Below are 136,962 nucleotides of genomic sequence, written 5' to 3'. Positions count from 1 at the left end.
AAGAGTCACATTTAAATGTCAACCTCCTCTTTAGAGTGGCCAGAAGATAGGTCAGTGTAACTAAATCCTGAAGGGTGGGCGTCCTGAGAGCCAGGCTTCCAGGATCCACTGTGACTGTCCAGCTAGCTCCTGAGTCACCACCCATGTCTGAGTGATGGCTGTGGTCCCACTGAAGGGACTGAACACTCAGGCAGACATTTTCTAGAGCAGAACCCTCTCACAAGACCTAGAAATAAAGTGTCAGATTTATCTCTTTAAAAGAACGAAAGATTAAAAAGCATCCAATTAGAGGTGTCACCTAGGCAACGAGAAATAACCTGGAAATCTGAGCCACCCAGAGGAGGAAGTAGAGGTCCCCATGATAGAGGCATCTAGACCATGAGGTCTCAATAACAGGCCAAAGAGCAGCCTTCCTAGAGGGCATGAGCCCCAGTGACAGCATAGGAGTCTTAGGACCCAGGCGCCAAGGCTCTTAGAGCTGGATAGGCCAAAGAAGTGACCAGCTGATCCCACTGACCAGCCCACAGGACTGCCCAGAATCCCCTCCCCACGGGAGGAAACAGGGCCTGCCTCCAGAGAAGAAAAAGCTCCAAACCTCCTTCGACAGTCTGCTTTGTCAGCAGTTCTTCCTAAAGTCTGTCCTAACATGCTCACGCCTCAGCCTTAGCTGTTATCACCCCTTCTCCGATGCTTTGCCTTTGGAAGGAGGTGATTGTGGGCAGCGTGGGCAAGCTTCTGAAGGAACCGAAGTTACAGTTTCAGGGGGCAGCAAGGGGACCGTTTCCCTCTCAGCAACCACGCAGAGAAACGTGGCAGGTGGTGTATTTTTGTCCGTGTTCTCCTGGTCCCTCCACTGTCATCGTCCATCACCTCCAACTAAAGAGCTCGTTGCCGCAGATGCCAGGGAATGCTTCCTGGGAAAACTGAGCCCCCAGTTTTGGGGGCATGGTGGTAATGGAGCCTAGACCAACACCTAAAGAGCTTGTTTGACACCCTGCTTGAGGGTGGGGACTGAGAACCAGAACTCGATAACAAGCAGGGGAGGGTCTTCCTGTCACTTCAGGAACAGTGACATTGGTAAGGGCCCCCTTCTGTGATGTGGACTCTTCAGAACCTCAGGCTAAGAAAGGGCTGTTTTCTTAGACGATGTGGCCTCTCCCACCACATGGGGGTCTCCAGTTTGCCCCACAGCTTGCTCACTGCAGGCCCCGACTCCCCCAGGCACCAGGAGTCGCTTCCTAACCTTAGGCCCACACACCCCCCTCACCCCCGCCAGTGCTCGGGCTGTGGGCCAAAGATGGCACAGCTTTTAAGAAGCCCTTGCCACCCAGCTGTGGCACGCAGAGGCCAGGGTCTTGGTGAACAGCCAGGCCTTCTCAGAGCTGAGCAGGTAGGGAAGCCACCCATGGGGCCCCTGCTTGCTAATAAGGCCAGGTGATGTCCTCTGACTATGTCCTCTGACTGAAGCCAGAGCCTCCTGGCCTGGTCAAGGAGGCAGAAGTCCCAGGCAGTCTTGAGCCCTCAGCTTGTGGAACATGCCTGACAGTTCTGAGCACCACATATCATGGCAACACACACACACACACACACTAGCCCTACAAAAAGCCATTAGTCCCATTCCCCAAGGAAAAATTCTAATCTGGGCCACTTTAAGAAGAAAGATGTTTCCATTTTTGACTTGCTGGAGATCTACTAGAGCCTGGAAAAGTCTTCTCTGCCTTGGGGAAATTCTATGTACACTTTGCATGAATTTGTGTTTTACACGGAAACCAGTGTCCAAACCCACGTCAAGCCCTGGCAGAGAGCTGCTAAATGTGCCCAGGCTCCCAGTCCGTCAGTCAGGCCTGCTAGCAGGGGCCCTCCTCCTGCGTGCTTTGGGGTGAGGGGTGACTGAGCTTTCAGGGCCAAAGGAGAAACTTCCCGAAACAGATGGCAGCCCACAGAGGCAGAGACCACAGGAGCTGTGGGCCAGGTGGTTTCCTATTACTGTAACTTTTTACATTCTTAAAAAACAAAAAGCACAATTCCATATGCACATTGTCTGGAAAGCACATCCAGACAGATCGCTTAGGGCACCTCTGAGTCCAGAAGAGCAGCCGGGGCTTCTTTGTTGCAGCGGTTATATAACATGCTCACTCCATTCTGCGGGGTGGGGAGGGATGGAGGGCTGCTCAAATCGTTCCTGACCCCGGGACAGCTCATCAGCGTGGACTCGGGGCCTGGACTCTTGCCCCCCGGAGCAGCTGCGGCACCTTCAGGTGCGTGCAGCCTCGCAGCCCCACCGCAGCCCTGCCGCAGCCCCGCCACGGCCTGGCGCCCAGCCAGTCTCATCGTGCATTGAGAAGCGAACAGATTTCTGCGCTAACCTGACCCAAGCCCCGGTTCCCCTTTATTCTAGCCTCCTCTCCTTCCTTGTCTCCCTAGGAAGCTCCCCCTGGCTTTGCAAATTATTTTCTATGCTACATGTTCTCTCAGGAGGGGTGGGTAGAGCATGCGGGGCAAGCCTGCAGGGTTTCTTAAACAATACATTTATTTTTCTGAGCAGCACTCCAAGAGAGGACTTGAGGGTGTCTGAATTAACCGTGAATAAAATGCAGCCTGCCACCCTTTGAGCTGTTTGCTTTGTCTGTCAGAACCACCTGCCTCCCCATCTCTCTGCTCACACCTCATCTAAGGGGGCCCAGGGGACTTCAGCTTGGAGGGTTGGGCTTGGGTGGCAGCTTCCAGTGGGATTGTTTTGCAAAACAACAGTGACATCCATGACACCCACATGAGCTAGAGACACCAAGGAAGCTCACAGGCAGCCTGGCCAGTAGCTGATAGCCAGGCCGGAGAGAAGGCAGAAGTGCCCAGGCAGCTGGAGCTGGTGTAGCCGAGGGATGGGTCCCAGCTGTGGCCCTGGTTCCCACCTCTGGCTGTGCACTGGTCTATCCAAAGGCAGCTTTAAAGATACTGATGCCCAGCCCCCCAGGCCCTCCCCTCCAGCCCTGAGATTCTGATTTCAATGGTCTAAGGAGGAGCACAGGAGGGCACTGGAATTTTTTGGAAACAGCCAAGGTGATTCTAATGGGCAACCAAGGTCTTGAACCTACACGTTGTGGTGTGGAAAGAGCATCCACTTAGAAGCTAGAAGGTCTGAATACCAGGCCTGCTTCTGGCAGTCACTCTGCTTGCTCAGATCCTTAGTTTCCCCTTCTCTAAAATGGGATAATGATATTGTCCCCCCACCTCTCAGGAGTTTTATGAAAAGCAAACAAGAGGCTGGAAACTCTGAAAAGTATAATGTGCTCCATAAATGCAAAGTGTCACCATTATAAGAGGCATTGCATGATAATAAGGGACTAGGCAACCCCTATCACTTTTGTAGGGGACCCTTTCTGCAGGGCCAGCTGGAGAAGAAGGCTCCATTCAGATGAGTACTTCTGCCCACAATGCCTTTGCAAACCTCTTCTTTTTGACACCACCTTCATCACCATCAAAATAGTGCAAACTCCGCTGAGGCTCTCTCTCTTCCCTGGCCTCTTTCCACATCATCCTTTTCCTTCATGTTGGTTGCCCTAGATGAGAAGTAATTGGCAGGTCACTCAAGTCCCGCCCCCACCCACTTCAATCTTCAAAATCACTGTCTAGCCTACCCCAACCCCAAAAGTTTCATTCAGCTGCAGCAGCATCCTCTCTGGTCTTTCTGGTCTTTCTGGTCTTAAATGTTGGTCAAAGCTGCTAAACTGATTTCATGACCTGCCTATGAATCACCCCCAGCAGTTGGAAAAACATTGGCCTACCATCTTTCTGGAAAGAAACCTTCCCATTTCCCTGCTTCCAGCTAAGATCCATTAGCTGGCTGTGTCAGCAGAGGGTCTGGGCTCAGCTCACCCATCAGCCCTTTTCTCCCTTTGGGTCTCCTGGCACAGCTGTGTAATCAGCTCAGGCAGGTGTTTCAGCTGCATGAAGTGGTATCCCCTATCAACCCTAGGAATTCGGTACTTTTCTCCCATTTTGTCCTGGGTCAGAGAGGTTAAGTAATTTGTCTCATTTGGGACCAGGCACCCTGTGTTAGAGGCTGGAGAGACAGGGTGAGAAAGACAGCCCAGCCCCCGCTGTCCCTGACTACCAGGCTCATGAGAGGCCGTCAGGGCACCGAGCATGGCAGGCAGGATGAGGGCTCCATGTCGGGGGGGCCGCCTGGGCTGCAGGGGGCGCCAGGGACAGGCAGCCAGGAAGTCAGGGAAGGCTCTCATAAGCAGACTGTCCCAGCTGAGTCCAAGAGGGAGCCCCAGTGAGCCTGCTGGGGGGTGGGGGGCAGGACGTGTACAGGTACAAGGAGCGGGATGTGAGACTGAGATGGTAACTGTGTGCTGATCCACAGGACTGGAGCCTGCAAAGTGCTTCCTTGCTTATAAGAATTGGAGTCTGGGCAGAGAAACCCACATTCCTGGCCCCTTCCTACTTCATTTTGAGGGAAATGTTCACAGGAGGGATGTTGGTGGAATCTCTAAGGAAAGGCTTAACCATAAGACAACAAATGCTTGCTAGTGAGAGGTTGCTTCTGGTGGCTTCTGAGGCTGTGAGCAGACACATCTTCCCCTCACTAAGGCTCCTTCCCACATCAGCAAAATGAGGGGCTGGACTTTAGACACTCATTCAGGCTCCGGAGGGAGGGAGGGAGGGAGGGAGGGAGAAGAAATGTGAGAATTCCATGGGATTCCTATGAAGAACCACCCTCAGAAAAGATCTGCCAAGTGCCTGAGCCAACATGGTCAACTTCTCTCTGTGGCCACTTCTTTCTCTAAAAACTGAGCTGAGCAGGACCACATCTGGATGCAGGATGGAAGGACAGGTGTCCCACTGAGGACTGGCCAGCTCCCTACTGAAAGCTGCAGCTTCAACACACATACCCAACCCTTGACTCCAGGTCCCCACTGTCACCGGCCTCTGCTTCCTCTGGAACAAATAAGTCCATTCTGTATAGTAACCAGTGGCCATATATAACTATTTACTTTTAAATGAATTTAAATTAAATTTCAAAAGTTAGCTCTTCAGTTGCACTAACCACACTTCAAGTGCTCAGACAATTAATACCAGAGTTTATAAACCTTTTTAACCCACCCTCCATCCTCTCTGCTTCTCTACCTCAAATTGCTCCAGGTCAGGTTCATAACTCCATCTTCCCACGCCAGGTCCCAGTATCCCTCTGCCACGTGGAGCGTCTGCCTGCAGGAAGGCAGGAGGCCACCATGCAAAGGGAAGCGGAGGCAGGCTACTTACTTTGTGTTCTTTCTCCAAATCTGGGAGCCTCCTTAGCTTTCTTCCCACCAGTGTGAGCCAGTTATTTCCACCTTTGCCTATGTGATGAGTTAGATAAACTCTCAACTGAAAAAATCTGGGCCAATGCTGTTTCTTTACCTAAAATAAACTCCTTCTTTGCTCCGTGAGGGCTGAAATGCCTTTTACAGCAACAGCAACTTTTTGGCCAAAGTTCAGTCTTGAAATGCAAACATCTCTGGGACAGAGTACAGTTCCATACTCACACTAAAGTGTAAATGACTGACAGATCCTGATGGAGCCAAGAGAAAAGCCTTGGCTCTGCAAAGGGAGCTGGGAACAATAATAATCAGGTAGAGGCCACAGGAAAGACCATTTGAGGGCATCATGGATCAACCTCGCTGACTTCTATCTTCAGAGAACTGAAGCTGAATGTAAGCTCTAACACGCCTTTGCTTAAAAAACAAATTTCTAGCGATCCTCTGATACGTTTCTAACAAATGCTTAATATTTGTTGACTTAATATTTATGTGACAGGGTCTCTGCCCTCCCCATCAGCTTTAAATACTATTAACCAAACACTGCAACACTTGCAGGAGTCTCTCCATCTGTCTGCTTCTTTTGTAGCCCAGCTTCCCTCAGTTCTCTTCAGAGCATCAAGAACAAGAGGGCAGGAGACTGATTTGTACTGACTGGCTAGAGAACCAGAGAGTGTCTCTGTTCCAGAACCTTGGACTACAGTAGTCCCTCTATATCACAGTTCACTTATCGTGGCCTCACTGTATCGCGGGATTTTAAAAAATATTATATTTAATTATTTATCACGGATTTTTCACTATATCGCAGGATTTTGCGGTATTGTATACGTATGTTGTTAAAGTTATGTAGGTTTAAGAATGAAGAATATATATAAGAACATAGATAGTGTTTATAAAAGTGTGGAAAAGGTTAATAAGGGACTGGGAATGGTTTGTAAGTGTGTGGGGAGGGTTTATAAAGCCTTAAAATATATATGAATACTAAAATAAATGTAAGGTTCCTACTTCACAGGTTTTCACCTATCGCATGGGGGGTGGGGGTGGAGGTGTCTAGAACGTAATACCCATGATAAGTGAGGGAATACTATATCTGTCCCTCCCAGCCCACCTATCCTCACTCCACTCTCCCTAATGAACGAGTTCCATTTCCACTGGTTAAAAAATCAAGATAATAGAAAAGGGAAAAAATATTCTGATCACTTTATTCATCCTAAACAAGTTAATGAGAATCATGCAAAGGCACCGGCAGAATCAAGTTTTGGGGCCCAGGGACGTCTTAGGTGCAGCCTTCTCTGGATGTTACAATCCCCCTCAACCTCTTTCCCTTAAGCATCAACACCTCCCTGCCTCCCACAGCCTCACATGAGCCCCCACTCCCGCCCAGGTTCTTTGACTTGTGACTGTGAGGTGTGCACACAGAATCCAGGCTGGGTTCACACCTGGCTGCTCTACCACTGCTTCACTCCTGCTGCAGAAACTCCAGAGACTTGCTGCCATGTCCCAGTGGCCCTTAGAGGCAGTGGTAAAATAAGCCACCTGGCCACAGAAGAAGGGGCAAGCCAACCTCACTGGCCTTTCAGGGCCTGCTTGGGCTCACTCACCAGGGGAGCTGCTTAGAGCCACACAGGAAAGCAGCCTGGGGACATGGCCAGATTCCAGTCTGGGTCAGCCACTCTCTCCTGGAAGTCTGTTACCAAAAAGGCAACCCGGCCCTTAACGGGTCTACCTCAGACCTGCAAGTAGTGTGTGGGTTCTTGACTTCATACAGAACGATTTCAAAAGACGAGTCCAGCTGACTATGATGATGTGTTTATTAAAGCTGGGACAGTAAAACAAGGATGGGCTTAGCATGGAAAAAGCAACAGGAGAGCCTAGGCTGGGCTGCCTTGGCTCTGGAGATGTTATAGGAAAGAAATGAGCCCAGGCAGGGCTGCTTTAGCTCACTAAGGAGTCAGGGAAAAGGGGGCCATGGCACAGGCTCAGCGGGTTTGCCCCAGATGAACTGCTGCTGCCCATAGCTGCCCTGGTTACAAGCCTCACAGGATTTCCTAGAGTTTAGGAGATGCATGTGTTGGTGAAGGGGGGAGGGGAAAGGCATGGGTGTGCTCCCAGGATGGGGAGGGAGAGTATGCACTGGATCCTCTGTTAGAATATAGAAGTAGCCAGAATGCACACCTGGTCAGACAACAGGATATGGTAATCAACCTGGTCAGACCAACAACAAGATGCAAATGATCTACTAAATATGCTAATATGTCAAACTCACCCTGGTTGAAATGTGTGGTTGGCAAGTTTAGAAAGCGCTCCTGCAGAAGTCCAGGTGGGATTCCTACAGGCTCACGAGGAAGACCTGGAGTCTCCATTCCCCATTCCCTTGCTCCTACAGGCCTCGAGTCTGTCTGGGAGTTGCCTCTCGCATCCACCTCCTTCCCCTTTGTTCCCTCAATAAACCTGTTGCCTGCTCCCACAGTGGCCTCCGGGTGGTCTCTCAGAGCGAGGCTGCTCTGACATCCTCCCTCCTAAAAGCTTTTAAGGGTAGAGAGCTTAGGCAAGGTCCCAGGGGTGGGTCTCAATAGTGTATTCATCAGTGTTACAGGCGTGTCCTCTCAGGGTCTGGTCACCTCTGATTTGTTGGTGGGCTCCAGGGCAGGGTTCATCATTCTGTGCAGCTGGTCCTGAGGTCAGCTGTGGGGCCCCTTGTCTGGTTTTGCTGTTTTTCTGGGTCTGGAGCCGAAACACAAATGAGGCCTGCCTACATCTCATATCCTAGATGTTATCTCCAGGAAGGAAAGGCCAAGGGATGAAAGGATACCCTTGGGGCAAGGTCCTTGTTTGCCCAATTTTGCACCCCTAGCAAGGATCAGGGGCCTTCCACCCTGGTGACCCTCGCTACCTGGCTATAAATTGCTTGGCCATTTGTCTCCGTTTCCCTGTTCCACTTGCTGAGGAATTTCCCTAGCTTCTTACTAACCTGCCTCATCTTCCTATCAGAGACTTCCACCCCTAGAGGTTTTTAGGGGTGATGAGGGAGGATGGTCAGTGGATCTTCAGTAATTGCTTCCTGCTGACAGGGGTTGTGGTCACTGCCTACATAGGGTATTGTAGAAGGGAGACAAGGGAATGGGATCTGAGACTGGAACAGAGAGGCTGTTAGGTGACCCTTCCAAAGCTGGTATGGGCCACAACCCATGAAGCAGAAACATCTTGACATGGAATTGTTGTATCCTAGAGGTGACAAATTTGACAAGAAGGTTAGAAAGACATGGTCCAGACTTCTGGCCAAGATGGAGGCATAAATAGACATGCTGCATTTCCCTCCACAACTAAGAAGGAATACAACTACCTCAAAACTAGAAACAACCAGAAGTTCCAGAAAATCAAACTGCATGGAAGTCCAACAAACAAAGATATAAAGAAGAAATACTCATCCAGACAGGTAGGAGGGGCAGAGCTGGGGCAGAGAGAACACGGTGTGGTGGCGGCAGCAGTGGCAGCAGCAGCAGGCCAATGGAAAAGCACAGTCACATGTTTTAAGAAGTCAGGAGGGACGCCTGGGGAGCGTTCCCAACTCCTCACCAGATCTCGCAGCTCACGGTCCCAGCACCAAGGAAGATCAAGCCTCACTGCTTCTGACTGTGCAGACCAGTTGGGGTTGGAGTGGAGGCAGAGACTGCCAGTCTCTCAGCAGAGTCTGCTTGTTTAAAGGGCCCCCATGGTCCTAGAAGATCCGCAGACCCACCCACTCCGGGAACGACAGCTGGGGCAGCAACTAGAGGGCTGCCAGTCTGGTGCGGAAGTGGCAGCAAAGGTGCCTGGAAAAGAGGCAAGTGCTGGGCAAGCGGCATTGTTCCCTCTTGGACCCCTCCCCCACATTCAGCACCACAACGTGGCGAAACAGATCACCCTGTACTGATGAATCCCTAAGGCTCCGCCCCTTACAATGTAACAGGAGCGACAGCTCTACCTGAGATACAGAGGCAAACAAACACAGGAACCTGTCAGAATGAGGAGACAGAGAAGTACGGCCCAAGAGGGGAAACAAATCAAAGTCCCAGTGGGAGAACTAAGCGACCAGGAGATAGCCAACCTAACAGATGAGGAGATAGACAACCTAAGAGATGCAGAATTCAAAGCACTGGTGATAAAGATGCTCACAGGCTCGACAGATATGCTTGGGTACGGAAAACACATAAGAAAACAAGTGAAGGCTATGCTAAGTGAAATGAAGGAAAATCCACACAAAACCAATGGTGAAGGGAAGGAAACCGGGGTTCAAATCAATGATGTGGGACATAAGGAACAAAAAAAAACTGTCAACCAGTGCAGAATGAGGAAGCAAGAATTGAAAGAAATGAGGAAAACTTCCCAAATTTTGCGAAGGAGATGAACATACAGGTCTGCGAAGCACGGAGGGTCCCAGGCAAGTTGGACCCAGAGGGGACCACACCAGGATGCATCATGATTGAGATGCCAAAGGTGAAAGATAAAGACAGAGTCCTGGGGGCAGCAAGAGAGAAGCAGAGAGTTGCCTACAGGGGGATGCCTATAGGACAATCAGCTGATTTCTCAGAGGACATTTTGCAGGCAGGAAGGGACTGGCAAGCAGTATTCAATGTGATGAAAGGCAACCTGCAACCAGAATTACTCTATCCAGCAAGGCCATCATTTGGAATGGAAGGGCAGATGAAGTGCTTCCCAGACAAGGTAAAGCTAAAGGAGTTCATAATCACCATGCTATTATTATATAAAATGTCAAAGGGACTTACTTAAGAAAAACATTAAATCTATGAACATTAAAATGACAACAAACTCACAACTACCAACAACTGAATCTAAAAAATAAAAACAAAATCCAACTAAGCAAACCAGAATAGGAACAGAATCATAGATATGGGGATCATTTGCAGGGTTATCAGCTGGGAGGGGGGAGGGAGAGAAATGGGGATATGGTGCAGGGATTAAGAATCATAATCGACTGGTACAAAATAGATGGGGAAGTTAAGAATAATATAGGAAAGGGTGAAGCCAAAGAACTTATATGCATGACCCATGGACATGAACTCAGGGGGGTGGGACTGCTGGAGGGAAGGAGTGTACTGGGCAGAGGGGAGCAAAGGGAAAAAAATTGAAATTACTGTAACAACATAATCAGTAAAATATACTTAAGAAAAGAAAAAAGAAAGACATGGTCCAAAAATGAGGAGGAGCACTATAGCTGCTAAGGGCCCAAGGGGGAGTAAAAACCAGGTACTGGAGGGGAGAGCAGACTAGGGAAACTTGACACAGGCAGCAAAAGCTAGCCATTCCTAAAAATCCTCAAAGCTGTTGTTACTTTGTGGACTCTGAGAGCCAATATGGCCTGTTTTCTTTCGGGTGACAGGGTCCAATCTATTGGAGTAAGCAGGTACCTAGAAACAGAATCATAGGTTTGGGGATCATTTGGAGGGTTATCAGCTGGGAGGGGGGAGGGAGAGAAATGGGGATATGGTGCAGGGATTAAGAAGCATAATCAGTTGGTACAAAAAGATAGTGGAGGGGTTTGGAACTATAGGCTATACCGGAATTACAGCCTCATTTTCTGCCCTGAGGTCTTGTGCAAAATGACATTCTCTGTTTGGCTTTTGTGCTGGGAGAATATGGTATTGCTTGGGGAGTGGCAGGGCCTGAGAAGCCCACACATTAAATATCTTTCAATGAGAGGCTCAATCCCTTTTACGGCCTCGGGTTTTAGGGGGTACTGTCTCTTTTTAGGGTAGGATACCCCTGGTTTCAAAGATACCTTGACAGGGCGTACGTTTGTTTCCTGCCTGGTATTCTAGTTTCTCATATCTCAAGGTTGACTTGCATGAGGTCAGATCCTGGAATATTATTACTTTCGGGTTCAGGGTGAGAAATTAGATTGACCATCAGGGATCACAATGAGGGTTCATTATCTTTTATGGCTAAGGCTCCCAGGGTAATGGTAGCTCCTACACTAGACAAGATGTCCCTCCCTAATAAAGGAATGGGGCACCCTGGAACCACAAAAAAGGCCTGACTAAAAGTGAGATTTCTGAGGCTGCAGCCAGAAGGCAGGATTGAATGAAATGGTGACGTTGAGGATGCCTATTTACCCCAGTGGCCGGAAGCTCAGCGGCAGGTTTTGAAGTTCTCACTTGACTGCATCCACCCTGTAGAAGATGGAATTACAGATGCTGCCAATTTTCAGCAGTTTCTTCAGGAGAGAATCAAAGTGAATGGAAAAGCTGGGAATCTGGTGGAGGGGTTGTAACCATTGAAAGAAGCAAGAGTAAAGTCATTGGAATTTCTGAGGTGCTTTGTTCCAAGAGGTATTTAAAATATCTTACCAAAAAATATTTTAAGAAGAATAATCTACGTGACCGATGCCCTGGCTGGTTTAGCTCAGTGGATTGAGCGTCGGCCTGCGAGCTAAGTGTCGCTGGTTCGATCTTCCAGTCAGGGCACATCAGAGAAGGAAAACTCTGACTCCAAAAAACCTCCGCTGCCTTGCGGCATACCTCTTCAGGGGAAAGGCTAAGGGAGTAAACCCCGACAGAAAATCCGGAGCCGGAGTCCCTAAGGCGGTTTGACGTTGTAGTCAACACCGGCAACTCCTGCGGCGCACCTGAAGCCAAGCTGTATTGACTCCGTCTTTCCCTTGGACCCTTCAGCTGCGAAGAGAGGGGGGGTCTGCTGCTTGGGCAACAGCAGACCCTCCATATCACCCTGCCCAGGCTCTGTAGCTTCAGCGTCATCGCAAGATGTCGATTCAACATGGGAGGAGACAGATACCGTGTCACTCCCGAGTCGGACTGCACAACCATTCTCGGCGGTACAGATAGACTCTTAAGAAGCTACACCATCGTCTCTCGAGACGGACGGCTGCCGACGACGAATCTACGTGACCGACTGCATGTAGGTGCTAACAGCAAAGAGAGTTACAAATGTAGGAAAATAAAAAAACAATCTCCTTCTAAAAGGACTTTGGTTTATCTCAAGACCTTTTTAAATAAATAAGGGAGGTTTGGGGGTATGCAAAGGGGTTTGGTGGGTTTGATGTTCTGGAGCCGCACCTGTGGCCCAGTAAATACTTCATTTGTAAAACAAGGATAGTTGTTTTTAATACATAAATGGTTGTTCGTAAAGAACTAACAAATCCATTCACTTATTTCTGAAACAATTTTTTTTTCATCTGGGTCTATATTTCTAAATACATTTTACCCTTCTGGTAAAAGATGTTGGATGTTATTGGTTTCAGGAAAGTCTCACCCTCTAAGGTGAATAGAAGCAGATTTGATTGGTAAAAATATATGTTGTCCCATATTTCCCAGACGGAAGGGAACGGGTTCTGATTTTAAAACAGACATTGAATAATTATCTCTACCATTTGTACAGAAACTTACTCTGAGGGAGAGTAACAGTTGCTAGAGGAAAAGGGCAGACTAGGTGAGTAAAATGAAGGAGGGATTAAGAAGCACAGATTGGGCCCTGGCTGGTGTGGCTCAGTGGACTGAGTGCCGGCCTGCCAACCAAAGGGTTGCCCATTCGATTTCCAGTCAGGGCACATGCCTGGGAGTGCGAGAGGCAACCAATCAATGTATCTTTTGCACAATGATGTTTCTCTCCCTCCCTTCCCCTCTCTCTAAAAGTAAATAAATAAAAATTTTAAAAAAGAAGTACAAATTGGTAGTCACAAAACAGACACAAGGATATAAAATGCAGCATAAGGAATATAGTTAATAATACTGTGATGATATGTATAGTGCTAAGTGGGTACTCAAAATATTGTGGGGATCGGTTTATAAAGCATATGACTGTCCAACCACTGTGCTGTATGCCTGAAATTAATACGAAATAATATTGAATGTAAACTGTAATTTTACAAACTATTAATAAGGAGAAGGGGAAATGCCCCTGGCGCAACCCAATGCTGACCCCTGCCTCCCCTCTCTTTCCAAATCCCACTTCAGCCTCCTACAGTTCCTCCTAGTGATCTGGCTTTCCTTATAAAGGCAGACTCCTCCACAGAAGCCTCCTAGTACACCCCATCCAGCAATTCTGTTGCCCAGCTCTCAGGAAGCAGCAGGTACGTTAATTAGAATAGTCAGGACCATAGTCTCTAAAAGGTAAACCAGATTCTGTTGCAAAGCCATCAGAGTCCTGGAGAAAGAGATGCATACAGTCACTGCTGATGGGAGCCTCAGCCCACACGTCACCTAGACAGGGCTTCTGAGAGGGACAGGCCCACTGCCAGGGTGGGGATACGCTTTGGAGCCAAGATGCTCCAGCAGGAGCAGTCCCACGGGGCAGTCACACCAGGACTCAGTCTCCACAACCAAATCCACCATCTGGGCTCCCAAACCTTTCTGCCTCTTGGCTCCCAGAGTGTCTCCTCTGATAGCAACATCAGCTTGAGGTTGGGACTGGCAAACATCCTTCCTGGGCAACCCCCAGCGGCCATCATGAGGCCTCATCTCTCTCTTCCTCTGAGGCCTGACCATTCAAGTACCGCCTGCTCTCGGCTTTTCTGCTCTGGAATAGCATTTGGAACAGTGGAGGCTGCTGCCTGTGGGGAAGGCAAGGCTGGGGGCCAGCTAGCCTTGGCTGGGCCCACCTGTCCCAGCACACAGCATTCGTAAACAGGTCTGCTGAGAACGTGGCCGCACCTGCCCTCAGATTCCTCTTGATCCAAGGAGGGGAACAGTCTTCTGAGGTTGACATTTGAGTTACCAGGTCACGTGGAGGCCAGCTCTTCCCTCAGCCCCTGTTGCAGACCCTCAGTCATGCCCGAGCCTGCTCCACTTTAAGCCACTTTCATTCAACATCCACATGCTTTCTGAGGAAACATCATACAAATCAACTTTTGGTGTCTACTTGGTGCTGGGTTGACCTTTAGACCAGGGGTCCCGACCCCTCTAGGAACTGGGTCGCACAGCAGGAGGTGAGCCGCCGTGAGCTGGTGAAGCTTCGATGGCATCACCTGCCTGAGCTCCACCTCCTGTCCTCCCACCCCACCCCCCACCCCGAGTCTGCAGAAAAATTGTCTTCTAAGAAACCAGAACCGGGTGTCAAAAAGGTTGGGGACTGCTGTTTTAGAGTGTGGTTAGCTTTTCCATTCAGACTGACCTAGAGGAGGGTCCCATTAAGCAAATTCCTTAAGCTCTTCTGAGCATCAGTTTCAATATCTTGAAATGGGAAAACAAGCCGACCTTGCTGCATCAGTGTGAGAGTTAACCAAAATGATAGTTATAAAGGGCAGACACAGTGTCTAGTGCAGACCTTCAAGGGAAATTTGTTCCCATTCTTCCCTCCCCTTATTGACCCACAAATTCTGCTTCTCCTGTGTCAATATTACTATCGGGGGCCATCCACCCATCCATCTCTGCATTTACATGGCATCCTCTATTGAGCACCTGCAATGCAAAAGCAGCTGCAAGTTGTCCACAGACATGGATAATAGAAACATATGCTCTAAAAGCAAAGATTAAATGTTAAGACCAAGATATCAATAACTTGGCAGAAAGTGAAAAGTATCATAAGAGACGTACAGAAAACACATTGAGAGATTGAACACTCCCAGGCCTCTCTCAAGCTCCAGCAGAAGAAAATTGCCAGGATTACACTTTATTTGATAAAACATTTCTTTCTCTAATGGAGACCACCAGGACATTTCTTCCCCTTTTACACAAGGACGAGGCCGTAGACTCTAATTATCCTGCCCAGGCAATGGCTTTGCCTTGCCTTTCTTTTTACTGCGTTCAGCAATTAGTTGCTTCACTGGGAACCCCGTTCAGAGCCCAGATTCCTTCCAAGATTTAAATTGGACGGTCCGGGAGGGATTGCGAAGCCAACAAAATGAGCTAAATGAGGAGATGATGGACACATCAAAGACAGCTGCCTCAGAGCCCACATTCCCAACACAACAGTGTGCCCGTGAGTCTGTAAAGCCTCCGCAGCCAACCTCTTGCCCCTTAAAGACCTCTCCCCACCACCTGAGTCTGGCCCATACTTAAAAAGGATCTCTCTACCTCCCTACAAAAGTGCCTGATAAACAGCATGCAGTTGTGTTTCTCAGCAAATCAAAGGGAAATTTGGTCACCACAGAGAAGCTAGGACCCATCGACATGATGAATGAGACACTGGGTGGTCTCTGGAAGCCGCTATTCACCTCTGCAGTAGGAAACTGCCTGCATGATTCCTGCAAAGATGTTGCCAAGAAAATGCTGCTTCTGCTGCCGGTCAGTTGTTGGGTGGCGTTGATTTAGAGACAAAAGAGCCAACTCTGCCCCTTCCCAGCTGCGTGTTCGGCAGGCGCTTCTGCTCTGATTCTCCAGTTACTAATCCGCAGGTGAGTGGGGCAGTCACCCACCTTGCTCACGTTAGCCAGCTTATTCTATTGTGACTGTGCTCTCTGGGAGCACAGGAGGCACGAGTCACGGTGGGAAGCCAGTCCTTCTGTTCGGTAGCATGGACAGTAAACCAAGGCAGGGAGGGGGAGGGAGACATGTCTCACCCATTAACTTAGCAGCCCTGAGCCCGGTCCCATAAGATTGACAGGTGTTCTGAAAATCACAAGAAAAACCATGATAACACAGGAGGAGGAGCAGAGGCAGATTTAACAGCGGGCGCACCGGGCACGTGCCCTGGGCCCCGACTTCTGAAGAGCCCTGCAAAACCATGTATTTTTATTTTCCCTCTCTTTTTCTTAAGGGGCCCAATATTTTCTTCTGCGCCCAGGGCCTCAATTGACCTTAATCCGCCTCTTAGGAGGGGAGCCCTTGAAATTCTGTATGTATCGTTTCCACTACCTGGGAAAGAAAGCCTTTGAAACTATGTGTTAATCCCAAGGCCTGGAGAGGGGAGTAGGAAGGGGACCCTAGGAGCTGGCTACAGGCATAAAACCCTAAAATCCCAATAGTTGGGGCACTCGGACTAGCTGGGTGCCCACTTGTAGCTTTGTGCTCAAGTGTATTTCATAAATAAACTTATTATCTCATTTCCACTATATGTGTTGTCTCTTGCCTGAATTCCTCTCGTGCGACTCGAGACAGGAACCAAGTAGGGGGGCCCCCTAACTTGGGTCTACCTGGTAACACTTCCATCTTTCATTAGCTCAGTGATCTCAGGCAAGTGACTCCCTATTTGAGCCTCCACTTCTGCATCTGTATAATTACCGGGGTCTAGGATAGGAAGTACAGGGTCTCCTTGTGTCCTCAGGCCACAGCCCATGTCCTTCACGAACACCACAGGCCTGTTTCACTACACCACCACACGAATTCATGCCTCACCTCAGCGTGCCTTTGCAAGACTTGAGTCATTTTCCCAATGCTGGCTTTTGTGAGTTCGGGGATTTTAACTCTTCCTTCCTAAGGCCATTGCTAACTCATACAGGGCCTCTATGGGAATTAGAACCAGGCACGCCACTTAGCAGACAAAGCTGGTGCCAGAGCATACGGTGGAGGGAAGGCATGACCCACTCAACCACTAGCTGGCCCCCCTCATGCAAGCGGCAGAATCATCACGTCCCTGCTCCTGCACCTTCTACTTCCCCCCTCCTCTTTCTCCCCCTCATCACCACTACCACTTGCTGAGGGCTTGCTAGAACAAGACACTGCTCAGCTTCTCCCATGCTGTATTTGTTCTGATCCCCTCAAGTCTCCTATAAAGAAGTGTGTGGACATAAGCAGTTCTCCCCAGCCCAGCACCCTCTCTTCACTTCTCTGGATCACAGTACTCTCCATTTCCTCTGGGGAACCTCTCGGCCCCCATTCCGCATGGTTCTGGCAGGGCTGCCCTGGTAGCCTTTGCCTCATTCAGGTCGTGGTGAATGCAATCCTTCCTTGGACTTGAAACCTGGACCCTGAAGAGAAAGGATTTCTTCCCTCTGGATTGAGAGTTGGAAGGATTTGACCCTGTTTCCACCTTTTGGTAGCCATGACCCCCTCCCATGAAGGAACCCAAGGACAAGGCAGACACTCACAGAGGCCAGGATGAGAGAGGAAAGGCAAGGCTACGCTGCCACCGCTCCAGATTTGGGACCCAGGTGTGCTTGAGATCAGCAGCCCCTCCCCCCAACAGCTCTTTCTTAGAAGTTAATATTGATATCTCCAGACCCCAGACTCTGCAACCCCTTACCCAGCCTGCAGCTGCCTGTGAGATGACAGGATGTATCAGGCTGAAACTATATCCTCTTTTGATAAGACTGTTGTACCCGCAGCTGTCAGAAGGCCAGACCGCTGACAAGGCTCACAAAAAAATTCCCCTTTGTGCTCTCCCCCTAGAAAAGCAACCCTCTTCTCCCCTAGAAAGGCAGAGTCCTGACCACCCGTGGCAGGTCTCCCCACTTGCTGATTTCCCCAATAAAACTCTGCTTCTCAGCTCACTGTGTCTTAATGGTCATCTGAGCGACTCCATTGTTACAAATATGGGTTGACTTTCTCTCACCTGAAAGCAAAAAAGTTCTCATGCTGAGTAGATAGTCAAGTAAATAGATAGATTCCATTATTATCCTCATTTTACAGATGTGGAAAATCAGATTAAGCGACCAAGGTCCAGAGGCAGAGCAGAGATGTTGCATAACTGTACTTCATTCTACTTGACTGTCTGGTGTGGTCATGTGCTGATGCTGTACAAACAGAACAGTGTAGAAGTGGTTACTTTTCTCTTAGGATTAACAATCTAGAAAATGACATAGCCCCACTTTGACCAAATCCATGTATGTAACACCTTAGTTATGGTTTGCAAAACAACTCACATCCAAGTTGCCTCACATCAGCGGATATCCTTGGCACTTTTGGAATCTTAATAATTCACAGAAGCATGAGTCTGAGATGTCTCTTTCGAGGTGGTCATGGGATTTCGTTTTGGCTCACTTGGTACATGACTCATCCAGGGACCCTTTGGTAATAAGCAACAGAAATCAAAGGGGAATCAGTTGGCTTGATGACTAAGAAACCCCAGGGGCTCTAATTACAGTGGCCAGTTCACTTTTGCATTTTCCCCCTCCTACCCCTAATACTCTCCCCTCTCTGCATGCTGACTCAATTTGTCCCCCACTGCTGATGGGCTCCCTGCGATGGATGGGTGGGGTGAAGGGAGGTGAGGGGCATACCCACAGACAGCTCCAGGCAGGCCACATCCCAAGGTACCAGTCTTGGAGGAAGGAGAGCCTATAAACTGGTGGCACAGCTTGGTTCACTGGCCCATCTCTGTGGCCAGGACAATAGGCCCTGTGACTGGCAGCCCCTTCAGATCTGCATAGAGGGGCTTCACCAAGAAGTGTGGGGAGGGGGTGGCGAAGAGACAAAATATCAGATATCGCCTCACTGTCAACACAGACTGGAGTTTGAGGAAGGCTTAGCGGAGGCCATCCAGCCCAGCTTCGCTGACACACAGGTGCTCACCACCGTCATTCTTGGCAACTCTCTCACTACCTGTGTGGCCTTTGGTCCTTGGTTTCCTCATATCTAGTCAAGTGTTTGAGTTTGATGGTGGTCTCTGAAGACCCTTCCAGCCCTGATCATCCAAGGACTGTCACAGCTACAAGAAATGAAGCCTTCTTGGGCTTGAGCCCCAACCCGTGCGGGAGTTCGTGCTAAAGTAACTAAAATAACTGAAGGCAGTCCGGGGAAAGGACGGAAGCCAGGACAGGAGGAGGCCAGCCGCAGCAGAAGGAAGATCAGAAAGTCGCTAGGCCTGGGCATAGTTGGAAGATCAAGTTGCTTGTGAATGAGAAAGAACAGACGTCAGAGCATTCAAGTGGTCAGGCTGTTCCAGGAACTTGGTCCTTAGGCTGCCTTGCCTACAGGGAGGAGTATGGGGCCAGGATAGCAGAGACTTGGAAGCCCCAGAAGAGGAACCAGACGGTAGTAGCTACATGCGGAGTGAGAGCAACTCAGCTTCAAGCCAAGGAGGTTGAGCCTTTCCTGACTTGGCTATTGGGCTGCCAGGGCCCAGGTGGGATGTACAGAGAACGTCTTAAAGCTAGAAGAGGCTAAGTCCCCAGAGTTCCCAGGGGATGGTGCCCTCTCTTGAGCTGTCACTTGGGACCTCTGGTGTCCACAGAATCTGAGCAGGAGTCACCATAGGACTAGTTCTGAAGGAGGTTGTGATGCCTCCACAAGCTCACCAAGTGTTCCTTCCCAAGAAGAAGGGATTGCTCACTAACCCCTGAGAGACTCAGAAGAAACTCAAGAGGCCAGCTGAGGACAAACAGGAGTCTACCTCACGTCAGGAGGAACCGAGAGACGGACATGGATTGATCCCAAGTGGCCTGAGAGATAATGTTATTAAGAGAGCCACAAATATCTACTGAGAAAACTCAGAAGAAAGCAGAAATGGCCTCAAAAAACCCTATGAGGTAACCCTGAGACTGTCAGCAGGATTCTGGGAAGGAAGGAGTTTGGCCAATGGCCATGTAAGTCCTGAACTTGCCATTTGTCCCCCAGTTTGCTCTTCAGTGAGGTGTCCTTGAAACATGACTTCTTCCCCAGAGGGGGTGAGGTACTTATAGCACTGCCCTTTAGAAATATGATACAACTTGTAGAAAAAAAAAAAGCTGTTCTTTCTTCCAGCTCTTTTATTTGTCAGTTCTCATACCAAGGGAAAAACTGGTAGGAAAACAGTGAGAGAAGAGGATCATCTTAATAAGTATTATGGTCTTCTGAAAGTCTATAAATAAGGTACAGGTTCAGCAATTACTCTGTAGATCGGGTGCTCAAAAAATCAGTTCAGATTCATTATTTCCAGCCAAGTTCATCAATCCCAAGAGGAGGGGAGGAGAGAAACAGTTTCTAAATACATAAAAATTTATGACCAATTTCTTTAAAAAAAAAAAAAAGTTAACTTATTGGGATAACATTAATGTAATTAATATAGTTTCCAGGTGTACGATTCTGTAATACATCATCTGTATATTATATTGTGTGTTCACCATCCCAAGTCAAGTCTCCTTCCACCCCCATTTATCCCCCTTTACCCTCTTCTACCTCCCACCCCCCTTGCTGGCTGTCGTCACCATGCTGCTGTGTCTCTGAGTTTGTTGTCGTTGTGTTTGCTGAATCCCTTCACCTTTTCACTCAGCCCTGCAGCCCGCCTCCAACACTGTGCACAAGACAGACAAGGTCCTGAGTTTTTAGATTAGTTGGATTCCATGGAAACAGTGATCACAAAACAGAGTGAATTCCAAAGAAGTTAATTATGAGGAAAAGAGAAGAAGCCAAACGGTGCCCTGAGGGATAATTATACAAGGTAGAGCTGTGAAGACAGTGGTTAGAAAACATCATCATCCCAAAGCATTTACTAAGCACCAGATTAAAAAATCCCTTGCCATGTTCAAAACATAGTTGTCAAAATGAGCTTTGGTCAATTTTCCCTACAAGGCAGGGGGGACAGCTAGAAGGTTCATTTCCCCAGGCTGTCTCCATGTGGACAGGCAACTTTATTCTGGCCGAGAAGATGCAAGTGGAAGCAATGTGTACGAATGTCGTGCTTTCTTAAAGGTGGGAAAGAGCATCCTTGCACCTTCTTCCTTTCTGTTGCCTAAAAATGTGACTGCATTGGTGGGAGCCCCAGCAGCTGTTTCGGGCCATGCGGAGACCTGGGGAAAAGAAACCATGCACAGTGGAGAAACAAGCTCAAAGGACAGGTTCCCCAGTGCTCATGGAGCCTCCGGTCCCCAGACTTCTTTCACATGAAAAAGAAAGAACTTCTGTTTTAATCTCCTCATGTATGATGATCTTAGGCAAGGCACTTAGCTTCTTCTTTACACCCCAACTTCCTCATTTGTAAAACAGAATAATAGTGTGTATCTAATAGGTTGTTGAGAATAAACTGATTGCCAGACACAAGCTACTATTTTTAAGTTTTATTGTCATATAATTTACATACTATAGTTTGCCCATTTAAAGGTACAATTCAGTAGTTTCTAGCATATTTATAGAGTTTTGTAATTGTCACCGTAATCTAACTTTAGAGCATTTTTATCATCCCCCAAAGAAACCTTGTACCCATTAGCAGTCACTCCCCATTTCTTGCTTCCTCCACTCCAGCACTTGGTATGGTTTTTTAAAAAAAATTTTAATAGTAAATTCTCTTTAATCACAATTTTAAGGGTGCTTGAAGGTATTTTGTGGTATTAGATGCTCCTTGATTTAAGATACACATTTTTCCTATTAATTTAGGTTTTCTTCAAGAGAAGGACCTGACCTTATGCAGTAATGCAAACACAACTGACATGTGTTTGTGGGATTTTTCTTCAGATGTTAACATGCCAAGTAAGATGGCCATTTAAATATCCTTTTAGACAGTTTTCTTTCTGTGTCCATTTTCAGTTTAATGCTTAATTTTATCAAAGTAATAAACATAATTTTTAAAAATCTAATTGTAGTATCGTGAGGTTTATAATGAATAAAACAGCAGACCCTTTCCAGTGCTGTCCCGACACTAGCCACTTTCAGCTCTGAGAACCCTCTAGCATCGATTTCCACGTTTTAAAATAACATGCTTATACTGCTATTCCCTAACTTCTGATTTTAGACATCAGCTTACATAAAGAGTTGGCAGATTTATCCTTATACCCTTCCCTCCCAATATACGTGGTTTTTACTATTTTTCTTAAATCACTTGCTGGTGTTTAAATTATTATAACTAAATGAATAAGTCCTAGTTTATTATCATGACATTTACTTTATAAAAAATAACGTTTTGATAGTCCTGGAGATAATAATGCCTCCCACCCACCCTTCCTCCCACTTGCTGTTCCTTTGTAGCTATTATTCATTCAACCCCAAACTCCTCTCATTGCACTCAAACCCGCAGGCCCACCCTTCCAGGGATTTCTATCCTCCAGTCGCTTGCTGTTTAGATTTGTTTCAAGCTACTATTTTTCACTCTTAAAGGTTACTTATGTCATATCCAGTTCTGAAGGCTACAGCCTGCTTTACCTCCTCGTGCCTAATAAGCTGGGCTCACCCCAAAACCTAGACCTAAGCTCATGGAACCGAAAGAGGCTTCGAAGTGCTGCTCTGATCTAACCACTCGTCTTGCCTCTCAGAGGTCCTCCCCCGTTCTGTCTGCTTGGAATTCACTGGGTCTTCTTTCTCCATCTGGTTCTAGTAAATGGGGCTACCAAAAGGATTTCAGGGAAAAGCATTACTAATGGATACTTCCAAGGCCTCAATATACTTAATCACAGTTAAGCATTAGAGAATTGGGGGTTAGATTATTAATATGACACTGAAAAAGGGAAGGATGAGGGTAGGGACCACCTCGAGATGGCTGTTTGGATGCTGGCATAGACTAACTGCAACGGAGGCTTGAGCTTTTTATAGCAAGTATGGAAAAATCATTTCATATAATCATGAAATATTAGACTCTACGCCAGAGAATACAAACTGGTGGCCCTTGAACAAAATCAGAATGGCAGACAATTTTCTTGACCAGCAGTTTTTTAGGTTTTGAATGCTTTCAGATTGGGCATTCACCTTGACTGCACTATCCTCTGCACCTCACACGGGCCTCACCCTGAAGGTGTGGCAATTGAGAACCCAAGTAATCCAACTCCCTTAAACCACAGAAGAGGGAAAAAATCCAAGGCTAATTTCAAGACATTAGCTAAGTGACAAAGTGAAGACCCAACTCAAACAGCCTTCCTGATACACCACACTGCTATTCACTTTAACTCCACGTGCCCAGGCCTGTGCAGGCTCACTAAGCACAGATTCAGAGCAGAGTGATGGAAAGAACCTCCAGGGTTATTCCCCACAGACTGGATAAAACATTCCTGGCTCAAGACAAAACATAACCTCCAAGCGACGTGACCAGATTCGAGTGCACCAGCTCTAGCATCTTCCTCCAAATTCTGCTGACATTTAATTCTCACTCATAGGCTTCCGGCTGACCAATTCTCTTCTCATTTAAACATAATTCTTTGTCCAAACACTTGATTAGATGTCAGCATTTGGTGACTGGTGGACTTCTGAGACGATGTAGCTTCTACACTGCTCAGCGTCCCAGGTGGGCAGCAGGGGCCCAGGTGAATGCCTTTTGCAGTGTCCGTGACAGTCAAGACACAAGCCTTCCTTCCACAGGAGAGCCAGCTTCCCCAGCAGAATCAGAAATACTTAACATCTTCCACACCTCCCTCTGCTTTCTCTAACTCCTCTTATTGCCCACACCACTCATTTGGACATATTTAGAAAGATTAAATTTATCCCATGTGTACATCTCAGATTCCAAACTGTATTTTGAGCCTCTGAATGAAAAGAAAGAAAAAGACAGCTCTGAGACACGTTGACGGATTCAAATCCCAGTTCTGCCACCGAGGAGTTGTGTGACCTGGGCGAGTTACTGAACCTGAGCCTAGGGGTTCCCATCTATGGAGCACAGATAATACAAGTGCATACCTACCTTTTAGTATTAAGAAGAGGAGTCTTTTCAGGAGCCCAGCACACTACCTTACCCTTTCCAGATGCAAGCACAGTATTTAATGTTGCCTAATTGTTTATCCACATTGTAATATTAAAGATTCAACATGGAAAGTCATTTTCATGATTGATTTGACTGAGTCAGATAGTGTTTAGCAATAAAACATCACATTAGAATTGATAATAAACACAAAGTACTTGATCATTATGTGAAGAAAAATGGATAAAAGACATTTTGCTGGATGGACGACACATTAAAGTTTCAGATCAGTGGCTGAACTGAAAACAGTTGTATTACATTTAACTATACTTAATTTGGTTGTAAGCTACCTCCATCAAAAGTATTCATAATATTAAATTGATAATTATAACTGATAAGTGTCAGTAAAATTCTGGGAAATAAACATAATAGTGTGATAATACAGGTTAATTGCTATGGGTGTATTTACTGGTTGATTCTGAACACAAAGGAATGAATTGCCATTGTTCTTTTGTTAGAATAAGCAATTGTCCAGACAGAATTTTCCTTTCTAAATTTAACCATTTAAGGGAGTTTATGATTTCTCTTTACCTCTTTGAGGTGAACCAAAGGCAGCAGCAAGGTAGTCTTCTAGTCACCAAGTCCAGAAATAACAGCAGGATAGTCCAGTGAAGGCCGCCAGCATCCCATATGCTTCACGCCGCTGCTGAAGATGTGTGTGGGCACTTCTGTTTGGACAAACCACATGCCAAAGTACAAATATGCTAACGTGCATTGAATTCAAACCATGTCTGCATGCTGACACTATGGACACTATGCTTCCAGGGAGATGGAGAAGCTGCTGCGTAAAAGCCAGGCAAGAGCTCCCTGTCCGTCCTCAGAGGCGGGGGCACTGCTACCAGCAAGGAGACATGTTCTGCCTCAGCACTGCACCAGAATGCTCAGACATCTGACCTGGCACAACAGGTGAATTCTAAAGCAGCACAGTCAGAGAAAGCAGCAGGTCCATCTATCAAGGACAGTAGAGAGAACATCAGGCAGAAAACTATTAAGCTGGGCTCAACTTCCCATTTAATCTAAAAATACGTGTATTATTCCAGCATTTTCGTCTTCCTTGGCCACACCCTGTCTCGTTTACTTAAACACACTAGGAAAGTCGTAAGAGCTTTTCTTTGTATGTGGAAAATCTCTTTGTTCTTCCCCATAAGCTGATTAACACTGTTTAATTTATTTCAGACCAGGGACTGTTTTTCTCCTAACTGGTTGGCACACCATTTTCTTCTGCGCACCATTTTAATCAACAGAATGTAACTAACAAGCTTAAAGAGCCACTCGATACTGAATCAGCAGCTCATACCATATGCTGTGGGTAAAAACATACTTCCCAAAAAAGCTAAATGCAGAAAGACTAAGGATAGAAGATGCATTTGATACTCAAGAAGTCTAACAGGATGTGCTTAATATATGGAACATTGAGATTTTAAGAAAAAAAAGTTGTTTTTCAAATATATCAATCCTAAAACATCTTTCTTCTGTTGCAAAAAGTATTTTAAGGGAAAACAAAAATCAAGTTTATTAGAAAAACAATTTCATCTTAGATGGATTCTTAAGTGTTTTTTCTTTTTAGATCGAAACAAGTTATTTAAAGCTTTTAATTGCTCCTAGAGGTTTTTTAAAAATATATTTTATTGATTATGCAATTACAGTTGTCCCAATTTTTCCTTCTTTGCCCCCCTCCATCCGGTACCCCCCATTCCCTCTAGCAATCCCACACTTAGTTCATGTCCACGGTTCAAGCATGTAAATTCTTTGGCTTCTCCATTTCCTATACTGTTCTTAACATCCCTCTATTTTATACCTACCAATTATGCTTCTTAATCTCAGCACCTTTTCCTCCATTCTCCCCCTTCTCCCTCCCAACTGATAACCCTCCAAATGATCTCCATATTTGATTCTTTTTCTATTCTGCTTATTTGTTTAGTTTGTTTTTTAGATTCAATTGTTGATAGTTGTACATTTATTGCTATTTTAATGTTCATAGTTTTTAACTTTTTCTTAAAAGTCCCTTTAACATTTCATATAATAAGGGCTTGGTGATGATGAACTCCTTTAGCTTTACCTTGTCTGGGAAGCACTTTATCTGACTGTCCATTCTAAATGATAGCTTTGTTGAATAGAGTAAATCTAGGTTGTAGGTCTTGCTTTTCATCACTTTGAATACTTCTTGCCTGCAAAGTTTCTTTTGAGAAATCAGCTGACAGTCTTATAGGTACCCTTTGTAGATAACTCTCTGCTTTTCTCTTGCTGCTTTTAAGATTCTCTCTTTTATCTTTCACCTTTGGCATTTTAATTATGATGCATCTTGGTGTGGTCCTCTGTGGGTCTAGCTTGTTTGGGACTCTCTGTGCTTCCTGGACTTGTATGCCTATTTCCTTCACCAAATTAGGGAAGTTTTCCTTCATTATTTTTTCAAGTAAGTTTTCAATTTCTTGCTCTTTCTCTTCTCCTTCCGGTACCCCTATGATTGGAATGTTGTTACATTTGAAGATGTCCCAGAGGCTCCTTAGCCTATCCTTGTTTTTTATGTTTATGTTTTCTTCTTGCTGTTCTGATTGGATGTTTTTATTTCCTTATGTTTCAAATCATTGACTTGATTCTCGGCTTCATCCACTCCATTGTTGGTTCCTTGTAAAGTTTTATTTCACTTAGTGTAAATTCATTTCTGCCTGGGTCTTTCTTATGTTTTTGAAGTACCCAATGAGTTCCCTGAGCATCCTAATAACCAGTGTTTAGAACTCTGCATCTAATAGTTTGCTTATCTCCATTTTGTTTAGCTCTTTTTCTGGATTTAAAAAAATATATATTTTTAGAGAGAGAAGGGACAGAGAGAGGGAAACATCAATGCGTAGTTGCCTCTTGAGTTCCCTCAACTGGGGACCTGTCCTGCAACCCAGGCATGCGCCCTGACTGGGAACTGAACCAGTGACCCTTTGGTTCACAGGCCAGTGCTCAATCCACTGAGCCACACCAGCCAGGACCTTTTTCTGGATTTTTATTGTTCTTTTATTTGGGCCATGTTTCTTTGTCTCATTTTGGCAGCCCCCGCTGTGTTTGTTTCTTGACTCCCTGTCTTAGTAGCATGGTCTGTTGTACAAAAGCAAACCAGTAAATTGGATGGGGCAGAGCAACCCATGTGAACCAAGCTGGTGGGTCTCTGATATAGTGTTGCTGCTCTGGCTGTGTGTGTGGGAGGACTCACAAAGGGGAAAATGTGGCTGCCTGGCCTCTGGAGTTTTGTCCAGGAGGAAGCTGTCCCCTGGCAGCTGCCCTGATGCCACACTTCAATTCCCCCCCCATATACCACTGGTGCCCTTCCAGCCGCTGCCCTGGTGCTGAAGCCCAGAGTGAGTGAGTCTGTGCAAGTCCTAATTCCATTGCGGGCCCTTTTAAAGGAGACTCCTGAGAAGCCATTCCTTTTGCAGCCCACTGGTTTTTACAGCCAGTTGTGGGGACTTATATTCCTGGCACTGGAACCCTGGGCTGGATGGTCTACTGTGAGGCTGGGAGCCTCTCACTCCCAAGGTATTCCTCCTGATTTTTATCCACCACATGGTTTTTATCCACATGTAGGTGTGGGACCACCTGGTCCACATCTCTGCCCCTCGATCTGGATGAGTATGGCTTCTTTAATCCCTTGGTTGTCAGATCTCCATACAACTCGATTTTATGACGATTCTGGGTGACATTTGTAGTGTAGTTGTCATTCTTGATGTGATTGTGTGAGGAAGCAATCCGTGTTTACCTATGGCTTCATCTTCAGTGCTTTAAAAATGCAAAACATTGTGCATTTTCTCAGAAATGTGGTTTGGTGGTCAAAAGACTTCATGATAAAGTATCATTGATTTTGAAATCTTGGCTATTGATATATGTGGCTTTATTCTGGTATTTTCCAAGATCATGTTTGAGTGAGAAAAAACAAACCACATTATAATTAAAATGTTAAATTCCAACTCTTTTGACAGATCAGAAATTAGTTTACCTTTTACTTTATTTACATCCACCATCCCAAAAGGAAGGAGACCACAACTGAAGGCCCCACTGATTCATTAGCACAGTCATGTAATAAGCACAGCTTACTTTAAATAACTGTCAATCTGGGGAGGGTCCTGAGGGGTAACCAGCATGGTTTTAATTTTTCTGACTGGTGATTAAAGACCTTCCCATGTATGGACCACTTTTTCCGTTTTGGGCAAAGTGCCTCAACTTTATGAGAAACAAGTTTTGAGATATAACTCACATACCATACAATGCACCCAATTAAGGTGTAAAATTCAATCCATTTTAATACATGTAGATATGTGCAAACATCAAAGTAGATTTTAGACTCTTCATCTCAAAAAGAAACCCCATCCCCTTTAGCCATCCTCTCCCTTCTTTGCCAGCCCTATGTAATTGTTAATCTCCTTTGCTTCTGTACTTTCCTATGGGGACTCACATGAATGGCATCATGCACAAACTTTTGCGACTGGTTCCTTTACTACTGTTTCCAAGTTCATCCAAATTGTAGCATGTATCAGTACTTCATGCCTATTACGGCAGGGTAATATTCCATTGTATGGTTATCCCACGTTTGTATATCTATTCACCCGTTTATAGATATTTGGGTTATTTCCACTTTTTTTTTTTTTCTTTTGCTATAATACTGTTGTTAACATTTGTGTCCAAGTTTTTGTGTGGATGTCTATTTCTCTTGATATATACCTAAGAATGGAAATGCTGGGTCATATGGTAATAACTGTTTGAGGAAATACCACACTATTTTCCAAAGCAACTGCATCATTTTACATTTCCACAAGCAGTGTATGAGTTCCAATTTCTTCACACCCTCAATACTTGTTCTCACTTTTGATTTTAGTATCCTAATGGATATGAAGTGATAGCTCACTAGTTTTGACTTGCATTTCCCTGACGACATTCTGCACCTTTTCACATGTTTATTAGCCACTTGTATATCTTCCTTGTAAAAGTATTTATTTAGATCTTTTGCCTTTTAACTGGGTTGTCTTTTTGTAAATGAGTATAAGACTCTTAAAACCTTTTCAAGATTCTTAAGTGTCTGTTTTCTTAGTGATTTTATAGTTCTTTGTATAGCCTGGATATAAATACTTTGATATTTTATGTGGTATCAATGTTCTCCCATTATGGATTTAGTCTTTTTCATTTTGTGGGGTCTTTTAATGAAAAGTTCTTAATTTCAATAAAGCTATGTGTTCAAGTTTACGGATGGTGTTTGTGACTTAAAATCTTTCCCAAAGTTGAGGTCATAAAAATATTTCCCTGTATTATTTCCAATAGAACCAAACTAACTACTAAAAGCTTGGTAGTTTTGTCTTGTACATTTGGGTCAAAAATTCACTGGAGTTGATTTTATGATATGGAGTAGGGATCCAATTTCATTTTATTCATATACGAATAAGCTATCATCCCATCACCATTTATTGAAAGGCTGCCCTTTCCCCCCCATATCCAGCAAGGCCAGCCACTGACTTTTAACTTTCCATCTCTTTTCTGTAAAACAAGAGAAGTAGACTAAGTCAGGGTTCCCAATATGAAAGGTTTTGTTAAAATCCAGATTTCTAAGCCTCTCTAGAGACTGGGTGGGAGAATGCAGACAGCGTGGAAGATCACTCTAGGACTGTGGACTGATAAGTTCCTTGGCTAATGTGTATGCAGACAACCTGGCCCCTGCCAACATGATTTCCATGGTTTCTTCTAGTTTTAAGATCCTTCCCTTTTACAAAGTATCTATGTTACTTATTTATTCCATACCATTTGGGAATGCATATATGTATAAGTCCTCTTATAAGGAATACAATGCATATCAAATTCTACAAACTACATGATTTTATTTATAAAATTCAACATATTGCCTACTATTATTGACCATGTCCATTTAAGTATTCCTCAGTTACGGTTATCGTTTTTCAAAATAAAGATCTTTGAAAATGTACTCAGGTAGAGCAAAGTATTACTAAATATTTTATTAAATTGATATCCCATGGGCATCACTTGCCATCACTATGGAAAAAGGATTAGTATAAAAGAATACAAAAGTATTACAGACAATAGCTTATCAATACTATCTTCATTCCATCAGTGGGATTTTCTCACGTAGTAACCTTTATTCGTGAGATGATTTCATTTACAAACCCATTATTCTTCGCTACCACCTCAGCTTTCAGCTGTTTTAACTTCATTGTGATGTCTTCTCCCGACATTTCAGTCAAGCGCATTTGCTTCACCTTGGATAAAAACTCTTGAATAATTTTTTCACCTTGCTGAAAAACATGTGAATGTCCCATTAGTTTTTAAAATGTCTTTTCTAAAAGTCAAGATAAATAATAATAGTTTCATTAAATTTCCATCTAAACACACCACTCAATATTTAAAGAATATTCTTTAAAATTTTAACTGTGCACAGCCTAGTATATACAGTTGATCCTTTAACGAAACAGAGGTTAGGGGTGCTGACCTCCCCAGGAAGTTGAAAATCTGTATATAATTTCTAATCCACCCAAAACTTTATTTTAGGAATACAGTATATAATAGATATAATATACAAAATATGTGTTAATTGACTGTTTATGTTGTCAATAAGACTTCTGGTCAACCAGTAGGCTATATAAACTATTTACTGAAAAACAATGCATATAAGTGCACCTGTGCAAACTCCTGTTGTTCAAGGGTGAACTGTATAGCAAAGCCCTTAGTTGACCACATTTCTTTATAGCAAGATATTAAAAGGATATTAATAAATATATATTCAGCTGCTAATGAAAAAGGGGCTGAATATTTTAGTAGTTCCCAATTTCCTCAGTTTTTATAATTGATCAACTTAAGTATTCTGGGAGAAAAAGAACTCAAGGTTTACAAATACTGTAAGGTATAAATAGTAACTGAAAATTTAATACTCATGCACAGAATATTTCTTTTTTTCTCTTATTAAAAAAGATTTTATTTACTTTTAGAGAGAGGAGAAGGGAAGGAGAAGGAGAGGGAGTGAAACATCAATGTGTGAGAGATACATGGATCAGTTGTCTCTCACACGCCTCCGATTGGGCACCCGGCCTGCAACCCAGGCATGTGCCCTGACTGGGAATCAAATGGTGACCTTTTGGTTTGCAGGCTGGCACTCAATCCACTGAGCCACACCAGCCAGGGATCTTTTAAAATTTATTTTACTGCCCCATTACTACCATTTTAAAGAATGCTTATTACTTGCCATGTGACCTGCGGGCAAATTCTTTACCCACATTCCTCATCCATAAAACGAGGATAAAAATACTACCGACCTCACTGGGCTGTTCCAAGAATTAAAAAGTTAGTATGTGCAAAGTGCAGTGCCTGGCAAAGGGTAAGCACTAAGCACTGTGTAAAGTAGGGCTGCATTTCAACACAGGAAACTACTTGCTAATAAGTACCTTAAAGGTAAAAGAAAGGTAGATATTGAAATAAGATAAAGGAAAAACTACTTCTCTATTAAACAAGGGCACTTTTGTCTCCCTTAGCATAAAAACATTTTCAAAATACATTGTAATTATTATTATCAAAGCTGCATGACTTTCTGTTCCAATTGGAAACCAGGGATTACATAAAAGAGCCTCCCTAAACCCACATCCCTGAGAGCTGTGGTGCTGACACCAGACCACTTACATTCAGGATGGCAATCTTCCATACTTAAAGCTACTGACAAGCTATAACACATTTCTCCTGCTTATAGAGGTACAGCAGATAAAATCATACTTTTAAGTTCAAAAACCATATACATCATTGATTACTGTAAAAATCAACTATCCTTCAAGAACAAGAAATTCACTGGGTAACAGCTAAAAATGCGTGAGAAGTAAAAATGTGCCACAATGCATACCACAAAGTAAATGCTGCCAGAACCTAGCAGTGAATTAAGATTCTTTTATTTTCATTATCACAAATCCTTTAATTTGTAAAAAGTACGTTGGCCTTGGTCTTGTACCTTTCTGTGTGAACCTCTTATTTCCACCCATCACTCAGAGAAGGCCCATTTCTCCCATGAGAACAGAAACACCCTGCCCACAAAGAGCTTTCCTGAACCCTGGCTGATGTGGCTCAGTGGATTGAGCATCGGCCTGAGAACCAAGTGTCGCTGGTTCGATTCCCAGTCAGGGCACATTACTAGGTTGCACATCAGGTCCCCAGTTGGGGGTGAGAGTGAAAGGCAACCACCCAGTGATGTTTCTCTCCCTCTCTTTCTCCTTTCCCCTCTCTCTAAAAATAAATAAATAAACAAACAAATAAATCATTTAAAAAATAAATAAATAAAAAGAGCTTTCCTGAGTAAACATCTGTCATATGCCACTTTATTCTCTACGACCATAACATATTCATTATTTTTCTCTCTCCAGCTATATTCTAAATAACTGGAGGACAGAAATTATTTTTTTATTTTTATTTCTTTGGTATCATCTTAACTAAGCACTGAATAAATATGCACCTTAACTAGGCTTGATCTATTCATTTATGAAGTAATCAAAGATTTGCTTGGACATCTATTAACTCCTCTGAATTACTTATTACAAACCTAGACTAATAGCTGAATCCTCCTACTTTTTAAATCTGGTACTTGAAATGTTTTCTATTGATCATGCAGATGTATATATATTGTTGCAGAAATCGAAATAATACAGATGAATTATTTGCCTTGCAAAGAAATGTAAGTGAACGCCAATAATGAATGATCAATAAATAAACATTACAATCATGGAAAAAAAATAACTCATCTTGGTGACCTGATATATCTAACAATACAGAGGTTAAATAACTACAGAATCAAGCTGACAAACCTCTCTTTCCAGATAGCACCTCTTTGCTGCTGGTTCCATTTCATCACTTTCTTGGGGTTCTCTGATATTCTGAAACTCCTCTAGCTCTAGGGCTTTTTGTTTAGCAGACTCAATCACATGCCTGGGAAAATTAGCAAGCTCTGCAACATGAATCCCAAAACTTTGATCACAGACACCTAGAAGAAATTGGGGGTGGGGGTGGGGGTGATGGGTGAGAGGCAGGTAGGAAGAAACAGCAATTTATGTAAATGGAACTTATTCTTCTTACCTTGTAGTTAAAAAACTCATTTTGTGTTAGTTCAAACACATTAGCTAAATGTTTCAGAGTAACTAAGATAAAGGAATTTTAATTAAGTCTTCAGTGAAAAGTGACTATGGCACAGTGTTGTATTTTATCCTTGACAAATGTAGTAGAAAAATAAAAATAACAGAGAAAAGGCTTCACATAATCCTCAAAAGCCTAGACAAATATCTGAACCTGAAGAGAAATTAATCAACTCTTATCTCCCTGAGGTTGTCTCCATTTCATAAGGGAGGAATTAAAGTACTAAGGAAAACAAATAAATGTAAAAGTGTCACTAATTAAGAGGAGCATTTAATTCAAAATATCTTGACTGATTATTAGCAGATGGTCTATCCTCTGGATCTGCCTACATTATTTTCTAGAGATGTTGACTCCGGAAAACTGGCTACATAAATAAACTAATAGAAACGATACAAAACAAACATATTTTTGATAAACATCCACAGTAAAGAACAAACTTATTCCTATCTTCTCTGCACTTCATCTAGTCTTTTAAAAATATTCTGAACCCATTTCTATATCACACAAAACATAATAATTTAAAAGCAAAACCTCAACTTTATGCTAAATGCAAGGTCCAACTAAAAGAATCTATATTTTATGTCAATAATAATATGAACACAGTATAACTCAAAAGAATTCCTACTGAAGCATTAAAAAAAAAACACAGAAACACCTAAAGGATGAAAGAACTAAAAATAATATCTCATTTATGTGCAACCAACAGATACAGAAAAATCTGTTCATGGAAAATCAGTAAGCCACCTGAACAATTTATTCTGATGAGTGGTGAAATGCTTTATTATTAACTTTCGAGCACGTTAATCTCTTCAGTTCAGTAATCTGATTAGCTGCCAGATTCCCAAATGACAAAACTTTTTTGAAAGGATAAAGTGCCAACAAATAAGTCATTGCTTATGTGATAACTACTATCAATTTTAGGATTTCTGGAAATCCCAACTTCAAATTAACTTATTTATGTTAACAGCTAGAGCCTTGGAACTTCAGAGCTTATTGTTACTATCTAAAAGCTAACTTGACACGAAGATAATGTCACGGGAAATTCCTCTGTGGTGATGTTGAAGAGTACAAATTATTCTTTCTGCGATTGTTTTAAAATGAGTGGTTCTACTACAAGACACAGAAATAGACACAATGTACCATGTCCCTGCCCCTAAACTGCAAATTAAGAGATAAATGTATTCTGTAAAAACATCAATAATTCATACCAACTCAGAATGAAGCAGACTGCTGATGATTTCAAGGGCAGGATTTTTCCCACTGTCACACTCCAAATTTACAGTACACCTGCAGTGTATACTCACCTTTCTTCACTTGATAAAGCATAGTTAAGGTTTCTTCAGTCGTCAGTGCTGTGACATGTAGATTATTAACAGTTGGTATCTGATTGGCCAAGGCAGTAAGTTCATGAAAATGGGTTGCAAACATGCAAAAAGCACCAATTTTTGTTGCAATGTACTCTGATATAGCCCATGCTAACCCAAATCCATCGTAGGTAGAGGTTCCTCTTCCCAGCTCATCTATGATGATTAAAGAATCTTTAGTTGCAGACCTGAAACACACAATTACGTCAAAATTTATTAAAACATAATAATGCAAAAAACAAAATTAAGACAAGAGAAAAGATGTGCCACAAACATAACAGACTCATTATTTTAGTATGTTAAGATGTCAACAAAATCAATAAAAAGCACTAAAACTTCAGGAGAAAAAAATAGGCATGGACATGAACAAGGAACAACTGAAGGAAGATGAAACAAGTAGCAATAGATCAAATAAGCCAAGATTAAAAATAATAATAACACCACATGAAGATGGGATGAGGGTACACAGCTGGTGGTCATGAAAATTTGTGTGCGATACTTAACTAAATGTAAGGGAAATTTTTTTTCTAATTAAGAAAATTTGACAGTTCTTCATATACTTATTGGTCATTTATTTTTCTGTGAATTGCCATGGATATTGTTTGCTTATTTCTTTAATCTGTAGATTATGAATATTAACTTGCTGACTAATTACTACACTGAACAAACAACAATCAACCCATAATGTATTAAGGACACCAATAACCAAAAGACATAGCCTCCGTGCCTTCAGAGAAGCTCCTAAAATGTGAAATAAAGACAAGAGATTGCAGTAACCTTTAAAATAAAAACCTAATACATTTCAGACATCGCAGAGTTCACTGAAGAGACACCCACAACTTTATGTTCATGTGACCAAGAAAAAAAAAATCACTGAGGTAGAATTTCTGTCACTAGGGGCCTGTAAAGACTGGAAAGGACTTAAGTAAAGGGCAGGACGAAGAAGGGACCGTTCCAGGCAGTGTGAAGAGTGCAGGCAAAAGCATGGTGGGAGGGGAATATGAGGTGAACAACTACCAGAAATCTTAAGAAGGAACTTTAAAAATCAACGCTTCCCACAACTATTACCAATCACCTTTTTAAGATAATATAAAGTACATAAAGTCCACAAACTATTACTCTAGATGAAAGCTTTCAGATGTTCTATAAGTGAATCTGCAAATGTATTTCCCAAGGGGCAGGAACATTCATTTCCATTTTCAGGGGGTTGGGAAATTCACTTACCTGAGAATAGCAGCAGTTTCTAACATTTCAGCCATGAAGGTGGAGACTCCTTTCAGTTGGCTGTCACCAGCCCCTACTCGAGCCAAGATACAGTCCACAATGGACACTTCTGCCGACTCACATGGCACAAAACACCCAATTTGGGCCATGAGAACTATCACCCCAGTTTGGCGAATGTATGTTGATTTACCTCCCATATTGGGGCCTATAAAACAAGTTATATCAAAAAGCAAAATTATTAATTTGTTTCTAAATAAACTGTTAGTCCTAAATTACACACTGGTGACTAATCACCTAGGTAATATGATGTGACATGCAGGAAGCAGAACCATAAGTTGCTCAAAGACATGGACAGAACTGCTGGCATTATCACTCCCTGAAGTAATGCTGTTTTTCTTCAGACAAACGTATACTGCTCCCTTCATGGAGAGGATCCATAAAAAATATACCTTATCTATAACTTGACTAGAGCCTAGAAAGACCATACAGATATTTTCCCATAGCTCACAGAGCTGCCTGCAGAATAATTTTATAACATCCAGAAATGTAGTACAGGCCAAATTGACTAAACAGTGTAACTCATTAATAAATGGGCTGTGTGAATGGGTCAGTATGGTAAAATCCTTCAAACCACTTAAAAATCCACACTGAAGCCCTAAGAATGACCATACTTCTGGAAAATGTACAATTTACATGTCCGGGTTAGATTATATAAACAACTTGAAAATCCATTTGGGGAAATAGAATACATTTGCCCAAAGACTTCTAACTACCCACCCCCCACCGCTTTGTTTTTTTTTTGTAATCTGGGTAAGGTCTCTCAAAAACTCTTTAGTTTGAGACACGCTACTTTAGTCTATAAGCATGTCTAATTTTTTTGAGTTTCGCATGGACATAGTGCCATGTCTTTAAAAGTATTACTATCCTAAACTGGGGTCATTCCAGCAGCCAATTCTGCGGTAAGGTCTGGATCAAAGGTAAATTCTAAGGAAGAAGGGATGTTCATTTTTAAGTATTCTGAATCCCTGGAAAAGAAGTTTCACATAAATACAATATTCTCTTATACGGTGCCCCCTTCAAATATTTCCTCTAATCAAAATGTAAATATATTGCTCATTAATATGAATAATATGTTCTTTTTCTAATGTCAAGAACTAGAATTTTCTTCATCAATTTTAACCATATTTCCACTTCAACATTAAAAAGAAAACATTACCCAAAATAACCCATAAACTAGGTTTTATACCAGTAATGATGTGGAACATCTGTTTATCTTTTTCAAAGTGAACATCATTGGGAATAAATGCAACTTCATCTTGAACTTCCACACAAGCATGTCGGGAGGCTTTCAAAATAATTCTTCCTTGTCCTTTCTCCAGAATGACCGGTCGTACATATGGAACAGGGGCTCCATTTGAGGCATGAGCAAAGCTGACAATGGCATCTAGCTGTGCTAACACATCATTGAGTGTCTGCATTGGTTCTACATAGCCTATGTAAAACAAGAAAAAGTGCAAAGGAATACTGAACCATAAAAGCATACACATAAGCAACTATAAAAATAAACTTAACTTCCCCATTTGGAATTCAAGCTCTATTTCCTAATTCATATAATTTTAAAAAATTAATAGAAGTTTGCTACAACTAAACTTGAAAATAACACCTAAAATTCAACATCATGTTAAAATGTGTTGCCACGTCTTCCCCGACTATGAACAGATTTCAAAAATACGAGAGTATGATTTTGGTAAGGCCCCACTATGGTGGTGGTAGTGGGGGGGGGGGGCTTACCAAAATCCATTAAAATATAAAAGCACACAGCTGATGCCTTGACCAGCATGGCTCAGTTGGTTAAGTGTCGTCCCACAGTGCAAAAGGTCGCTGGTTCGTGTCCTGGTCAGGGCACATGCCTGGGTTGTGGGGGCCTATCCTGAGTTAGGGTAGGTGCAAAAGGCCAACTTGATCAATGTTTCTCTCACACACTGATGTCTCTCTCCTTCCCTTCCCTTCTCTCTAAAATAAATAAAATCTTTTAAAAAAAAAGATTAGGGGGGAAAAAAAAGCTGCTTATAATGAAATGCGGTAACTTTTTAAAAACCTAATAAAGAAAAGCTATTCTAATTTATTGGTAAGGAAAGAAAAACAGGGTGCAGTAATAACTGAAGTATACCTGCAATTTTTAAGACACACCTTTTTCTAAAATTTAAGAGTTGGAAACCAAAATGGCATTTCACAATTATTATAAAAAACATGCAAACACCAAGTAATAAGATACAATGTGACCACCAAGGCCTGTGCATATAAGGTCTGTCAGACTTTACTTCAGCATCTTCTCCCCATTAGTATCACATGCCATTTCATTTTAGCATAAATTTAGACCCATTATTGCCACTTAAAATACTTTCAACAAGATTCTACTTTGCTACAGCATTAAAACTAAAAGCTAATTAACTGAAGGTATAATGACAGTAAAGGTAGTTTTGTTTCTTGTTTCACTAAAATAGTCATTTGTTAAAATATGATTTCTCTCTTGGAAACTGGTAAATAAAACTCTGCCTCTACAGAACAGTTCTTGTTTGATACTGAATACCAATCTGACACTGATGAGCTTAAGGAATTTTTCATTATAAACAAAAGCAGATCAGAGACCATGTCTTCTGCTTATAGGTGAATAGAACTGAGGTCCATGAAGAAGATATGACCTAAGTTTTTATGGTAGTGATGCTGGGTTGGAACTTTCAGTATCTCCTTACAATTATTTTTACTTCACAGAGACTAAAATCTTAATATATAAAATGAAAAAAAGACAAACCTAAAAACTATTCAATACATACATTAAAAAGTACCTGAAACATGTTTAGGCAATGATAATGGTCAAGATTTCAGAATAGATTCTACAATTTTAACATGCTGAAGGGGCTGGTGTAACACACCCACATGTTTGTCAGAACTGTCACACAGATATCAATGCGTCAAAAGCTTCAAGGGGCAGTGAAGAGAATATTCAATTTTAGAAGAACACAAAATTATGACTATTCAAATGGCAGAAAAATCTGACTCATCTTTGATTCCCTTGTTCCCCATAAAAGTGATAAAATGTTTTGAAAATAAAAACGAACACAAATGGCCAAATACAAATAATTCTTACTTTAATTTACCACTTTAAAAAAAAAGGAAAAAAGTTCACACTACCTTATCATGTAGCAAACAGAACCTGTGAGAATTACTTAAATATTAGTGGAGTACTTATTAAAATTACTTTAAAACTCATAAAACTTCTAACATATCAATAAGAACAGGTTTATAATAAAAAAGAGAGCCAAAGATCTCTTAATGAAGAGTCCATATTTAGTTTTTCGATTCATCTGGCTCTTAAAGTATCATCTTTTCTGTTTTAATTGCAAGATAGAAAATTACAAAAATGATCCATGACATTTTTAAATAAAGATAGTTTAAAATGTCTATCTTAGACCAAGAAGAGGTTTCATTTAAATTAAAGGTGACTCCAAATACAAAACCTTCAATTAAAAAATGTTAAAATCTAGTAGGTGCTTAATGAATATTAGTTAATATTGTTTGGTTTTTTGTTTGTTTTTGAGGAAGACTCACAGTTTGGGTATATAGTGTTTAGAGAGTTCTTAAAAACTGCAATCTAAGCTAAGGAAAATAACTGAACAAGATTATCGTGGTACAGTTATCTGTTACCACCAAGCAAAAATACAATCTTTACAAATCTCGTTCATCTGAAAACTAACATACAAAGTGTATTAAAACCTTTAAGTTATGTTTCTGATTTACTATGAAATTCATAATAGTAAAACAATTTACAGAATTATAAATGCACATAGTTTTTAAATGATTTTTACCCCTAACTAATTCAGCCTGCATATCCTGAGCACAAAGACATCCTTCTATTTAATCATAACATATATCAAAGAAATGCAATACCCTTACCATATTATCTCATATTAAACTTTGCCAATTTGTCCCAATAGTGTACTTTATAGCTATTCCCCAACTTTAACTCCTAATCCTTGATCCAAACAAGAATCGTCTACTGCATTTGACTGTCTTGTCTCTTTTAGGTTTCCTTTAATCTAGAACAGATCCGGCCCTTCCTTTTTTTTTTTTTTTTTTGCTTCCATGATACTCACATTTTAAAATAGTTCAGGCCTTAAAAGGAATGTTCCACAATCTAAATTTACCTGACTTTTTTCTTCTTATAATAATGTTAAATGTTTTTGTCAAAAATATTATGTTCTGATATTGTGTCCTTCCCTCTGCATCACATCAGGAAACATAACATCATTTCTCCCATTACTGGTGATGCCAACTTTGATCACTTAAAGTATTTCTTTGGTATATTTTTGCAAGGCACAATAAAGTTTACAGTAAATATCAACATGATAATGGGCAAAGCCTTCCAGCTTAACACATCCCCACCCACACTGTGCTAAGCATACATTCACTCCATGCTAAGGGAAATACCATGGTGCCCAGTCATTCTGTCCTCTTAACTATAAAACCATCACCTCAAACAATGGATTCAGAAAATCTATAAATGGCAGACAGAACTTAAAAGGGCTTGTGTGCCTCACCTATAATTGTTATTTACTTTTCAGTGGTATTTCTATAACGTAGAGTACAAGCCCATAGATAATAGATAACGGTCCTTGGTGTTTCTTTTCCTTGTTCAACTACAATAAGTTTTGGGCTTTTTTGGCACATCTTTGTTTTTCAGGGCATTCCTATTCCTTAGCATGCAGAGCTTACCTTCCTATGTACCAGAATAATTTCCAGTTACTTTTCCTACCACAACACAGCACCCATTATGTGGTAGGTAGCCTAAAGTAATCAACAATGTAACAACTTTTTAAAACACCACTCTTCAAACATCCTGATGTTTTTCTATTACCAAAAACCAGGTCATATTCAGAATGTATTGGCTCTATTAAATTTACCTGAAGAAATATTGACAATTTCTTTAACGATGGCATTCTGAGCTTCCTCGTACTCATTTTTATTTTTGGTATATTCTTCATTAAGAGAAGTCAGAGCACTGCAAATCAAAATAATGATATTTAAAAAATGAAAATGTTTACTAAATGTAATATACACTACATAAAATATATCCACAGTTTCCATCCTATAAAGCATCAAAACAATAATTAAAATGGAAATACCAGCAGAAAATGAGCAACTTATTAGAGAAAGATACATTAACATTTATGCTGTTTGCAATAACCTACTGGCATGATTCTTTCCATAACAATTATTCCCTTTGTGTAAAATTCTGATCTGTGACCTTTTCTAAAATAGTTGAATAAAATAAGTCTTCATCCTTACTTAGGATAGAGGCCACCACCCCCACTTTTAAAATACACACCCACAAACACAGTTTCTCTCAATACTGTAGTATAATTGTCTTTTGATACTAAAAGCTGTTTAAGTAAGGAAAGTGTTTCAAAAATTAAATCTTACTGAGGAATTCAAGAAGAAAATAAAAATCAAAGGTTAAAATAAAAATTGCAGAAGATGAGAATAAAATGAAGAAAAAAGTATTCATTTACTGGTATCAAAGAAAGAGATTGAAATTAAAAACAAAGACAAGGTGAGGGGTACAGACAAGAACAAGAGGTGGAAGTACTTATCAGAAGGGCATCAGGAAACCAAGCCAATAATTGTGAGCTTGATGGAATTAGCCAATGACACAACACACATACACAGCTTAAGCACAGCACATGCGCAAGCAGTACCACAAAAAGACTGCTACAAAACACACAAATGAAAAGAAAAGCCAGAGGCAAAGACATTGTAAAAATGAGACTGCTGTGTGAAGGAAAGAGCTGCAAGAGATCAAAGCAGAGGTGGGCAGGGACCAGATTTTGTAGGTCATAGTAAGGATTTCAGAGTTTTCTGGATGAGATAGACATTGAACATTTTAAGGAAGAAAATTATATAATCAGAGTCAGATACAAAGCAAGCATTCAATCTGTTGGAGGGGAAAAAAAATCAACAAATGAATTTTTCACAACTTTTGGAATCACTGTTGTGTAATTCAGTTGAATCTTTTGTATGTTATCACTAAAAAATGGGTGATTTAAAGATGGTTATGACACCCCAAAAGTTCTATCTTATCTAAGCCAAAATATATGTATTTCTTAAATCAGGGATACAGCATGGTGGAAAAACAACAGCTACTAAATTTGGCAACAGAAGATCTAGGTTTGAGTATTTAGCATTTCTAGCTGTCTAATCCTGGGGAATTGAGTTTCAGCTTCTTCATCTAAAATATGAGAGAAATATATCTAACCTCTTTATTTCAGAAAACTGTTATGAGGAACCCACTAAACAGACTGTGTTCATTACTGGGGTGTCTGAACACCTGGGTTACTAACTGCACATAACAGACACTCAAAATACTTACTAAATAAATTCTAGGACAGAGGAGAAAAGATCAATGCCTCGCCCCACCCAAGTCACAGAAGACTCATTTTAAAATAATTTTTTTCTTCAACTATGGATAATTTAATTTGCCTCAGGAACTTCATAACACCAGTAAGGGAAAAGCAGAACAAAACAGGTAAGATATTTTTAAACATGGAACACGGTTTTTTTAAAAAAGCTATAATCTAATGGGTGGTTTCATTAAGTTGGTAGACATCTCCTTAAACTAATTTATACAGCCACTTGATATACCTGAAGAATTTTTTACTTGATAAATGATAGTGAAATTTTCTTTGAAAAAACAAACATGTGAAAATAAGTAAAGCAGAGATATGAGGGGGAACTAACTCTGATACAGAAAATGTACTATAAAATAAATGTAATAAAATCTTTTTCATATTGACAAACTGGTGAGACAGATAATGTGAAAAAAATAATCTTAAAAATAAACACAAAGTGCCATTTCAGTTAATGAGGAAAAGAGTTATTATTTAATAAGTGGTGCTGGGACAGCTGACTAGCCTTTTGTAAGACAATAAAGCTTCAATCTCACCTTATGCCTTATCTCAATTAACAGTAAATATGGCAAGACCTCCTTATCACAGAACATTCACATTTCATCAGAGTAATTTAGTTCTAAGGAACTACTGAAGGCTTAACAATATAATACACGTTTACAAACCTATTGGTAAATTTAACTCCATTCTTCTGGATATCTACGGTACTGAAGTTTTTATTGTTACGAAGGACTTTTTCTTCCTTACACGTTACGCGAAAATAATATCCAAACTGTGAGTTGGAATCCAGTTTAATCTGTTTGCCAGACTCCAAACCTTCATGATCAGGAAAAAAAGAAAGTGTCAAAGATATCAACAGCCATTTTTCCATGTAAATGTTTAAAATAAATAAATCTGGAGTGAAAAACATACTTTTATTACATGGTAACATACTGAAAATTATTAACATTATCTAACTAAGAAAGATAAAAATCCTACTTCACTTCACTCAAAAACTACATGAATTAAGGATATCTATAAAATCCTTTAATTCTCTTATTAATGTTAGCTTCTGACATGGCAGCACTTGCTGAGTAAACCCATCCAAGGCTGCAGAGCACCAGCAGGGGGCAGCACACACTGTTCTGGATGCTGGGGGCAAGAGGATGAGTAAGCTCTAGTTCCCTGCCCTTGAGGAGCTCTGCATGAGGGTTCTTTAGTTAACCAGAGCAGTTCTCTGGAAGATAGAGCAAACTGAAGTGAACAAATATACTTTCCAAACAAAAATATGAGACCCTGACAATGAAACTCTAGAAAACTAGGACAAATATTTTTTGTTAAGTAGGAAACTTCACAAAACAAGCAACGATACATCAAGCTAGACTTGATGCAACAAAGGTTTTGAGTTTTGTTTTTTTTTTAAGATTTTATTTATTTATTTTTAGAGAGAGGGGAAGGGAGAGACTCATCAATGTGAAAACATCGATAGGCCTCTTCTCACACATGCCCCAACTGGGGTCGGGCCTCTCCTTATAAGCTCATTTATCAATGCGATCTTTATAGACCACAAACCAGAAGACAAACAGTATCTATGGATTTACTTGAAACATGGCCATCAAATGTGTTAGTAGCAAACAATAGAGACAGACCTCACTTGACTGGGGAGCAAAGGGACTGTTGAGAGCTAGAACGTGAGGAGGAAAATTTCAATCTTCTTCAAACACAAAAATTCTTGAATCTAAGATCCAGTCCATATAAGGACTCTCTATAGAACTATGTGCATATTTTAAAATATGAAGATATGGGCATATATCTCCAAAGAGGATCCATAACCTTCCTCAAATTTCCCAAAGTTTAAGTATTACTGCTCTGAGGAATCTTCTAGTTCAAATGCTAAGATTCATTTATTCACTCAGCACACATGTGAGTGATGTTCAGAACAAAGAAGTTTACAAATTTAGAACAGTGTGAGTAATGTGAGCGTAGCTAGGGAATTAATCTAGTAGAACAGGCAGACATTAAAAAAATTGATATTAATAAAGTGCTCAGGAACCCCATAGCCAAATCAATGAACTATTTCCAGTAGAGTTAGGCTTATAGAGAAGGTGGCATCTAAAACAGGTCTTATATAAAAGACATAATGCCAAGGCCTGCTGGGTGACCTGTTTGGCTGAAATGTAGAATCATCCTGGGGTTTGGGGGAGTTAGTAAAGAGGTGAGTCTAGCAGAGCAGGCAAGGCTTTGAATGTAAGGTACCCTGTGTATCAACTGTGTTTGCAATTTTATTCCACAGAAAAAGGGGCTGGCACTTTAGACAAGGAAGGTGGTATAATCAACTGTGTCTCCTAGGAGAAGTAATTCTGACACCAGTGTGGATATTATGTAGACAAAAGAATTATTCAAACCTCCAATAGCCCATCCTTACCTAGATCTCTAGCTGTACTTATTAATGTTGATTGCATCTTTTTTTCTAAATCATCCATTATTTCTCTTAATTCAGTCAGATTAGGATCAAATGAAGGTTTTACAAGGAATTCATGGTTTTCCACCTATAGACAGAACAAAGAGCAGTTCAATTTTATTAACAATGGATAAACATGGAAGTCACTGAAGCAAGTATTTTCTTTTACTTATTGAAATTTCACTAATGTTTTCACTTAGTCGCAACTGTAAGAAGCTTGTATTTATTAAGAGATGTCAAGTTCTGTTTATTCGCTTAGAGCTCTAGATGTACAAAATTATTCATATGAAACAGTGCTATTGATGCATGTCACCAAGTATTATTTTTATTTAATTTCCCCTAAACAATGTTCAAAACATTCTTCCTAAACATTACTAAAGAATGTTCAATATTCAAATATAGAATTATATTTGGTTTTTGTCCAAACCAAGTATCTCAAAAAGTCAGCTCTAAGAAATGAAAGTATGAAAATTAATAAAAAAGTATAGCCCTGACCAGTGTGACTCAACTGGTTGGGCGTCATTCCACAAAGCAAAAGGTCGCCAGTTGGATTCCCAGTCAGGGCACATGCCTGGGTTGCAGGCTGTGTGACAGAGGTGGCCAATCAATCTGTCTGTCTCATATCCATGTTTTTCTCCCTCTCTTTCTCACTCCCTTCCCCCTCTCTAAAAATAAATAAATAATTAATTAAAAAAACAATTATAAAATTTTACTTCTTTGAACTTTGTTTCCCTAAATCTTATATATAGTAACCAGCAAGAATCATAATGAAAAAATAGATCTCACAATGGTAAAATATACACAAAATACTTAGAAACAAAGTCTTCATTTAATAGGATTTTTATAAAGATAACTGCCTGTTAGAAGTTTTAAAAGAACTGATAAGTAAAGTGGCAAATCCTGAAGAGAAAATTAAATCAAATATTAGATCTACTCATTCCTAGTAACTGTCCAATAGGAATCACTTTGGGGGGGCGGGGGGAGTAAAATTTAAACAGACAAAATTTTAAAAATTTTAATATCTTATTATAGATATTAATAACTGTTAAAATTATATATAAAAGCATGAGTTTTCTAAAACAGGGAATTTTTAAAAATTAAATAAGTGGGATTGATATAACTTCCCAATTACAATCCACTTAATTCAGAGTACACACATGTTAATGTAACCAAACGTGAAGAATACAAAAATAAGGGGTTAAAATCAAATTTCAGGAGAGAAAAAAAGAGAATAAAAACATTTATCAAATAATTTTCTCAATTTAATTCAACAAAATAAAAGCTAGATTTTATTATATAACATTAAAATTTAAGTTTTTAAAAAATAAACCCAATTTTAAAGTACTTCTTAATCCCTCTTCTTTTTCACCCATCTCCCCAGCCCTCCCATCTGGCAACTGTCAAAATGTTCTCCATCTATGAGTTCATTTCTATTCTCTGCTTCTTAGTTTATTTTGTTTCCTTTTTAGAGTCAATCGTTGATAGATATGCATTTATTGCCATTTTACTGTTCATATCTTTAATCATAATTCAAGTTTTTAAAAAATAAACCTAACTTTTAAAAAGACAAAACGTTTCATCCAAAACGGCAACCGTGTGCTGGGAAAAAAAAAAAAAAAAAAAAAACAACACAAGATATTTGTATAAAAGAAAAGCTTTGCAAAATATAAAATATAAAGATTAATATTTTCTTTTATAACAGCACTTGTATGTATGAGAAAAACAGCAAGGTCATTAAATGGGCAAGTATAATAGACAACTCACAGATGAGACAACGGGTAGTAAATAAACCTAAGGGAAAATAATAAAGCACCATAATAATAAAATGAATATTCAAGCAACTTTAAGATATTATTGTACTTTTTTTTTTTTTTAAAGGAACCCGCCACCAAATATTCATGAGGCTACAGTTGAAATTAGTGCACTCATTCATTTCTAGTGAGAATCTAAGTTAGAATAACCTTATAAAAGAAAAAAGCAGTATTCGACAAGACTCAGTTGTTATACTCTTTGACAGCAACTCTACTTATAGGAAGTTAAACTAAGGAAATAATGCAACAGAAGTAAAACAACACAGGGGTGAATAAAATCTGTGCAGATTTATTTGTTACAGCAAAACCCAGAAATAATAAAACATCAAGTATTTGCACAACGGTACATCGATAGAATATTATATAATTATTTAAAGACAATGAAGATGACCTAGAAACAAGGACTAAGACTGATGAGATACCTGCAGGGGAAAAATAATGCTACAATGGTGGACTGACACTGCTACAGAACTTGCCTCTTCCGACGAATTCAAGAAAAGTGAGGCAAAGGAAGGTCAAGTTCCTATCCTCATCCATACCTTCCAGAAACCCAACGATGAGTCCACAGAACCCTGTGAATTCTTACTAATAATGCCAAATCTGGAGAGAAGCAAGTTGAATGAGTATACCTACATTTATTCCTTTCCCAAGTCAGGGAATAACACTTTGAAAGCGCTGCTGGGGACACCCAAGTGAAACAAGGGAAGTAAATGACTGGGCTCTAACTTACTAAAGTAAATACTCTAAGGACCACACACCAAATTGAGTACCCTTCAGGAATACCTCACTACAGTATTCCCTCTATATCGCGGTTCACTGTATTGCGGAATTTTAAAAAATATTATATTTAATTATTTATTGCGGATTTTTCGTTATGTTGCGGGATTTTGCGGTACTGTATATGTACGTTGTTAAAGTTACATAGGTTTAAGAGTGTAGAATATGTTTAAGAACATAAGTAGTGTTTATAAAAGTGTGGAAAAGGTTAATAAGGGACTGGGAACTGTTTATAAATGTGTGGGAAGGGTTTATAAAGCCTTAAGATATATATAAATACTAAAATAAATGTAAGGTTCCTACTTCCCAGATTTTCACTTATCGCAGGGGGGTCTAGAACATAATACCAGCAATAAGTGAGGGAATACTGTACTCCTAAACAATATTGGATAATAGAAGATACCATCCAACACACCCATTACATCAGACTTACACAAAGAAGACAGAAAAAAATTAACCCAGGCTTAGAACTTGAAAATGCAATAATGACATCAAGAAACAAGATTTAAAAAATGAGGAAGGCCCTGGCTGGTGTGGTTCAACGGACTGAGCGCCAGCCTGTGAACCAAAGGGTCGCCAGTTCAATCCCCAGTCAGGACACATGCCTGGGTTGCAGGCCAGGTCTTCAGCCAGGTCCCCAGCTGGGGGCGTGCAAGAGGCAATGATACACTGATGTTTCTCTCCCTCTCTCCTTCCCTTCCCTCTCTCTAAAAAATAATAAATAAATAAAATCTTTTTTTAAAAAAATGAGAAAGGAAGTTAGGTCCTAAAAATATCATTAAACTACAAGTAAATACAACATAGCAAAGAAGAGGTACTATTGAGTCAAATTTACCTGTATTGACAAAAACTTGATATAATCAGAGAATTCACATGAAAGCTAGAAATTAAAGTATTTAGAAAGGAAAAAGAAGAAATATGGAGGATACTACATATCTTAAAAAACAAAAACTCCACTATCCTAGAAATACTAGATAAAATATAAGTTTTTTTTTTTTGTTTGTTTGTTTTATTCCAAATAAATGTATAGTTGAGTTAAAGAAAACCAGAGGTCTGAGTTCCTGAAAGTAGAGTCCCTGGTGGAAAGCCAAGCCAGAGTTGGGGCATTTAAAACACCCACGTCATGATAAACAGCAACAATAGGGAAACCTGCCTGGGCCCTGGGAAAGGGAAGGTGGGACAGAATGTGCTCCCCGACAGTGTGTGACTAAAAGCCTGCCTTCACCGGCCTTTGGAATTCAAACCCGGGCCATCTGTTTTGGCAGTGGAAAAGGCGGCTGGTTGCTGGTCATTCCTATTATCTCCTCCTTGTACAGCAATGAAACTAACAAATTTTCACAGAAAACAACTACTAAGAACAAAGAATACATTTAGCAGCTTCCTTGCAGCTAGGTGTGGGCGTGACTAAATTCTGGCCATTACATGTGAGCAGAAATAATGCGTGCCATTTCCAGAATGTGCCCTCCTCTTCCCCTTTTGTTCTCACCCACTGGCTGGAATGAGGATAAAGTAGTAAAAGCCAACCTGGACCTAGAAGATGAAGGCAACACACTAAGGGTTCTGGAGCAACAAGGGAGAAGCCAGGACCTAGAGAGAATGGGGCTGTCCCTGCTAGCCCTGTACTGCTGTATCTACACAGTTATGACAGAATATTAAACCCCTACTCTTATTTAAGCTACTGTTACATATTTGGGGTTTATATTTTGGCAGCTGTATCTTCACTCTAACCAATCTAAATAGCTCCAGGTTAAGAAATTAACTTCAAGTGTTTCTGAGTTAATTATATAGTAGAGTATATGGCAAAAGCAAACTTTTTTCCTAAAAAAAAACCAATATTGTTTGCTTGTATGTAATTTGCACAGAACCCAGATAAACAAGAATTCATAATCTAAACATATGTAACAGACAAGGAAACAAGATACTCAGTAGAAACAAGGAGCAGACTTAAACCCAAGAAATTTGTGATATGTAATATTAAGTATATTTTTAAATTTAAAAAAAACCAACTTTATTTATTTATTTTTAGAGAGAGGAGAAGGGAAGGAGAAGCAAAAGGAGAGAAACATCAATATGTGGTTGCCTTTCTTGTGCCCGCAAATGGGAATCGATTCTCAGGCCGGTGCTCGATCCATTGAGCCACACCAGCCAGGGCCAAATTTTTTAATTTTAAAGAAATATAAGAGAATGGAACGCATGAGCAAAGAATAAGATAGTACTCAAAAAAGGCTAGGAAGAGTCAGAAATGAATCAAATATCTTTTATGAATGAAAATTAGAATTGTTGAACAAAACCCCAATGGACTGGTTAAACATAGTATCAGAGCTGAAGACACTGGCTCAGTGAATCAGAACATCTGAAGTAATCCCAAAGACAGCAGCGGACACATGGCAGAGAGAATGTGGAAGTCTAACACAGGATCCAATAGTAGTTTTAGGAAAAGATAATGAAAAAGCACAATATTCAAAGACATAATGACTGATAATTTTCAGAAATGATAGAAGACATGAATTCTCTGATTAAGAAAACACAGCAAATCCAAATAGAAAAAATAAAAAGAAATTCACTTATGGACACATGATAATAAAATGAATCAATATCTGGAACCAAGATTTCTAAACATTAATACTAATATAAGCCAAACAGCACAATATAATCTTCTAGGTACGAAGGAAAAAATAACTGTGAATGTGGAGTTGTACGCCCAGATAGAATATCCTTCAAAAACAAGAGTGAATAACAGACATTTTCAAATGAACAAAACCTGACTAACTGATCCCCAATAATGGAACTTCTAAAGACTATCCAGGAAGAAGGAATGGACAGCAAAGAAATTGGTAACTATATGGGCAAATCTAACCTTAACACTAACTGTATAGAATGGAAATCTGAGGGGTATCCTCCCTTCCCCTCTCTCTAAAACATAAATAAATAAAATCTTTAAAAAAATAAAAGGCTAGAAAAATAGTGAACACACAACTAAAGAGGTTGAAAAATGACCAAGAAAAATGAAAAAAAAAAAAATATATATATATATACATATATACAAGAATTGAAACTAATGAAATAAAAAGAAAAGATACAAAAGAGGATTTAAGAATCAACTGATGAATGCATAACTGGAACAACAAATCAATGTTTCTTTCTCTCTAAATTAATTTTTTTTCATTTTAATGAAAAAATAAAATTGGGTTATTTATCTTTGTCACATCTACCACGATGATAAAGACCATTCTCAGCATCGCACTGTCGAAATTCCAGAAAGGGCCTCAGAGGCAACCTGGGGAGGGACTTCAATCACATCAATGTAGAACTCAGTATCCGTAGAAAGAAAAAGAAGAGGCTCAAAGGAGCTTCACAAGTGTCTAAAAAGAGAAGTCTAAAAAGGTTAGATATGTCTTTGCTTTTCAAAAATATTCTGCTGCTTAAATTATAGAGAATATTACATACCTGATCCATATCTAAAGTTGTTTCTATCATTTCTTGAAATTTGGAGAAATCAGAACGAAGATCAATAAGAGGAGTTACAAAAACTGCCAACAACAACGACTGATGTTTTCCTAAAAGAAATTTAAAAATATAAAAATATATATATTTTTTAAAACTTTGAGATAGTATCATTTAATCCAAAGCACAAATAGCATACACAGGTAGTCAAAGGAGTTTAGTAACTATTTTTTATAGAAAGAGAGATGATCTGGCACCCAAAGCTTCCCACTAATAAAACATTGTCTCTCTTGTCTGTCTCCCTCATGAGGAGTACTAGAGACTCAGAGATGTGACATTAATTATAACTAAACTACATGTTTTTGTAGATTTTTATTTTTTTTATTACATTCTTTTTAAAAAATATTATATTTATTTATTTTTAGAGAGCAGGGAAGGGAGGGAGAAAAAGAGGAAGAGAAACATCAATGCAAGACAGAAACATCTATTGGTTTCCTCTCGTTCACACCTGACCCAGTGACCAAACCTGAAACTCAGGCATGTGTTCTGACCAGAACCAAACTGGCGACCTTCTGCTTTGTGGAGCAACACCCAACCAACTGAACCACACCAATCAGGGCTCTTTGTAGATTTAGTAACTCAAAAGTCATCAAAATAAAGTACCTCTAACACAGCTTATTCCATTGCTCTAACACCCTAATTCCCATTAATAACACTACAGTGTTCCAATTAACAGAGATTAAATCAAGTCAAGTATTTACACCGGAACTTTGCTCTCTGCTATTTAAGAATGCATGATGGAGAATTATGTGAGGAGCAGGTGAAGTAACAAAGTCTACAGCATGAAAAGCCTGAGTCAAGATCTAGGTGCCATCCAACCCATGCAGTTCAGCTGCGCTGCATGCAAGACAGCTGACCGATGTTTCTCTCCCTCTCTCCAAAAATAAATAAATCTTAAAACAAAAAAGGATCTAGGTGTCAATCCAGCTCTGCTACCCACTGGCTTTTGTGATCTGAAGCATGTTACTGAGCTTCCTTTTCCTTGTCTATTACAGTGGGAATAATAATAGCTGCTCAGAAGATGAATGAGATAACTACACACAACACTTAGAAAAGTACTTCACACTTAAGAGAAGCCCAACCATTACCATGTATTATCATCATTATACTGCAAGAATTTCTCTCCTGTTCTCCAATAAATGCCCTTGTAAGAACTCTGCAAGTGACCACTAGCACTGCATTTCACTCCCAAGCAAGATTCTAACCTCTTCCAGGAATATCAGTAGCTCTTGAATGAAAAAATAAAAAACTACTATGAAGTTAACAAAATCGTTATAGGAATTAATTTTATTACTAATCACAACAGCATCTACATAGTTAGAAAACAGTACATATGTGTGAAACATTTCTATAAACACTTTGCCCACATAATGTCTGTGCTGCAATGCCTGGGTCTTGATTCTAAATGAGCTCATATGCTATTGGTAAATAGGGGAATGATGGCAGCAAGACTGATAACACTGGTTCTCAAATTCGTTTTTCCCCAGTGCATTGTTCTGAAGCGGATCAACAGCAAATTTTCACACAACTGAAAAGTAAGCTTAGCTATATATGAAGACCTCCGAGTAGTTGGCTTAATGACCATTCTACTTCCTAATATTGAAACGCAGGGAAGCTGCGTATAGGACAAAGGATGCAGAAACATTTGCAAATGTGGAATTTTTTTTCACTAAATTCTATACCCTGGTTCAGATCTTTAACTTTGATGAAACTGACCTTTATTGGAAGCAAACGCCCTCAAAGAGCATCTCAAAAGAGGAAACAAGAGCCCCAGACTTTAGGGTTACAAGAGTACCTGATGCTGCTGCTGGGTAAAAATGCAATGCCGATTTATGCATGCTGCCGTTGTTCTTGGCTTGTCAATGCTTTTGTTAAGTGATTTTTTTAAAAAAAGATTTTATTTATTTTTAGAGAGAGGGGAAGGAAGGGAAAAAGAGCGGGAGAGGAACATTGATGTGTGAGAGATACATAGATCGGTTGCCTCTGGCACATCCCCAACCAGGGACCTGGCCTACAACCCAGGCATGTGCCCTGACCAGAATCTAACCGGTGACCTTTCGGTTCTCAGAACAATGCCCAACCCACTGAGCCACACCAGCCAGGCCTTGTTAGTGACTGTTTGAAATATTTCATATATTTTGAGATCTACCTTAACCTGATTTTTATATGTTCTGTTTCACTTCTATCATGACTTTAATGGTAAGGTTTTCCAAGACTACACAAAGGATATTATTATAATCAACCTGTATAGATTTCAGAACTTGTATCCTCAACGTGTCCTCTAGTCCTTCAAACACAATGGCCCACCTTGCTACAGCTCTCCTCTTCTGCCATAAAGCCCCTTCTGCATTAACCTGCTCCTTACACTGCAAGCTTTCACTAGCACCTTAAATTCTTTCCTCTATTTGTAATTTATACTGAGCCCCAGTTGTCAATTACCAACTTGGTGTTTTTTTTTAATTAAAAACAACAGGTTTTCTCTCTCTCTCTCTTTTCTTTCTTTTAACAGCTTAATATTTTGTCTGACATCTTGGAAAGGCTGCAGTGGTAGTAACAGCTCTCAGACCTTCACTATTCAGTCCAAGGACAAAAAGAAATGTCAAAAAGTTGATCAAGAAAGACAAAGTTCCAGTGAACAAACCTGGGGGCAAGGCCAAAAAAGAAAAAGTGGTCCAAAGGCAACGTTTGGAACAAGGTTAATAACCTAGTCTTGTTTGACAAAGCAACATATGACAAACTGTAAGGATGTTCCCCAACTATTAGCTTATAACCCCAGCTGTTGCCTCTGAGACTGAAGATCTGTGTTTCATTCCAGTGCAGCCATTCAGGAACTCCTTAGTATAGAAGTTATTAAATTCGTTTCAAAGCACAGAGCACAAGTGATTTACATCAGATACACCAAAGGTGGAGATGCCCCAGCTGCTGGTAAAGATGCATGAACAACAGGTCCCACCAGTTATATGTTTTGAGAAATAAGACTTTATTAAATTAAAAAAACAAACAAAAACCAGCGTCATGGGCTATAATTCATACCAAATAACTATTCATTTTCAAGTGAACAATTCAATGGTTTGAAATATATTCAGATCTGTGCAACCATCACCACAATCTATTTTATTAGAACGCTGTAATCACTCCTAGATGAAACAAGGGACTCTGTACCCATGCGTAGTAACTTTGCATTATCCTCCAATCTCTTGCCCTTCCTCTAAGCCTAGGCAACCACTGATTCATTTTGTTTATATAGATATTTGCCTTTTCTGGACATTTCTTATAAATGGATTGTGTGATATTGTGAAAGCCTTCTTTCACTCTGTATAATGTTTTCAAGGTTCATTCATGTATGGTGTACCACCATGTATCAGCACTTCATTTCTTTCAATTGCAAATAACATTCCATTCTACAGACATGTAAGTTTATTTATCCAGTCATTAACTGATGGACACAAATTGGGTTTTGGTAAAACTCCATTCTCCCCTAGTTACCTCAGCCTGGAAAGCCCTACACAATCTGTCCAAGGGTCTTAACTCAAGGACCACAGACCTTTGAATTCAGAGTAGTTCATAAACATAGAAGAGAAGTAAATTTCATCTTTCTTTTCCCTAACTTCTAACTGAAATCTAGCATTTCTGCCATTACTAACAAAGGCAATAAACCACAGTTGTATTGTCAGTACTGGTGTCTTTGTTGTCAATCAAAATTTCAGATATACTTTCATATTATATTATAGTTTTTGGAGATAACGAAGTATTATTTAAACTCAGTTCAAGATTGTAGTAATTCATTCATTAAAAAAAATCAAAGAATTTATTTTATAAAATGTACTTCACTTCAATATAATTGGTTTCCTTTCCAACTCTGTTTTATTTTATGCATTTAAAAACACCATTCTGGCCCTGGCTGGTGTTCCTCAATTGGTTAGTGTCATCCCTTAGACCGAAAGGTCATGGGCTCGATTCCTTGTCAGGGCACATACCTAGGTTGGAGGTTTGATCCCCAGTTGGGGCACATGTGAGAAAGCAACTAATTGATGTTTCTCTCTCACATCAATGTTTTGCTCTCTCTAAAAGCAATGAAAAACTGTCCTTGGGTGATGATTAAAAATAAATAAATAAAAAATAAAAACACCATTCTGAGAAGGGGTTCACAGGCCTCATTAGAAGCCTAAAGGGTCCACCGCACAAAAAAGCTAAAAACCTTATACAGGCCTTGCCTCTCTGGCCTCAACTCCTACCAACATCTCCCTTATTTTCTATGCTTGACCAACCTACCAGTAACTTTCTTTCACTCGTTCAACAAGTCAAGTACATGGCCAGCCTTAGACACTTGTGATAACTGGTCCCACTGGCCTCCCCACAAATCTTAACAGCAGACTTCTTCTCATCATTCAAGTTTCACCTTAGACAGCTATTCCTTAAAGAGAAAATCCTTCACCACCAGACCTAGTATCTTCGTCTCCCCGAGCCAAGTCACTATATCACATCAATATATTCCACTTCCTTTACTGTACTTATTACTACTTGAAGTTCTTGTTCATTTTTGTTTGTTTGCATCCCTCTACCTTTCCACTATTATAAAACCTCCATAAGAACAGGGACCTTTTAAGTAACATCTACCACTGTACCTCCTAAAACAATGCATGGCAGAAAGCAGGCAATCGATAACTATTTGTTGAATGAATGACTTCATGAAGGAAGGGAGCAAGGGACTGATGAAGTAATCAATCACTAGTCATTAATTAGCTTTGATACACACAACACTCCTCCAGCAAGGATACCAAAGATCACACAGGGAAATAACTGTTAGCTTCTTATAGGCATTAAAATGTGAAATGCCAAGTAATCTAGTCATTACATTAATTTTTTTTAAAACTCCAGATTCACTGTCAGCCCCTAGATTCATTTATAACTCCTTGAATATTTCATATTTTTTAGGAATGTTGCTGTGTGCCTCACCAACTTCTGCAATGTTTAGGTCAATAACCATTAAGTACTTACATTTCTATAACAACCTAAAGCGCATTTAATCACTGTCAAAATTTCATTGTCATTAACTATGATAAAAATTATAACAAATTTCAGAGTAAATGAAAACCCGTAAGTCTATTGAGAGTAAATGGTTCATTAAAATAAACTCCTGTTGAAAAACCAAAATAAAAAAATTAAAAAAAAAAAAAAAAAAAAAACTCCTGGAATGCTGCCAAGATCAACTTTTAAGTCTAAACCTTAAGTCTATCAATTAGTGTAACAACACTTTAATTCTAGGACTTATTTCCTCCATCTTACCTATGTTCATGCCTTCTTTATAGATTGGGAGAAATACTAAGGAGAACATCTTCAGTGAATTTAGAAAGATTAATTTGCAAGTGGTAAAAAAACCAATGAAAACTACTTTGGCATATGTGCTACAAAAAATAAAATGTTGTACTTTCTTAATACCCCACTTGCGAATGTTCTTTTTACCCGTATAACTTACCTATGAAAATCATATTTTTGGAAGATGCAATGTACAGCATTGTGACTGGCTAATAATACTGTACAGTCTATTTGAAAGTTGCTGAGAGTAAAAGTTCTCATGACAAGAAAAATAAATTGTAACTCAGTATGGTGACAGATGTTAACAAGACTACTGTGGTCATCATTTCACAGTATGTACAAATATGTCATTATGCTGTACACCTGAAACTAAGTGTTACATGCCAATTATATCTTAATTTTTTAAATTCTGTTTTTGTGTAATTACTTCTTTAACATCTTTCCCTTGCTGTTTACTGACAAAGAAAAAACTTTATACCCTCAGCAACTAGCAGTGAGTGACTCCAGTGTTTGCTGAACCTTCTTTCTATTTCTGCTTCTATTTTCCTATCTTCTGTAATAGTCTCTGGATACTAGTCCTTTGTTATGATGAAAACACAATTTTTGCCTTTAATAGTACAAAGATTTTAAAGTATTCAAATACAAACATGTAAGCTTTCAGAATCTCTTAAATAACAAAGGAAAGACAAAGCACCTTGAAAACCTGGCACAACCATTTTTATATTGATTAATTTTCACTTTCCCCTCTCACGTGTTAACAATCTCCCCCTTAGATTAAGTAGTACCTTCTCATTCTCCCAAAAGAAGTTACTGAGTGCCTACTACCTGTCAAGAATTGGGCTGGAATACTCATTCCTCATGCACATGCTGTACATCTTAGGGGCGTGGTAGGGGTGGAGAAGAGATAACAGAGCCATCAAACAACTAATTACAAAGAAGGGTGGCAAAGATAGTAACAGGGAAACACAAGGTGCTTTGGAAACACATAACCAAGGCAGGACTATACTTAATGTAGGGAGGGACAAGATAAGCTTTCTCAGCGAAATGACTTTTAAAGTGAAATTCAAAGATGAGGACAAAACCAGGTAGGACAGGAAGGGATAGATGTCCACGTGTAAAGGAACAGCATGTACAAAGGCCTGGAGAAGTGTAAGTGTATGTGATATCTGGTGGATGTTAAGTTCATTTGGACTAATGCAAAAAACATAATTTTTTTCAAAGCACAGACCTTAGTAAATATTAATTTAGTAAGCATTAGCATTTTTCAATAATATTAAGTGTCAAAGTAGAGTAGCGTTGTTTGTTGTTTCAGTTTTATACAATTTATTATGTAATTATTTGTTTTTATATATACACTATGCACACGTGTACACACACACCCATGGGTATGCACTGAGTCACAATGCAAATGTATTTTTTTTTTTACTTAGAAGTATACTGTATTATTAGCACAACTATTAAAGAATGCATCTACATTAGGGAGCAAAAATCTAGTCTTTTTAAAGGCAGGTTATTTATTTTCAAAGCATCCTCTGAATGAAGATTTCCTTTTGCTTCTGGCTTAGCGCTACTTGTCAACCAGCAGTGGCTGCTGCCAATTCAACACCACAAGGAATCCCCAATTTGGGGTGCAGTGAAGGAAACTTTATTCAGTGCAGACAGCTCAACTGGGAGGCAGCACGGCTGTGGAACAGCTCAACAGTGTTTAGTGTTACCAGTTCAGTTACGAAGTAGCACGGCTATGGAACAGCACTGCTGCGAGGCAGCTCTGGGGCTAGGCCCCTGTATGGCTAGACAGCTTTGCTCTCCACACTGACCTACTCTGCTCTGCTCTGGCAAGACATCTTTGGGGTTTCGAGATATCTTTTGGTTTCATCTTTGGTTGTTTCAGGTCCAGTCAGGGAAACTCAACCTACAGAGGACGGGAAAGTGCACTCTCCCAGCCAGAGGGAGCTGACTTACAAGGATTAAGTCCCTGCCTGGTCCCTGTCCCCTCGCAAATGAGAACTCCACCTCCTCACCGGTTCACTGGTCCAAAAGGACTGCCCTGATTAGTAAGAATGAAGCTTCTCTGATTGGTTCTTGAAAATGCTGTTTTTATCTCAGTAGGTTCTAATAAAAATTGCTTATTGTCAGTTGTGGCCAAAAAAGTCAGAGAAACACCAGCAATGAGTAGGAGGGTGAGGGAAAGGATAGAGACAGGAGAGGCGACAATTTATGAGGAGGCTGTTAGCTAGTTTAGTTTAGACTTTAATCCTAAAGGCAGTAAAGCAAACAAACAAAAATACTGAAGGGTTTAAGGGTTTAAAGCAGATTAATGACATGTTTCTATTTACATTTACATTTGAGAAAGACAGTTGATTGGAGCAAAGATAATGAGTTAGCAGGAGCCAAGACAAAGGACAGCAATAGCAACAGGAGGCTGAAGGTGGTTCAGGTTGATTACAGCTGAGACTGAAGTGTTGGCAGTGGGGGTGAGGAGGCATCCGAGGTGAAGAATACTTATGATGTGGTATCAATAGGAATCGGTGATTAAGTGAATGCAATGAGGAACAGGAAAGGAGTCACAAGCTGATTCACTGGACTCAGGCCACTGGGTAGGTGATAGGGCCATTTACTGAGGTAGGAGAATTCTAAAAGGAGAGTTTAGAGATGAATTCTTTAATTAGACACTGACACACAGGACCATCCAGGAAATCCTTGGTCAGAATTCCCACACAACAATACTTAGATGGTCTAACCAGCAGCAGTCCACTCTGATCAGATCAGATCATGAGTCCTTAGCTCATCAGAGGATTAGCCCACCATTCTGTTTTATTTATCTGTAACCTGCTGGGCCCCTTTAGGCATCTGTCCTGCAATGCCTGGGGTCTTATCTAACAGGCAGCCACCAACTATGCCACAGGCCCCCAAACTCCTACCTCAAACAAGCGTTCCTTAGACTTGTGTCTGGCAATGCTGAGGTTGCTAAGTAAACTGGCTTAACTACACTTAAATTACTCGTAACTGTCCTCTCTCAAATCATTTACATTTTATTTAAAATCACTGAGAAGTAACTGGAAGTGCCTGGCAAAATAATTAAGAATAAGACACTAAGACTTTCCATTAAGTTAAATGAGCAATTAACACTAAAATCAAAATAAGCTATAGGATAGCTGTAAATAGCAGATATGGGGTACCTGTTACCTCCCGACACCAACCTCCTCAGATCCAAGGCCTGGTAATAGTCACCGATCTGTTAAATCTGACTTCCTAAACAGTCTATATGACTGAGAAAAATCAAGCTGAAGTCTAAATTAATTATAAAATTAATATCAGCATTTTTTATTCTATTAAATATTTTAACAATGGGTAATAAAAGGACCTGAGTTTCAATTATCAAATATAATTTATTCTATTGCTCACATTCCCTTAACTAATTTTACATAAATTCTTTGTAATATTAATTCTAATCTAGACAGTCTATTAAATATAATTCAACTTTATCTGACCCCTTTAATATATTTATAAAATGGATTTAAAAATCCATGGGAAAGAAGGATGGTAAGATACTATTAATGAGAGTTTACAGTATTCACAATATTCACACAAATATGAAACTGGATCTAGTAACAAACAGACATTCAGGTGAATCATGATAAAAATACCAAACAATTCAGTCACTCCAATAATGACCTTCAACACAAGGCTATCTCTGTTTTTCCTTTGCTACTATTGTATGTATTGATCTGCTCTCCTTCCTCATTGCTCTTGCTCTCTTCCTTTACTCACTTCCTCTTCTCAGACTCTCTGGTCACATCATCCCTTTAATGCACAACCACTTAATCTGATCCCCCCATTTGCAAATAATGTTTTCTCAGTAATACTTTTTTCCTATTGCTATTGGCATTCTGACAAAGCAGTACTTTTCTATGCTCTTTTCTTCTGATTCCAGTGATTATTTATGAGTATCATTTTAAACTGGTGTCAGTCCCAATTTTGTAAATTATTTTTTCCTCCTCTCACCCATCACTTCTTACAGCAATGTTCTCATCTCATTTTTTGATAGAGCATAATTTAAATGTCTTCTTTTTTCTCTTTCCATTACTATTTAGATTATCACCTTCACTATCTTCAATCTTTCTTTGCTAATAAAAGTTTTCCCACTACTTTATATTTGTGGGTCAACAGTCACATTATCCATGTTTCTCACTCCATTCAAATAACCTTGTACCCAGATCCCACTAAACATTTCCAATTAACTTACTAATCACCATAACAAAAGCAAATAGTAAATTTGGTGAGGGTGTGAAGAAATTTTCCTGTAAACCTTATGACTGGAACAGTTAATTAATACAACCTTCCTAAAAAAGTAATTAGTCAATATTTAATTATTTGCCACAAAAATGCAGACCAGAGGGAAAAAGTCCAAAAAGATTTTTTAAAACTCAACAGTGGTTAAACTTCTAGAGTTAAACTGGGTGCTGGCACTTTTACATTACTATTACTAAAAGAAAAACTGCATAGCATGGCCAAAGAAATCTAGTTTCAGGAATTTATTAACAGAAAAAAACAAAATCAAAATGCCAGGGAGGCACACAAACCTGTTTTTTAAAAAGTAAGTTTCTGCATAGTAATCTCCCATAACTTTAAAATAACAACAGCACGGGCTGGTGTGGCTCAGTGGACTGAGTGCCGCCGGTCTGTGAACCTAAAGGTCCCTGGTTTGATTCTGGTCAGAGCGCGTGCCTGGGTTGCAGGCCAGTTCCTTCCCCATCCCCCACACCCGAGTTGGGGGCATGCAAGAGGCAACTGGTCTTTTGAAATATCTAATATAATATCAAACAATAGAGGTTAATTATGGCAACTGACAATTAATACCACATACATGTTTATCCCACCAATACACTTTATTACATTTCTGCATCTAGCCAATTCTGTTATAATGCAATATATGTATCCTTAAAACCCATAGCATTATGCAAAATTATACAATAAATACCAGAGTTCATGAGAAAAATAGGGATAGGTCACAACATTCAGAAACTTCAACAGTGACACAATTAAAAAAAAAAAAAAAAGATAAGATCCCAATAAAAACAATTGCAGTTTTACACATTAAACTAAATGGTTAAGAAATGCATAAATACTGTAAGAAATACCACTCTTTACCTTCTGAAAAACCTGAGGCTCACTTGTGGAGGTGGATTTCTGAAGGACTGTAGGTTGTAAGCTACCTTGAAAATGGTAAGTTGACTAAAATGGGGTGTAAAGTTATAATAACAAATACGAATGAGGGCAGCTCATGAACTGAGGCCACTGGCAGACGTCTAAGTTGTATACATGCCTGTGTGTCTCTGCGTGTTTTGTGTATTCCTATATTGCTCAGTTCAGCTGGGTGCAATTTTCCACTTTTACCTCTATTTAACCTCTACTGTCTATTTCCCACAGACAAAATTGTCCATCAGCAATGCAAAAGTCACATTATGCTCAAAGTGATCCCTAATATATCAGCCATATTGGGACAAATCTATGCTTTCAAAACAAGTTATAGCAGAATTGACTTTATATAATTTTGTTTAAAAATCGTCGGCAGCCGTCCATCTCGAGAGACGATGGTGTAGCTTCTTAAGAGTCTATCTGCACCGCCGAGAATGGCTGTGCAGTCCGACTCGGGAGTGACACGGTATCTGTCTCCTCCCGTGTTGAATCGACATCTTGCGATGACGCTGGAGTGTCCTCTCCAGTGAAGCTGAAGCTACAGAGCCTGGGCAGGGTGATATGGAGGGTCTGCTGTTGCCCATGCAGCAGACCCCCCCTCTCTTCGCAGCTGAAGGGTCCAAGGGAAAGACGGAGTCAATACAGCTTGGCTTCAGGTGCGCCGCAGGAGTTGCCGGTGTTGACTACAACGTCAAACCGCCTTAGGGACTCCGGCTCCGGATTTTCTGTCGGGGTTTACTCCCTTAGCCTTTCCCCTGAAGAGGTATGCCGCAAGGCAGCGGAGGTTTTTTGGAGTCAGAGTTTTCCTTCTCTGATGTGCCCTGACTGGAAGATCGAACCAGCGACACTTAGCTCGCAGGCCGACGCTCAATCCACTGAGCCAAACCAGCCAGGGGCTGTTTAAAAATATATACCAAAATATTAATGAGGATCTCTAAACTGTATGATAATTACCTACAAAGAATTTTACGTTATTATAAACTGATAAATAAGAAAATTTAAAAAATATCCCCAAAATATAAAATTCAACCAAATCTTAAAATAGCAGCTTCATAGGCTAAAGTTTAAAAAGTACTAAATTAGCCTGGCCCAGTAGCTCAGTGGGTTAGAGCATCGCCCTGATTCCCCAAGGTTCTGGGTTTGATCTCCAGTCAGGGTACGTACAGGAAGAAACCAATGAATGCAAAAATAAGTGGAACAACAAATCAGTGTTTCTCTTTCCCTTCCTCTCTCTCCCCAAAATCAATCAATCAATAAAAACAAATTTTAAATGTTAAATTAGTAAAGCAGATTACTTTCCAGAAATGCCAAATAAATTGCTTATATATTCTTATCTTTCACTTAGAAGGAAACTCAGCAATCAAGTAAAAAATGTGTTTATTAGATTAACTTACTATGTTATTTACGGTTAAAAAAAGCAATGATGATAAATGCACAAGGTGCTATGAAAACCAGGTAAAGAAACTTCCAGTTCTAAGACCAGGGGAGGCTTCACAGAAGGGATAACATCTGAGCCCAATCCTGAAAATATTAGTAGGGGTTCATCATGTGGACATGGTAGTAAAGCACATTTAAGATGGAAAAAACATGCACAAAAACATAAAAGGGCATACATAGCGTGTCTGGAGACTGAAACTGCTGTACCGAAGCAGAGTGTCTAAGTGAAGAAGTGCGGGGAGGCGACACTGAGGGGAAGCTGAACAGGAAGCAGCAGCCAGGCTATGTGAAGAAACAGGGACTTTTTCCTGTAGGTTATGGGAAACAGAAGTGTTCTGATCTGATAGGGGAATCTGACACGATCAAATGTGCTAGTAAGAAAGGTAACTATGCGGGGGGTGCTGGGGGAGGACTGGTGCTGGACAGAGGGGCGCGAGGAGGGGAAGATTGGAACTATTGTAACAATATAATCAATAAAATATACAAAAAATAAAAGATAACTATGAGTTCATTGAGAAGGATGCAGAGACCAAAGGAGAAAAAAAATAGCAAACGTGAGGTATTTAAGAAGTATATTAAACAGCAACAGATGACTCATTGGATATAGGAATAAGAAAGTTATGTACCTCAGCATGAAAACTGTTACAATAAAATTCACCAATAAAATAATTTGCATACTCAAAAAGAGTTGTTTTAAGCATTATCAGAAACGTGTCCTAATTACATAACACCATTATTTTAGGTTTTACATCAACCTTTTAATTTTAAGAGAAATGAGGAATAATGGAGGGCAAATGTATTTTTCAAATAGCTGTTTCTGACAAGAGAAAGATGATTCAGTCAAGCTTTTAGCACTCAGTGCAAATGGACTTTCTACACTGTTGCTGCCCTCTGCTGTCTGCATTTATTTTACTTTTTTCAGGAATAACAAAAATATCACTAAACCTAGAGTTAATAAAAAACCAAAAACATCACAAGATATATCAAGAGAACATATCCAATTTCTAGCAATAAACTAATATATTTTTACAACTCTTAAGTCATGACTTTGCCTTTAAAGAGTGCATTTGATTTATTTTCTTCATAAATTAGCCCTACTTTTGGCTTTCTCCACGACATCAGTAGTAGGCTAAGGAGCTACACTGAACTCTGCAAAATGTCATTCTGTTGTTTTTTAAAAAAATTCAAGACAGGTCAGTCAGATTCCTAATAACCAGGGTGCACAGGGAGTCTCCAATGTTCAGGTTATAAAAAAAGAACAGCTCTTAGCAGCACAACACCTGAAGTCTTTCTCCTCTAATATTTTCTAGGCTGAGTGACTTCAAATATCTGCACACGGGTCGCTGAACTGCTGCAAAGCTCTCATCAAATGTGGTAGGTCACACACATGCAACAGGTGTTTTCATTTCCTTAGATATATACCCGGAAGTGGAACTGTTGGATCATATTCTGTTTTTTGCCTGCTGCTTACCCCCCAAAAGGGGATAAGAAATTCTGCTTTGCATATTTCTTGGGTAATCTTTATCCTTCCCCTGGAGAAGCACGGAGAAACTGGGGTTGAGGGCAGCCTGGCTCCCCTGCTTGTCGGCAGTTTACTGTGACTGATGACTTGTACCTGGTGCCAGTGAGCACCCCAGAGGGCTCTGCTGGATAAACTAGCTACAGGACAGGAATATGCCCAACAGGCCAATAAAAGAAATATTAATAAGCCCAGCCAAGACTCTGTTTTAGGCTCTCTGGTTCCAAGGTGCCTTGCACACATTGGTGGTCCCTGGTCTAAGAAAGGAAGTGCACCTCACCACAGACCTTTCAGAGAAGGACACTAGGAACCTGCACATGACCTCTCTGGCCCCATGGCTGTGACAGCCTTCAGCTGTAATGCATGTCTTTACTTTAGTGCTGCTGTTAGATTGTATCCTTTTCCTTTAGCAAACTGCGAATTTGTAAGCACTCTGGTTTTGGGCCCTATGAGTATTATTTAGCAACTGAACCCTGTTCAACTGCCACTGTTGGTGCAATAGGCCTATTAATAAACTCAGTAACCCTAAAAAAGTTCTGCCCTAACCAGTGGGGTCAGTTGATTCGGCACATCCCACAAAGCGGAAGGTTGCCAGTTCAATTCCCTGTCAGGGCACATGCCTGGGCTGCAGGTTCAGTCCCTGATTGGGACTTGTGTGAGAGGCAACCAATCAATGTTTCTTTCTCACATTAATGTTTCTCTCCCTCTTACTCCCTCCCTTCCCCTCTCTCTAAAAAATAAATAAAATCTAAAAAAAAAAAAACTAAAAAGCAAATATTCTAAGTTGTCTCATGAATTCTGCGATAAGCTATAGAGCAATACAAACAAACCTGTTATTAGAAAAACATAGTGAGTCACCAGTCACACTTGCTATTATAAGGACAGCACATTCACTAAGTATATCAAGAGTGAAGGAAAATAAAAACAGAATCATTTTGTTACCTTCATATTTTTCCAGAGCCTGTATAACATTAGGGAGTTGATTTATACCCTGATAGAGTCGGTAACAATCTTGTAAGTTTGCTGCTTGTCTTTGAAGTTTCCTGGCAAGTCGGTTAAGATCTGGGAATCGACGAAGTAAATCTTCTTGTAAATTCTGTCTCAATTCTCCATCTTCCACAAAAGCTTCCACTAAATTTAATCTGCAATAAATTACACTAGAATTAAATATTTACTACAGAATTAAAATTTGTCAACTAGGTACATAAGTCTTAACTAAATGAACTAAAAAAAACCTCCAGGTAAGGATCTTAAATCTGTTCTGAAATGTTAGCTTTTTATGAAGGATGGAAAGCTCCGTTAACACTGTACTATAAGCAGTTTCTAATTAGTTGTTAACCAAATTAATGTTTAGTTGAATGGTACAAAATAATAAAATATACCCATCTTTGTTTAACTTTCATCAAACTGATGTTCCTTAAATAGAAGAATTTCATTATTGGGACATTATTGTTACCAACACTACTGCATATGTTAACAATCTTCTTTAATGAAAGAATTACAATTTTAAAAATGTTGCCAAATCCAACATTTAATCAATCAGAAGACCTTATAAATTTTCTCTTTATTTATTTATTTATTTTTAGAGAAGGGAAGCGAAGGAGAAAGAGAGGGAGAGAAACATCAATGTGTGAGAGAAACATCAGTTGGTTGCCTCTCACACGCCCCCAACACTGAACCTGGCTCGCAATCCAGGCATGTGCTTTGAATGGGAATCGAACTGATGACCTTTCGGTTCACAGGCCGGTGCTGAATCCACTGAGTCACACCAGCCAGAGCTATAAATTTTCAAAATGAATTCTAAAATTATCGGACACTACAAAGACAAAAATTTCTAATTTTAACTGAAATAAGTCTGTTGATTTCTCAAGTCCATAAATTAAATCTTAGCATGTTTCAAGAACTGTGAAACATGCAGCTCATACTGCTCTTGCAATTTATTAGAATAGTGGCTCACCCACCCTTTTGTTTTCACTGTAATCCACAGCAAGAATTGTTTTTACATCATGACCCAGCACATGCATGCATAGATATTGCAGAGGGCAGAATATGCCACCTCAAAATTTGACACTTTGACGTAAGAACTATTGTGATCTGAAAACAAATAAGCAGCAGAAAAAACAAAGGCTATCTTCTCCTTGTTTTCATAAAAACAGGACATAAATTTATAAAGGGTCCTCCCCTCCTCCTTCTTTACCAGGAAGGACAAAAGTTAATCATCTAAACAACTTTAGACCCTTATCAGCCTGAAAATGGGACCAGGGGAACCTACATAAACTTTACTATCTAGTATCCCAAATATTTGCCTTGCCACGAATTGTAGCCTTAGAAAATCAGTCTTGTCACATCTCTTTGTTCCTTTGCTAAAATGTTACATAAGCCCAAGTTCTAACCAACCCTCCTGTTACTCATCTCTGAGTGTTCCCATGTTTAAATATAAACTTGCTCTCCTCTTGTTAATCTGTCTTTTGTCAGTCCAGTATAAAGGTCCCCAGGCAGATAACCTAGGATGATAGTAGTAAAAATTATTTTCATTCCCTACAAAATATAAAGTATAAACCAAGTGTCACAAAACAACAGTTACTATATATGATGCAGTGTTATTTCTCTTACATATTTGACTTTTTTAAAATGCTGATTTTCACCCACTACACTAATTTCACAACCCATTACTGGGGCACAGATTGCAGTTAAAAAAAGAAAAAAATGTTCTAAGTCCAACTAAAGGTAATAGCTGAAAGGTAAATTTTAACAATCAAAGGTAGAGATAATGGCCACGGCATAGCAACTAACCAAAGACCAGAAGGCCATCTATCAGATGAGCATCCTTTTCCTTACACTTGTAAACTATATAAACAGTAGATTAACTTGCAGGGGGTTACACAGGATCAGCATAAGGAAATACTTAGCTTTCTAAGTATCTTAACTATTTACTGGTCTCTCCCTCAGCATTTACAATTCCTGCATAATCAAAATGTTTATTCAATATACTACATGAAGGAAAAATATGCTGCCCCTAGAGCAGTTACATAATGACTGCACATGGCATCTGTCCGGAAAAAGTCCAGCCATTGTTAACATACTGTAACAAGAATGGCTTGCCCAACATCAATGTAACCTGGCAGCCAAGGAGAATGGACTGGATGCACATGCGTGAGCAATGATGACATCATTGTACTAGTCAGTGGTGGGGGTGGTAGATGCTCTTGAGTGAGCATGTGTACTGTGTGGCCATCACATTCAAAATGACTGAGTGAGTAATGAATCTGCATCAAATTTTGTGTTAAGCTTGAACATTCCTTCACAGAAACTATCCAGATGATTCAGGAGGCTGCAGCTATGGGCAACTGGCGATTGACAGCTTCTGCAAAACAATGCAACCCATGCAGAGTTTTTTTGTGAAACATCTAATTATCCAGGTGACTCAACCCCCCTACAGCCCAGATTTAATGCCTTGCGACTTCTGGCTTTTCCCAAGACTAAAATCGCCTTTGAAAGGGAAGAGAATTCAGGCCATCAATGAGGTTCAGGAAAATACAACAGGGCAACTAACTGATGGCGACTGGTACTGTGTGAGGTCCCAAGGTGCCTACTTTGAAGGGGACTGAGGCGTCATTGTCCTATGTACAATGTACCTTGTATCTTCTTCAATAAATGACTCTGTTTTTCATATTACATGGCTGGATACCTTCTAGACAGACCTCATATATTTAAAGGATTTCTCAGCCTCAGCAATACTGACATTCCTTGTTGTAAGGGGCTGTGGCTGTTATGTGGTGTTATACAGCATCCCGGTCTTCTACACACTAAAATTTCTCTAGTAACTGCCAAATGTCCCCTGGAGGGAAAAACTGCCCCAGGTACCACTGGTTTAAAGGAACCTAAATAAAAATTCACTTTTTAAAAGATGAAAATAAAGATAAAAATAACTGAAACTCTATAGGATGTCAAGATATCTAGGTAGCTGGCAGTAGATATATTTTTTGTGGCAAATGCTAAATTACTGGGAAAATAATCTGCTTCCAAGCTTGTATTATGAACCAGTCACTGGGGATATAAACAACCACTGAGAATAACTCAAGGCACTTATTGCTCTGGAAAAAATTTCTATTGCACGTACTCTAGATTTAAAAAAAAAAAAACCAAAAAAAAACAGATGCAGCCAAGTCACAAAATCCAATAAAGCAAATTGGGCCTTCATTGCTAAGCCTCTGGCTCTACTTGCACTTTTCCAAGTTTGGTCCAAGATCACCAGCATCAAAATTACTTGGAGCCCTGGCTGGTGTGGCTCAGTGAATTGAGCACCAGCCTGCAAACAGAAAGGTTGATGGTTCAATTCCCAGTCAGGGCACGTGCCTGGGTTGCAGGCCAGGTCCCCAGTTAGGGGTGGAGAGAGGCAACACCGATCCATGTTTCTCTCACACATGGATGTTGCTCTCCTTTTCATTCTCCCTCCCTGTCCCTCTCTCTAAAAGTAAATAAATAAAAAATATATATATTTAAATTCCTTGTAGATAATATCACAGAATCCCTGATGGGGATGGGGGAATTCTATAAAAATTTCAATGAACTTCTCAAGAGATTCTTACACACACAGCAGTTTGAGAAAAGGCTGAGTCCTAAGGATCACAAGAAATTCCTGAGGCATAAAGGGTAAAGAAAGGATGAACCCTGATGCTGGCTGACCTGCCCCTTCACCTTTTTCTCTTCTGTTCCTAAAATTCCTAATTCTTGGGCCACTCTCAGGTGAATGGTAATAATGCAGAGAAGATACTTCTGATCAAGAATCTTCCTATGCTTTTTCCCTGTTTCAAGTATCTTATCACCATTTCCTCTCAAACTGACCAGAATATGAATCATATATAATCAGCCCTGTTCAAGAACATAAAGTTCTAATAAGAGTATTAAGAAATAAAACACCAAGGAAAGGGAAAAAGCTTCTATAATACACGGTATAAGGCAATATACTCAGCCCCCTCAATCTTTGGTTTGCATATCATTAAAAGCCTAATAAATTGCTAGTTTCACAAGTCTATTCAGTATGCCATTTCAAAATTAATTACAGTGTCAGTTTATTTTCTGGCTACAGACATTTTTAAATGATTGCTCTGCTAACTGCTTCCATGACAATGCCATTTTTACATTACAATTTTAGAAGTACCAAGATGAGAGAACAGACATATAATTTTGCTTGTTTAACCACAGACTCTCCATGAAAGGATACAGGACAGTGGTAACAATTCAAAGTACAGTAAGGATTGTGTTCCTGGAGCTGTACAACACAGAGGCCCTGAGGAAAGGGTCCTGGGGAGCTAGGAGACCAGGGTAGGAGATTGATCACTGTATATCCTCTGTTCTGAATGTTGACACATATAAATGTAGTTACCTACTAAAACAATTAAAATTTAAAATTATAAACTGCCTTAATTACTTGCAAATACCCAATCCTTCCCATTCTCTTTAAGTCACTAAATCCCACTCTTATTTGTTTTTACAGAGAGGGGAAGGGACAGAGAAAAGAGAGGAAGAGAAACATCAATGTGATAGAAAACATTAATTAGTTGCCTCTTGCACGTGCCCTGACCAATCTGAACCCGCAACTCAGGCATGTGCCCTGACTGGGAATCAAACTATCGACATTTCACTTTGCAGGATGTGAGCCACACCAGCAGGGCCCTAAATCCCACTCTTCTTCCTCAACAAACCTGGCTTCAAAGTTGCCTTAGCACTTCAACATCTGCATTTTCAATAAAATATCAGTATACCACCCTGGCTGGTGTGGCTCAGTGGACTAAGCGCCAGCCTTCAGACCGAAGGGTTTCCAGTTCAATTCCTGGTCAGGGCACATGCCTGGGTTGCAGGCCAGACTGCCATTTGGAAGTGTGGGAGAGGCAATTGATCAATGTATCTCTCGAGCATTGATGTTTCTCTCTCTTTCTCCCTCCCCCTTCTCTAAAAAAAAAAAAAAAAAATTTTACATATATATAAAAATCAGTATGCCCAAAATTTGCTAACCTCATGAGTTATCTTTTATTGTAAGGCATTTTGGAATCCATAGGATCAATATTTAGCTTGGTAATTTTGTATTTGCAGTGTCCTACGATACTGATCAACTATGTTGTTTGCCTGGCATCTTCCAAAACAGTCAAGAGATCATTATGCTTTTGCATACCATCAGTATTCAGTAGGTATTCAACCAATTCTTGAAAGATTTGACAACATCAAAGCCATTAAAAATACTGAAACTTTTACCCATTTTGGCAATATCTTAATTGCCAAATGGAAAACACTAGGCACACAATAGAGTCATTAGAAATAACCTAATTATTGAAAAAGGTAACATAAATAAAAGTGCATCCAGTCAAAAAAATAGTACTTCTGAATATGAAGATAAAATAGTGACACTAAAAAATACTTATGATAATGTAAGCAAAATCGGGGGGTGGGGGGGAAACCAGGGCACAAAATTATTAGGATTACAAATATGTTAAAAAAAAAACTAACATAAGAATTGACTATATAAAATGATTCTATACAGAGTTCAAAAACAGGCAAAACTAATTAATCTGTGATATGAAAAGGACAGTGATTCCCCTTGGAGTGAGGAGCGGTGGTAACTAGCAGGAGAATTGAGGGGAGTTTCTGGGATGCTAGTTATGTTGTTTCTTGACTTATGTGTTATTATTCCAATGTTATCACTTTGTGCAAATCCATCAAGTTGCATGCTTAGAATATATGTATATTATACTTCATTTAAGTTTTAAAATTAATATTGAAAACAAAAAATAAAATATACTCAAATTGCTAATCATATTAGGCTAGCAGGGTTATACAACTTTTTCTTTTATTTCCTCAATTTTAAAAATTATCTGAAATATATTTAGACTACCTCAGTCCATTTTAAAATAATCAAGTGCTTCCTGTGTGCCAGACTTTGTTCAGAGTACCTTGCACATATTAAATCACCTAGCCCTCAAAACGATATGAATTTGGCACGTTATTACTGTCTTTTTATTTATATTTTAAAAATATGTATTTATTTTTTAGAGAGAGGGGAAGAGAGGGAGACAAACATCAATGAAAGTGAAACATTGATTGGTTGCCTCTCACTCGCACGCACCACAGCCCAGGACCAAACCCGCAACCTAATGTGCCTGACCGGGAAAGGAACTGCTGCCCTCTCACTCTGCACTACAATGCCAAGACAACTGAACCACACAGTCAGGACATCACTGTTATTTTAAAAGTGAAGAAACTGACACAGAGGTTGAGTAACTTGCCCAAGATAACAGCTAATAAGTGGCAAAGCCATGTTTTGACCAATGTATTCTGTCACCCAAGTTCTCTGAAACATTATCCACACCATCTTTCCAATAAAATTTTACTTTTATAGTGAAAAAGACAAAATCAATCAATTAATCAATCTAAACCATTACTATTTTATTATTATAATTTAGCTCTCTGTGAAGTTACTACAATATAGGTACAAAATTTGCACGAGAAAGTGGTATAATCAAATGGAGTAAGTGCATGTTACTCAAAGCTTACAAAAGTATATACACTAGTAACATACCTCTCTTCTATTCTGTTCTTGTCTGTGAGAGGCTGTTTAATCCACTGGTTAACCAGTCTTTGTCCTTGAGCAGTTTTGCATTTATTCAGCAATGCAGCCAGAGACTGAGAGCCAGTGGTATCTTCAACAGAACCCTAGTAAACAAAGTTAAAAAGAAAGGCATGCTCATTAATGAAAATCTTACTATGCCATGAAAAATAATATTGAGAACAAGAACATTTAATATTCTTCAAATATTAAGTGAGAAATCTGCACACGTTCTTTCTAAAGTCAAATTTTCAACCTGTTAATCTGTATTTTTTGCTGTGTATTCCCCTAAACCAAAACCAATTTATAATTACTGCAGTTTTAGACATAAGACTTATTACAATGTAATTCTTAAAAACTGCAGTAATATAAAAAATTATTCATAAAGCCTGGAAAAATTATTTGTGTCTTACAACTAGAAAAACATAGTAATTCAAAACTACTTATCTAAGTATAATATTTCAAAATATTTAAGCTCCTTTAATAAGACTTTTCAGGACATATCAGAGGAAGCATTTATTAACCATTTCCATGTTTTTATTTTTTGAGACAATTTCATTTTTAATAATCATCTGTATAGTCTATTGTGTGTTCACTAACCCAAGTCAAAGCTTCCACCACAATGTATCCCACCCCTTTCCCCTCTTTGATACTCCCTGCCTCCCCTTTCCCTCCAGTAATCATCATACTTTTATCTATATCTATGAGTTTTACCATTCAATGTTTTTAATCCATGTATTATTATTTTTTACCTGGAAAAGGTTAAGAGCGCTGACTGCTGCAATATCCAATTTCATGTACTGGCTGAAGTCAAAAGTAGTCAGTTCAAACTGTCCAAAGTTTGAATCATCTGATAAAAGTTCTAAAAACTTGATAACTGCAGACAGTGATGAAACTGCAACCTGAGATTAAGAATTCAACATAAAAGATTGCTATAACTAGAATTCTAGAGATTTTTTAAAGGCAAATGGCAAAATAAAAATAAATTCCGAACACATCATTTTCCTTGGTGTTTCTTCCTAATCCAAACCAAAAAAATCAAGGTATAAATAAATCTCTTAACATCAGAAAACGATTTTCAGAAAATGACAATATACAGTAATAGCAGCACTGTTCATAAAAGTCAAAAGTAGAAAAAATACTCAAATGCCCATTAAGAGCGCAACAGGGCATGTTTAATGTTCACCCTAAGGAATACCACAATATAACATACAATCTACAACTACATACAATATGGATAAATCTCATAAACATAATACTGAAAAGGAACTAGATACAAGTAATATATGTGTGCATGCGTATATATAAATAAAATGATTCCATTTATATAAACTACAAAAATAGGCCAAACTAACCTACACTGTCAGACGTAAGAACCAGAGTTAGCCTGGATGGACATAATTACTAAAGTTCATGCACTTTCCTATATGTATATTTGAATAAGAAGTTTAAATTATTGTGTGTGTTCTGACTCTCCACGAACCAGTGGGTCCTCTGGTCTCTCTCCCGCCTCAGGCCTCCATCTTTCCTGAGATACAACAAAATTTAAATTAAGCTGATTAATAATCCTACATAGCCTCTATGTGTTCAAGTGAAAGGAAGAGTCCCACATCTCTCTCTTTAAATCAAAAGCTAGAAATGATTAAGTTTAATGAGGAAGGCATGTCGAAAGCCAAGACAAGATGAAAGCCAGGCCTCTAGCACCAAACAGGTAAGCCAACTTGAGAATGCAAAGGAAAAGTTCTTGAAGAAAATTTAAAATGTTACTCCAGAAACCACATGAATGATAAAAAGTGAAGACCTTTTGCAGATATGGAGCAAGTTTTAGTGGTCTGGATAGAAGATCAAACCAGTCACATTTCATTAAGTCAAAGTGTAATCCAGAGCAAGGCCCTAACTCTCTTAAAATTCTAAGAAGGCTGAGAGGGGTAAAGAAGCTGCAGAAGAAAAATATGAAGCCAACAGAGATTTAAGGAAAGAAGACATCTATAAAACATAAAAGTGCAAGGTGAAACCACAAGTGCTGATGTAGAAAGTGCAGCAAGTTTTCAAAACACATTATTATCTTCTAGCTAAGATTAATGAGGTGACTACACTAAACAACAGATTTTCAATGTGTAGATGAAACAGCCTTATATTGGAAGAAGATCCCATTTAAGAGTTTCATAGCTAGAGATATGTCAATGTCTGGCTTCAAAGCTTCCAAGGACAAACTGACTCTCTTATTAGGGATTAATGCAGCTGGTGACTAAGTTGAAGCCAAAGCTCCTCCACCACACCGAAAATCCTAGGGCCTTTAAGAAGCATCCTGAATCCACTCTTCCTGTGCTCTAAAAACGGAAAAACAAAGACGAGATGATAGCTCATCTATAACGAATTATTTTAAACTCACTATTGATACTTACTGCTCAGGGGAAAAAAAAATTCGTTTCAAAATATTACTGCTCATTGACAATGCACCTGGTCATCCAAGAGCTCTGACAGATTAGATTAGCTCTGATGACTAGATTAATGAATGTTGTTTTCGTGTCTACTAACACAACATCCATTCTGTAGCCCATGGATCAAAGAGTATTTTAGATTCTCAAGTCTTACTATTTAAGAAATATATTTTCATAAGGCTATAAGCTACCATTAATAGTGATTCCTCTGATGGATATGGGCAAAGTAAATTGAAAGCCTCTGGAAAGGATTCACTATTTTAGATATCATTAAGTAGTTCGTGGGAGGTGAAAATATCAATATTAACAGGAGCTTATAATAAGTTGATTCCAACCCTCATGGCCGACTTCAAAAAGTTCAATGGAGGCAGTAACTACAGGTGTGGTGTAAATAGCAAGAGAACTAGAATTAAAAGTGGGCAATGAAGATGTGACTGAATTGCTGCAATCTCATGATAAAACTTAACGGATGAGGAACTGCTTCTTATGCATGAGCAAAAAAGTGGTTTCTTGAGATGGAATCTACTTCTGGTAAAGATGCTATGAAGACTGCTGAAATGACAACAAAGGATTTAGAATAAACTTGTTAATAAAGTGGCAGAGTTTAAGAGAATCGACTCCAATTTTGAAAGAAGTTTACTGTGGGTAAAATGCTATTGAACAGTATTGCATGCTACAGAGAAATTGTTCGTGAAAGAAAAAGTCAATCAATATGGTGAACTTCATTGTGCTATTTTAAGAAATTGCCACAGCTATAGTTAGCAGCCACCAATACTGAAGCAAGACCCTCACCAACAAAAAGATTACAACTCACTGCAGGCTCAGATGATGGTTAGCATTTTAGCAGTAAAGTATTTTTAAATTAAGGTATGTACATTGTTTTATAGACATAATGCTATTGCACTTAATAGACTACAGCATAGTATAAACATAACTTTTATATGCACTGGAAAACCAAAAAATTTGTGAATCATTTTATTGAGATTATCACTTCGTGTGGTGGTCTGAACTGAACCTGCAATATCTCCAAGGTATGCCTGCACTGAACATAAAATAAGAAGTTCAGGACAGCAAACTGAGAGCCCAATGACATATTCTACTTATTAAAATATACTTGATACTAAATTCATTATAAATGTACACATTTTTCCTGATAATATAGTAATCTATCTGCCCTTGCCAAACTGTAACAAATGTATAAGGCTATCACAAGCATCTCCTGCTATGTCACCAGGAGACACAGATAAAGTTTCTAGTATCCCTAAAAAGTCTTCATTTTTAGAGGGGAAGGGAGGGAGAAGAGAGGAGAGAAACACCAATGTGTGAGAGAAACATCGGTCAGTTAGTTGCCTCTCACACTCTCCCCAACCAGGGATTGGGCCAGCAACCCAGGCATGTGCCCTGAGAATCAAACCGGTGACCTTCCACTCTACAGGACAACACCCAATCAATTGAGTCACACAGGTCAGGGTGCTTCTTCATATTTTCAACAGGGAGATAAGTTTCTCTCATACTGAAATTAATGCTCATCCATATTGGCTTTTGATTATGTCACACACACAAAAAAAAGTAAAAAAGATAAATTTCGTTTTTAAGGATCAAACTGTTATGTGATAAGCTATCACTGCAAAATCATGACAGTAATAATAAGTCTCAGTTCATTCTAGTTTGGAATCTACTTTGAAAATTATAGTTTGTTGTCATATTTAAATATAAAAGAGCTTCCAATATTTTATCATAAAAACACCTTTCCTAAGCCATACAAACACCTCGATGAGTTGACTAAGATAAACTTTACTGAAAATTCCAGTCACATTATTTGCATATTCATTCCTACCACTGAACATACATAACCAGTGCCAATTTTTGAGCCAAACTGCTTAGATGTAACAATTAATATGTAATTATTTTGCGCTGTATACTTTTACCCTTATTGCATACTAATCTCCAAAACAATGTTTAAGACAGGTTATTTTTAACCATATTTAACGTATAATGAAACTGCCTCTCAGAAAGGTGTAATAATTTATAAAAGATTCCACAGCTTGTGTATTATAAAGCTTACATAGGTCTTTTCCCTCTCCAGTCAATAAGCTTTCTCACATACTTAGGTGACAGTAATCAGGCTCTTTCACATAAAACCAATGAAATTCTTCCTTGTTCCAGGGATATATGTTGTGTAAATATGATGGAATTATATTTAAGGTCATGTTTAAATTTTTCCAATCATTTCCTTAGTTTTTCACAAGCTTTCATAGATTAAAAAAAGCTTAATATCAGTAATCCACAGTTTAGGTTTGAAATACATGTGACAGAAGTAGCTTTCTTAGAAAGTCACTATTGCCGAGGCTGGTGGGATCAGCTGGTTGGAGCTTTGCTCTGCAACCAAAAGGTTGTAGATTTGATTCCTAGTCAGAGCACATGCATCAGCTGTGGGTTCGATTCCAAAACTGGGCGCATACGATCCCAGAACTGGGCGCATATGATCCCAGAACTGAGTGCATACAACCCTAGGTCTGGGCATGTATGGAAGGCAACCAACCAATCAATGTTTCTCTCTCTTCCTTCCCCTCTCTCTAAAAAAAGCAGTAAAAAAAGTCCCCAGGTGAGGATTTAAAAAAATGTATTTTTAATAAAAAATAAAGTCACTATTATAATTTAAGACAAATTCACATTTGTAATCTACATACCTGATTCTCCATTTCTGGCAAGACGGCACTATTCACCTGTTCTCCCTTTTTGCCTTTCAACAACCGGTTAAGGTCCTGATAAATATCTCTTGTGGAAAAGTCAGTTCTTTTTCTTTCTGTGATCAGAATCCCTCCTCTCTGGATTACCTATTTTATAAGAAATATTTTAAATTACTATGAGAAAAGCAACAAAGAGAAAACGATAGCATTGACAAATATAAAGTGACAACAGCTAACAAATTAACTGACCTTAAATTCTCACACAACACCAAGACACTGGTGAAACATAATATGTATTAACACATATTTTTAAAAATCTATAAACTGAATTTTCATGGATATTTAAAATTATTTTCACACAAAGCTTTCAAAAAATAGCCCAAAGGTAAAAACTCCAAACAGAATACTCTTGAAAAGTTGTTTAGATATTATCTATGCTAAAAATGCCCATCACAGATTTGCTATGTCTCCCGCAGTTCTTACAGTATTTGAAGCCCACAAAACAAAAGAAGCCTTGAGGAATACAAGATCCCGTAAGAAATATCTAATAAACAATACATATATAAAATGGCAGTCAGAATTTTGTTAAAAGAACCAAGTTCAAATTTTCAAAATAATCCTGAAGAACTGCATCTTACTTTTTGATAAATCCATGCTACATACAGTAATAAATTGTTTTGTTTTTTTAAATGGCCCTAAATCATCTTCTTTTTCCCCTGATCTGTAAAAGCATTCATTTTATCAACTGTGATTTGATTTCAACTCTTTATGGCTCACATTCTCTTAACTCTTTAGGGAGGGAAGGGAAGAGGAGAAATGATCTGAAATAGAACAAGTCTTAAATAAGAAACAGCTCATTTTAAAATCCTGTTAAAGACAGTTTCTGCCCTTGCTGGTATGGCTCAGTAAGTCAAGCGCCAGCACACAAACCAAAAGGTCACCGGTTTTAATCCCAGTCAGGGCACATGCGCAGGTTTGCGAGCCACGTCCCTAGTTGGGAGCGTGAGAGGTGACTCATCGATGGATCTCTCCCTCTCTTTTTCCTTCCCTTTCCCTCCCTCTTAAAAAAAAAAAAAAAGTTTCTGTTGAAGATAAAAACCAAGATATTCCTCAAAATAAAACATTATTGCAATCACATACAACAGATTTTTACTTTTAAATTATTTTTTTCCTTAAATAAAACAGCATCATGTTAATTACAGCCTTTCCCTGGCTTGGTTTCTCCTCTATTACTAGACTAATTCCCTTACCTGCCTCAGTTTTCCCATGTCTCCAGCAATCTCTCCTCCTGGTAAAACACATTCCTTTGGTCCAATCTGAATCAGGAGAGCCTCTAGGTTGGAGAACTGATCATTATCGGGGAACTCACACAGTCCTAGCTTCCTCTGTATGGAGTCAACATACCCAACTCCAACCTGTCTTTGGCCATCAACTGTAGACATTTTAACACCCACAATACCAATGGAAGCTGATGCATCATTGTTACCGAAAAGAATGTCTTCAAACTGAGAAAGATTACCAGGAGAAGCCTAAGCAAAAATAAAGAAAAGGTTTAAGAAGCTGTTGAATGTACTTCAAGAATTACCCAACCTGGATGAATTTAACAAAATAAATTTTTACAGAAAAAATAGTTACTTATAACTGTATATTCAATAATTATCACTTTTCTATTAACTATCCCGTTTTTCCAACTGTTTTCAGAACACTTGAGCATATCTAAAAATAATCGTATCAAAAGTGATTTTGTTTGAAATTTGGCAGCTGGGTTTATACACACACCATCATTAAGGAACCAGAGTTGATCATCCTGTCAATGCCAGGCTTACATTTCTACATTCCGCCAAACTACCCACTGGTTGCACATACCAGTATTTTCACTAAGTAGCTATACCATCATATATCTTTTCACAATGATTCTCAATTTCCTACACCTATAGACTGATTAAAATCCAGATTAGAAATGAAGTTATCTGATATTCAAATAAAAAATCACTGATGCAATCATACACACACATGCTCTGGATTTACACACAAAGGTTATGAAACACACTTTAAAAACTCTCAAAGTAAACCAGTAGCTAAGTAAAACTGGGTTCTTAGGATACTTGAAAATGATGTGAGTGATAATGTCTGAACTAGGTGGTATCTAAGGTCCTTTCCTGCTCCAAACATACTAACTACTGAGAACATGGAGAAGAAATCAGTCAGAGATCAACTATTTTAAATATCACTAATACTGTACAATAGAATCAATAAGCTAAAAAATGTAAAGATAAATTAGTTTTAGAATGAAGATACCACCTTTTAACCTGATAAAGATACATATTTTAACATTGCCCTATCCCACCTAAAAAAAGAAGTAAAAAGAATTCATCTTGAAAGACTCTGATACAGCCTAAAGGATGGAGGTGTGACAGACTGATAACCATGACAGACTATAACCATGGTAACCACTTGAACTTGTGATTCTTTTTATTGTTGTTACTGAGTTCTGTGAGGAAAGAAAACATCATTTTGTGGTACCCTCAATTTTCTATTAAAATCTTAGAAGACATAGGCTAAAATGCTAAGTAAAAGGGCCACTTTTCTTAGTACAGTAGTAATGAAAATTCCCAGCAAGCTCCATAATGTAGAATGCTAAATTCTCCCAGATATCATCTTCATAAATGCCTATTCTTACAAGTGAGGTGTGGGGAGGAGGGTATGAAATGACGATGAAAAATATTATATTTGAAGCAGCATCAATATAAAATGTTTAAATGTTGCGTTAAACTTCACAAGAAAAAACTCACAGGACTTTAAGATCAGAAAGCATCTTTAAGACATTCTCATTTTACTGTTATTGACGAAACAGATACAGAAGGTTTGGATATTTGCCAAGGTCACCCAGAGAGACAGAGAAGAAAAGAAATATAGAACAATTTTTAAAAACTGGAAAAAATAAACTATTTCAGAGAATGAACAACAAAAAAAAAAAAGCAAAGAGACAAAAAGAAAAATGCTGTAACACCTACGCACTGTGACAGGTGGGTTCTTGAAATATCAGGAGGATCACTTTGTAAATTATATTGATTGTCTAACCACTATGCAACACACCTAAAACTAATATAAAAAATTCAAGCATAAAAAAAAGAAATGAAAATGACTTGACTATAAGAATAAATCTCACATCCCCCAAAACATTTGTTTTAATCCTCATCCGAGGACAAAGTTATTGATTTTTAGAGAAAGGGAAAGGGAGGGAGAGAGAATGGGACAGAGACATCAATTGGCGCCTGACTTGGGGCTGAAAACCCATAACCTAGGCATGTGCCCTGGTGGGAATCGAACCCATGACCTTTCCATTTATAGGATGATGCTCCAACCAACTGAGCTACACTGGCCAGGACCCCAACCACATTTTAACCATTTACTAAGAATCTGTTTGTGAGGGTATTATGTGTGAAGAGACAAAAGGGTGACTTTACAGACTAATAAGACAGCATTAAATAAAACAAGGTAGCACTATCTCCCTGAAGGCATTAAAAGCATGCATGTCAACAAGCCTTTCTAGGCATACCACAGAACATGATCACCACTGAAATTCCAGACTTATAAAAATTTACAATCTAGTCCTGGCCAGTGTGACTCAGTTGGTTGGAGCATCATTCTGTAAACAGAAAGGTTGTGGGTTCAATTCCCAGCCAGGGCAAATGCCTAGGTTGTGGGTTCAGCCCCCAGTTGGTGTGGATGAAGCAGTCTGTTGATGTTTCTCACCCTCTCTCTCTAAAATCAAAAAGCATGTCCTAGCCCTGGCTAGTGTGGCTCAGTGAATCGAGAACCGGCCTGTGAACCAAAGGGTCGCTGGTTCGATTCCCAGTCAGGGCACATGCCTTGGTTGCAAGTGAAGCTCCCAGTTGGGAGCGTGAGAAGCAACCACACATCAATGTTTCTCTCCATTTCTCCCTCCCTCCCTTCCCCTCTCTCTAAAAATAAATAAATAAAATCTTTAAAAAAAAAGAGGCATGGCCTTGGGTGATGATCAAAAAAATATTACAATGTAATGGAAGAGAAAGGAACATTCAAAGGTACGAATATGTTACAAATGTCTATAAATGAAGTATCTGGAAGTGCAAATTTGTGTAACGTTACTTCAAAAACAGTAAACTCAAATCCTGATTTAATGCTGTATTCAACTTTATGTAACAGCTATTTATTATTTGTTTCTGGCACAGTCACAAAGATCAGAGTATTCATACTTACATAATAAGGATCTACTGAATTTAAAAAACCACATGCTAAAGATTAAAATTTCTCAAAGCATTTTACTATCACACCTGGTTAAAATACTAAAACACAAAGAATTTCCTTACATTTTAATTTTTTTCTAAAAAAAAATTAAAAAATCAAAAAGGAAGATAATTACCTTAAATGCCAAATACCAATCATTCTCCTTGGAAGCCTTATTTCCAGCTCTATTTTTATAAACTTCAACTCTATACTGACGAACTAGAAGAAGATCTTTTACAAAAGACTCAAAATTCATTTTACTAAGCACAACACTCTCCAGAGTCTTTGCTCCTAAAAAAAAAAAAAAATTAAATATATGTTATAAATTTGAAGATTTGAAGTAATGTGTTCCAAGTACCTAACACAATGTTTCCCCCCAAAACTACTAGGTTCTCTAATTCATTCACTCAATAAACTGTTTATCAAGCACCTATTATATGTCAGAGAACTTTGGTAGATGAGAAGTATAAAATGGTAAATAGAGACCCCTGCCCTCATGTAGCCTATGAATCAAAATAAAAAATCAAAACAACACAAAGATAAAAGAATGAGTAAAAATATATAGCTAACCTTTTTTGTTTTTTTTTTTTAGAATTTGTTTTTCCCAATTTTGAATACAAGTCATATAAATAACTATACATTATTGGGTTGGTCAAAAAGTTCATGTGGCTTTTCCCATAAAATAAGACACATTTTTCATTTTCACCAAAAACTTTATTGTTCTCAATTAATGTCGCAATTTGATTGCTATCAACTTAAATTGGTCTACCCGACCGTGGAGCATCATCAGTGAAAAATCTCCAGCACAATACTTCGCAAACCACTTTTGATAAGTTCCGTCAGTCACAGCACCTTCTCTATACACTGCACAAATCTTTTGTGTTTCAGTTGCATTTTTACCATTCTTAAAGCAATGAAGCATTAAAACGGCTAAAGAAAAATTCACCAATTTTGATTAAGTTTTTTTTCAAATGCGCGCTGATACGACAGCAGCTGTAACAATACAACAAAATTGTTTCAAATGAAGTTAAAGAAAACTAAGCACTACTACAGCCATCTTATAGAAAAACCGAATAAATTTTTGGCCTTCTTTCAAAAGGTCCATAAAAATGAATTATTACTAGCAAAATGTTCTAGGTAATATATTCACATTGCTAAAAATTCAAAGGTTCAAAAGGTTAGGCAAAGTTTCCCTTTCACCATTATCCCTTACATATCCAATTTACCTTAATAGTGTTATCAGTCTATAAAATATATTTCCAAACATAGTCTAAGTACACACAGCAAATATAAATAAAGCATTACCTTTTTCCTTCTACACAGTTGCTTATTATACACACTGTTCTGTATCTTGACTTTTTTTTTAACTTTAATATATTCTGAAGATTGTTCCATCAGTACTTAATCAGCTTCTTTCTCAATCTAGTGACTCAGGATGCTCTATAACTTAAGTCCCTTACTGATGGACAGATATATAGATTTTTAGTCTTTGTTATTGTAACAATGCTATATGAACAGTTTTGTCTGTGTTTCACCCTCTTAACATGAGTATATCTGTGAGATAAACTCTTAAAACTGGATTTTATCAAAGGATATGTGTGATTTTGATAAATATTACCAGACTATTCCCCTGGTTGGCTATGCCAATTAACCACACCATCCATAAAGTATAAATGCATATACTCCCCCACACATACCTCTTGAACAGTTTTCAAGCTTTCTAGTCTTTATCTTAGATCACTGATCCTCAACAGAGGTCGACCTTGCTTCCCTAGCAGACAACTTGGAATGCCTGGGCAGAGGCAGAGTGCTGTTAAACATGCAAAGGACAGCCCCTCACAACAACAAATTAATTATTCAGTCCAAAATATCACCAGTCAAGGTTGAGAACCTGTCTTATTGAAAAATAGTATCTCAGCTTAGTTGTGATTTGCAAGTACCAATTTCTTTACAAAAATAAATAAAATCAGCCACTGGCTGGTGGGGCTCAAGGGATTGAGTGCCGGCCTGTGAAGCCAAAGGTTGCTGGTTCAATTCCCAGCCAGGGCACATGCCTGGGTTCCGAGCCAAGTCCCCATTTGGGGGCATGTGAGAAGCAATTGTTGGATGTATCTCTCAAACACTGATGTTTCTCTCCCTCTGTATCTCCCTTCCTTCACTTCTCTCTAAAAATAAATAAATAAATATCTTTAAAAAATAAATTCCCGTTTTTTTTGGCCTAGCACACAGGGTGACCATGCTGGTTTGCCCAAGACTTTCCAATTTTAGTATTGAAAGTCCAGCATCCCAGGGGTTCCCGCATTCTCAGGCAAACCAGAATTATTGGCAAACCCTATCAGCCCATCTAGCTGAATAGTACATAAAGTAATATCATTCCTATGATGAAAAATCATTATCATAGTGAAATATCATTAAAAAATACTTGCTCAAGAAAACACTGCAAGCAGAGTTAATACAAAATCAGAGAAAAGGTTCTCAGACACTTAAAAATGCCATTGTGAATAGTCAGCAACTTCCAATACTATACAGCAGTGAGTTTCAAAACAGTTTTTCATATCATCCTTCAATTTAGAAGGCAAACTATCAAGTACAACCCAGCAAAGGCAATTCTGGGGAGAGGAAAAACACACTGATCTGGCATAATTCTTAAACAGCTCTTAAATCATCAGGTTCAGGGGGATATGCCAGCAGAATTGTCTAGCCATCAGTTTTTAAAACATTTGAACTTGAATGCTTATCACGGGGTGAATAAGCACTCTCAGATCTACGAGCCCCTCCACTCCCTATTCTTACAACTGCCTGCCTCTGAGGAAATAAGCAGAGCAATACTAGTTCAGTCTTTTTACTGACACATTTAACAGAACACAAGTTCACAACTGAGGTGATGACTTAATAGTGGGTAGGGATAAGAGGCTACCCATGGTGATTCCCCTCCTTCCAAAGGCCTCCACTATCTTCCTTACCAATCTACAGGTAAGCTGCCCACCCTACAAAGTTATCCTCCCAAAATACTGTCTCTCTCTCAAAGTTTTTCTGACACACTGGATGATAGCGCATTTTAAGTCTTTATTTACCAAGAAGAATCTTGAAAGGCAGCTACTTCCTGGGGAGAGCTAAGATCCTATACTTTAAGTCAGAACAGGTGGGACGTAGGACTGACACATCTGGTGTGAAATAAGGGGAACAGAGGAGAAAGTTACCCAGCCTCCATCTGGGGAACAGCAGAAGGAACACTCTCAGGTTGGTACAACATTCTTCTCTTCAAGAATAATGGGGAGCCCCCATCTTCATTCAGCTCACAATTACCATGTGACTGCTGAATGTGGGCACTGTGCCAGGTGCTGGGGTTCAGAGTAGGGGAGACCAGTTATAATTCTGTTCCCACCTTCCGGGAGCTTTCAGTTTATTGGGAGAGATGGGAAATAGAGTAGATTAAGTGCTCTAAGGTAGGAAGAAAGTCCTGGGGGATGGGAGGGACCACATAAGGGGCAGACGTAATCTGAGTTAAGAAAGGCTTCCAAAAGGATCTAGATGCCTTCTAAGCTGAGTTCTGACACCAAAAAAGGCAAAAGATGAGTAACTTTCTTTTTCAGGGACTCAGATTCCTATCTATAAATTAGAAGTAGGTACTAACCCACTTCACAGGGCTTTATTCTAATAAGGTATGTTGAAGATTAAAAGCAATTAAAAGGACATGAATTAAATATAAACACCAATACAGAATGAACCAGAGAGAAAATTATCAACAGAGGTTATCTCTGAGAGGAGGGTATGGGATCCACGGCACAGCAAAAAGCTTACCTTTTCCCCGGCATAATATGGAAGAAGGAAAGAATGGGTACAGATGAAATTACAAGTATAGGTACAGTCCTGACCAGTGTGGGTCGGCTGAGCATTGTCCCACAAAGTGGAAGGTTGCCGTTTCAATTTCCCATAGGGGCACATGCCTAAGTAGCGGGTCTGGTCCCCGACTGGGGCACATGAGAGAGGCAACATATCATAGGCAACAGATGATGTTTCTCTCCCTCTCCTTCTTCCTTCATTCCCCTCTATCTAAAAAGTTTTAATTCTTTTTTTTTTTTAAACTGCCTGTTAAAAAAAAAAGTACAGGTTCAAAAATAACCCCAATATCCATCAACCGATGGGTAAACAAAATATGGTATATCCATACTATGGAAAATTTGGCAATAAAATGGAATGAAGTACTGATAACCCAGATGAACCTTGCAAATATAAAGTGAAATAAAGCCAGTCACAAAGACCGCATATTGTGTGAATACACTTACAGTCAGCCCTCTGTATCTATGGTTCTGCATCCTCAGATTTAACCAATTTAGGATAGAAAATATTCAGAGGAAAAAATGATATTGTTGCTAATATTCACTATGTGGTTACTTCTACAAGTTACGTCTGTATTGAACAAATGCAGATTATTTTCCCTTGTCATTATTCCCTGAACAATACAGTGTAACAACTATTTATACAGCATTTACATTGTATTAGACTAAGGAATCCAGAGATTATCTAAATTATAAGGAAGGATGTTCCTAGGGTATTTGCAAATATGACACCATTTTATAAAAGGGACTTGAGCATCTTGATTTTGGTAGGGGAGCGGGGTCCTGGAATCAATCCTTTGTAGATATCAAATCTAGACAAGGAAAACAGATTAGTATAGGGCTGGAAGGATTGGAAAGGGGAAGTAGCTAACTGCTAATGGATTCAGGGTTTCTTTTTGGGGGTGATAAAAATGTTCTATAATTTGTTGTGTTATATCTACTTTGATGGTGGACTCAAATGTTGATAAATTTTAGTTTCAGGTAACAGCTAATAAGTTTAGTAATTGATGTAAAAAGTTATTGTTTCAGGAACTGAAGGTATGACCCACCTTGAATCCAGGAAACATAAGCAGTTCCACGTTTGTGCCTTAGGAGGATTGCAAGCAATCCAGATGGTATCTGAGCAATTATACTTCAGAGGAGGCAACACCACTCAGGACAGAAAGACCACACTGCCCAGGACACAAAGAATGCTGCAGCTTTTATCTGATTAACTTTTCCCCTGAATTCCAAACCCCTTACCTACATTTGTCTTCTCCTTATAAAAAGGATCCATTTATAAAGGAATTTAAGACAGTCTGCCCCTGGCTGGTGTAGCTCAGTGGACTGAGCACAGGCCTGTGAACTAAAGATCACAGGTTCAATTCCCAGCCAGCCAGGTCCCCAGGTCCCCAGCTGGGAGTGAGTGAGAGGCAACCCATCATTGATGTTTCTCTCTCTCTCTTTCTCCCACCCTTCCCCTCTCTCTAAAAATAAATAATTAAAATGTAAAAAAAAAAAAAAAAAAAACAACAACAGATGGTCTGCTGTGTACAAACCCACTGTCTTCTCAGATCACCGACCATCTGAACAAAGTGCCCTTATAGGTTCAATCCCTGTCTCTGCTTGTTGGGTCTGGTAGATAACAGGCAGCATGAACACCGGCTTTTCCAGTTTCAGCTTCACTTTGTGAATATACTAAAAACCACTGAACTGTACACAGGGTGGGGCACAGTGGGTTTACTGTTGTTCAAATGGAAAACAATACAATAATTGATAAATAACACTGAAACCAGAAAAGCCGGTATTCATGCCGCCTGTCATCTACCAGACCCAACAAGAAGAGACGGACTGAATCTTTATGGGCACTTTATTCAGATGGTCTAGATCTGAGAAGAGAGCGGGTTTGTACCCTGACAGATTGTCTTAAATTACATTATAAATGGACCCTTTGCATAAGGAGAAGAAAAGTATAAGTAATGGGTTTGGAATTCAGTGAAAAAGTTAATCGGATAAAAGCTGCAGCAATCTTTCATCTGTATGCTGGGTGGTGGTCTTTGTGTCCTGGGCGGAGGTCGCCCTGGAGTTCAATGGCTCAGATACCGTCTTGATTGCTTGCAGTCCTCCTGAGGCACAAAGGTGGAACTGTTTATATCTCCTGGAGTCAAGGTGGGTCATCCCTCGAGTTCCTGAAACAATAGCTTTTTACATACATTGATTACTAAGCTTATTAGCTATCACCTGAAACTAAAATTTTCCAATATGAGTCCCCCATCAATACTAGAATAAACTGTGTTTCACGTCCTCACAAGTGCCAATCTACTTTTGCCCCACTCTATACTTTAATTGGGTGAATACTATTTTATGTGAATGATACCTCAACAAACCTGTTATAGTATAATTTTGAGGGCAGGAAATTGAGGCAAGACTGACTGCTAAGGAATGTAGGGAAAAGTGACAGGGTCCAAAATTTATCAAGACTAACAGTGCAAGGGATCCTCATCCTGTCATCTGGGGTCATCTCTGCAATAAGCAATGCTGCCTACAAACATTAGCTAACCTTCTTAATCTTATCAGATTTCCAGAGCAGCAAAGGAAATGATTTTGTTAGCCCTTTACCCAGGTGGCATATTAAAATAAAAAAGTCTCTTCCAAGAAATAAGTAAGCCTGGCAGCCTTACATCTGTATACAGTATAGAAAATATCCTTAGTCACATTTCACCTTGGACAGTAAAAACTGCAAAACATCAACTTTTGGGACCCAAGATAATTTTTGTTTTGGAGTCCTTCCCTTTTTCAGCCAATTTCTAATAAATTACCCATCTTTTTGGAACTCTTGTTCACCTACTCAAATAAAAATTATAATAATCCTTTACTTAAAATATGCCTTTGGCATAAATCTCTAACACAACCTTGGGAGTAACTAACATTCGTGTCTAATCACCTTTAACCACACTCTCAATAGCATTAAGATGAGGTGACTGTCTAGGCTTACTCTAGTCTTGGAAATGTCCCTGGCAAAACCCAACATTTTAACTTTCACAGACAACCAAAGGAAAAACTGGTTTTTTAAAAAAATCTAAACTCCAATATTAAAGATTTCTGGATGTTCCTACTAAACTTCCTTCCCAATAAATGGACATAATGCTTAAGGTCGATCCATTATTCCTTTCAAAACAGTCTAAATTAAACAGAAACATCAAACTATTTGGATTAGTAACAGGCACTTAGAAAAATCAGCCATCCAATTTATACGAACATACAGGTCGGTTTGAACTTTACATACAGTATTTTAAATGCTTAAAACTGTTCTAAACCACAGAATGCAAAGACAGGAGAAGTGTACGAGCCTAGAATAACAGGAGTCATACAATCACTTCAAATCCGGAAAGCAATTCAGACCATCCTTTACTATGAAGCCACCCCTAACACTAGCTCTGGCTAGTCTTAACTGATCCGCAAACCTCTCTACTCTGGTCCCTTCTGTCCCACTCTCCACACTACAATGGGAATGATCGAACACACCCCTTCATTTTTTCTTAAATTAAGTCTTCAGACCTCTCACTGCCTACAACATAAAAAGTCTTACACCTTCTGCCCACACCCACCTGGGCCACTCTCCTCCCCCATCGACCTCTTTTCAGGCCCTCTCCCCAGCAAACGTGCCCTTCAAGACTCAGGTGGAATTTAGCCTCTCCTACAATGCCTCTCCTGATGTCTCCAGTCTTTGGTAATCTCCTCTCATGCTTCTCCAACAACTTGCTATGGACCATGGAACTCCCCAGTTCCTCACCTAGAATCCTAACTTTATGCCTTGCTCTACATTGCTTTTTCATCTCTGTGCTCCCAGGGTCCATAACCCTGGCTGACAGGCCAGCACTCAATCATTTCCCATCTAATAAATGAAACCTCTTTTGTCAGTAGCATCCAAGTGCCCTGTGGCAAAGGCAGGAAGAAAAACCCACAATTCCTTACTCCCCCTAGAACGCTCTTCCCAGAATCACAGTGCAGCCAGGGAGGAAAAGAGGTCAACATAAAACACAAAGCCCGCATAGGGTGAGAAGTATGCAGCCTTCCAGGAAGAGATGATACTGGAGACATAGGGCCGAGTTTAGAGGGCACTGAATGCTGGACTGAGGCACAAACAATGAGTGGAGGAGCCACCACATGACCACCTGGCCAGCAACGTTGCTTCTAAACAGGCTGCAGGTCCCAGTGGTATAAATCGAGTGTGAGCAAAATGATGGTGCTGACATAAAATGGTCTTCCTAAACCCGTTCTACTCTAAACCTCCCTTCTGAACTGGTGTGTTTAATGAGAAGATTTGGCGTTGTTTATGATGAGATTCACAGGGCCCAGGCGGGGCAGTAGAGCAGAGGCCAGCGCGACAGCTGTTAAACAGAACAATGTATGAAAACGCCTCGCACGACGTCTGGCACAAAGTGAACGCTCCCTACGTGTATTAGTTTGGCTCCGGAGCGGCTGTACAGGGACAGGCTCTGGGCGGAGGCAGGGCAGGGGGCGGTGGCGCCCCACCTGGCCTGGCAGGGGCCGGAGAAAGCTCAACTTCCCACAGAGCACCCTCGTCCCCCCGCCGCCCGAGCCCGCTCGCCGCCCAATTCCCGAGGGAAGCGCACTCCGCAGGGTCCCTCCAGAGCCCACGTCATCCCAATCCTCACCTGCGGGTCCCATGTACTTGACCACCCCCTGGGTCTTGAACACCTCCCGTGCGGCCAGCAGCGCATCCTCGCGGTGCGCCGTGTAAAAGTCGCCTCGGTCGAAAAGGCGAACTGTGGTGATCGGCTTCTCCGGCATGGCCTGGAAAAAGCGCACGAAGCCAAACTCGGCCGCGCTATCCAGCTGCAGCGTCTCTCTCGGTTGCACCGCCATTTCGGAACCTCTCCACCGACTGCTAGAACTAACTGCAGGACCGCACACCCACTATACTGTTTCCCGCCTCCCCCCACCTCGCCCCAGCGTGGCGGCTGGTCCGTGCACCCCGCCCAATCAGTATCCAGCGCTGCATTTCGGTAGGTGGGAGTCCGCTGTCGTAGCCAATCATAAACGGACGCGGCCCAGCTTCCCGCGCACGCTGGGGGGGTTGTTTACTGCGCATGCTTGAGACTAGGTCTCGCGCTGACCAGGCTGGCGCCGGTCTTGAAAAAAATTTAGCTCTTGGAGGTTATTCCAACTGCGGGGGCTGGGGCTCCAAGGGAGGGGCAGCCGCCTAAGGAAGTGATCTGGTGGGACTTTAAGCAGGTTTTGCGTTTATTACGTACCAGGAAGCGTGGGAGTGGAATCTGAAAGAAACTTGAAAACAACGGAAAGCTAGCCTTCTACTCTATTCCCTGTAGTCTTTTAAACCTACACGTCTCGCACTCAGTTGCCTCCCTTTCCCTTTTTTAAGCCAACTGCCAACTTCAAGATTACAGGTTTATTCTTTACAAAGTCTTACTTGTACTAGCTAAATGATCTCTCATTTAGTTCGCTCCTTAATTGATTCAAAAATGTTGATATGTCCTGCTATATGCCAGACACTTCTAGGATCTAAGTAGGATGGATAGTAAACCAAGGCAGGGAGGAGGAGGAGGAGGGAGACATGTCTCACGCACTAACTCAGCAGTCCTGAGCCTGGTTCCATAATATTGCCAAGTGTTCCAACATCACAGGAAACACCATGCTAACACAGGAGGAGGGCAGTCCTTGAACTTATATGTATCAGTCTCCACTATCAGGGAAAGAAATCCTTTGAAACAGTGTTTTCATCCCAAGGCCTGAAAAGCCAGAAGGAAAGGGAGTCCATAGTGCCCAAAGGAAGAAGCCCATAAAGCATTTAACCTTGGTTAATTCCCTACCTCTGGTCACTATGTTTTATGAGGGAGTCCCTCATGATTACAGAAAGAGCCCATAAATAACTTTGGGTAACTGCCCCAACTTCAAATAACTGATTCCTATCATGTTTCTGTTTCACAATAGGATGAACAACTACAGTCTGGAAAAAGATAAGGATTCACACATACCTAAATTTGGGTAGACACACCCCATCCCCACTGCTCCCCTCCCCAAGCTGGCACCGCCTTTACCTGTCAATCAATATGTAACTTCTTCACCCCATCCCGCCAACTATATAAGTCCTCAGAACAAAGGACTTGCTCTCTTGGCTCTCTCTGGCCACCAGCTCTCTGGCCACTGGGCCCCAAGCCACCCCGGGTGTGCACGTGCCACCCCAGTCTTTGGCTGCCCTTGCCCTGAACCTATGTCTTCCCTTCCCCACCTCCCCCACCTGAGCTAGCCCTGTTCTCTTCCATGAGAATGGATCACCAATAAAACCAGCTTGCATGGTAATAGACTTACTGCTCTGTAATTCTTTACTACCTTGCAAGAAAACCAAGTTTCTGGGAGTTTCTCCTGAAACATAAGGGTAACTAGTTAAAAAAAAAAAAAAAAATTCCATTTGTTCATCTTACATTCTAATGAATGGATTCAGATATATAGTAAGTAAACTTTAGTTTGGTATGTTAAAAGATAAGCGTTTAGGTAAATGAATGAATGAATGGATGAATGAATGAAATAAAATAAAGATGGGGAAGAGGGGTTCAAATTTTTTAAAATATTAGTCAAATACCTGATGGAGGTCCTGCACAGTTACCTGCCTTAAACAAGTATTGCACTCTCCTCTCTGGCTTACCCTTCTGCCAGGGAAGCTGCCAACAAACCCTGATTCAGCAAACAGAATGACCCCGGAGGCTTTTCAAACTAATTCCAGGGCCCCCTCCCACATAAAATGGGTTGGAATTTCTGAAGGTGAGGCCTTGGAATCTTTTAAAAAGCCCCCTAGGTATGCCTGATAACACAGGGGAACGATTTTTAACATAATTCCTGTTGAGTTCGATTTTTCAGCTGTTTTAGATTTAAAAGGGCATGCTGATTTCAAAACTGCAGTTAGTTTTCTTCTATCACATCAAGTTTTTCTCTACAGCTTATCTTAATGTGATCACTCTAGGGTGGATCGAGCCTGGACTGAGGGAAGCACTAGTGCTCTCCTATTGGCTGAGAGCAAACCTCCCTTGAGTGGTGTGGGGTGGGGGATGACCTTGGAGACCAGTGACAGGTTCATACTTGTCTAGGCTATTCAGTTACACATGAGACAGTGTGGTCAGACATTGTGTACCGCTCTGTAGAGTGAATCGTATCCCTAAGTGTAGTCCGAGTTCTTGTCTGTAGACAAGAAGTTAGCAGAATTTATTTTTTTATTTACATATATACTTATTTCTTTTCCTTCAGATCATGTCTGCCTCTTCTATTTCTCATCATAAATGCCTAAATAACCCTGATTCATTTTGTTATATCTGTGGCAGTTTCACCATTACCAGTCAAAAGACAAACATCAGTGCATTTGTCAGGCAAGCCTATTTTGCATATTTTAAAGTAAAACTTGGTGATCAAAATAAGTCTTGGGTCCCTCACAAGGTGTGCAAGCCGTGTGTTGAGAGTTTACGGATGTGGACGAAGGGTACACGTGATAAATTGACATTTGGTATACCTATGGTTTGGAGAGAGCCCAGAGATCATTCAAGTGACTATTACTTTTGTATAGTGAAAACGTCAGGATATAACAAGAAAAATAAATGTAAAATAGAGTATCCTATTCTATCATCAGCTATACACCCAGTGCCTCATTCAGCTGAAATCCCAGTGCCAGTTTTCATTGAACTACCCTCTTTCGAAACACAGGAGTATGGTAAAGAACTAAGTGAAGCAATGATGAAGATTTTGAAATTGAAGGTGACTCAGTTCATAAGGGATTTGATCACCATGAGTTGAATGATTTGGCACAAGATTTGGGACTATCCAAAAAGGCTTCAGAACTCCTAGCATCAAGACTTCACGAGAGACAATGTAACAGGTGAGACAGCTCTACCTAAGACACAGAGGCAAACAAACACAGGAGCCTGTCAAATTGAGGAGACAGAAAAGTATAGCCCAAAAGGGGGAACGGATCAAGGTTCCAGTGGGAGAACTAAGTGACGAGGAAATAGCCAACCTAACAGATGCAGGGTTCAAAACGCTGGTGATAAAGAGGCTCTCGGACTTGACAAATATCCTTAAGTATGGCAAACACATAAGGGAGGAAGTGAAAGCTATGCTAAATGAAACAAAGGAAAATCCACACAAAACCAGTGGTGAAGGGAAGGAAACTGGGGTTCAAATCAATGATTTGGAATATAAGGAAGAAAAAACAGTCAACCAGTACAGAATGAGGAAACAAGAATTGAAAAAAATGAGGAGAGACTTAGGAACCTCTGGGACAACTTTACACATGCAAACATCCAAACCATAGGTGTGCCAGACGGAGAAGAGGAAGAGCAAGAAATTGAAAGCTTATGTGAGAAAATAATGAAGGAAAACTCCCCAAATTGTTGAAGGAAATAGACATAGAAGTACAGGAAGCTCAGAGTCCCAAACAAGCTAGACCCAAAGAGGACTACACCAAGACACATCATAATTAAAATGCAAAAGGTTAAAGGTAAAGAGAGAACCTTAAAAGAGCAAGAGAAAAGGAGAGAGTTACCAACAAAGGGGTGCCTATAAGACTTTCAGCTGATTTCTCAAAAGAAACTTTGCAGGCAAGAAGGGGTTGGCAAGAAGTATTCAACATGATTAAAAGCAAGGACGTACAACCAAGATTACTCTATCCAGCAAAGCTTTCATTTAGAATGGAAGGGCAGATGAAGTGCTTCCCAGACAAGGTAAAGCTTAAGGAGTTCATCATCACCAAGCTATTATTATATGAAATGTCAAAGGGACTTACTTAAGAAGGAGAAGATCAAAATTATGAACATTAAAATGACAACAAACTCACAACTATCAACAACTGAATATAAAAAATAAAAACAAAATCCAACTAAGCAAACCAGAATAGAAACAGAAACATAGGTATGGGGATCATCTGGAGGGTTATCAGCTGGGAGGGGGAAGGGGGAGAAATGGGAAAATGGTGCAGGGATTAAGAAGCATAATTGGCTGGTACAAAATAGACAAAGGGAAGTTATGAATAATATAGGAAAGGGTGAAGCCAAAGAACTTATATGCACAAATCATGGACATGAACTAAGGGTGGTGGGATTGCTGGAGGGAAGGGGGGTACTGGGCAGAGGGGAGCAAAGTGGAAAAAAATTTTGATACTGTAATAACATAATCAATAAAATATACTTATAAAAAAAGACTGCATGAGAAAAACTTGCTTGAAAAGGGAGCAAAGGTATCCTACTTTTGATCAAGAGAATGTGCATTTCTGCAATACTTTCAAAGTGATGGTGGCTTTGTATATTGCCATAACATATATGGTTTAATGGAGGAATTGGGAATTCCAATCAATAATGCAACTGAATGGCGACTGTTCATAGATAGCTCAAAGTGGAGCTTGAAGTGTGTCCTCCTCCACAATGGCAATTTATTTGGTGCAGTCCCAATTGGCCATTCGGTTTGTTTTCATAAAGAATATGAAGCCATAAAGACAGTCATTGATCTGTTGCAATATCACAAGCACAATTGGATCATCTGTACTGACCTTCAGATGGTCTGCTTCCTTCTTGGTCAGCAACACGGATATACCAAGTATCCCTGTTTTCTGTGTATGTGGGACAGCAGAGCTCATGAGAAGCACTGGGTGAAGTCAAATTGGCCTCCAAGATCTGACCTCAAACTTGGTGATCCAAACATTCTACATGAGCCACTTGTTGGTAGAAAGAACATTATATTCCCACCTCTGCACATAAAACTGGGTCTCATGAAGCAATTTGTTAAAGCTTTGCCAACTGAAGGAGACTGTTTGAAGTATCTCATTTTGGCATTTCCTAGTCTGTCGTTTGAAAAGATAAAATACCTTAATATGTGTGTTTAGTAGTGGAACTTTACTACTTTACACAATTTGACTTACAGTAACAATATATAGCCTTTATATGAATAAAATAACTCTAAATAAACAGTATATTCAGGTAATTCTCTTTATTTTCCTTTGTATGTACATTTTGTATGATTTTTGGGACAAAGGGAGGGTATCCTGTACCTTAAAAAGTTGATGTGATAGAGAAAAACTAGGGTCATTTTTGGATTCAGATGCCAAAAGTTAGTCAAAAAGAAGTGTCAGATCTAACTCAATGAAAATTGTGTTCCCCAGTGTAATCAGCTCGGTTTAGAAACCACTGGAACACAGTTTATAATTCAAATACTTTCGGAAGCAGGAAGGCAGAAAGCAAAGTTTGAATCACCTGGCTGTTGACTATTCAGCAATGCTGCATCCAGCCCTACTCCCTCCTCTCACCCAAACCCTATGATCTAGGGCAATACACTTCCCCTTCCCTCTCAATACTTGTGACTTAAACACAAACTTGTCTTTGCTCTGGAATGGTCCTTTCTTGCCCTCACAGGCACTTTGTGTAGCAAACTCCTAGTCATCCTTCAGTCCTCTGCTCAAAGGTCTCAGAAAAAACTGCCCAGTCTCCCACAGGGTAATTACTTGTATTATATTCTGGGGTTTAACCTTATTTATATCTCTCACTGCATTATTTTAGAAATATGTGTTGAGGACTTCCAGCCAAGATGGAGGCATAGGTAGACACATTTCACCACCTTCCACAACACTAAGAATAAATACAACTGCCCGGGCTGTTGTGGCTCAGTGGATTGAGCACTGGCCTGCCAACCAAAAGGTCGCTGGTTCAATTCCCAGTCAGCGCACATGTTTGGGTTGCGGGTCAGGACCCCAATTGGGGGTGTGCAAGAGGCAACTGCACATTGATGTTTCTCTCCCTCTCTTTCTCCCTCTCCTCTTCTCTATCTAGAAATAAAAAAAAAATTAAAATTTTTTTAAAAGAATAAAAACAACCACCTCAAAACTAAAAAAACCCAAAACTACCAGAAAGGTGAACTGCATGAAAGTCCAACAAAGATACAAAGAAGCAATACTCATCCAAACAGGTAAGAGGGGCAGAGAGGAGGTACTGGGGCAGCAGTGGTGGCAGTGGCTACAGGAAGACAGTGGCTGTGGCCAGGCAGCAGAAAGAGCAGCTACACATTATAAAAGTTGGGAGGGACACCTGGGGAGTGATCCCAGCCCCAGACAAGACCATGCAGCTCATGGCTCCAGCACCAGGGAAAATAAAGCCTCATTGCTTCTGACTGTGAAAACCAGTGGGGGTTGGGGCAGCAGAAGAAACTGCTAGTCTCTCAGCAGAGTCTGTTTGTTTACAGGGCCTCCATCATCCTAGACCATCTGCAAACCCACCCACTCTGAGAACCATAACCAGGGCAACAGCTAGAGGGGCTCCGGTCCTATACGGGAAGCGGGAGAAGTGCCTGGAGAAGGGACAAGTGCTGAGCAAGCAGCATTGTTCCCTCTCAGACGCCTCCCCCACCTACAGCACCACACGTGGTGAAACGGGTCACTCTACACGACGAATAGCTAAGGCTCCTCCCCTTAAAACGTAACAGGTGCAACAGCTCTACCTAAGACACAGAGGCAAACACAGGAGGCAGTCAAGTAGAGGAGACAGAGAAGTATAGCTCAAAAGAGGTAATAGATCAAGGTTCCAGTGGGAGAACTAAGCGACAAGGAGATAGCTAACCTAAAAGATGCAGAGTTCAGAAAACTGATGATAATGATGCTCACAGACTTGACAGACAAGATTAAGTATGACAAATACATAAGGGAAGAAGTGAAGGCTATGCTAAGTGAAATGAAGGAAAATCCACACAAAACCAATATTGAAGGGAAGAAAGCCAGGGTTCAATTCAACAATTTTGAACATAAGGAAGAAATAAATAGTCAACCAGTACAGAATGAAGAAACAAGAATTGAAAAACACAAGGAGAGGCTGAAGAACCTCTGGGACAACTTTAAACATGCCAATATCTGAATCATAGGGGTGCCAGAAGAAGAGGAAGAGCAAGAAATTGAAAGCTTATGTGAAAAAATAATTTGGCAAAGAAAATAGACATACAAGTCCAGGAAGCACAGAGAGTCCGAAACAAGCTAAACCCAAAGAGGAGCACACCAACACACATCATAATTAAAATGCCAAAGGTCAAAGATAAAGAGAGAATCTTAAAAGCAGCAAGAGAAAAGCAGAGAGTTACCTACAAAGGGGTCCCTATAAGACTACCAGCTGATTTCTCAAAAGAAACTTTGCAGGCAAGAAGGGACTGGCAAGAAGTGCTCAAAGTGATGAAAGGCAAGGACGTATAACCAAGATTACTCTATCCAGCAAAGCTATCATTTAGAATGGAAGGGCAGATGAAATGCTTCCCAGACAAGGCAGAGCTGAAGGAGTTCATTATTACCAAGCTCTTATTATATGAAATGTTAATGGGACTTATTTAAGAAAAAGAAGATCAAAACTATGAATATTAAAATGACAACAAACTCACAACTATCAACAACAGAATCTAAAAAACAGAAACAAAATAAGCAAACAACCAGAATAGGAACAGAATCATAGGTATGGATATCATTTGGAGGGTATCAACTGGGAGGAGGAGAGGGAGAAATGGGGAAGTGGTGCAGGGATTAAGGAGCATAATTGGTATGTACTAAATAGACAGGGGGTTGTTAAGAATAGCATAGGAAAGGAAGAAGCCAGAGGATTTACATGCACATCCCACGGACATGAAATAATGGGGATGGGACTGCTAGAGGGATGGGGGATACTAGGCAGAGGGGAACAAAGGAAAAAAAAATTGGGACAACTGTAACAGCAAAGTCTGTAAAATATACTTACAAAAAAATATTTGTTGACTGTCTCTCTTGGAAAGGACGGGGATGGCTATTTATGTTTATTTATAATTAATAATAATGTCTAACATTCATCAGCATTTATTGACTCCTGGATGTTTTCTTTATTTTCACGTGTTTTCTGTGTTAATCTGTTGACGGGAAAACTCGGTTTTTCTTGATGATGCAGTACAAAATTACAGATCAGCAAGTCTATTAGCATGCAAGCAAAGTTTATTAGTGATACGTTCTCATTGAAGAAAACGGGGGAGAAAGGCATAGGTAAAGGTCAAGGCAAGGGCAGCAAAAACAAGGGCGGCAAGAGCATCATGTCTTTTGTCCTGAGGACTTATGTAGTTGGCGGGATGGGTGAGGGAGTTACATATTGATTGGTGGGTAAAGGTAGTGCCAGCTTCCCCTCGAAGGGATGTGATCACCTAAACATAGGTATGTGTGGAGGGTTGTTCATCCAGAATTCTTATCTTACTCCAGACCATATTTGGTCATCTTGTAAAACAAATACAGGACAGGAGGCAGTTAATCACAGTTGAGGCAGTTACACAAAGTTACTTAGGGGCTCTTTCTGTAAGCATTCGGGCCCCCCTTGTAAAGCAGCCAGTGACCAGAGGCAGGCAATTAACCAAAGTTGTTTTATGGGCTTTTATTTTGGGCACTGTGCACCCCCTCCTCTTCCCCTTCTAGACCTTGGGATGAATACACAGTTTCAATGGCTTTCTCCCAGATAGTGGAAACGATACATACAGAATTTCAAGGGCTCTCCTCATGGTGGTCCTTGTCATGTCGGAACACCTGGCAATCCTCTCAGACCAGACTCAGGATTGCTGAGTTAGTGGGTCAGGCATGTCTGTCTCCTCCTCCCTGCCTTGGCTTACTATTTATCCTACCTAACAAGTCTTTGCAACTCTAAGTGTTAGGAACTTTCCTTGTTTTACAATAGGAAACTAAAACTTGGAGATGCCTAACATCACAGAGCTGGAAAGTAAGTGACAGAGCTAGATAGAGTTCAGTCTCATTCCAGATTCTGTATGTTTAACCATCTGGGGGCCATAAGGCCTGGCACATAATAGGTATACAAGAAATGTATGTAATGGAATGAGCTGTGTATCACAGTAACTGCTTCTACATGTTAACTTAACCTTGGGTGTCATTCCATCTCCTCCCCTTTCCAAAAGAGTGAGTTCAGAGGCAGGCAGCATTGTAATACAAATATCTACCTCCAGGGTTCATGTGGGGATCAAATGAGATAATATTATAGTTTTGAAAGTATTTTTTAATCTTTTGTAAACAGACTTTATTTGTCTATCATCACATTTACCCCCACTCAGACTATATCTATTTAGGATTTATTTATCAATTGAGTCTATTCTAAAAATAAAAAGAGTGCCCACACTTGCCCTGATCTTAGAGGACAATTCAAAGCAACGTGAAGGGTTATAGAGAATGTCAAAACAAACTTTTCACCCTGGCTGGTGTAGCTCGGTGGAGTGAGCGTTGTCCTGCGAGCCAAAAGGTGGCCTGTTCAATTTCCAGTCAGGGCACATGCCTGGGTTGCAGGCCAGGTCCCCAGTTGGGGACATGAGAGAGGCAACCTAATGTTTCTCTCCTCTTTCTCTCTCCCTTCCCCTCTCTCTGAATATAAATAATAAAATCTTAAAAAACAAAACCAAAAACTTCTCAAGGCAATTTAAGAAAGGGCTTATAAGGTGGGAAATGAGGGCCTTATGGGAGGACATTTATGTTAAACTAAGTGAGTGCAGTTGATTTTACTCTGATCCTTAAAGATAAACAAGGAAAAAAATCTACTTCAGGTTATGAACTAGACAACCCCCCCGCCACCCTTTAGCATATTTGTACAGTTTAGGGTCATAGCCCACTGCTGATGAAAATGGATCTCCAGGTGTAAGACTATTGCAAGAAACTGGTAACTGTGCTTGCTCCTAGGCAGTGGTACTAGTAGCTGTTAGGTTCGGGTAGAGTGAGAGGAGAAACGACAGAAGAACAAACAGACCATGAGTTTAAAAGGTTTATTTGGACCCTGGGACAGGCGGGCTGAGACCAAGATGGCAAGAAGGTGTCAGCCCTTTGGTCTCAGCCCGGAACAATGGTAAGGCAGGGGTTTTTAAAGGGAAGTGCGAAGTTGATTAGGGCAGGGGTTTGGAGAGACTCCCTGCAGATGGCTCCAATGGCAGAGCTGGAGTTGATTCTGAGAACAGAGAAGTTGCTAAATTCCTGTGTGCAGATAAGGATGCCTTTGAAGGACAGAGGCAGTCACTGGCGCCAGGAGTTACTGTGAGGGCTTGCTAAAACCAGCTCTCCTGGATTCCCAGAACCCAGGTCTTATGCTTAAGAAGAGCCACCAGCAAGAATGGGAACTCTTTATATCCTTTGGTACTGAGAAAGAAAAAGTATTTCAAACCTGAGCTTTGTAGTCTGATATTATTAGCTGGTCAGTTGGGGAGTTATCATTTATGATAGATTTTAATGGGCATAATGTGTAGAAAATTCATCTAGAAGACTATCTAGGCAAAGGATAATGACCATTAACCAGACTTAGAAGAAAACTAATGATTCCAGACATTCTTTACTTCGTATCCAAACATAACAATGACCCTAACATGCTTTCTTCCTACATGATGATTTCATTAGCTGATTCTGAGACTACAAGAGACAAACTAGGTTTGTGAAGGAAGATGGTGAGATCATTAAAGGCTAGTTAAGTGAAACACAGTTTACTGTAGAACTGAGAATGAAGGGCAGAAATGGGGGTAGTATTTCTGTTATCTAGGCTTAGAAGGTATCTAAGGCAAGGGAATGGATGAAATCCTCCAGGAAAAGAGGAAAAGTAAAAGGATAAATCCTGAGAACATCAGTATTTCAGAGTCAGCAGGAGAGGAAAGCAACCACGGGAGACCAATGCCCATGAAGACAAAGGAAAAAAATTGTAAGCAACCTACTGGGGTGGGAAATGGAGCAGTCAATATGGTGATAAGCTGTGGAGAGATCAAATGATGAAACGCTGGACAGAAAAGGCCATTGGCAACTAGCAGGTCAGTGTTGATCTTAGCAAGAATAACTTTAGAAGAGATTGAAGAGTAGGGCAGAAAATGGAGGCCATTGGGTTCAAAAGTGTGCCACTTACACAGGTTAGCTCCTAATGCACGCTTTGCCTCCTCTGTAAAAATGCATCTGAAGTTTTGTCAGTAGAGGGCGCCCGAGAGACACTGCAAAAGGAGAGTTGTTTCCTTGAAGCACCGTGCGCTGCCCCCGTGCCCAGCTCCAGCAGACCCCAAGGCTTTTCCATCGCCTGACCGTTACAGCACACGTGGCTTCTCCAGCACAATGCTGCTTCTGCAGCGGACAGCAGCCAGCAGCTTCCTGAGCACCTGCCCCACATCCAAACTATAAAAGGCAGCTTTATAGAGTGCCTTTGGTGTCTGGTGGGACACCTCCCTATCAGTATTCCCCCAGCACCCTAGAGCACTGGGTCAGCAAACTTCTTCTGTAAAGGACCAGAGTAAATATTTTAGGCTGTTTGCCAGTCATTGATTGGGTCGGTCGTGACTACTCAACTCTGCCACTGTAGTTTGAAAAAGCCACACACCTTACATAAATAATAACACTTTATTTATGGACACTGAAACTTTTAGTCCATCTAATTTTCACATATCACAAGATTTCCCCTCCCCACTCCCCAACCATTTAAAAATGCAAAAACCTCCGTGACTGGTGTGGCTCAGTGGCATGGATGTTGTACCACAAACTGAAAGGTCACTGATTTGATTCCCAGTCAAGGCCTGGGTTGCAGGCTAGGCCCCCACTTGGGGGTATGTGAGAGACAACCCATCGACGTGTCTCTGGCACATCAATGTTTCTCTTCCTCTCCCTTCCCTCTCTAAAAAAAAAAAATATATCTAAAAATGCAAAAACCAACCTTAGCTCATAGGCTGTTTAGAAACAGGTGGTGATGGGCCAGCCTATAGACTGTAGTTTGATGACTTCTATCCTAGAGAGAAGATTTTCAAGTTCCACAAGGCTGATATTCAAGTTCTGCCAGTACCATACTGCAGCACTCTCTCTGCTCTTCAGAGAGCCACTGTGCTTCCCCCTCAGACTGTGGATGTGGGGCTTAGGGGCAGTAGATATGTCTCCCTTGGGTGCTCTAACTCAGCCCTAAGGGTAGCATCTGCTCCTTATTTCTGCTGTTCCTATTATTTTTAAAGTTCTTGTTACTTTCTACTATAACTGTATAACAAATGACCTTAATATCTGTTTCCATGAGTCAGGAGTCCAAGCAAAGCATGACTGGGCCCTTTTATCAGGGTCTCAAGATTGTTAAAGATGTCAGCCAGTGCTGTGATGTCATCTGGAGCTGGGGTCCTTTTCCAAGTTCACTGGTTGTTGGCAGAATTCAGTGCCTATGGCTCTGGGACTAAGGCCCTCAGCTCCTAGAGTTTGCCTGGAGTTTCCTGATAAGGGACCCTTTCCACAACATGGCAGTTTGCTTAATGCTAACAGGGAAGCACCTCTGCTGTTACTGCTTACCTTTAGGCAGTTTTAAAAGGATCATCTGATTAAGTCAGGCCCACCCACAAAAATCTCCCTTTTAATTCAGTCAATTGATTAGGGTTCTCTTTTTAAATACTCATTTAGTAATTTTTTTAGATTCTTCTGGTCAAGATGGCAGCATAAGCAGACATGGCTCCCCTCTTTGCACAACCACATCAAAATTACAACTAAAATATAGAACTATCACTCAAAACTGTCAGGAATCAAGTTGAATAGAAGTCTTGTAGTAGTAGTCGGCAGCCGTCTGTCTCGAGAGACGATGGTGTAGCTTCTTAAGAGTCTATCTGCACCGCCGAGAATGGTTGTGCAGTCCGACTCGGGAGTGACACGGTATCTGTCTCCTCCCGTGTTGAATCGACATCTTGCGATGACGCTGGAGTGTCCTCTCCAGTGAAGCTGAAGCTACAGAGCCTGGGCAGGGTGATATGGAGGGTCTGCTGTTGCCCATGCAGCAGACCCCCCCTCTCTTCGCAGCTGAAGGGTCCAAGGGAAAGACGGAGTCAATACAGCTTGGCTTCAGGTGCGCCGCAGGAGTTGCCGGTGTTGACTACAACGTCAAACCGCCTTAGGGACTCCGGCTCCGGATTTTCTGTCGGGGTTTACTCCCTTAGCCTTTCCCCTGAAGAGGTATGCCGCAAGGCAGTGGAGGTTTTTTGGAATCAGAGTTTTCCTTCTCTGATGTGCCCTGACTGGAAGATCGAACCAGCGACACTTAGCTCGCAGGCCGACGCTCAATCCACTGAGCCAAACCAGCCAGGATACATAGAAGTCTTGACAGCTACAGAATTAAAGAAACCACATCCATCCAGACTAGTAGGAGGGGTGCAGACACAGCATGGGGCTGGTCCCTCACCTACCTGTGGGAGATAAAAATTCGGGAGGGATATCTTGGGAACAAGGAGTCCCAGCCCCACACCCAGCCCAGGACTCCAGTGCCAGGAAGATAAGTCCCCATAATATCCAGCTGCAAAAACCAGCAGAGATTGAGTCAGTGGAAGAAACTGCTGGAGTCCCAAGCAGTTGATCTTAAAGAACCTACACATGGACTCACCTACTCAGACTCACTCCCTCTGAGCTCTGGCACCAGGGTGGCAGCTTGAAGGGCACCCGAGAAATACTGGGAGAGGCTGAAGTGTCCAGCATTGAGGTGAGAGAGGCGGCTGTCCCTTTTCCAAGCCCTTCCCCCACAGAGCCATGGAACCAGAAAGCTGGTGCCATATCTGAGACTTCATCAACCTGGCTAACGCTGTTTGATCCACCTTTGGCATTTTAATTATGATGTGTCTTCCTGTGTACTTCTTTGGGTCCAAATTGTTTGGGGCTCTCTGTGCTTCCTGGACTTGTATGTCTATTTCCTTTGGGGAAAGTTTTCTTTCGTTATTTTTTCAAGTAAGTTTGCAATTTCTTGCTCTTCCTCTTCTGGCATCCCCATGATTCAGATGTTGGCATGTTTGGAGATATCCCAGAGGGTCCCTAAGCCTATCCTTTTTTAAAATTAGTTTCTTGTTTTGGTTAGTTTTTCTCTTCCTATTGTTCCAAATACTTGGTTTGAATCCCCACTTCCTTCCCATCTCCACTGGTTTCCTGTGGGTTATTTCACTTAGTGTAACCTTCATTTCTTCCTTTTTTTTGCCGTACACCAGTTCTCTGATGATCCCGATAACCAGTGTTTTGAACTCCACATCTGCTAGGTTGGCTATCTCCATTTCACTTAGTTCTTTTGCGGGGGTTTGTTCTGTTCTTTCATTTGGGCTTTCTTTGTCTCCTCAATTTGGCAGCCTCCCTGTTTGCTTCTGTGTATTAGGTAGAGCTTCTTTGACTCCCTTAGTATAGCAGTCTATGTAGAAAAGGTACCTGTGAATCACGTGGGGCCGAGCCTTAGGTAATTGCCAGGGGGGCAACCCGCTTCACCACTTTGTGGCTGTGGTGAGGGCTGAGAGAGGGGACAATGCCACTGCTGCCTGGCACTTGCCCCATTTCCAGTCACTTCACTCCCTCCCTGTGTGCAACTGGTGCCCTTCCCACTGCTGTCCCACTGATGAATCCCGAAGTGGGTGGGTTTGCATATGTTCTAAGACTGTGCTGGCCCTTTAAGGGGAGAAAATCCAGGCTGGGATTGCTTGCTTCTAAGGTATCCCTCCTAGCCAGCTGGCCATTCCACCATCACTGCTGCTGCCCATCTCCGCGACTCCACCCCTTACCCATCTGGATAAATGAGTCTTCTTTAAATCCTTGGTTGTTGGGACTCCCATTCAGCTCGATTTTCTGATGGGTCAGTGTTATTAGTTTTGAGAACTGGTTGTAATCCTATGGTTGTACAAGGAGGCAAAGTGTGTCTACCTATGCCCCTATCTTGACTGGAAGGCTAGCGCCAGGTTTCTAAATTACATCTGCAAAATCTCCTCACCTTTGCCATATAATGTAATTTAATCTTGGGGACCATCCTAGAATTCTGCCTACTACAAAAAGGATGAAAATCATGTTTAAATATACTTTTTACATTTCCTTTAATATTTTTTTCATAGTATTTTAAAAGTTTTCTTACCCAAAAAGAAAATATTTAACTTTATATAAAATACAGGGTGGGACAAAGGTATGTTTATAGTTGTTCACATGGAAAATACAATAATAATACAAGAATGAAGTGTTTTGTGTATTCACAACTGTAAACCTATTTTTGCCCCACCTTGTATACTTGTATCATAATTAATCATTATATAAGATGCTGAAAAACTGGTGCTTCTAGCTTGACCAATCATAAAATTCATGGTTCAGAACATTTTCTGTCAATTCTGCCTAAAGGTATCTTTGCCAAAATGCCAATGTGCCTAAAGCAGAATTCTTATAGATTCATTCTGAATAAAACTGATTTTTCTGTGTGGAAGTTATATATCATAGGTTATACAATTTATATTGAATATGCATGATTAGAAGTACTCATGCAAAACACTAATTTGTAGCTAGCATTCACAGCATTTCCTAACCCATTATCTTATGTGTATATTATGAAATTTGATTCAATACAATTCAAAGCTAGGAAATTCAGTTTTAAAGTGTTTTATTCCATAGTTCATAAAAAAAGGCTTTATGTACAAGACCCAAAAGTAAGTAGGAAGGCAGCTTTCAGTCACAAATGGAAGCATATTTAATGCACACTCTTCCATGTTATGATAAATAATTTTAACAATGCGATCCAAATTCTAGGACAATCAGATTCTGGGATATCAGATCTGCATATACAGTATAAGACACTTGTGGTCCACATTTTAAGATTGGTAAAGTCAATTTCAAGCTGCTTATATTTTGAGTAGGTTTTACTATTACAAATACGTTAACTAACAAAATAGTCTTCAGAGATGTCTCTGTCCCATGTTCATATTTGTAATCTGAGTCCATCTGCTAATTTCAATTCTTCTAGTTACTATTCAAATGACAGCAATTATCCATGGAGTTCCCTATGCATCTCACCCATCTCCTTGATCTGAAATAGAGGAAAAAAATTTTAAAACAATTTTCCAATCTTTTGTTCTTTCTGAAAAGTTTAAAAAATGACCTAAGAAGAAAGCAAGATAATTCTCTTCTACATTTATGAGACTTATTTAAATTTTTTTAAAAAGGCTATTTTATAGGAAGCACACATTAGGTGCATGCTTCAACTGCTGCTTAGAGAGCTAAGGCAGCCAAAGTGGCAGGAGAAAGTAGCAGGTAAGCTAGAACTTTAAGAAGAGATACAATTTTTATTAATGTATATTTAGTCATCCATTTACCTCAGCCTTCTCATATTTTGTCATTCTTTTCTTTCTGGAAATAACCTGAATAGGGAAAAAAAATTACTTTTAGGACTGCTAACGAAGTGTTGGTCTAAATCAGCAATTTTTAACTGGTGAGAATTTTTAAAACATGAAGACCTGACTATTTAGTCAGGTGCACTGACCTCTTTCCCCTTAGACTGTCAAATAAAAAAATGACAACAGCCAACACAACAGCCATCCAGCATGAAAAAGGTTACCTTTAGCATGCCCCCAATAAGGGACTTGGCCAGCAACCCAGGCATGTGCCCTGATCGTGAATCAAACCAGCAACCTTTCACTTTGAGAGACAGCGCCCAACCCACTGAGTCACACCAGTCAGGTCTGTGGTAGACCTTTTTAAAATAATATATATTTTTAGTCGTGAAATTTAAGATTTGTCTTTAGTTGGATTTTAAAATTAAAATAAAGTCAAGTATACAGGCTATCTTTTCTTTCACAGATTTCAGATTTCCTGCTTTACTTGGTTTCCTTTATCACAAGATTATATAAACATTTCCTAAATTAATTGAGATGTTTTATTTTTAAACATTTTCAACAATAATCCATCTGGAATCTGTATATTCCAACATGGGTGTACTGCCTGACTGCTTTCAGATGTACTTGGCCATTCACACACTTGCACAATCTGGTCAGCCCTGGTGGGGTAACACTGGAATTCAACTTTGCTTTTCTTCCAGGTGGATAGCCAAGTGTGATAATTCCACTGAACTGAAAATATAAATTTCCACATACCCTCAAATCTACTTCTGAATTCTTTATGTTGGTAAGATTTCCTGACACTGAAGTATCCTTACATTTCTATAAACCTTGCTTATTCATGTGATCCATTCTTCTGAGGCACTGCTAAATTCAATTTGCTCATCTTTTATTTAGAATTGTTGGTGCCCTAGCCAGGCAGCTCATTTGGTTAGGGTGTCATTCTGATATGTTGCAGGTTTGACCACCCAGTCAGAAGACACACAAGAAAACAACCAAGGTATGCGTAAGTGGAACAACAAATTGATGTCTCTCTCTCTAAAATCAACAAATCAAATAAAAATTGCTGCTTTGTATTAATCATTTTTAACTTTTTTCTATGTTAACCTTAATTTGTGTTCTGTTATTTCATTTCATTGAATGGTCTCAGAGTTCAGATATCTTGCACTAACCCTGGCAGGAGTGTTGAACTGTTTGTAGTGAGGAGAGCTGAAGGCCATTTGCTGCTTGACAGCAACATAACTGACCTGTGAGGTGCTCAGCTATCAGCTTTTCTCAGATTAGTACCCTTCCTTGCTTTATAAGGTGACTTTTTTTAATAAAAAGGGACCAAAAATGCAATAGATTCACTCATTACAGAGAATTATTAAGAAAATAAAAGATGAAGATTCTTGTTTGATTTATATCATTCTGGAACATGGATCGTAAGCCTTTTGATATTGCCACAGTTCCTTGAAAAAATACACCTTTTAATGAAATTTTACTTGTTCTATACTCACCAGAACAGCGATTCCAGCAATAAGTGCTATTGTCACCACCACAATGACAGCAATAATACCAGCTTTTAGACCCTGCATTGAAAATTCAGGTGGTTTTTCATCAACATAGTAAATTGCAGTTCGACCAGGATCCAGATCCAGTTGTTCCCCATCTACGTTCAGTTCTATTTTCTTGGAATGAAACAAGGATTCATCTTTAACCTATATTGAGAACGAGAAAAGCAATTTAAAATATAGTGGTACCTTAGTACTCACCATTAATTTGTTCCGGTAAGTGGTAAGCAAGCAACAAATGATCAAGCATTTTCTCTTGCAGGGTGGCATCGTGACTCACACAAGTTCTAGCAAATGTGATGAGTGGCCAGCAAGTGCTGAGTGCTGAAACATTTTTCTCATCAAAATGTGACGAGTATCAGGTTTGACAACTCTGGAAGCTGACAAGTACCGAGGTATGACTATATTTAAGAAAACCTGGCCTCGTGAAATCACATGCCAATTATTAACCAAAATTACTTTTGCCAAAAACCTTTATGGTTTCAGCTATAACAATCTCATATATTGCAATTTAAAAAAAAAAACCTTATTATGGGAAATTTTCAAACATATAAAAAAGTAGAAGCAATACTACAATGAAGTTCCACGTACCCATCAACAATATAAACACACGGCCAATCTTATTTTACCTGTTCTTCCTTCTATCCCTCCGACATCCCTCAGGCCAGATTATTTTCAGGCAAATCCCAGAAAATAGCTTACTATAATATATTAAAGCTTAAACAAATGATTTTATCACAAAGCATTTCTCATATAACTCTTATTCATGAACATAACAGGGAAAGGCTATACACACAAACTAAGTAACTACCAACAAGGGGGTAACAGATAAGAATTATGTGAAGATATTCTAGGCAGAACAATTTGATAAAAAAGCATAAATATACAAAGAAGTAAGAAAGTTGTGTAAGAAAGGTGTATGAGAGTGACAAGGAAGACAACATTAATTGCAGCACAAGAACCGCTTGGAAAATGGTTAGATATGGTTGATTTGTAAGTGGAAAAAAAGATGATGAAAGACCTTGTATCCACGGGGACATGACAAGGAACATTACACATACACAAGAGTAAAGTGAGGAAGATTTTACTCACATCTTTTTCAAAATAGTAAGCCACATCAGCTATGTCCACATCATTTGGAGTTTTCTGAGAAGAATTTTGCACCAGATCAATAGTGATGACATCATTCTCATACTGCAGGGGAAATTGAAAAATACAAATTAATATTAACATAACCAAAATCATGTGTCAATGTTCCTTTCCACTAGTAGATAATTGAGTATATCAGTAATAATTTTAATTAGTAGAAAATAAATAAATAAATCTTTAGGTCTTTAAATCGATCCAAGGAACTAAGACAGTAATTCAATCAATGATAATTACAATGCATTTTTCTTTCGAAAAAAATTTTCTTCTGAAAAGATTTTAGAGTAAGATAAAGCACTGTATTTGGTTAGAACTACTTTAAGACTAAAATGCTAAATACAGTATCCTCTCACTTATCGCGGGTATTATGTTCCAGATCCCCCCACGACAGGTGAAAATCCGCAAGGTAGGAACCTTACATTTATTTTGGTATTCATATATATTTTAAGGCTTTATAAACCCTTCCCACACTTATAAACCATTCCCAGTCCCTTATTAACCTTTCCCACACTTGTATAAGCACTGCTTATGTTCTTAAACTTATTCTACACTCTTAAACCTATGCAACTTTAACAATATACATACACAGTACCACAAAATCCCACAATGTAGTGAAAAATCTGCGATAAATAATTAAATATAATATTTTTAAAAATCCTGCGATACAGTGAGGCCGCGATAAGTGAACCGCAATATAGAGAGGGACTACTGTAAATGCAATCCAAAAAGCAGTATGCACTTCCCATGTTCTGCTTTTAGGAAGCAAAAAAGTACATTCCTTCCAAAAAATATTTTTAAAAATAGCAACTTTAGCCCTGGCTGGTGTGGCTCAAGAGGACTGAGTGCCAGTCTGCGAACCAAAAGGTCACAGGTTTGATTCCCGGTCAGGTTGCATGCCTGTGTTGCAGGCCAGGTCCCAGTTGGGGATGTGTGAGAGGCAACCTATGGGTATCTCTCTCACACATCCATGTTTCTCTCCCTCTCTTCCTCCCTTCCCCTCTCTCTAAAAATAAATAAATAAAATCTTTAAAAATATATATCAACTTTAATCTAGAGGAATTTAAGAATAAACTCATACTGCTTTCAAAGAGCTTCATCACACTATTCAAGCATTTTCCAACCAGAGTTGAAAAAGTTCGGGAAGGGCTACCTTGTTAAAAGGACTAACTCCTGAAACCAGAGGAGATGGGCACTAGGCACCCCAACGTAAATGTGTGCCAACAGCAACCACAGAGAGCAGTTTTCCAGGGTAAGAAGATGGCAAGCATTTGGGATACTAAGAGATACTACATTTTCTTTAAGGATAAACAGGTTTTTAAAGGTTACAGAAGGAAAAACAGGGAATTTGCTTTATGACGTGCCCGGGGCTAAAACTACTCCTCAAATGCAATTTAATCACCATCAAAAATCAGACCCAAACCATACCACCTCACCAACTTTCTGTCAGAGCTCATTTGCTATAAAAAAAAAAAAAAAAAAAAAACTTACCAGGATATTTGTAATATATTTTGGATCCAGTAGATAACGAGTTGCGATCATGTCCCTAAGTGCACTGTAAATGATTAAAAATTGTGGTTTTTTAGAACAGTTGTACTACACATTAAGAAGCAGTGCTTTTTAACTAAGCAGATAGCTCAAGGTCTAGATTTGTTATTAATCAAACTTGAAAACTTTATGTCATTTTGCAAATATAACTCAAGCAAGAATCACCCACTGATGCTAAACTGTTGAGTTCCACTTTGATTAGAAACAGAGTATCAATATCTGCCCACAGATTATATATTTATTAATTAAAAAGAGGAAAATGGTAATCCTACAGTGGAGAAACCTGGTGACACTACCTTAACCACAGGTAACATCATCTGTACAGGGACAGGATGACATCATGTCTTTCCTGATGTGAAATACTTTGGAGTACATAGTATCACTTAAGTGGTTTTTTCTGTCAAAAATATGTAACTTGACATTCCCTATATTAAGACCACATATGTGTCCCCAGACCTAGTTTTTTCCCCAGGGCTGGTTTTATAAATGGTGGTAATAAACCAAGAGGAAAAAAAAGGTATAAGCTGTACTTTATTATGAGAAAATGAAAAACCAAATGTGAGAGACATTCTATAAAACTACTGCCCACACTATTCAAAAATATCAAGGTCATGAAAGGCAAAAAAGGCCAAAACAATGTTCCATATTAAAGAGAATAAATAGTCATGACAACTAAATGCAATGCATGATCTTAGATTGGGTCCTGGGTCAAAGAATTAAAAAATATTATGAAGGACAACATTGGGAAAATTGGCACAATATGGGTAAGTTTTATGAATTTGGTAACTGTACAGTGGTTACGAAAGAGAATGCATTTTGTTGCTAAGGAAAGATACACTGAAGTATTCAGGGGTCAAGGGGCACTATGTCTACAATTTGCTCTCACCTGGTTCTAGAAAAAAATATACATGCTTAGATAGAAGATATACAAAGCGCATATGCACACACACATGAAAAAAAACAGCATTCACTGGTAAATCTCAGTGAAGGGTACTACAGAAATCTGTACTATTCTTACAACTCAATTTCAAGATAAGGTTAAAACGATTATGTATAGCATCTTTTTAAGAAATACAAAAAAGCATTGAGACTTATTTTAGTTTTTCTCATGTAGGATGTAAGATTGGAGCACCAACTGTGCAAATTATAATGCATTTAATAGCACTTACGCCTGCAAACTTTGACTATTATAAGGCTTTTCCCTTGTTTTGTGTTTGAGTTCAATGATGATCCAGCTGTAAAGTAGAAAGACAATATTAACTGTAACAACTCAGACTTTTACATTATTTTCTTAATAAGTTAGTAGAGGTAACAGAAAAAGGATTTATGCAATTGATATGCCTTTAAATTCTTCCTTGGCCCCCACACATTGTTCATAAAGAATTTGTACAGCGACTCACTCTATGGAGCCCGCCCAAGCTTTTCTCCACAACCACGCCTTTCCCCATGCCCTTCCCCCAGGCCTCTCTCTTTCTCCTATGCTCCAAAGGCCTCTCCTTTGCCCCTGTAACTTTTCCTGAGCCCACATCTTCCACCTCTGTGACTTTCTAAATAAACTTTTCCTTGTATTTGAAAAAAAAACAACGGAATTTATCCAGGAGGAAACACCTTTTCTAACACAGACCCTCTGGTCTCTGGCCACAACACGCAAGGTCACATGAGGTCAAGGCTTAGCTGGTCATGTTGGGCAATGTTCAGGTGAAGACACAAAACAGTGCTAAGAGCAACAGAAAAGTAACCTTGAGACTCCATAAGACAGAAGCGTAGAGAATGCCTATCCTGGTTTTGATAGCTTCCCAGTTTTTAGTTCTTGCCAATAAATTCGTTTTTGCTTATGTTAGCTTGATTGTGTTTAGCATGCTACTATAAGAAAAAAATATATTAAAAATAAAAGTATATTATTGCCAGTAAGTTCATAAAATCTCTCTGGAAGGTTATAGAATAAACTGGTGACATCAGTTCTGTGGAGGTAAACTGGGTAACTGGACGACTGAGGCGGGATGGAGACTTTTCACTCACTGTACACCCTTTTCTATCTTTTGAATCTAAATCATTAAATTGTATTACATATTCAAAAAATAAGTTTAATTAAAAAATCTGAAAAGTATGAAAACAAGTAACGCAGGCAACTCACTAGGTCCTCACTCGTTCGGAGCAGGTTTTTTCAGTGTCCTTGTCTGTTCTTCTGACCCCAGCAGTGTTCACACACCAGCAGGTGGTGGTGCCATTGCACTGCTTGGCTTTAAAGTGCCCGTTCTCATCACAGTCAGGATCATAGAGTCCGTCATTATTCTGAATAGCGTCTTCAGGTTTCAGTCTTCTCCCAGACTTTGAGTGAGACATTTCTGCCTTCATCACCAAACATTTGGAAGCCACTACAAAAAAAGCTCAACGTCATACTGAAAAAAAAATAACTGCAATTTTATGCTTAAGGAAAAGAAATTTTAGTTTTAATTCCAAACTCCCAGGGCCAAAGATTATTGTAGACTTACACGTGCCATACTCATTTTCTCAAGATAAGAAGCTTTCAGGTATGAGATAATTGGCAAAATAACACAATTCAGATTTGACAATAAAAGGTTTCCCAGCTCAAAAAAACACACCCATTAAAGAAATATAAGTCAAGCAGTGGAGAGCAACGGGGGAAAAATTGGGCAACTGTAATAGAACAACAATAAAAAAAATGGCCCCGGCTGCTGTGGCTCAGTGGATTGAGCGCCAGCCTGCGAACGAAGTGTTGCTGGTTCGATTCCGGGTCAGGGCACATGCCTGGGCCATACACCAGGTCCCCGGTTGGGAGTGTGTGAGAGGCAACCACACATTGATGTTTATCTCCCTCTCTTTCTCCCTTCCCATCTCTCTAAAAATAAGTGAATAAAACCTTCTAAAAAAATGTACTGGAGGGGGAACTAGGGGGTGGAGGGACCAAGCAAATAGGAACAAGGACTCATGGACATGGACAAGTGTGGTGATTACAGGGGCAGGCATAAGGGGGTTAAATGGTAATGAAAAAAATACAATAAAGTTTTTTTGTATGTCAAAATAAAGTTTAAAGGCAATGAAGATATTCTACTCACGTTTTGAGCAAATGACGGAATTCTGTGTACCAATTGAAGTACACTGGCATTCACCAAGTTGGTTCACAGAGCAGTTTGTGGTCAGTTTGTATTTTTCACAGACACATTCTAAGGGGAGGGGAAAATCCACTTTAAAATGTGAATCAACTATCAACTCCGGTGTTCCGGCTAAATTATGTTCTGACAATAGTGCCTAAGTTACAGGGACACAAAGCCTTAAAAGTGATTGCTGAATGTTTTATTTTTCAGCTATAGAGTGGTTGACATAATTTGTATATATTATATAGACATACTGTCTAATTTTCATGCATTCTTATTTTGATTTTTTTAAACCAAGAATACAGCTCTCCAACACCACAGTCAGCTTGGCCTTCATGATATTCCCAGGGTCAGCTCCTTCTCTCTTTCCTGCCCTGTTAATAAGTAAGATAAACCTTTGCCTGTCAGTTCCCAACTCTTCCTCAAAAATTTAACAGTTCCATTCCCTTCCTCCCTTCCTTGCTTTGGGGCTTAATGGTAATATATTCAGCCCTTGAACTATAATTATATCTTAGAAAAATTATACTTTCAGCTGAATTCGGGAGCAACTCAGTATGCGGGTTTCCTAAGTAAATTAAACACTGGTATCCAACTTTGCTGTACATGCTGAGTATTTAAAAAAAATTTTTTTTAGATTATTTATTTATTTATTTATTTATTTAGAGGGGAAGGGAGCGAGAGAAACATTAAGGTGCCAGAGAAACCATCAACAGGTTACCTGTGGCATGCCCCCAGACAGGGACCTGTTCAGGTGTGTGCCTGAACCAGGAACCCAACTGGTGGTGACCTTTTGGCCGGCCCTCAATCCACTGAGCCACACCAGCCAGGGCACATCCTGAGTATTGATGTCAGTTTAATAGTTATATCCTTGACTATCTCAAAAGTGAATTTTAACTTCAGATTGGAAAGTCCATCTAATTTCTTTTGTCTAAGAGAGGACAATCATTAAAAACAAAATACAGTATAACAAAACAAAGAATTTTAATATTGACCCTTCGTGTTCTTAGTTGGCTTTAATTTTTTCCTGTTTAAATTATAATCAATACTAACCACCTACATACTCTGACCAGCACTAAACTCAATATTAGGGTCACAAATGAAGTATAGTGGCTCTCCTCAAGGAATTAAAATCTGATGCTGCACTACCTGCTCAAAGCACATTTTTCATGCCCAACCAATGTCAAATTTAAAACAGACCAAACAGGTACAGACTTTCTGAACACAGACCTTGAGCAGCTATCATCACTCTAAAACAACTTAAGATTTAAGTCTTTAACCCCAGAAGTAATCTAGAAAACCATGAGTTGATTAAACTGCCTTATTTTTAAAATGTAATTAGGCTGTGCCCTGCTGGTAAGGGTATAATAACCTTTCCAGAAACCTTGGCCCAATTGCGATGTCACTTCTGACCACCATCTTACAAATGACAGCAGCCAAGATGTTTATCCCAAAGTAAGAAAAACTGGAATCAAACTACATGTCTGGCATTTGGATAACGGTGTGCCCTTGCGCGATACAGATTATTATGTCACCATTTAAATCGTGTTTTTCAAGACTAAAAGAAATGGAAAACTAGATGTAATGTGGGGAGCCAAAAAAAAAAAAAATCAAGATACAAAATTTTGTGTTTAGATTTAGGGCAACGTTTAGAGCAATGTTTTAAAGAAAACCACACCTTGTTATTAATTATAGGATTCTCTTGAAGTGGCGGGATTATGGGTTTTTTTTAACCCTTTAGGGTTATCGGTATTTCTGGGTTCCCTTCAATAAACTTGGCATTACTTATATGCTCCTTAGAAAAAGGAAACCGCCTACACGCCTCGTATTCAAGGTCCAGGCAGACTTTCTACGGTGCACAGGTTGAGGAGCGGCCCCGACAGCCTCCCGACAGCCACCTGTTCCCTCCCGAGACCAACATCCGGGGACCGCCGCAGGTGCTCCGGGAGGGGCGGGCCCGCAGGTCGCCGTCGCAGACTCCCCAACCGGCTCGAGCTGGTTTCGGCCACTCCAGAACCCGAAGTGCGCCCCGACCCTCGTCCGAGGAATCCCGACTCAGCCACTCCATTCCCTGCCTGCTCCTCTGTCCACGCCCCGGGCCACTTCCCTAAGAGGAGTGCAAAGCGGCCAGGTGAGGCTGCTCCCTCAGCCCGCGCGAGTGGACGACTTCCCGCCGCCCCCCCTGCGCGGTAGAATCTCCAGACGGGGAATTGCGGCAGCCCTCCCCTTCCCCAGTCGCCGTCTCAGGTGCCGGGGGCCAACACACCCCCATCCCAGGACCAGGCTGACCCCACAATTCCGCTCCCTACCGTTCTGAGCCGCGGCCACCGCCGTCGCTGCTGCGAGCAGGAGCCCGAACGCGAGGCCCTGGGGGGGCGCCATGCTGCGCGCGCGCCGAGCAGGAGAGCGAGGTGGCTGGGTCTCTCCGGAGGGCGCGGGGAAGGAGTGAGCCAACAGGAGCCCGCTGACGGGTCGGAGCGTTGGGCGCACTAGCGTGCAGAAGACCGCTGCAAGATGCTACCGCGAGCCGGGCTTAAGACGCTAGCTCTCCGAAGGACTGCGAACTATGGGCGTGGGGCGGAGTGGAGCGGACCTGCCAGACCTGGCGGCCCCGCCTCCCGCGCCAATCCGGGGCTGCTCACCTCTGCCTGTGGGTTCTCCGCAATGAGTCACTGTGCGGGGGCGGAGGAGGGAGCAGGTTCCCCTCCCCCACCCACTGCGAGGTCATTGGGGCGCCACCCCTCTCCAGGTGTGCACCCCGCCCCGCGAGGCCACCAGGTGCTTCCTCCCGCGGTGCCCTATGGGAGCAGAAAAGGCTCTGAGCTGCGGCTGTAGGGGTCCCTTACTAGCCACAGAGAAGGTGTGAAAATACTGGGACTTCTTTTATCGGGGAGAGCACGACTCTGAAACCTTGAAGAAATGGGGCCTGGAGAAGAGAGTGAGGCGGCTAGGTAGAAGAATGTGGAAGCTAAAATGGAATACAAAGAGAAGCGGAGAACCGTCGAAGCATAATATAAAAAAGACCTTTGAGCTTAACCTAGCAGTTTAATTGTGCTCCTTTGAAACTAGTAAAAAAAAAAAAAATCTATTTGGCTCCTGGGAGGTGACAAATTTCTATGTTCTAAATCATGCTTTTCCCCCTTTTAAGTCCTTAAAGGTGTAAGAAAAATTGTTCCCATTGAGCCAAATGCTGGAAACAGATTACTCCTGCTTTGATTAATATTAGAACAATATTGATGAGTCTCGAAAATATACAGAAGTAGAAACGACAGACAATAATTTATTTTAGTGCAAATGAATTCAAATTACAGCGCGCTATTACAATTTTAAAATGTAATGACTTGAAGCATTTAATAACTTAAAATATTAAGTGTCTTTAAATTTTGGTTAGCTGTAATATTATAATCTGCATTTATTTATTTATTTATAAATCTTTATGAGTTTATTTGAGCCCAAACTGACAACATTTGTGGGGAAACAAGATCTCAAATGATCCCTGATCTGTTTTTAAAAGGCTTTTTCTCTGCTTAAGAAACCATCAAAGAGTTCTAAAGAGGAAAAGTGAAAAAGCAATTTTAAGATTCAACCAAAATAATATTTATAAGTATATATACAGTAAAAAATTATGCTTCTATTGAGCAGTCATTTAAGTGTGGTGTGTTCTGTTGAAAGTTCAATGTAAGTAATCACATTGTTACAGTAATTTGAATTTTACTTGGATATTAAATAAGCTACCTACTTGGTTATTGAGATCTTAAGGAAGTCCTATCACTTTTAAATCTGTAAATCTGAGTTGGTAGACTTAATTTTGGAACTTTGTGATTTGTTCAGCAACTTGAAGTGAAAAGAACAGTAATGTCAAATCAGGAACAAGTTAACCAGGTTTTTGTTGTCTTCTGCATTTTGGATGCTTTCAGGAAGTTGCTCACAGTCGGCCTCCAAACTACACATACTTTTAACAAGAATACTCTAATTGGTTAGTTGGGATTTACTTGCAAAATGTTGCATTGCCAGGTCTTAATCTGTTACCAATCAAGAAGCACCTCATCTTAAAAGTTGACAGCTGTTTATTAAATTGTTCATTGCAGTAAAGTGAACTGAGAAAAATGATTATTAAATAAATTATAAAATACCACACTATACCTGAGCAAATGAGCCACACCGGTTAGGCTGGATCAGTATTTTTAATGTTGTATACATAACATTATAATAAGACGGCTACCCCTGGCTGGTTTGGCTCAGTGGATTGAGCGTCGGCCTGCGAGCTAAGTGTCGCTGGTTTAATCTTCCAGTCAGGGCACATCAGAGAAGGAAAACTCTGACTCCAAAAAACCTCCGCTGCCTTGCGGCATACCTCTTCAGGGGAAAGGCTAAGGGAGTAAACCCCGACAGAAAATCCGGAGCCGGAGTCCCTAAGGCGGTTTGACGTTGTAGTCAACACCGGCAACTCCTGCGGCTCACCTGAAGCCAAGCTGTATTGACTCCGTCTTTCCCTTGGGCCCTTCAGCTGCAAAGAGAGGGGGGGTCTGCTGCATGGGCAACAGCAGACCCTCCATATCACCCTGCCCAGGCTCTGTAGCTTCAGCTTCACTGGAGAGGACACTCCAGTGTCATCGCAAGATGTCGATTCAACACGGGAGGAGACAGATACCGTGTCACTCCCGAGTCGGACTGCACAGCCATTCTCGGCGGTGCAGATAGACTCTTAAGAAGCTACACCATCGTCTCTCGAGACGGACGGCTGCCGACGACGATAATAAGACGGCTGTAAAGATGTAGCCCCTCCATTTCCATGAACAGCATACTGAATTTCAGTAACCCAAGTTAATATTCCCCTATCGAGTGTGATTTTCCCATTAGTTCACTTTGTGATGGGTCATTAAGAATATCTTCAGGTCTAATAGTCTCATCATTACTCCTCAAAATATCCAGCGAAAGGTTTGAACTTGAAAGAAATGGGAGATGCTGGACCTGCTGCAACTGCCTTAAATTCCATTTGCAATTTTAGTGGTGCAAACAGACCGCAGATGTTTTTCTGTGTGGAAAAATTCATTTTATCTTGATTGAGCTAGAATTTTGTTTCTGATAATTTGAGAGGATAACTGGGCAAAACTATTTTTCGCACAGTAGAGACTTTTTTGAAGAAGATCATGACTTTCAAAATGCCCACTTGCTGAAAGTTCAGTAACTGGAATACTGTTCTCTATTTTATCTTTAAAAAATACTTTATATATTTACTTTTAGAAAGAGAGTGAGGGAGAGAAATACTGACAGGGTGGGCTGCCTCTGGCCCCCAAATGGGGACCTGGAATGTGCCCCAATGGGGAACTGAACTGATGACCTTTTGGTTCACAGGCCGGCACGCAATCCACTGAGCCGAACCAGTCAGGGTTGAAGCACTGTTCTTTCGCTGAGATCCAAGTCGTCTGGTATTCATCTTCAGCTTGCTCTGCGAACAGCCTTTCAGCTTTGTTACCGTCAACCAGCCTCACTGCTCACTCCCTATTATTCATATTTTTTATCTTCCTCTTCTTCTTAAAGAAGAACCTTAGCCCTGACCAGTGCAGGTCAGTTGGTTGGGCAGCATCCTGCAGAGTGAAGGGTTGCTGATTCGATTCCTGGTCAGGGCACATGCCTAGGTTGTGGGTTTGGTCCCTGGTCAGGGTGTGTATGAGAGGCAACCAATAGATGTTTCTCTCTAACATTGATGTTTCTCTCCCTCTCCTTTTCCCTCCCTTCCCCATTCTCTAAAAGTGAGTTAATTAAACCTTAAAAAAAGAAGAAGACCCTTTAACATTTCTTGTCATCCTGGTTCATGGTAATGAACTCCTGTAGCTTTTTCTTATTTGGGAATATTTATCTTCTTTGATTCTGAATGATAGCCTTGCTCGGTAGAGTAATCTTGGTGTAGGTCCTTGCTTTTTATCACTTTGAATATTCTTGCCAATCCCTCTTGGCCTACAAAATTTCTATCGAGAAATCAGCTGACAATCTTATGGGAGCTCCCTTGTAGGTAACTGCTTTTCTCTTTTTTTTTTTTTTTTTTTTTTTTGGCTGGGTACAGCGAACTTTTTGATGGTGCATGACAAGGTAGGGTTCCCTAAGCCTCTTCCCTCTGTGTGGGGGGGTGGTCTAGGATAGAAACTAGAGGTCAGGAGATTCTCAGTGTATTAGGGGGTCAGTTTGGGGCAAGGATTCCCCAGCAGCTGAGGGCCTCTTCCTGTCACTGGGGCTGGTGGTCCAGGGGGCTCTTACTCCTTGGTGGCCATGTGGACCATAAGGTCCACCACCCTGTTGCTGTAGCCAAATTCATTGTCATACCAGGAAATGAGCTTGACAAAGTGGTCATTGAGGGCAATGCCAGCCTCAGCATCAAAGGTGGAGGAGTGGGTGTCACTGTTACAGTCGTAGGAGACAACGTGGTCCTCAGTATAGCCCAGGATACCCTTGTGAGGGCCCTCTGATGCTTGTTTTACTACTTTCTTCATGTCATCATATTTGGCAGCTTTCTCCGGTGACAGGTCAGATCCACAACTGGCACATTGGGGGCGGGGACATGGAAGGCCAGGCCAGTGAGCTTCCCATTCAGCTCAGGGATGACCTTGCCCACAGCCTTGACAGCACCAGTAGAAGCAGGGTTTTCTGGGCAGCCCCTCGGCCATCACACTACAACTTCTCAGAGGGGCCATCCATGGTCTTCTGGGTGGCAGTGATGGCATGGACTGTGGTCATAAGCTCCTCCATGATACCAAAGTCATCATGAATGACCTTGGACAGGGCGGCCAAGCAGCTGGTGGTACAGGGCGCATTGCTGACAATCTTCTTGGAGTTGTCATACTTGTCATGGTTCACACCCATCACAAACATGGGGGCAGCAGCAGAAGGGGCAAAGATGATGACCCTCTTAGCTCTACCCTTCAAGTGAGCCCCAGCCTTCTCCATGGTAGTGAAGACACCAGTGGACTTCACAACATATTCAGCACCAGCATCACCCTATTTGATGTTGGTGGGATCTTGCTCCTGGAAGATGGTGATGGATTTTCCATTGACAAGCTTCCCGTTCTCAGCCTTGACTGTGCCTTTGAACTTGCCATGATTAGAACCATACCGGAACATGTAGACCATGTAGTTGAGGTCAATGAAGGGATAACTGATGGCAACAATATCCCCTTTGCCAGAATAAAAAACAGCCCTGGTGACCAGGCACCCAATACGACCAAATCTGCTAACTCTGCCCTTCACCATCGTGTCTCAGGGTTGAGGCTGGCACTGTGCAGAAAGATGCAGTTGTCTGTTGAACAGGAGGAGCAGATAACCAACTGCTTTTCTCTTACTGCTTTTAGATTCTCTTTGTCTTTAACCTTTGGCATTTTAATTATGATGTGTCTTGCTGCGGAACTCTATGTCCTTCACTAGATTAGGGAAATTTCCATCATTATTTTTTCACATAGATTTTCAATTCATTGATTTCTCTCTTCTTCCTGCACCCCCATGAGGCAAATGTTGGTACACTTGATGTCGATGCCCAACCCACTAAGCCATACCAGTCAGGGCTATTTACATATAAATTTTAAAATAGACTTGCTAATTTCTACAAAGAAAAAGCCTGCTGGGATTTGGTTGAGATCACATTGAATCTATATATCAATTTAGGGAGAATTGACATTGTAGTAATATTGAGTTTTCTAGTTTGTGTTCATAGTCTGTCCATTTATTTAGGTCTTACTTTAATTTCTCTCAAAATGTTTTGTCATTTTTAGTGTAAAGATCTTACACATATTTTTAAATTTAACCAAAAATGTTTTATGTCTTTTAATGTTATTGTAAATTTATTTTCCAATAATCCATTACTAGTATATATAAATACAATTTATTTCTATATATTGATTTTATATCCTGCAGCCTTGCTAAATTTTTTGGGGGGGGTAGATAATTAGGATCCGATATGTACACAATCATCATGTCTTCAAATAAAGTTTTCCTTCTTTCTTTTAAATCTTACTTATTGCATTGACTAAGATCTCCAGTATAATATTGAATAGAAGTGATGAAAGTAGATACCCTCGTCATATTCTGATCTTACAGAGAAAACATTCTGTTGTTTACTATTAAATATGTTAGCTACAGGCTTTCTTATGGATGCCCTTTATCAGGTTGAAATTTTTTTTCTATTTCTAGTTTCCTGAGAGGGTTTGTTTGTTTGTTTTTTAAATCACAAATGGGTGTTAAATTTTGTCAAATGCTTTTTCTACCTCTGTTGAGATAATCATATTGTTTTTCTTTTCTATTCTATTTATATGGTGAATTACGTTGCTAATATTTTGTTAAAGAGCTTTGCAACTGTATTTATTTGTGGTTTCTTTTTAAAAAAATTTTTAATCCTCACTGGAGGATATGTTTATTGATTTGAGAGAGAGAGAGAGAGAGAGAGAGAGAAAGATCGATGTGAGAGGGAAACATGATTGATTGCCTCCCGTACATACCCCAACCAGGGATCCAAATGGCTTCCTAGGCATGTGCCCTGACTAGGGATCAAATCCACAACCTTTTGGTGCATGGGACAATGCTCCAACCAGCTGAGCCACCCAGCCAGGCTGTTTGTAGTTTCTCAATTGTAATCACTTTGTCTGGGTAATGCCAATCCATAAAATTAATTGGAAAGCGTTTCTTTCCTCTAATTTCTGAGTTTTTGTAGATTGTGTATTCTTTCTTTTTTTAAAAAATATTTTCTCTAGTTTTATTGAAATATAATTGACATACATTCTTGTACAAATTTCAGATGTACAGCATAAAGGTTTGGCTCTTAGGGTGTGGGGAAGTAGAAGAGGGTAAAGGGGAAATAAATGGTGAAGGAAGGAGACTTGACTTGGGGTGTTGAATATGTAACAGTGGACAATTTAACAGGTGGGAAATTGAAATTCAGCCCACCATTCTCTTGACATTGTTTCTGTAAGTGCTAACACTAAATAATATGTAGCTTGTAGATGAATAGCATGTTTGTATAAGAATCCTGAGAACTAACTTCAGAAGATACAGACTCCAAGTAAAAATCAAGCCCTGACTGCTGTGGCTCAGTGGATTGAGTGTCGGCCTGAGAACCAAGTGTCGCTGGTTTGATTCCCAGTCAGGGCACATGATTAGGTTGCACACCAGGTCCCCAGTTGGGGGCGCGTGAGAGGCAACCACACATTGATGTTTCTCTCCCTCTCTTTCTCCTTTCCTCTCTCTCTCAAAACAGATAAAAAATAAAAAATGAAATAAAGTCACCTTGTTAAAAAAAAAAAAAAGAAGATACAGACTCCAACCTTTAGGCATCCCAGCTCCAGGAGATTTGCTGACCTTCAACCGCGAAGCCAGGATGACATGGAGCCAGGATGACTAAACCAGGATGATGCACACTGGACCGTCACTTGTCTTATCACAATGGAGTGTGCTAATCTGCACATAGAGAACTTTTCAACCCCTTCCTCGATCTCTTTTTTCTGTTCCCCTCTCCCTCCTTATAAAAACCTCAGCCTCCACTGATAGATGGAGGTGGGCTTTGAGGTGTGAGTCCCCCATCTTCCCGGGAGATGGGCTTTGTGATATGGGTCCCTCATCTTATAGGTGGCCAGCATCTGAAAATAAACCACTTTCTCTTATATCAGCACCTGTCTCTTGAGTGCTGGCTTTTGTAGTGGCAGGCAGCTGGGCCTGTGTTTCGGTTACAAACACACAATACAATAATATATGATCATGTGTTATAGAATTGCACTCCTGAAATCTATATAATTTTATTAACTAATGTCACCCACTACATTTTTTAAAACTAAAATTAAAAAATGGTTTGTTTATTTTAAAGAGTGGGTTTTAGCGCTGCCTGGTGTGACTCAGTGCACTGAGTGCTGGCCTGTGAACCAAAGTTTCACTGATTCGGTTCCCAGTCAGGGCACATGCCTGGGCTTCAGGCCAGGTCCCTGGTTGGGGGTGTGCAAGAGGCAACCACACACTGATGTTTCTCTCCCTCTCTTTCTGCCCCCTTACTCTCTAAAAATAAATAAAGTCTTTTTTAAAATGAAGAGCAGGTTTTAGGCAGTGCTCATAAATAACATTAGGTACAGGCTACCATGCAACATTTTAGAATACCTTGAAAACTCAGGAAATGAATTTAGACTTTATTAATATAAAAAAACAAAAAAGGTTTGACTTACATATGTTGTGAAATGATTACCACAATAAGTTTAGTTGACATCCATCATTTCATATACATACAATAAAAAGAAATGGAAGAAAATGCTTTTTCTTCTTATAATGAGAATTGTTAGGATTCACTCTCTTAACAACTTTCACATACCAGTGGTAACTATAGTCATCATATTGTACATTACATCCCTAGTACTTAATTTATCTTTAAAAAAAAATTTACATGCTTTTTCAATTATAGTTTACATTCAATATTATTTTGTATTACTTTCAAGTGTACAGCATCGTGGTTAAACAGTACTTATTTATCTTATAACAGGTAGTTTGTACCAACTTTTTCTAATCCCTCCACCCTACCCGACCCCAGCCCAGTCCCCACCTCTAATAACAAGTCTGTTTCCTTTTTCTGTATTTCTTGAATATTTGTTAGCATTCACTAATGAAACCATCTGGGCCTGGAGGTTCTTTGTAAGAAGACTTTTAATTACAAAGTCAGTGTTTTATAACATGAAAGGCAATTCAGGTTTTTTGTTTCCTTTTGTGTCTGTTTTAATATTTGTATCTTTTAAAATGCTTTTTCCATTTCATTGAAATTTTCCATTTATTGCCATAAAGTTGTTTATAATATCCCCTTGCATCTTTTTAATATCTGTAGACTATGTAGAGATACCTTTTCTTTTATCCTAATTATGGATCATTTGTATCTTTGCTTCTTTTTTAAAATTATCAATCTAGCTAGAGATTTATATATTGCATTGTGGTTTTTTTTTAAAGGACCAATTTTTGTTTTCTGATTTTCTGCTCTTGTTGGTTTCTTTTCTATTTTCTTGTTTCTCTCTTGTTTTCATTATTTTTCTTTTTTCTACTTATTTTGGATGTAATATGCTCTTCTTGTGTTTTTTTTTTTTTTTTTGTACTTCCTAAGTTGAAAGCTTAAATCAATGATTTTAGCCCTTTCTTTTCTTATAACATAAGCATTTAAACATATATCCCCTGTAAGCACAACTTTAGCTGCAGCCCACAAATCTTTATATGTTGTGCTGTAATCATCATTCAGTTAAAAATAATTTCTAGTTTCCCTTATGCTTTTCATTGATTTGTAAGTTATTAAACAGTGTGTTGTTTAATTTTCAAATACTTAAGGATCTTCCAGATATCTTCGTGTTACTGATTTTTAATTTAATTTCAGTGGGGTCAGGGAAAAACTCTGGGTGATTTTAATCCTACGTTTATTAAGACTTGCTTTATGACCCAGCATATGGTTTATCTTGGCGAATGTTTCATCTGGACTTTAAAAGAATAAGTATTTTGTCAGGTAGAGTGTTGACTTAGTTGGTAGTATTGTTCAGGTCCTATATATTTCTTATGATTTTGTGTCTATTTATTTTTAAAAACATTTAAAAAAATTACTGTTGATGTCAACATTATTTTAGTTTTGGGAGTACAGCATACTAGTTAGACATTTATATAACTTATGAAGTGATTCTTCCCAGTAAGACTAGTACCCACATGGCCCCATATATAGTTATTACAATATTATTGACTATATTCCCTATGTTGTATTTTACATCCCATGACTATTTTGTAACTGCCAATTTGTACTTCTTAATCCCTTCACTTTTTTCACCCAGCCCCTCAATCCTCCTCCCATCTCTTCTGTCAACTATCAACAGGAGAGTGTTGAAATATGCAGCTCTAATTGTGGATATTATGGACAAATGTATTGTGAACAAGTCTATCTTTTCATTCAGTTTTGTCAGTTTTTGTCTCATGTATTTTGAAGCTTTTATTAGATGTATACACATTTCATTTTCAACATTATATTATGAAAATGTTCAAACATATGGAAAAATCAAAAGAATTTTACAGTGAACACGGTATGCCTACCACTTATACCATTAACATTTTACTGTACTTGCTTTATTACATACCTATTCGCCTATTTCCTATTTTGACAAATTTCCAAGTCAATTGCAGATTTCAGTACACATTCTTCTCCAGCTACTTCAGTATGTATATCATTAGCTAAAGATCATGCTTTTCAGAGTTTTTCCTTTTGCAGTAAAATAGTAAACAGAAAAAAATTTAAGCGTAGAGTTAAATGAGTTTAGTAAATGCATATATCTATGACCCAGACCCTTATCAAGACAAATGGGATTTTCATTTTCAAAAAGTTTTAATTTTCCCTTTCCACTTAATCCCTAATACCTTCAGATGCAATCCTGATTCTGATTTTTTTAATTGATTTTTTAGAGAGAGAAATGAAGAAAGAGAGAGAGAAATATAGATTTGTTGTTTGACTTATTTATGTATTCATTGGTTGCTCCTTGTATATGTCCTGACCTGGGATGGAACCCACAACTTTGGCATATTGGGCGAATGCTCTAGCCAAACTGAGCTATCTGGCCAAAGCCCTGATTTTTTTTTTTTCCACCGTAAATTAGTTCCCCTATTCTGACACTCAAGGCCAGCTCCATGGGCGTGTAACTGGTATAGTCACATAAGACCAAATGCTTAGAAGGGGCTCACACTTGGTATAATGGTATGCTATAATAATTTTGAAATATTTTAACAAGGGGCCTGCCTTTTCATTTTGTACTAGGCCCTAGGAATTACATAGTTGGTCTATTAGAAGTTGCATATAAATAGAATCAAACCATATGTAACATTTTTTCTGTAAACCTTCTTTTATTCAGCATGTTCTTAATGTTTAATAATGTTTTTGAGATTCATCATGTTAGCATGTGCTGATAATTTGTTCTTTTTTATTGCTAAACAGTTCTTAAATACATTAATATGCTATAGTTTGTCTATTCTCCTACTGATGGATACCTGGGATATTTCCAGGTTTTGGCTATTATAAACAAAGTTGCTATTTACATTCTTGTACAAGTCTTTTTCGGTCCTGGCTGGTTTAGCTCAGTGGATTGAGCGTCGGCCTGCGAGCTAAGTGTCGCTGGTTCGATCTTCCAGTCAGGGTACATCAGAGAAGGAAAACTCTGACTCCAAAAAAACCTCCGCTGCCTTGCGGCATACCTCTTCAGGGGAAAGGCTAAGGGAGTAAACCCTGACAGAAAATCCAGAGCCGGAGTCCCTAAGGCGGTTTGATGTTGTAGTCAACACCGGCAACTCCTGCGGCGCACCTGAAGCCAAGCTGTATTGACTCCGTCTTTCCCTTGGACCCTTCAGCTGCGAAGAGAGGGGGGGTCTGCTGCATGGGCAACAGCAGACCCTCCATATCACCCTGCCCAGGCTCTGTAGCTTCAGCGTCATCGCAAGATGTCGATTCAACACGGGAGGAGACAGATACGATGTCACTCCCGAGTCGGACTGCACAGCCATTCTCGGCGGTGCAGATAGACTCTTAAGAAGCTACACCATCGTCTCTCGAGACGGACGGCTGCCGACGACAAGTCTTTTTGTGGACACAAGAGTGCCTTAGACTAAGTGTCTCAACATGGGGCACTATTGGAATTTTAAATAGAATAGTCTTCAAAATATTTCAAGGAAATTAACTCTATCCACTGAATTCCCTCAGTCACTTGAAAAATTCCAAAAATCTTTCATACACTTCCAGCCCTCTGGGGAAGGCAGTACCACTTCTGATTAAGGCTTACTGCCTTAAATAATAGCATACTGTACCTTGATTTCAGCAATCTATTTGACCTAATATAATACTGCTATAGATAAGATAGAAAAATATGTACTGTACACAAAGCATGCTAGAAAAACAGAAAGGTGGTCAATGGGACTAGAATTTGGTGATTGAAAGGGGAAGGGTGTAGCCCTGACTCGGTAGATCAGTTGGGCAGAACATTGCCCCAATAAGCCAAGGCTGCAGGCCGGATCTCCAGTCGGGGCATGTACAAGAAGCAACCAATGAATGCATCAATGAATGGAACAACAAACTGATGTTTTTCTATCACTCTCTTTCCTCTCTCTAAAAATCAATCAATAATTTTTTTTTACAAAGGGAAGGGCTTGAGGACTTCAAGGAGCTGTATATTTAGAAGGAGAAAAGTAAATAAATAGTTTGGAAATGGTAAGTAGAACATTTACTACACTCCCTGGCCCTGAGGTGTATAATGTATGAGGGGGAAAGTAAAACCTGTTTCTCCCTGAGAGGACGTCTCAGAAGATGTGGTAATGAGGAGCAGCCAAGTTCATTTATGTCCAGGAGGTGGAGGGAATCTTCAGAGAAGAGGAAGGAGCTACCAGGACCTTTGATGGTGACAGATATGGAGTTGCAAAGGGAACAGTGAAAGAGTTTGGGGAGGGTAAAAAGGGGGTGCTTCAGAGGAGATAAGGAACTCAGGGGTACTGGGATGAGTACCCAATGTTGATGTCAAGTGATGCAAAAGGCTTGTTCTGGCAATTACTGAGATGAACAGGAAGATGAGGCACATAAGGATTAGCCTGACAGGCTCTTGGAGAGAGATGGAAAATAGCCTGAGCTGTGTGGATTTTAAATAGTTAGTAGGACGGTCAAGGAGCTCCAGGATGAACACCCTCCCCAGCAGAATGTAGTGATAGTAGCAGACTTTGCAGAAAGGGATGAAAGTGCTCTCTCTGGGAGGATATGGTAAAGTAGGGGCTTCTGGTGACTAATGATAGCTTAAGGACTACCTGAATGGTTGAGTCATGATCATTAATAAGCATTTATTGGGCATCTACTTGTGTATGACTTAACCATTCAACACTCTAAAAAGAATATTGTTCTTTGAGCCAGCAAAAGAGAGGAACCCATTGGTTCCAGAGATCGTGTTCTGGCTTGGACAAAAGGAAATAGAATGTGGCAAACAGATGAACCTTAACCTTTGCCTTATCAAGCTCAGAGAGGGGTGAGGTCTTTATGGTGGGTCATTTACAGTGTATGCAACAGCTCTGGTGGAACCTGAGCGCTTTCTTCAGTGTTTTTGTTTAATGACAGCTCTGAAGCAACCAGTTAACACTACAGAACTGTGAGGAAGTTCCCTCTCCTGGTCACTGGACAGAGTCCAGCAGGGCTGTGTCTGTGGGTTCTTATGTCCCGGGTTGGGAGCTATTGCATTGGTGGCTTGTAAGGTGTGATAAGGAAACAACAAAGGTAAACTACACACTTACATTGATTTTCTTTCTGGAATTATCTGTATGTCTCAATAGGAATGCCTGAGATGTCTTTAGAAAATCAGAGTGTATGAGAGAATAAACTAAATGTCACAAACTTAATGTCATTGATACTTAGTCAGGATGAGTGAGTTACCAAGTGTCATAGTCCAGCTGAACCATGTACAACACACAGTAATGTTTACAATATTGACTCAGAATGTACCCAACTTGATAATGTTCCTCAGTCTGGGTTGTCCCCTGTCCTAGAGCTAAGGATCAGCAGGCACTGAGGATTGAATGAATAAGATAGAGAGTGATTACTGTGAATTGGTAGAAGGAACTGAAAGAAGAAGGAAATAAAAACTGTGGATTGAGGAGGGGGTAGGGAGGATATGTCACATCTTTGTTGGTTCCCTGTTTGTAAAAAAAAAGAAGGGGAACTTCCAGGAATCTGTAGGGAAGTCTTGTGAACTGTTAAAGTAAGGACCGCATTTCCATTTCTTTGCAGGATTTATTAGGTGAACTAGCAGCAGGTTGTAATAGCGGAGGTAAAGGTGTTGATGATGATGATATAAAGTCCTATATAAAGCAAATCTACTGTTAGCATTTCCCTCCATTACCTGCAGCTGACAGAATTTGCTGGAATACAGCTAGCAGCTCATGGGTGGTCAGTTGAGTCATTTACGCAATTGGAGCACTGTTAGGGACCAAGTTTCTATCTTTAATTTTGTCAAAAAGACAGCCCAGAAAAAGTAGCGTGTGGGTCTAAATGCTACAGATAGCTCAAAGAATATCTCATATTGGTGAAAAGTTGGTGAGCCATCTTTACATGAAGACACACTTTACTTCTATCCTTAGGTACAAAAGGCTTTGTAGGAAAAAGCAGAGGTTCTGTTGAATGGAGATTCCTAAGCAGTGGAATTATGCAAATATAGATGAGGACACAGGCATAGCTTGGCTTGTCACTCAACATGGCTCACTCCTGTAAAAACAGTTTGTCCATAAATTTATTTATTTTTTTTTTATTTTTAATTACAGTTGACATTCAATATCATTTTATATTTGTTTCAGGTGTACGGCATAGTGGTTAGACAATCATATAATTTACAAAGTGATTCCCCCAATGTTTCAAGTACCTACTTGGCACCATATGTAATTGTTACAGATTGGGGGTCTCCAAAAAATCCCCAGAGCCTGCAGGTTGGGGGATGGGGAAAAGGGAACAGGTTTTTCGATGCCTTTGCATGACTATGGCTAGTAGCTAGTTTCTCAGTTATGCAAATTGCTTTGGTTCTTCCAAGGCCCCAAGAAGATGGGAGGGGTTTTGACCATGGAATGGTGCAGAAAGAGCACACAGAGCCTGCATAAGGTTCTGTGAATGGTCAGACCTTGTTACCATGCCCACTGCATCACAGGACGCAGTCAGGGATTTAAAAATAGGCAGCAGACATTTTAACAAGAGAACACCATGTGGCTTTGAAAGGAAAGGGAGAACTCCATGTGGTTTACAAGGAGGCTGGAAACTCCACATGGTTCGGCATTAAGAGCTGGAGGGTACCGTAACACAGGCAAAACCTCACCGATCAGGCTCAAATGATTGGGAGCTGCTGGTAAAATTGAACTGTGTCTGGGAAGTAGGAAGACTGTATCTCTGACTTTTCTAAAACTAGCCTGGTTTGGTAGGGGGAGGCAGAACTATGTGTTTGTGGGTGTTTTAAAGAAAATAAGATTTAATGGCAGAAATCCACAAATAATCTAAATCTACACAACCATTAAATAAACAATTCTTTTTCTTTTCACCAAACTCTGATATTGAGAGTTATGCTTCTGGTAGAGGGCAATCAGGCCCCTAATAACTGAATAGCCCTTAAGTTCTGTTTCAATTGGGGCAGCCCGTGGGTTCTGTTACATAATTATTATAATATTATTGACCATATTACCCAATTGTACCTTACATTTATTTGATGCAGGTTGGGCATAACATGGGAGCAAAACATGAAATTTGGCCAATGAATAAGCGTTAAGGGGATCCAAAGTTAGCTAAAGAGAATGGTATTTCAGGATTAATTGGTGGGGAGAGGAGATAAAATAATTCCGTTTTAATCAATGATCAAACTTTGAGTCTCCACACTAGTCCTGTGGGGATTCAGATTCAACAAGAAAGGATTCTTAGGGTTCTCAGTCCCCATATAGTCCCTCAAGGAGTTTCTAGCTTCAGTAGTGCAACAGATACCCACACAGATAACTCCAGTCCATAGAATCAATAGAATCAGGATTGGTCTGGCTACCGTCCAGTTCTAGATCATTATAAATATTAATGAAACAGACTGCTTTCTTTTTGCAGCTTAATTTTTAGATTCTTCTTACTCTTGAGGGGTCTCAGAGTCTGAAATCTTCTTTAGTTAGTTAATTCAGCTGATCATTTAGAAGGGAAGAAAAGGGGAAAATGAGCACTTGGTAAGCACTCACAATGTGCTTTCTTCACATTATCTTATTTAATCTTCACAGAGGCTGTATTACTTATTTCCATTTACAAATGAGAGAACTGGTTAATCAGTTAGGCAATGCCCATGATCCCCTTGGTGAATGGAGGTACTGAGGATTGCCCCTAGGTATATGCAACTCCAAAATCTAAATGCTTTCCCCACACTCTGTAGCTGCAAGGCTATCATCTCTAAAATTTATCTTAATAGTCAAAACTTAGAGAAATGTTTATTTGTGTATCAGATAAGCTCTGGCACTTAATAACTTCTCACTGATTCCCAAAGGAACTTGTAGTGAGGTGCTCACCTTTATAGGGGAGCTCTATTCTCTGAAATGTGCTGTCATACTTTCTATCCGAAAGGCTATAAAATAGTTTGTACTTTGCTTACTTCTTGTGAAAACGCCCCTAAGAAGGAAAGTAATAAAGCAGCCAAGCCCTTGTGACCAAGAGTCCTTCTCTGCCTGCTTCCTGCTGGAGACTGGTAGAGGAGAGAGAATTCTGCCTGGTGGTCATGAACATCCACTCAGTTTGGGATGCTGCTGATTTCTGATTCCTGTACATCATGCCAACAAGCAACGTATAGAAACAAATTATGGAATTATACACACAGAGGCATAGTCATAGGTATATCACATGTGGGCATAGGCATGTTAATGTACAGATCGCTCAGAATTCAGAAGTTATATTTTACTTATTTATTTTTAGAGAGAGGAGAAGGGGAGGAGAAAGAGAGGGAGAAAAACATTGATGTAAGAGAGATACATTGATCGGTTGGTTACCTCTTGTACGCTCCCTGACAGGGACTGAACCCACACCCAGGGCATGTGCCCCAACTGGGAATGGAACCAATGACCTTTTGCTTTGGGAGACGACGCCCAACCAAATGAGCCACAGCAATCAGGACCAATTCAGAAGCTATATGGGTTGTGGGTCAAGGGCCACACCATACCAAGCCATACTCCCATGATTTCAAGAGGCAATTCCAGATGAGAATTTGACATAATAAAGCCCTCTGCTTACCCCAGAAATTGTTTCTCTTTCTCCTCTTTCTCAAATGAGATTAGCAGTTATTTGTGAATATGGAACAGACTGCAAAGAGCCCTGGACTAGCTCCTAGTCACCACTCAGACAATGCTCTGAGGGTAGCGTTGGTCAGGTCGGAATTCATTCACTTGAGTACTTGGGTTACACCCAACAGCTCTGGGTTAGATTGTGAAGGCTCCATGCTACAGATCAATTCTGGTTGTACTGAGAAGCACACTAACCCAGGGAGGCATTCCCCTGCCCTGCCCCCAGGTGCCCAGCCCAGTGGACTCATGTTGCATGCTTCAACCCTCATCTGTCACAGCTGTCGTCAGGGTGCTCCACCTAATCTACTCCCCAGAGTGAGGCCCTACGTTCTCTGGCTCTTTCCGTAGGCACAACTCTAGGCTCAAGGTCTCTCCTAGGAAACTATTAAAGACAATTTGCTAGTGAGTGACACCTCCCAGACTAGATATTTACATTTTATTGCAGGCCTTCTGGGGACAATGTTTTATTCAAAAGAGCCAAATGGTGGTGGGAATCAGGCACAGAAGCATGTCATTGTGGGATGTGTTTGAGGCACTAGGGACAAATCATTCCACTGAAGCCCGGGGCTGACATGGGATTAATTTGTACCTTGTTTACTTAATACATATTTATTATACTAAGCACTTCATTTACTTAATTTAAGTTATACAATTCTGTCACTAAGCATTAATGGTGGCCAGGAAGAACTTCCAGCCCACTTGGCAGATGTCAGACACACACGTGAAGTTAAAAATTAAACAGCTCCATATTAACCCCAGACAATAATACCCGAGAACAACATTGAGCTTTTAAGACGAAAGATACATCATGGTACCCAAATCCATCATGAGACTAGGGTCTGAGGAGTCCTTAAACTAATCTCCAGGACAATATTTCAGGGGAACTTAATTGCTTTTCCTTCAGGGCTCCAAAGTTCAGTCTGGTTACTGATCTGAACACCAAAGACAGTGATTATTATTTGAACACATTCATTGCAGACCAATGAGTAAGCATTTCAGATGAGAGAGAGCACTTTGGTTAATTATTAAGAATCATTATTATTATATTTTAATTTCTCATGCAAGTCCAGTTTTAACAAATTGTAACAATTGGGACCTCAAGCTATGACATTTCAATAATTTGTGACATTGTAGGTAAACTTAATGAATGCTGTCATCAACCCTAAAGTTTACATCTGAGTCATGAAAACTGGGAGAAATATTTATTTGTGTATCAGATAACTCCGGTACTTGCTAACTTGTACATTAGGTCCTCCAATAATGTTGTTTCGTTATGACGTGGATGACATTCTGTAGATAAACAAGACAGGGAGAGTCTGCTCAAGCACCTCCTAGTCCAGGACCCAGGCAGATTAGATGACTCCAGAAGAAGATAAGTGGTATGGTCAAGGTGTGGGAGGGCACAGAGAAGGCTTTGCAGAGGAGAGGCTGCTCAAATTGTCCTGAAGATAAGCAGGAATTTGTCAGGCCAATGGGGCGGAGGGGTGGGGAGGGGTGCATTTGGAGCAGAAAGAACAGATTATACAAAGGTCTATAGATGGGGAGCTCTTTCCAGCCAGCATCAAGCCATAGGCATCTATTGGGACGATTGGTACAAGCACTGCAAGACCCAGGATAAGGAAAAGCCCTGCCACAACAAGCAAAAATCATGAGCTGGAACATCCTACTGCCAACACTAAGACCGGCCCCTGCGGCACACACACAGCCTCCGTGGCACACACAGCCCCCTGTGCAGGGAGGCAACAAGGACTGTGACTTGAGGCCAGATTTGGGCAACTTCTCCTGGGCTTCAGGGTGTTGTTCATGCACAGCAAGGATTGCTGATGTTGTCTACAATGCATCCAACGATGAAACAAACTGGTCCATACCAAGACCTTAGTACTGAACTGCATCGTACTTGTTGGTGGCACACCGTACCAACAGTGGTACGGGTCCCACTGCCCCTGGCCGTGAAAAGGGGGCCAAGCTGACTCCTGAGGAGGAAGAGATTTTAAACAAAAAACAATTTTTTAAAATTCAAATGAAATACCATGAAAGGAGAACAAATGCCACAATCAGCTGTCTTCTAGAGGAGCAGTTCCAGCAGGCAAGCTTCTCATGTGCATCGCTCCAAGACAAGGCCAGTATGGCCGAGCAAATGGCCAGGTGCTAGAGGGCAAGGAGCTGGAGCACTATCTGGGTAAAATCAAGGCCTGGAAAGGCAAATAAATCATCTTCCCTCCTCTCTTAGCTCATGTAATAAAGGTGTTTATTGTTCTAAAAAAAATGAGGAAACTGTGTGACAAGTTTGGGAAGATAAGTGTAGTTGAATATAGTGAGATTACAGGGTATGTGCAGGGAGATGATGGGAGAGGAGGCCGAAGGTAAAGGGCAGATGATAACGGCATTTGGATTTTATCCAAGTGGTGACTAATCCAGAGAGTGATGTGGTCAGGTGTGTGGAAAATTTCCTTTGGTTGTGATACCGAGGACTGATTGGAGAGGCAGAGGACTGAGACAGTGGGTCATATGAAAAAAGAGAGCAAATAAGAGCTTGATGCTAATGGGGAGGAGGTTCTGGAGAAGAGGACACAGACCTATCAGATGCTTGAGAGATAGAGTCAACAAGATGTAGGAGATAAGAAAAGAGAGCCATTTAGGAGGACTCTAGTTTTCTGGGTGTGGTGGCAGGGTGAAAATGGTCATACCATTTACAGAGACAAGGAGTGAAGGGGAGGAAGCAGGCTGCGTGGTGGATTCTAAGGAGAGAATGAGTTCGTACTTGAGTCTGAGGTGCTTGGGTACAGACATTTTAGTATGTGGTTAGAAACACGTGTCTCAAGTTAAGAAGAAAGTTTTCAGGTGGATATATGGAGAGATATTAGAGTCATCAGTATCTACAGTCATAATTGAAACTAAGTATGTATGAATCAATCATCCAGGAAGAGAAGGAAAGAAAGCTGAGACTGGATCTCTGGGAACACCAGAGGGACAGATAAATTCACTAGATTCTTTACAGGATATTGAAAAGAAACAATTTGGAACAGTTCAAAGAAACTAGCAGAGTTCAAGCTAAGGCAAGAACTAAAATTGTCCATCATGGTGGGCCACCAGGCGGTTATAGTGATTTTAGCAAGAAAGTTTCAGTGGCGTGTTGAGGGGCAGAATATAGAGTAGGGGGAAATAAATCGGAGATGAAGAGATAGAGGCAATGAATACAGCCTTTCCCTGACCTTGAAGTAAGAACTACAGGAAGATACACCTCAAGTCTACAAGCATTTATCTGAGAACCTACTATGTATCAAGCGTTTGATTAAGGGAGTGAGGGAGGGAGAGAACTGATGGAGACATAGAAGTCATAGTCACTGTCACTGAGAAGCATGCTAATGACAGAGACAATTATGATACACTCAAATGAGTGCCATAGTAGAGGTAGAAACAGGGTAATTTGAGACCACCAAGGGGGAACAGAGAAAAGGATGAAGGTGTATGGGAATGAATGGTGTGAGATGAAGATATATTTAATCAGAGCACCCAGAAACACCCGAATCCTAATTTCAACTAGCCATCCCTTCCTATATCTACATATGTACCCAGCTCATTCTTTACACAACCACCAGAGGAATCTTTCATAACACAAATCTGATTGCCCCGTCCTCATTCCAGTGGCTTCCCGTTGTCTGAAGGATGAAACCCCGATTCCTAACACCCTCAAGGCTCCGTGTGGTGTGGTCCCCGCAGCCTGAACAGCCTCATCAAGTCCTTGCCACTCTAATCCTTTCTTCTCCTCTAACACTCTTCGCTCTCCTGCCCCTCTCCAACCCTGCAGAACTTTCCCGTGCTTACCTGTCCCCCCACCATCTGAAATGTTCTGTCCACTCAGTTTTGTCTAATTAGTGACTATTCATCCTTCAAACTTCAGCATGATCACTGTTTCTCCAAAGAAACTTTTACTGACCCTCCCAGGCAGGTCAGATCTTCCTAGAGTCCCAAATAGCTCTGTCTTGCCATACTTTTTATGTATGTAATTCTGTATTTGGGGCTTATTTGAATAATGTCCATCTCTCACAACAGACTATGAGTTCTGTAAGCAAGGAGCAGGACTTTGTTGTCCATTATATCTTCAGCAAGTTATGCAATGCATTGTTTATGAGACAATAAATATGTGATACATGAATACATGATGGAATGAATGAAGGTCCTGCTAAGATGTGCATACACAGAAGTGTATGGCTAGCAAAGGAATATAATGTTGTAAATTGAGGCTTTGGCATCAAAACGCAAGTTCTAGGAGGATACAGTAAGCAAAGAAAGAAAATATGAGGAATTACTTTTGCTTGGGGTAGGGGTGACCTAAAGTCAAGAATCAAAATAGATCTGCCTTTTCTTCTTTTCCCTTAATTTTTTTTTTTTTTTGAAAATATTTTATTTTTAGAGAGAGGGGAAAGGAGGGAGAAAGAGAGGGAGAGAAACATTAATCGGCTGCCTCTTGCATGCCCCAGCACGCCCCAGTATGCCCCCAGCATGCCCCCAGCATGCCCCCAACCACAGGACCTGGTCCCCAACCCAGGCATGTGCCCTGACTGGGAATCGAACCAGTGACCTTTCTATTCTCAGGCCAGTGCTCAATCCACTGAGCCACACCAGCCAGGGCATTCCTTAACTTCTTACCTAAATCTTTGCTCTTCCCACTCCAGAGAGTAAAGGCTAGTGATTCAAGAGTGTAATAACCCAAACACCAATCATGGTGTTTGCCCCTATGCTTGGATGTTCTCAGGTCAAATCTGATACATTTTCAAGATGAGCAAAATATGAGCATAATTGGTGGTTGAGAGAAAGGAGCCAAGAAAGTAAAGACAGAAAAGAGATGGT

The 136,962-nt window shown here is 40.2% G+C and overlaps 2 protein-coding genes, 1 non-coding gene and 1 pseudogene across 3 annotated transcripts; 1 reads left to right on the top strand and 3 right to left on the bottom strand.

The window, feature by feature from the left end:
- Nucleotides 1-29,721: 29,721 nt before the first annotated feature.
- Nucleotides 29,722-89,733, bottom strand: MSH2 (mutS homolog 2). The gene is made up of 16 exons (XM_090280244.1): nucleotides 89,462-89,733; nucleotides 81,101-81,255; nucleotides 77,946-78,224; nucleotides 76,696-76,842; nucleotides 72,317-72,466; nucleotides 71,538-71,671; nucleotides 64,907-65,106; nucleotides 50,437-50,546; nucleotides 44,366-44,489; nucleotides 42,627-42,777; nucleotides 40,459-40,556; nucleotides 36,744-36,989; nucleotides 35,498-35,702; nucleotides 34,214-34,461; nucleotides 32,585-32,760; nucleotides 29,722-30,043 (listed from the first exon to the last, which is right to left on the bottom strand). The coding sequence occupies exons 1-16, from the start codon at nucleotides 89,670-89,672 to the stop codon at nucleotides 29,873-29,875; spliced, it is 2,805 nt and encodes a 934-aa protein (XP_090136370.1). The 5' UTR covers nucleotides 89,673-89,733; the 3' UTR covers nucleotides 29,722-29,872.
- Nucleotides 89,734-105,182: 15,449 nt separating this feature from the next.
- On the bottom strand, nucleotides 105,183-115,900 carry EPCAM (epithelial cell adhesion molecule). The gene is made up of 9 exons (XM_090281260.1): nucleotides 115,596-115,900; nucleotides 113,251-113,358; nucleotides 112,308-112,548; nucleotides 111,343-111,408; nucleotides 110,117-110,180; nucleotides 108,575-108,676; nucleotides 107,429-107,629; nucleotides 105,909-105,953; nucleotides 105,183-105,622 (listed from the first exon to the last, which is right to left on the bottom strand). The coding sequence occupies exons 1-9, from the start codon at nucleotides 115,666-115,668 to the stop codon at nucleotides 105,581-105,583; spliced, it is 942 nt and encodes a 313-aa protein (XP_090137386.1). The 5' UTR covers nucleotides 115,669-115,900; the 3' UTR covers nucleotides 105,183-105,580.
- Nucleotides 110,539-110,674, top strand: LOC150005925 (small nucleolar RNA SNORA72). The gene has a single exon (XR_016512199.1). It is a non-coding gene; the product is annotated as a small nucleolar RNA SNORA72 (small nucleolar RNA).
- A 269-nt stretch (nucleotides 115,901-116,169) lies between the features above and the next one.
- Nucleotides 116,170-118,783, bottom strand: LOC150005923 (proteasome maturation protein pseudogene; annotated as a pseudogene).
- Nucleotides 118,784-136,962: the final 18,179 nt, after the last annotated feature.

The sequence above is a fragment of the Furipterus horrens genome, unplaced genomic scaffold, assembly GCF_987537825.1.
Source record: "Furipterus horrens unplaced genomic scaffold, mFurHor1.1.pri manual_scaffold_6, whole genome shotgun sequence".
Lineage (NCBI taxonomy): Eukaryota > Metazoa > Chordata > Mammalia > Chiroptera > Furipteridae > Furipterus > Furipterus horrens.
This window is presented reverse-complemented; position numbering and strand designations above follow the sequence as displayed.

Bases quoted from the DNA above. Each gene is read 5' to 3' on its own strand.
- MSH2 (XM_090280244.1), bottom strand. From the start codon at position 89,672: ATGGCGGTGCAACCGAGAGAGACGCTGCAGCTGGATAGCGCGGCCGAG. The intron at 78,225-81,100 runs GTAATTATCTTC...ATTTTTGCTTAG, and splicing joins ATTGGTATTTGGCATTTAAG to GCTTCTCCTGGTAATCTTTC. The intron at 34,462-35,497 runs GTAAGTGAATTT...TGTGTGTTTCAG, and splicing joins GAAACTGCTGCTATTCTCAG to GTCTGCAACTAAAGATTCTT.
- EPCAM (XM_090281260.1), bottom strand. From the start codon at position 115,668: ATGGCGCCCCCCCAGGGCCTCGCGTTCGGGCTCCTGCTCGCAGCAGCG. The intron at 111,409-112,307 runs GTGAGTTGCCTG...TCTACTTTACAG, and splicing joins TCCGAACGAGTGAGGACCTA to CTGGATCATCATTGAACTCA. The intron at 110,181-111,342 runs GTAAGTGCTATT...AATCATTTACAG, and splicing joins AATAGTCAAAGTTTGCAGGC to TGCACTTAGGGACATGATCG.